The sequence below is a fragment of the Lissotriton vulgaris genome, chromosome 12 (genome assembly GCF_964263255.1).
Source record: "Lissotriton vulgaris chromosome 12, aLisVul1.2, whole genome shotgun sequence".
NCBI classification, from domain to species: Eukaryota; Metazoa; Chordata; class Amphibia; order Caudata; family Salamandridae; genus Lissotriton; species Lissotriton vulgaris.
Genome location: NC_141700.1, coordinates 726,605,831 through 726,750,009, shown reverse-complemented (window position 1 = coordinate 726,750,009; position 144,179 = coordinate 726,605,831). Strand labels below are relative to the sequence as shown.

General features: G+C 46.4%; 1 protein-coding gene across 1 annotated transcript; it reads right to left on the bottom strand.

Annotated features, from left to right (window-relative positions):
- Positions 1 to 42,956: 42,956 nt before the first annotated feature.
- On the bottom strand, positions 42,957 to 139,521 carry COPS6 (COP9 signalosome subunit 6). The gene is made up of 10 exons (XM_086945987.1): positions 139,393 to 139,521; positions 129,718 to 129,843; positions 108,633 to 108,764; positions 107,118 to 107,206; positions 97,953 to 98,015; positions 95,962 to 96,009; positions 75,711 to 75,825; positions 65,943 to 66,035; positions 64,813 to 64,913; positions 42,957 to 43,936 (listed from the first exon to the last, which is right to left on the bottom strand). The coding sequence occupies exons 1-10, from the start codon at positions 139,472 to 139,474 to the stop codon at positions 43,796 to 43,798; spliced, it is 990 nt and encodes a 329-aa protein (XP_086802113.1). The 5' UTR covers positions 139,475 to 139,521; the 3' UTR covers positions 42,957 to 43,795.
- Between the last annotated feature and the right edge of the window lie 4,658 nt (positions 139,522 to 144,179).

Sequence of the window (144,179 nt, the reverse complement as noted above, 5' to 3'; positions counted from 1 at the left end):
ATGAGCCTGGCTGAAGCGTTCTGGATGCGTTGGAGTTTTTTCTGGAGTTTTGCGGTGGTACCGGCGTAGAGGGTGTTTCCGTAGTCCAGTTGGCTCGTGACCAGAGCGTGGGTGACTGTTTTTCTAGTTTCGGTGGGGATCCAGCGAAATGTTTTTTTGAGCATGCGAAGAATGTTGAAGCAAAATGAAGAGACGGCGTTGACTTGTCTGTTCATCGAGAGTGAGGAAACCAGGATGACGCCCAGGTTCCGTGCGTGGTCGTCGGGAGGGGTGCTTTTCCAAGGGCCTCTGGCCACCAGGAGTCGTCCCAGGCGGAGGGGGAGGTGCCTAGGATGAGGACTTCTGTTTTGTCTGAGTTCAGTTTCAGACGGCTGTGCGTCATCCATTCTGCTACTTCTTTCATTCCTTCATGCAGGTTGGTTTTGGCAGTGTTAGGGTCTCTGGTGAGTGATAGGATCAGTTGAGTGTCGTCGGCGTAGGAGATGATGTTGAGGTTGTGTTGGCGTGCGATGAGCGCGAGGGGGCTCATGTATACGTTGAAGAGGATGGGGCTGAGTGAAGATCCTTGTGGTACGCCGCAGATGACTTCAGTGGCCTCAGAAGTCCAGAAGGGACCAGAAGGTTCTGGAACGCCCTATACTACTCTATGGGACTGGTTCTGGGTTTGGCAGTTAGGGCAGTTGGTAGCCACCATTTTGTGACTCCAACTATTCCTGTCAGAACAGGCCTCTGGGCCCGAGGTGAAAAACTATGAGGGGGGAAAGAACACCTATCCCCTTGACCAACACCTAAAAAAACTAGTGGACACAAAAATTAATAACGGTATGAGGGGCAAAAAGGGGACAAAATAAATAATAAATTGGAGGGACTACGCAAAAAGCCAGACAGGTCTAACACGCGTCCCCCCCAGCTGAAAGTGGGGAGAACTACCCAACCCCTTGGGAGTCCTCATCACTAAGGCGGAAATACCTGGAGAGACCGTCTGCATTGGCGTGGTCCACTCCAGGCCGATGTTCCACCCGGAAGTCCATTCCCTGTAGGGAGATGGACCACCTCAACAGCTTGGGATTTTCCCCCTTCATTTGCATCAGCCAACGAAGGGGTCGGTGGTCAGTCTGAACCAGGAAGTGCGAGCCAAAGAGGTATGGCCGCAGCTTCTTCAGAGCCCACACCACCGCAAAAGCTTCCCTCTCAATTGCACTCCACTTCTGTTCCCGGGGAAGCAGTCTTCTGGATAAGAAGACCACAGGCTGATCCAGGCCCTCTTCATTTAGTTACGATAACACTGCCCCAATGCCATGTTCTGATGCATCTGTCTGGACAATGAACTCCTTGGAAAAGTCTGGGGCCCTCAGGACCGGTGCTGCACACATTGCCTGCTTCAGTTTCTCAAAAGCTTGCTGGCAAGTGTTTGTCCAAACTACCCGTCGAGGTTGTTTCTTAGAGGTGAGCTCTGTGAGAGGCGCTACAATAGTGCCATACCCCTTCACAAAGCGACGGTAGTAACCTGTGAGGCCCAGGAAAGCTCGGACCTCAGTCTGTGTCTTGGGGGGTTCCCAGGCCATGATTGCCTCAATCTTCGCCTGCAGGGGCTGCACTGTCCCCCTACCCACCAAGTGTCCAAGGTACACAACCGACCCCTGCCCAATCTGGCATTTGCTGGCCTTGATTGTCAATCCAGCTTGTTTCAGGGCCTGGAGAACTGCTTGCAAATGTTGCAAATGGTCCTCCCAACTGCTACTGAAGACAGCAATGTCATCCAGGTAAGCAGCAGAGAAACTCTCCATTCCAGAGAGGACCTGGTTCACCAGCCGCTGAAATGTGGCGGGGGCATTTTTGAGCCCAAAGGGCATCACACAAAATTGGAAGTGTCCCTCAGGCGTGGAGAAGGCTGACCTTTCCTTTGCTCCATCTGTCAAGGAGATCTGCCAGTACCCCGAAGTGAGGTCAAAGGTACTCGGATATTGGGCAGCTCCTAGCCGGTCAAGTAATTCATCCGCCCTAGGGATCGGATGAGCATCAGTCTTTGTCACTGAGTTCAGTCCCTGGTAATCCACACAGAACCTCAGTTCTGGTGTGGTGCCTGGTGGCGCGGCTTTTGGCACGAGCACCACCGGACTAGACCAAGGACTGTTGGAAAGTTCGATAACTCCCAGCTCTAGCATCTTGGTAACCTCTCCATGGATGCTAGCCTTCACCTTGTCGGACAGCCGGTAGGTCTTCGACTTCACTGGTGGGCTGTCTCCTGTGTCCACATCATGGGTACACAGGTGAGTTATTCCCGGGACAAGGGAGAACAACGTAGAGTACTGCTCCAGTATCTGGCGGCAGTCCTCCCGCTGCTCAGGAGTTAGAGTGGGAGAGAGAATCACTCCCTCCACTGACCCATCCTTCTCTTGAGACGAGAATAAGTCTGGGAGAGGTTCGCTTTCCGCTTCCTCTTCCCCATCAGTCACCATCATCAACATGACCTCGGGCCTCTCATGGTGGGGTTTGAGTCGGTTGGCATGCAGCACCCGTAGGGGCTGTCGAGGGGTCTTAAGGTCCACCAGGTATGTGGCCTTACCCTTCTTCTCCAACACTTCAAAGGGGCCTGTCCAGCGATCCTGGAGGGCACTAAGCTCTCCAGGCTCCATCACCCACACTTTCTGGCCAGGCTCCAGTTCCACCTGGTGAGCATTGTGGTCATACCACTCTTTCATAACTGCCTGGCTGGCCTCCAAGTTGTCAGAAGCTTGCTTCCACAACTTCGCCATTTGGCTCCTGAAGGCCAGCATGTAGCTCACCACATCCTGGGGGGGTTTCCTGGGAGACTTCTCCCAACCATCCTTCACCAGGCTGAGAGGACCGCGTACAGGGTGCCCATACAGTAGTTCAAAGGGGCTGAAGCCCTCTCCCTTCTGTGCCACTTCCCTGTAAGAAAAGAGCAAACAGGGTAGGAGGACGTCCCATTTCCTCCGCAGGCTTTCGGGCAGACTTCTGATCATGCCCTTCAAGGTCTTATTGAACCTCTCGACCAGTCCATTCGACTGGGGGTGATAAGGAGTGGTGAACCGGTAGGTCACTCCACACTCCTTCCACATCGCCCGCATGTAAGCTGACATGAAGTTGGTCCCCCTGTCAGACACAACTTCCTTGGGGAATCTCACTCGGGTAAAGATCCCCATTAGGGCTCTAGCCACCACGGGTGCAGTGACTGTCCTCAGAGGAATTGCCTCTGGGTACCGTGTGGCATGATCCACCAGAACCAGGATAAACCTGTGACCAGCTGTTGTTGGTGGATCTAAAGGCCCTACAATGTCGATGCCCACCCTCTCAAAAGGTGTGCAAACGACTGGAAGTGGTTCCAGGGGAGCCTTCAGCTTCACCCCTGTTTTCCCACTGGCCTGGCAGAATACACATGTCCGACAGTAAGTGTTGGACGCCACTTTCATCTGAGGCCAGTAAAAGTGGAGGACAAGCCGAGCAAAGGTCTTGTCCTGGCCTAAGTGTCCTGCCAGGGGTATAGCATGAGCCAATTCTAGCAGAAAGGCTCGGTATTGTTGCGGGACTACCAAGGCCCTTGATGAACCAGGTAAGGGTACCTTGGGTTCACTGTAGAGGAGTCCATCCTCCCAGTAAATATGGTAGTGTCCCGTAACATCACCTGCTGCCTGGGCTTCAGCCTGTCGCCTCAGTCCTTCAAGGGTAGGGCACTCCCTCTGCCCCTTACAGAATTCCTCTCTGGTAGGACCTCCCTCCACATGCCACTCTGCAGGGATGGGTAAATCCTCCAGAGAGTCTACTTCCCCCTCCACGGACTCCTGGTCCACCACCGCAGGTGGCCGATCTGTCACATGGGGTGTGGAAGCCGAAGCAGGCTCTTCTTGTCTCCGGGTCTGTCCCTTTTTGGCAGCGGGTTGGGCCATTGTTCCAGGCTCCAACCCAGGCGAACTCCCTCTTCGGGCAGTCGCAGACCGTGTGCTCACACAGGCCCAGTCAGGTGTACCCAGCATCGCAGAGTGCGTCCGGTATTCCACCTCTCTCCAAGCGTTGTGCTCCATGTCATTCCCCAACAGACAATCGACTGGCACGGCAGGGCTTACGGCAACTCGAAGTGAACCTGCAACCCCCTCCCACTCAAAGGGAACCTCAGCCACTGGACACATTCTGCCGTCAGCCATCGCGGCGGGGTGGAGTACATTGGGAACCACCTGCTCTGGAGACACCAGTTGACTTCTCACCATAGTCATACTGGCTCCTGTATCTCTCAGAGCCTCCCCTCTCTGGCCATTGATCGTAACCCATTGCCCATACTTTGTAGTATTTGGGGGCACCTGGATCTTTGGAACCATCTCCCGCTCTCCCAGGGACACTAAGGTGACACCCGCCCACTCACCCCCTTATTTAAGGGCAACTCCTCCCCGAGCGCTACACTAGCTACTCCCGGTGGTTTTCCTCCGGTGGGAGGGGGTGGTCTCTTTGGGCATCTGACATCTCCCTTATAATGTCCAACACCACCACACTCAAAACAGTGGAGAACTCTTGGCTGCTGGCTTTGGCCAGGATTAGGGTTTCTGGGCGGGTTTGCCTTAGGGGTGAAACCTGCTCCCTTTCCTTGGAAATTATTTTGGGGACCTTTAGAGAACTCCCTCTTTTTATCTCCCCCCTCCTTCTTCTTGGGGGCGCCCTGTCCGGCCTTTTGGGAATCCCCTCCAGTCCCCTTTGAGGACACCCGGGTACTTGCCCAGATGTCCGCCTCCTCTGCAAGCTTCCGGGGATTGGTCAGCTTGCTGTCCACCAGGTGTTGGCGCAGCTCGGGAAAACATTTCTCGAGGAGGTGCTCTTTCAAAAATAGATCATACAGCCCCTCATAGTCTTTCACCTCACTGCCCTTGACCCAACCCTCAAAGGCTTTCTTGGCGTAATCTAAGAAATCCACCCAATTCTGGGCACTCAGTTTGTGACTTCCCCTAAATCTTTGTCTGTATTTTTCAGGGGTAAGTCCAAACTTTTTCACCAGTGCCACTTTCATGGCAGGGTAGTGGGTTTGCTCTTCCTGCTCCAGAGCCAACAAGGTATCTCTGCCAGCAGGTGGCATATATTTATACAGCCCACCCCCCCAGTGAGTGTCTGAGATCCCATGAGCTCTTAAAGAAACTTCATATGCGGCTAACCATTTGGCAATGTCATCGCCTGTGGTGTAACTAGCAATAACATCCTTGGGTAGATAGGGTCTGGGTTCCCTGGTATTTACTTTGTTTTCGCTGCCACCATTGTTTGGATTAGGAGACCATAGTGCTAAGGCTTGAAGGTCTAGCTCCTTTATGGTTCGTTCGTGGGCCAACCTCCTGTCCTCCCTCTCCATTTCCATTCTAGCTAAATCCAATTTCATTCTCCTCTCCTCCCTCCTGTCTTCCAACTCGGCGTCAGTTAAACTCCTCACCGAGACGCTGCTGCCCTTTCATCGAAAGTGTCCTGGGACCTGTCAGCAGATTCCCCCCTTCAGCTTGGTACAGCATTGCGGTCTCAAGGACAGTGTCCCTATCACCCTCTTCCGTGTCCTGTTCCTCCTCTATATGAGCCTCCACCCATACCCTTATGCTTGTCATTAACTCGCCTTTCTTGGCACCTTTTTTGAAGAATACCCCCTGTCGTTGACACCACTCTTTCAGTTGGGTCACAGTGTAGGACTCTAGCCCCTCAAGGTTTAATTCCATTCTCCAAATATGGGTTTAAATGAGTACTCAGGAGAGAACTAAGAAGTGTGATCTGAGGATAACCTCCACCCACCACCAGGAACAAATTTGGAAAAACAAAATTCAAATTAGGAGGGCCGCAAGGAGAAAACTCCTGGTGTAGGCCAGTGTATTGCGTTTAATTACTATTGAGTAGCTGCAACCAAGTCAGGATCCCACCGCTAGGCACCAATCTGTTGGAACCTGGATGTCAGGTCACCTAGGGTAGCCTGGCCTAGGGTAAGACACAATACTAGAGGCACAAGTGTGAAGGTTGCAAACCACCCAGCAGTAATTCCACGCAATAACACATAAAAAGGACACTACACCAATGTTGGAAAAAATAAGTACTTGTTTATAAAAATAATATCTTTGCTCTTTTATCTTCTAAAATTACAGCTCGGTATTATACATTCAACCTGTAAATATTCTTAGTCTTTCACAGTTACTAAATCAACATCTTAAACAGTTTTCCCTTTAGAGATTACAGCTCAATACAGTTTAGTCATGAAATTAATACAGTCCCTGCAGAAATGCTAACTTATATCATCAATTAACATCACTAGTGCATTTAATCAGACTCCAGCATTAATCAGGCGTGTTTACTATGAAGTGCTCTAAACTTTTCTCCCACAGCACCTATTATCCCCAACAACAGGTAGACAGCCACTGAGAGGATTTAGAAGCACAAGATTTTACATAAGCACCCACCCTTTCTATGAGGAACTGATATCTCTACTTGGATAGCAGGCACCTTCAGCACTATTTTTACAGCTTGTGTCCTCCAGCTACTCCCCACCTCCTATACACAGCTGAAGGGAAATGAGCAATGTATGAGTTACTTCTTGGCCAGTTCTAATTCCACTCTCCCCCCTTCTTTGTCAGAGCTCTCAAGGACCCCTCTCCTTACTGTAACGTGGAGACGGTGTTTCCCAAGTCTCCACGTGTCATTGTTATCCTGAGGCTCCTCCGAGGTCTTAACTGCCAAGTCTGCTACCTCCCGCCCAGCCAGCTGCTCACTTGGTGCTGGCGCGGGGAAAAACGGGGATACCAAATCCCGCTTTTGTCACCAGACGAACCCGCTGCCGGCTCCACAGCTTCCGGCCACACAATTACCGTCAGGCACCGCCGAGGCTGTCCCGCGTAGGAGAGCGCCGCTTCTGCTTCTCGTTCTCAGCCGGCTCCGCCTCAGAGAGCCCGGCGGTTCAACGGGGCATGCGCAAGAAGCAGTGTCTCACACTGGAGATCGCGCACTCACGTCAGCGGCTCCCCTCTCTCTCCTCACCCTCCAGGACCGGGGAAAACACCACAGGGCTGCTCCTGCGACCAGCAACCGCCTCGCTTCCTCTCTTCACTCCTCACACTACCAGCGACCTCAGCGCTAATCCTGCGCTGCTCCACAGGCGCTGGCTTGGGGGTCAATCTACACAGACTCCCTCCGCTTCCGCCCCTCCTAAGGTTGGCTCCTCTCCACGGCTAGATTCAGTCCCAGCCAGTAAGTGATGAACTCTGGAGGGGGGTGGTAAAGGTTCTGCCTCTAAGGAAAGTCACGGCAACCAGAGGCAGGATTCAGATGTCCACTGCACGAGGGGGCCACAAGGATTAACCCTACCTCTACTGAACACTGCTCAATAAAAGCCTCTCTACTGGGCAGAGGACTGCGCACCGCAGCACTGCAGTCTCCTTCTCCTTTTCACACCCCTGTATCTCTAGACTAGGGGTTGGTCAGGTGCCCAGGGTCTCCAGACATCCACCTCAGCAGGGTCAGGTCAGGTAGCTCAAGGGAGGAGGGGTGGTGAATCAGTAGGTCAACCCTCTGACTATCCTACCCCCACCTTCAACTACAGCCTGTCCTCCAGCTGACTCTCTCTGGTTAGACAAAATGGCTGTCCAGCATTCCGCCTTTTATAGGCTGACCCTCAGAAGTCCAGAAGGGACCAGAAGGTTCTGGAACGTCCTATACTACTCTATGGGACTGGTTCTGGGTTTGGCAGTTAGGGCAGTTGGTAGCCACCATTTTGTGACTCCAACTATTCCTGTCAGAACAGGCCTCTGGGCCCGAGGTGAAAAACTATGAGGGGGGAAAGAACACCTATCCCCTTGACCAACACCTAAAAAAACTAGTGGACACAAAAATTAATAACGGTATGAGGGGCAAAAAGGGGACAAAATAAATAATAAATTGGAGGGACTACGCAAAAAGCCAGACAGGTCTAACAGGTACCTAAAGTTGGTTATCGCACCATTTGAAATCCACTGTGCCCCATTGAGACAAGCAATGAGGTCATTCATGATCAGTGTGATGTGTCTTTCTCTTAATGGCCTTGCTAGGTATCCTCATGTCTAAGCACAGACGGATTGCGTCTGGTTTCTTTGGCTTCCTTGCCACGACCATGGGTGATACCCATGATTTGCGTTTTGCGACTGTATCGATCATCCCTTAGTCATCTAGCTTCTTGAGCTCTTCTTCCATTGGTGGTCATAGGTGGAAAGACAGCTGATTAGGGGGCATGTACCAGCCAGGACCACAAACCGTTTTGTCAAGCAGTTGTTTGCCTCATGCTTGATACTAGTGATGAATGTTCGTGCCTGGTGGAAGGGGTCTGTGCCACGTAGGCGATTATTTGGGTGCGCGTTGGCATTATTTCTGATCTGTTGTGTAGTTTGTCAAAATCATTGACAGAATGCGGTATCTATTAGGGCTGCGATGCCGTCGCCGAGGACTATGTGGCATGTGGGCTGTCTCTTGCGGACTCTGGCATTCACAAATGAGATCAGTAAACACGTCATCCTCTTCTTTTTGATCCTCTAGCTCCGCCCTTGCATGATTCCTCCTCCATGTCTGTGATTGTCCGGTGATCAGACCCCTGGGGACGCTGTGATCACAGCACCTATGGCGTATGCGTCAGGGGCAATCCACGAACGTGCAAAACGCACTCTGTCGCTAACAGTAATATCTGAAAGAAACAAGTTAGATTCCTTACCTTAGAATAACCCCCAGGCGTCAGACTGGATCTGGAAGATTTTTCGTAGCAGTACCCTTGCTCGTCGGTAGGTGTTGTCTGCGGCTCAGCGTCCCTCGTCGGCACCAGGATGACGTCGTCGGAGTACTTAGACACCGCCCTCGCGCCCCGACGTCAGTCCTTCTTTTTTCCGCGCCAGCAAGCGCAGGTCTGGAGAAAGTGGTACCCTTTAGTCACTTTTCGACTAAGCTTTTTGGATCCTTTTTGGATCCGTTTCAAGTCGAAAGACTCCATCGGCGCCGGTAGTGATGCCCGGGTTCAAGCCCTGTGCCGACTGCAACCGACTGATGTCGGTTACCGACCCCCATCGCCGTTGCCTGCATTGCATGGGGCCCGACCACAATGACAAGTTGTGCCCCGACTGCCCGGCCTTGACGTTGAAGGCTAGACAGGAGCGGTCCCGTAAGCACCTCCTGGGCTGGAAAAATGTCAAGGGACCGGTCGCGGGCCGGAGTCATCACAGTTCGGCGAGTCGACATCACTCGTCAGGCTAAGAGGCACAAGAAGTCGAAGAGGCGACATCGCTCTTCTGACTCCCCGCGATGCGGCCGGGGTTCAGGTGACTCCGCCGGAGCCGCAGGCGTCGCAACCTGCTCCATTCCCGCTGGTCCCTGGGCAGAACGCGACACCGGAGGACATTGATGCCTTCCTCATGGCCATGAGGTCGCTCACTCCTCCGTCGGGTTCCGCAGCGCCTTCGGGCCCCGCGGCCTTGGCTGGGAGCCCACAGGGGCTGGGTGATCGGCCCCGGCGCCGCAAGACCCCACTGGATCCAGCTCCGGATCCGGGTCGCCGCTGGTCGACCTTACGACCCCGCTGCCGTCGACCCCTCGGTCCGGATCCGATGCCGGAGCGGCGTCGCTCGACGCCGCATTCTGCGCCGGCCGAAGAGGAATTCTTCGAGGATCTGGGTCCATCCTTTACCCCTGAATACCAGGAGATGGACTACGAGGGAGGCTGGGAGGGGTCTGAGGACCCTCTGGCATGTGAGTGCCAGTCATTTCAGGACTGGACACAGGAACTAGGGGAAGCCAGTGGCCTGGATACCTCCCCAGAGACAGACTAACATTCAGCACGGCGGCGGGCATGGTTACCGTCGCGGCGGTAACAGGGGACAACCGCGCGGCCAGTCCACATCTACCCCCGCAGCATCCGCCTTAAAGCCTTCCTAGTCCGAGCTTTTAGGCCCATTTGACGCCAGTGGGGGGCAGGGTTCGCCATCACCTCCTCCACTGGCGCTCCATCGCATCGGACAGGCGGGTGCTGCAAATCGCCCGAAGGGGCTACTCCCTCCCCTTCGATGCGATCCCTCCAGCCATGCCACCGTGTGTCGGGGGATCACTTGCAACTTCTGCAAGAGGAAGTTACGGCCCTCTTGGCCAAGGGGGCCATTGAGCGCGTTCCTGGGCCAGAAGTAGGACGTGGTTTTTATTCCCACTACTTTCTGGTTCCCAAGAAGGGCAAAGGGGGCCCACGTCCTATCTTGGACCTGCGGAACGTCAACGGCTTCCTCCGGAAGGAGAAGTTCAAGATGCTGACTTTGGCCCAGGTCTTAGCTGCCCTAGACCCAGGAGACTGGATGGTAGCGTTGGACTTGCAGGACGCCTATTTCCACATTCCTGTCCTGCCGGCCCACCGGCGCTACCTGCGGTTCACAGTAGGCCACGAGCACTTTCAGTTTACCGTTCTCCCCTTCAGCCTTACCAGCGCCCCACGGGTGTTCACGCAAGTGATGGCAGTGTTCGCAGCTCATCTGCGCAGGTTAGGGGTTTCAGTCTTCCCCTACCTCGACGACTGGTTGTTGAAGGCGGGCTCGCCCCAGACAGTCGTCAGTCACCTCCAGACTACGGCCGACCTCCTGCACCTGCTGGGGTTCTCCATCAATGTGCCGAAGTCACACCTGTGTCCCTCTCAGAAGCTCCTCTTTATCAGAGCGGTTCTAGACTCGGCGCAGTTTCGGGTTTATCCTCCTGAACAGTGGGTTCTGGATATTCAGGCTCTGATTCTGATGTTTCAGCCGTTATCCCGAGTCTCAGTTAGGCTGACACTGCGGCTTCTGGGGCTGATGGCCTCCTGCATCGTCTGGTGCATCGCGCCAGGTGGCGGATGCAGGCTCTATAGTGGGACCTGAAGTTTCAGTGGGCCTAGCATCAGGGCAACTTGGCCGACCATGTCTTGATCTCAGAGGGCACTGCAAGACAGTTGCAGTGGTGGCTCATGGACCGCGATTGGGTCAGCGGCAGATCCCTCTCCCTACCCCAACCGGAGCACGTAGTTGTGACGGACGCGTCCCTCCAGGGATGGAGGGGCCACATGGGAGAGGCGTCCCGGCTCCACATCAACCTTCTGGAGCTGCGGGCGATCCGGCTTGCACTGAAGGCATTCCTCCCCTCTGTCTGGGGGAGTGTAGTGCAGGTGTTCACAGACAACACCACCGCCATGTGGTACTCCAACAAACAGGGCTGGGTGGGGTGGTGGACCCTATGTGTAACACAACACAGATGGGGAGGGTCCGAGGGGAAACTATATTTAAAGACCAAATAAACCAGCCTACACCCCCAAATAAACTAGTCACAAAAAATAAAGACTGGTGGCGGTCTATATTAAACCCTGAAGACTGAGCAAGAAAAAAATAGAGGCAAATGTGTGAGTGTTAGAACATACAAGTGTATGAATAAGAGGAAAAGAATCCCATCAGCCCACCCATATGGCGGAACCTCATCATCTGGGATTATCTTTGGGGTTTAATATAGACCGCCACTAGTCTTTATTTTTTGTGGTGGACCCTATGCCAGAAGGCTCTGCGCCTCTGGTAGTGGCTGGAACATCAGGGCGTGACCATGGTGGTTCAACTCCTGGCAGGTTCCCTAAACGCCAGGGCGGACGAACTCAGCCGTTGGTGCATGATGGATCACGAATGGCGTCTGAACTCGGACGTGGCGCAAGGTCTCTTTCAGCAGTGGGGAGAGCCGTGGTTAGATCTATTCATCACAGAAGAGAATGCGCAATGTCATCAGTTCTGCGCGCTGGAATTTCCAAGGCGGCACTCGCTCGGAGACGCTTTTCATCGTGAGTGGAGTTGCGGTCCGTTGTACGCCTTTCCGCCTATAACACTTCTGCCCAGAGTGCTGAAGAAGATCAGGCGCGACCGGGCCCAGGTCATCCTTGTGGCTCCGGACTGGGCACAAAGCTACTGGTATCCCGAGCTACTCAGCATGTCAGTCAATCCCCCGATTCGTCTGCCTCTTCAGGAGGACCTTCTGTCGCAGCAGCAGGGGACGGTCCTCCACCCGAACCTGTCCATTCTCCACCTCCATGCATGGAGATTGAGCGGCGACAGTTGAGGCCATTTGACTTGCCTCCTGAAGTCTGCGATGTAATTCTGGCAGCCAGGCGTCCCTCCACAAAATCGGTATACGCCTGCAGGTGGAACAAATTTGTGGCTTGGTGCACAGCAAAGGCTGTGGATCCTCTCTCTGCCCCCCTTTCTGAGGTTCTCCTCTTCCTTCTTTCTCTTGCCCAGCAGGGCTCTGCTCAGGGCACTATTAAGGGCTGCCTCTCTGCCATTTCCGCCTTCTTAAGGCTACCTGATCAGCCCTCTTTGTTTAAGTCCCCCGTTGTAAATAGGTTCTTGAAGGGCATCACTCATATGTTTCCCCCTGTTCCTTTTGTGATGCCACAGTGGGACTTGAACCTTGTTCTGACCTATCTGATGTGCGCTCCTTTTGAGCCACTTCATAACTGTCCTCTTCGTCTTCGTCATTCCTGGTTGCCATCACCTCTGCCAGGAGGGTGAGTGAGCTCCAGGCTCTTTCTTATAAACCTCCTTTCCTTTCTGTCCATCCGGACAAACTTGTGTTGCGGACGCGACCCTCTTTCCTGCCCAAGGTAGTCACAGCCTTCCACATCGGGCAGTCCATCACCTTGCCCACCTTCTTTCCGCCTCCGCATCACTCGAAAGAGGAAGAGAGTTTCCACCGTCTGGACCCAAAATGTGCGCTCTCATACTATCTGGATCCCACACGCCAGTTCCGGGTGGATGACCAACTCTTTGTTGGTTACGTTGGCGCTAAGAAGGGACGGGCGGTGCACAAACGGACCATCTCTCGGTAGGTCATCTTGTGCATCAAGATTTGTTACTCCTTGGCAAAGAAGGAGCCTCCTGTTGGGCTGAGGGCCCATTCCACTCGGGCCACGGCGGCTTCTACTGCCCTGGGTCGGGGAGTCCCCTTGTAGGACATCTGTCAGGCAGCTACGTGGGCCTCGCTGCACACGTTCACTAGACACTACTGCCTGGACAGCCAAGTCCGGAGAGATGGCTTCTTTGGCCGTTCCGTTCTCCAGGACTTTCTGGTGTGATCTTGGTTCGCAGACCCACCACCGGGGTTGGTATTGCTGGGATATCTATTCTAAGGTAAGGAATCTAACTAACGTGTTTCTTTCAGATGAACAAGTTACTTACCTTCGATAACGATACATCTGTAAGAAACATTAGTTAGTTAGATTCCTTACCACCCCACCCATCCTTCCCGTTCTGCGAACCGATATCTAGGGTTAAGGTCATCCCTTTCAGGGCCCTAGTTTCATGGCACCAGTGTTGGTTTTTATCATGGCTCTGCGTTTCTGGCGCGGAAAAGCTGTGTATAAGAACTGATGTCAGCGCGCGAGTGCGGCGTCTAAGTACTCTAACGACGTCATCCCGGCGCAAACGACGACAGACGCGGGGCCGCAGATGACGCCTACCGACGCGCAATGGTACTGCTACGCAAAATTTTCCGGATCCAGTCTGACGCCCGGGGGTTATTGTAAGGTAAGGAATCTAACTAACTAATGTTTCCGAAGGTAAGTAACTTGTTCAATACCCAATTACAAACTGCAAAAGGTCGACAAGCATGTGCTTCAGTAATAAAGAACAAAGTGCCCCTATCTCCGGCCATTGCAACAGCAGAGAAAGAGGAAGGACTTTCGTGTTATGGATAAATATATAGGGTAATGTGGTCCCTATGATTGGATTAGACATTGGGGGGTTGGGGCTTACGAGATATGCCCTTAACATTTTCAAGTGTTTTATCGGCTACTGTGTTTACTCAGTAAAGAAAGAAAACCATACCCTGAAGCCTATGGTCCTGGCAGAATTCAAGTGTGGCGTTGAACATGTAATATTTATTGCTTTAACAGTATGTGTGTGCAGCGCAACTTTGACCTAGACACACTGCTTAGTCAACATATTGCACCCCCCCCCCTTTCATTCAATTACATCATAGTTCAAAACTTAAGCTCCATGGTAATATGTTCGCTGGCAGTGCTGGGACTTATGACAACCTAATACACAAATTTAATAAGGTAGATGGCAATCAACTTTAAAGATGGCCACCCCTGTCCTAAACGATGCTTAGGGGACTTCTCACCATTACATTTCGATGAAGGGAAGCGCCGTTTTAAGGCGGCCACCGTCGTCCAACACGAGGCTGGACGTGCGGTGCTCATCAGCTTCTGAGTGCATCACATCTTATGCAGCTGTTGGGCTGCAGTGCTGGTTCATTACTGTTTTCGCCTTCCAGCACTTACCTGTATTTATTTGTTTATGCGTTTATATGTAGCGCAGAAATGACCCAAAGGTATTAGAGCACTCTACAATTAAACACATTTTTTTTTTACACAAGATGTAAAGTAGAAGGTCATTACATACATTAGGCACCGAACTTTAGTTGTTTGAGGATGATGATAGAAGTGTAGGTAGCAGCAGCGCGCAGGGTATTAACTGCTGAGGTCACATTATACGGAAGTAGTGCCGGTAATCTCAGGGTAATGCTCAGAGGCCAGGCATTAGATACGAGAGCACATTTCCACTGGAAACTAAGGGGACATGTAGGAAAAATGCCAGCTACATGCAGAAGATAGTCAATGAGGTGGTGCGGAGCTTCAGGCATAAGGACTTCCATATTCTGGTCATGTTTTCCCAGAAGGGTTGTGCCTCGATTATACTTAATAAATAAAGATTTATAGAGGTCTGTTTTTCTAGTCAGGTTGCACCCACTTGACCATCTGCTAGTGCATATGCCACTTTAAGCAGATTTGGGTAATGCATTAACGAGCACAACTTGGTTTCGGATGCAGGATATTTAACAACAAAATGTAACAGAAAATCAAGTTTAAAAATGTTTTTAAAGTGGACCATCAGAATAAAAATGGTCTGCATGGTAGGTGTACATGCACATACATACATACATGGAAGTACAGTGCGACAGCGAGGTCACATGGAAGGGAACATAAGCACATATGACGCAGTGGATGCTATGAAACCATATGCAGCAAGTTGTAGTAACAAAGAAAGCTGATGCATTTTGGGTCATGTAGTGCCATGGTGTGCAGCATAAAAAGAGTAAGTATATGCAACAACAATACTGTAGTCTGTCAAATCAACAGTTTTAGAAGTGCTGGGCCTTCCCAAGTGCCACCTTTATATCACGCCTGCAGTCTCAGCGCAATACAGCAGCACCTCAACACATGCACAGAGGTCACTATAAAAATGTGTCCCAATTTAGGTAGGAAACAAGCCTCTAGGCCTCTGCATCATTTAGCTTAACACAGCACAACACACCAGTGGGCACTGCTCAGCCACACCCACATCATATGCATTGCATGGGAAGGGGGGGCTCTGAAATCACATCAATCCACATGGAACGGTCTTTGCCATGAAAAATATCCTTCCTTCACATGAGGCCTGAGCTTTAACCAGTGTCAAGTGCATGCATAAATGAAAGGTGAAGCTGGTGAGATCTGACATATGAAAATAACGTGTTCATTATCGCGGACGTCTGGTTACAAATACCTCGACCGCACCCTTTCCCCTTCGTAAAAAGGGTAAGGTGGAGTCAGTGAAGGATTCTGATCTCACCCCTCTCGTGTGTGACTGGAAAGGGTGTGGAAAACCGCTTGTGATTGACATGCGGCTTTGAAAGCAAGGGCGTGAGAGCGACACGCCCGAGGCTGTTTTCAAACTGTGCTGCTTAAAGGAGGTGACAGGGAGATGACGACACCTGCTCTAAGGAACTGTGCTGCTTATTGTATTGTATTGCATTGTATGCAAGACTTCTATAGCGCACTGTCACCCCACGGGTATCCTGGCGCTTCAGATTAGAATAGACGCTGTGTGGTACATTGTCATACAGCCAGATGGTCATAGCTGCAGCATGGTTAGACCAAACCCTAGGGAATAGCCAGGTTTTTAACTTCTTTCTGAAGTTTAGTAAATTCTCAGTTTGTCTAAGATCAAACGGTAGGCTATTCCATAGGCATGAGGCTGCAGAGCTAAATGACCTGCCACCCATTCGGGTTTTCTTGAAGCTAGTTGTGCGGACTAGTTTTTGCTGATGTAGAGCGAAGGTTTCTAGCTGGGGCATACCAGAAGAATTTTTCCTGCAGTGGCTTAGGGCCCATTTTATTTACTGCTTTCTGGACGATGCACAAATATTTGATTGGCAGCCAGTGCAGATCTTTCAAGGCTGAAGATGTGGAGGACCTAAACTGTCTTTTGAGGGCTAATTTGAATGCAATCGTCTGAACTCTCTGCAATATTTTAATCAGGGTCGCTGGTGCCTTCAATAGCAAGGCGTTGCAGTAGTCTAGTCTACTCAGTATTACACTTCTAACCACCTGTGCTCTTGTAGAGGGTGGCAGCAGTGGGAGGATTTTACGTAGGGCTCTTCTAAGACCCATACAGGTACTGACAGTTCTATTAACCTGAGTCCGACTGTAAAATGCTATTGAATAGCACCCCCAGGTTGTGCATTGTATTAGATGGAGTTAATTGATTGTTAGTAGGGGTAGGCCAGAAATTATCGGGGAGGGGATGCAGAATTTTATTCGCTCAACAGTGTAGTATTTCAGTTTTCTCCCCATTGAATTGTAGTGAGTTATTCTTCAGCCATTTCGATGTTTTATCCATACAGTCATGGAAACTTTCTAAGGATATTGCTTTGGAACCTTTTAAGGAGAAGACGAGCAGAGTATCATCAACATAGTTCACTACTTTGATTCCAAATGATTTTATTAGGGAGATCAGTAGGTGTATGTTGAAGAAAATTGGGCTGATTGCAGAGCCTTGTGGTACTCCATATTTGATATATATATTTTTGGATACAAAAGGAGGAATAGTCACTGCTTGCTGTCTATCCTGTAAATAGGACTGGAACCAGTTAAGAGCCATGCCTGTGATTCCACATTCCTCGAGCCTGTTAAGTAATATCCGATGATTGACCGTGTCGAACGCGGCTGACATGTCCAATAGTACTAATAAAACATCATGACCAGTGTCAGCACGCATTCTCAACTCGTCCAGGACTGTTACCAAGGCTGTTTCTGTGCCGTATGTCGGCCGAAATCCAAATTGGATTTAGTCTTATAGTACATTTTCCTCTAGAAACTTAGCTACCATTTGGCTGCCCAGCCGTTCTAAAATCTTTACTGGGTATGGCAACAGGGAGATAGGTCTACAGTTTAATGGGCAAAGAGGATCATGTGTGGATTTTTTTAATAATGGGGTCACCATTGCTCTTTTCCAACATCTTGGGACCGGGCCGCTGCCCAGTGACTGGCCGCAGAGTTGATAGAAAAATGGAAATAGTTCTGTATTGGACTCCTTCAATAATCGATGTGGGAGAGGGTCTAGTGGAGTTCCAGAAGAGATGCTGAGAGCTATGTTATTGAACTCTTCCTGTGTGGGGATCGGAACTGTTTTAAGGTAATCTGTTCCCCTTTGATTTCACCCTCAATCTGTTTATTACCTTTAGCTACCTCCGGTACATTACTCATGGTATCCCTCGGAGCGTTTTTGTCTGGTCTGGTTCTAGGCCACCAATAATTTTATTGATTTTTTCTTCAAAAAAAGTTGCGAGGCTATTGCAGAGCTCTTGAGTAGCTATAATGTTATTCTGTGTACTATCAGGTTTAGATAGCTGTTTTGTTAAGTTGAAGACAGTTTTTGTTCTGTCAGTGGCATGCAAGATCATTTTCTCATAATAATCTGCTTTTGCCTTTGCTATAGTTATTTTATAGGAATTTCATTTTGTTTTCAAGGCTCTTTTGTCCTCTTCCTCGTACTGTTTCCGCCATTTCCTCTCTGCCTGTTTGCATTCTTTCCTTAGTATTTTTTAGTTCCTCATTGTACCAAGGGGCTGTTTATCCCTGTTTTTCAATGGTACCTCGTGGTCACGAGTAGGAGTAATCTGCCCGCAGAAATAGATATACTTTTCCTCTGCCGTGTTTGTATGGTCAAAGGCATAGAGAGAGTTGTTTTACTTTTAGCAGCTTGACCCATTCTCTACCCTGACGATATCTTCTGGATTGGTTAGTTTTGTTATTTTCCTTAGGAAGTTGTAGTCTAAAGAGGACTAAAAGGAGGTGACCGGGAGAAGACGACACCTGCTTTAAGATGAAATACCAGGTTTGTGCCTAGGTAAGCCCTACTAACATTGCAGTTAAGCGTCATGCTGTATTTGATTTATTTTACTTTCATGAGAGTAAATATTTTTTTCAAATAAGGAAGACACAAAAAGGGCAGGGGGCAGTGCCCGTGTGTCCTTATGCAGCAACCACCTCAGTTCAAATGTAACCTTGGTCTGCACACATTTGATACCTTGTGTAGCCTACTCTACCCGTGCAAGGCTCTGTGTACTTAGTAAATGCACAGAGAATAAACATGTAACATCTGGAATACAGTTTTTCATGTGTTGTGTGCAATCTCGACTTGTTCTCTGTGATAGGTCTGGCTCATAACTGAATATGCCTTGTCCTTGATTGGTGAGCATGTGGATCAGTGTGTGGACGAAGAAAAGAATAAGCCAATGGCTGGATTAATAGATGCAAAAGCGTTAGAATGAATGCGTGTGATCGGTGACCAAACACATGTATGGGAGTAACTACAACAACGTAAGTATCCAGGAGGATTCAATTCTAATTTTAGCCTGTTGACTTTGCCAAAGCTCGTTTCCTCCGAAAGCACGCCTAATGGACATTGTTGGAGTGTCAGCGTGGACATTATCCGTTATCGGCTGGTATTTATTTACCGGTTACCCCTGACGAAAATCTTTGTGCAGAAATCCCGCAGTGGTTACTGCAGACAAGCCGCAGATCAGCCAGGGTATTTCCTACTATCCTTTATTTGAATTTGGTACGTCCTGTGTAAGTAGGTAAATTGCAGTAGTTTGAACCTAGCATTACCAGATAGCCTTTTAACTTTTATACAGACACCTTATGCACGAGTGGCTCCGGCCAACGTGCCACCCATATACCTTTGGCTGCTGCAGTCCTTCCTCGTACTTGTTTTTAGGTCTCGCCTGTCGATGCGCATGCGCATCGAGCAAGGCGAGAGTATTGGGACTTATCCGCTCTTTATCCACACTGCAAGGAATCGTGGCGATTCCTTGCAGTGCCCGTGACTTTTAAGCTCAATGCGCATGCGCATTGAGCTTAAAAGCGCGTGCACGTTCGTCTTTGTTTACCCGCTCCGCCCCCTCCCCTTCCCGCCGTGTCGCATTTCTCCTCCCCCCTCCCCTCTCTTCCCTCCGGCTTGTTTCTTTATTTGACCCGCTCCGCCCCCTCCCCTTCCCGCCGTGTCGCATTTCTCCTCCCCCCTCTTCCCTCCGGCTTCTTTTTTGTTTATTTTACCCGCCGTGTCGCCGTGTCTCCGATCCTTTCGCTTGTTTACTTTAATTCTTATTAAACTTCTCTGCCTTTGGTTACAAGTCATCTGTTTTTAACCCTTAATACTGTACATCTGCCTAAAAAATAAAAAATAATAACACACTCCTCCCTCGAACTGGCTGCAGCAGATCAGTCATTTTATACAGAGGGTGATATTTGGCTAAAGCACACACGACGCTTCGCTACAGATCTCTTCCGAGTCCAATGAGCTGTTATTTGCATTCTGCAATCAAGATGAGAAAGCAAAAGTGCACGTAATTGAAAAGGAAATAGACAAACAAGGTCTAGAAAAGCCCTGCACACCTGCCATGTAGCTTTCAACATCCTCTCCCAAACACTGCTCACGGAAAACGTAGTTACTGCAAAAAGTTTACCCAGTTTTTTTTATAAACTGTCTTAGATCTTTTTAATTAAAAGGAGACGAGTTTTGAGCTTTTGGAAGACAAATCGACCATGGAAGGCTACAGCACGAGACGGCACCAAAGGGCGACACCAAAGCAAAAGTGGTCACATCTGCCTCAAACTAGTAGGCGCTGCACTTAAAAATATACAGGCCGAGTCCATCCTGTGCAAAGCCTTCCTCCGACACTACAGGGGAAGCAGTCCACAAACTACAGCGCCAGTAAAAAGCTAAACAAACTCCAGTCATCAGACTCCGTGAAGTCTCCAGCACCATTACACTGACAGGGTTGATCCCCCTAAACTGGACTCCCCGAATTATTATTATTTTCTTTTTTTTTTTTAAAGCTTTATTCGACATTTGTCATAAAAGCATTCACCTAACCCTAATACAATAAATATTATATATAAAAAATACTTCTAAAAATACATATTAAACATTAAATGTCGAATAATACATAGTAAAAAGTACATTGAAATTACAACACCTTATTACACTTTAAAAAGTAAGATTTCTGTAAGTTAAAAGACAAAAAACAATAATCCATGTCGCAAAAAGCAAAATTGAAGATTTACATAATTTCATTATGATGCAATAGCCGTTAATGATCGGGTACGAATTAGCCACGACCAAGCCAAAAATTTTGCTACACCAACCACAAGTAATGTTGAACAGTCTGTTTCAAGTATCCTAAGGGCTTCAGATTGGCTTCGGGTTCCCAACTTTAAGCACACCGGTTTTAACCATTTACGTCTGGGGGACAAGTACAGTGGACAACAAAACAGAAAATGGGAGATGTGTTCAGTTTCTTCATTACAATGGTGACAATGCTCATCCCATGCCAGGGACCAATGCTTCTTGAACGCATTCAAAGGAAGTGTACCAATGCGAAATTGAAAATAAAGTTTTCTATCGTATGGTTTTTCAATTAGGTCCCAGAAAGGTTCATAAGAGGGGTACATTTTTGTATTTAAGAAGCGAGATGTTAAATTAGCGCTTGTACTGTCACTAAACATTGTAAAAGATACCATTTCCCAATATAGGTCTTTTAGCTTTTCCTTAGTAGGGAAGCAGGCCGGATCTTTGTTGTCCCATAGAAAGTCCAATTTCAATTTTGTAAGGAGTCCCCGCAATTCCCTTAACCATGGAATACTATGGAAACGGTCAAATTTGATGACATCCATCAATGCTGCTGCATAGTGGCCTAATTCTGGGGTCACCATAACTCGTCTCCAATATAGGAGGGGCCGAAGCCTCGCTATGTCCTCAACAGATTTCCTTCCCAGGTCCAATTTTAACGGGATTGTTGGTGTGCTTTGGGGGACCATTACGATCCCTCGTAAAAACCTGTTTTCCGCTCGGCCCAATTCTCTCAAGTTTGAGAACCCCCATAGTTCAGAACCATATAAACAAGCCCCCAGGACTTTCATGGAATAAATTTCCATCACACAGTTTACAGGCTTTGTCAGTGACGTGCGGTGTTTTAAGGAAATAGCGCCTGCTAGCTGACTAAACTTTAGTAGGGTTGTGGTTATGTGTTGTTTCCAGCTCATGTTTTCTTGCAGAGTGATACCTAGGTATGAAAAAGAGTCCACTCTTTCTAGGGGTGGGCCTTTGTATTTTATTACACCCTTAAAAGTGGACTGCTGATTGAGGCACATGAATTTCGTTTTGGTAGTGTTCAATTCCAGGCCCCTTTCATCACAATATACACCAAAGGCATCAACCACTTTTTGTAGCCCACTGGGGGTGCGGGAAAGTAAGAGTGTATCATCTGCAAACATGAGGACTGGTACACGAGAGCCAGCTATTACAGGGGCGTCACTAGCAATCTTCTCTAGATGTTCAACAATACCATTTATATAGATAGAGAAGAGAGTTGGCGCTAGGACACACCCTTGTCTCACCCCACGTTCAACCGGAAAGGGATCAGTTACATCTCCTTGTTTGCCCCATCGTATCCTTGCAAAATTGTTTTCGTGTAGGCGAACAAGGAGTGTGAGCAATTCCTGGCTTAAGCCTTCGTCCGCCAGGGTCTGCCAGAGTTTTTCCCTGGGGACCAAGTCGAAAGCGGCTTTTAGATCTACAAAAACTGCATACAATGTCCCCTTCTTCAAGGTGACATTTCTCCAATAGATTGTTAGAAAATGGAGGACTTGGTCGACGCTACTAGTTAAGGGCCGAAACCCAGCTTGATAAGATGACAAAATGTTGTTTTCGTCGATCCATTGCTGCAGTTTATTTTGCACTAATCGGCCCATTAGCTTTTGTGCTGTATCGATCAAACTAATGGGCCTGTAATTTTTAGCCAGGGATCGGTCACCTTTCTTATATATGGGAATTATTTCAGCTCCCTTCCATGAAGCAGGCACTTTCCCTCCCATAGCCACCGCATTAGCCAGCATTGTAAAGTAGCTACACCAGGACTTCCGGTCCGATAAGAAAATATCAGCCGGAATTCCATCCATGCCTGGGGCTTTCCCCCCTGCTACACAGTCCAGTACAATACTCACATCCCTCTCAACAAATATAGGTGCTTTGTAGTAAACTTGCGGAGGAGGACTAACATTATTAAACAAGGGGTTACGGGCATACTGTGGTTGAAAGTATTCTATCCAACTGTTTTTTGCGACATTATTAGTAGGCTGGGGTGCTATGCCACCCTTTGCCCATTTTACTGAAGCCCAGAAGCGCTTAGAGTCCTTGGAGGCACACACCTCCTTGAGTTCTCGCCAGCAATCCTCATCCCAACGCTTCTTGGCTAATTTTTGAACCTGTCTGTACTGGTTTCTTGCCAGCCTTACTGCTACTGGCCCTCCTGATCTTAGTTCCCTGCTAAGATTATCTCGTGCTGCCCTACAGCTCTTGTCATACCACCCTCTAGTTTCTTGGGCTTTCTTCATTTTATTTGGGGCTGTTCTTTTAAGGAAAAAACTTTGGATTTTGGAAAAAAGTATCTCATGGGCAGCCATCATATAGTCAGTAAAATCAGTCTGTCCATCATGAGACTTAATCTTAGCAACTTCGCCCACCACTACTTTCTTTAGAGTCTCTATTTTGGCAATATCTTCTAGGAGCATACTCCACTTCAAATGTCGGGAGTTGTTTGAACTTACAAGGTCCTGCGTAACCATGTGATCCTCTCTAGGATGCTCGGGTTTGTCGTGGTAGGTATGTAGTGTCAGGCACAGAGGATTGTGATCACTTTCAATTGTATCCTTCACTTCCATATCTACCAGTTTATCCCAAGCCCTTACATCCAGGAGTATGTAATCTATCCTACTGGCCGATCGACCATTATCAAAGGTATTTTTCCCCATAGAATCTGACAATGCCCGACCATTGGCTGCTCTAAGTCCTCTAGAAAGACAAAAACTTTTCAGTTGGATTGCTACTGTGCTCCATTTCCTAATTGCTGGGATATCTAGTTGGGGAATTCCCCACTTGGTATCCTCATCTTCGGCCAGGATCTTATCCTCCTCACCCAAGGGTTCAAAGGTAGTGTTAAAATCCCCGCCTATTATTATATGGGTAGGGTCTGGTAGCAATTCAATATGATTCTCAAGGCACGTTAGAGTCTCTGATGGTTTACCCCTGGCAACTCCCCTTGAATAAAGATTAAACAGGGCTAGATGTTGACCCTTTTGCCAGGTAATATCAAGTGCCAAAATGTCGTTAGAGGGTATGGACCTTTGTTTAACCGAACAATTCAGAGTTTGGCGTACCCAAATTAACAGGCCCCCAGAGGGACGTCCCACTCGATTTCTTGTAGCCGGGACGTAAAAGTTCAAATACCCTTGCCTGAAGATTGGTGTAAGCGATCAAGTTTCTTGGAACATAACAATATCGTAATTCTTGATGAAGTCGACCCAGTCTGGAATGTTTAGCTTATTTGTAATTCCAGCTATGTTCCAAGAAATAATTGATAATTGTGGTTTAGCCTTTTGGAGGTATGTCTGGTCAATATCGGGGATATTTAATGATTCTACAGGATCTATTCCTAGTGTTACATTTCTACTCAATGTTGGTGACTTCTCAATTACCTCCAGTGTTCTTTCCTGTTCTATCTGAACTCTATTTACTTCCTCTAGGACGGAAGTACAGAATACATCAGGAGCTAATGAAGGTTCATCTAACATGGGAGTGTTAGCATATCCTTGGTCCAACTGCATATCTAGAGGGACGGGGGAGGCACATGAGAGTCAATCACACTCGTTTAGGTCAGTTAACACAGAGTATTGGTTGTCCAAGTTTAGCCCCCACTCGCATACTGGATTGGACCTGGCCCTTCTATTTCCCACAACTGTCCATTTTGTTCTTAGTATGCTAGGTTTAGCTACTAGACCTCTTCTGCTATAGAAGAAATCCAGTGTCAGTGGAACTATTTCAGCTGTCCTACGTTGTGGAGGGAGGATGTTCCGTAGGACGTCAGGTAGGACTTCAGGGCCCTTGAAGTTCAAGACCACACAATCCCCTTGGAATTTCTTCGCCTTAGTACCTATCCACCTAACCCTTCTTGCTGTGAGCAGATCGTCAGATAGTTTTTCCTTCCCCCAGGGAGTTATGTGCATATTACTACTAAGCCACTGGAGAGCCTTGTTTCTTAAGGAATCTGGCGACTCGATCTGTCCAGTTTTCAGCAAAGGTGTGTTTGCTAGTACTAAAATCAGGGGCGAGGCTTCAACAATTAGTTCAACTGGGGCAGTTTCTGGGTTTAGGATCTCAGGGATAGTATTGCCCACTAGTTGGGCTGCATCTGGAATTAGGGCCGTGTCAGGGGTATTATCGTGCATAGATCTGGCTTGTTGGATTTGCTCGGAAGGAGCTTGTAAGCCAGTATTCATGTTCACCCCGAGTGATTTTCCCACAGTCTCCATTTGTTCGAATTTGGTTACTACTAGATTTGAAATTTCCCCCACCCCCTCATTAGTTTTCCTTAAGAGGGTCTCTAGCTTGTTGACCTTATCGGCTAGTTGGTCTACTTTTGATATGAGGGGTTTCATGAATCCTAATAGTTTGGACTCTAATATACCCATGAGCTTATTTAGGAGGGTGTCCTCCCCTTCTACATTTTCATACTCTTCCTCCCTTATCCCGTCTTCTGCCCTTTTCTTTGCTCGTCTGGGAGGGGTTGCGGGTTTGTTTTTACTAGAGCGTAGGCCGCCTCTTCTAGGTGGTGCCTTAGTGATCCCTTTTTTGGCTCTTGGAGCGGGGACCGGTGTGGGAGGGGTAATGGTCTCTATAGCTAACTCCTCAATTGTAACAGATTTGTCTTGATCTTCTAAGTTAATTAAATCTGCAAAGGGGTCAGGTTGTTGGTCAGTAGAGGCCATGGATACATTAATTGTAGAGCGCTCATTTGGGTCCTCGATAGGGTCGGTGACAGTGAAATCATCAGCGACAGACTGAAATACCCCTGATTGGTTAATTTGAGCACAAGGTGGCGAATCCCCAATACCCAAGGAGGACCTCCGATTGTTATTGATTTTTGTCACTACCTGGACCAGGTAGTTGTGCATTGTATTAGCCGGGGTGACAGGCGTTTTTTGCTTTGACATATCGGTCACACAATAATTAGCAGCGAGGCCCTGGAGATATCTATAACAGTAATAGTCCGATTACACTGTAAATATAGGAGTGTTTTACCTTACCAAAGTTCGGTTTAAAGGATGGGAGTAAGAGGGGTGGCCCAGTCCAGTCTCTCACAGTCTAGAACGGGCTAAAACGGGCCCGCCCTTGGCCCGGGCTTCGCCCGGCGTCCCGCTCGCGTCCCGCGAGACGGGGGTGACGCGCTATTTCAGCGCCTCCTGGCGCGCAGATGACGCGGCGTGCGCCGCTCGGGATTCTGGGAAGTGTAGTTTTCCCCCTCGACCGCGCTCCTCTCGGCTACCGTGCTCCGAGATGGCAGGGGAGACAGGCAGCGGGAGGCGGGAGGCGGGAGGGCAGTCAGCGAGGCACAGATGTCTCCAGGTAATCAGGTAGGCGTCAGGGCAGCAGAGGCTTCTTTGGCACAGAGGTTCCCCCCCTCGACCGGGGTGACGCGCTATTTCAGCGCCTCCTGGCGCGCAGATGACGCGGCGTGCACCGCTCGGGATTCTGGGAAGTGTAGTTTTCCCCCTCGACCGCGCTCCTCTTGGCTACCGTGCTCTGAGATGGCAGGGGAGACAGGCAGCGGGAGGCGGGAGGCGGGAGGGCAGTCAGCGAGGCACAGATGTCTCCAGGTAATCAGGTAGGCGTCAGGGCAGCAGAGGCTTCTTTGGCACAGAGGTTCCCCCGAATTGGCGGATGTCACTTACCTTGTACACATCGCCGTAGGTCCCGCTGCCCACCTTCTGGATGAGTTCGAAGTCCTGCTGTGGGTTCCTCCTCAGGATGTCGGCGCTCGGCCGCCCCAGCCCTTCCATTCTCTGAACTGTGATTGCCCAGCGGGAGGGACCCGATCAGTGGCCCCTGGCTCCGGTTCACTACCGGCCACTGGGCACAAATAATGCGGCTCTGAGGCGACGAGGCTTCGATGTAGACAGAAGCCAGCCTGCCCCGACAGCGGATATGTGAAAACTTCTGGAACTCTGTCTGCCGTTGCCAGGGGTTCGGACAGTAGCCCTTGCAGGGCTTTGTCTGCGGTCCCTGTAACTTTCTCAACAGAGACACCGGCACTTTGGCATAGCGCAGACAGCTGTGCCCAACTCTGCCAGGAAACGTTACACGCACGCCACCCAGCACGCGCCTCGCTCACTGACACCCAAGAAACCCATCTTCCGTTTCTAGTCAGGCGTTTCTGTCAGAGAACTTTCACTGAAAACAAACAAAGGACACGAGTGTTCGAAACCCCAAAGTAACACGACGGCCATCTTGAGGTAGGCGGGAGGGGGCTGAAACCCACATGAACTGCAGAAGACTGAGTAGAGCCGCTTTCTGAAACGCTTGTTGAAATATAAGTCGCTGCTATAAACCTCCAGAATCCAATGCTAAAGAATATTAATACAAATTATTTGTAGAAAATCTATTGCCAACAATTGTTAACATTACAGGCAGAGAATAGAAAGATTTGAGGTAGCCACCCTCTCTCAGATAAACCTCTCCCAGTCTTCCCACTCTAGTCTTCACCACCTCTCCCATTCTCCCCTCCCACCCATTCCCTCAACCCCTCACCCTCCCTCACCCTCAACCCCTCACCCTAACTCACCCTCAACCCCTCACCCACCCTCAACCCCTCACCCTCAACCCCTCACTCTCACTCACCCTCAACCCCTCAGCCTCACCCTCACTCTCACTCACCCTCAACCCCTCAGCCTCACCCTCACTCACCCTCAACCCCTCACCCTCACTCACCCTCACTCACCCTCAACGCCTCACCCTCACTCACCCTCAACACCTCACCCTCACTCACCCTCAACACCTCACCCTCACTCACCCTCAACCCCTCACCCTCACCCTCACTCACCCCCTCACCCTCACTCACCCTCACTCACTCACCCTCACTCACTCACCCTCACTCACTCACCCTCACTCACTCACTCACCCTCACTCACCCTCACTCACTCACCCTCACTCACCCTCACCCTCACTCACCCTCACCCTCACTCACCCTCACTCACCCTCACCCTCACTCAGCGCAACCACAGCATCTTCACTAAATATATGTAATAAACTTTAAGCTATTGGCAATATAAAATAAAATCCATTTTATTTACTTATTAATTATTGATTGTTTTTTAAAGCCATTGATTTTTTTAATATCAATACATATAAGTCACATATAAGTCCCGTTAATACAAAACATGTTGCTTTACAAATGCTAGAGGTGTCACATTTACAAAAATTATAACTATTGGCTTCTTTGTAAAGAAGAAAGCTATTAATTTAGCTATTTAAAAAAAACAACACATAAATAAAAAACAAAAAAATAAATAACACCTATAGCTCAAACTTTCCTACTGCGAGACCTATTGCATTTCCAATGCAATAGGTCTCGGAGCATTTGAGTTAGAGCTTTTAGAAATGTTTATGGCTTTTTTTTTTTTAATTCTTTAGCATTGGCTACAGGAAACAAAAATGCTAAAGATTTACAAAAAAACCCATAAACAATTCTAAAAGCACTAACTCTAATGCTGCGAGACCTATTGCATTTCTAATGCTTGTTTTAAAGGCTACGAGAAGTGAAGTAGCAGTTTCACACCCTGTTCTGAATTAACTATCAACTTCTTCTGAAGGCTTCAGTGAACCATGGAATATCTGCCACACTGCACTAGTTGGGTGTGCTATTCAAACAAAATGTAGGAACTGTACAGCCCAGTGCTTAAGTAAAGGTAATACATCTAACATCTGGGTACAAGTCTCCCACTTCATAGCCACCCACTGTCCACGTTGCTGCAGGAGTGTCCTTTAAAATTCTTTCAAATAGTCGAATACACAACAATGGCAAGCTTGCTGCAAACAGGGATTGCCTCATAAATACTCTGATCACGCCCTTCCTGGCAGACTATATATATGGATAATCTTCTGGGGGCTTTACCCATCACAGGTATGCCCTGTAGTTTATCCTGACCATGTGTGCCCTGTACCAGCTCCTTCTCCCATCTCAAGAGCTCTCACCAGTTCCTTCTCTCATCTAAAGAGTTCTCACAAGTTGGTGCATGGAACTTGAGCTTGGACTGGAGGAAGGCTGGCTCCAAAATGTACCTGGCCCTGAAGGTAGAAGTCAAGATTTTACTCTGTGGGTTGCAATAGGTAACCTGTACACCTATCTCAAAACTGTTAACATGCTCTAGATGGTCATGTAGTCACAATACATTCTGTCGGGCTTTGAATCGTGCGGCTAGTGCAACACGAGCATGCTGACGCGACCGCGCAGCTTATAACGTTCATTTGACTTGGTCACTGAAACTGTATGAATTTGCTTACGCAGTGACTGAGTATTTTTAAATCTTTTTTAAATTGCACTTTGGCTTTGCTACTTACAGCCTGACAGACTGCTTTGGTGTTTCCCCCCTCGACCTGCGGTCAGTGGTCGAAGTGGGGACAAAAAAGTAGGGGAACTGTGGGCGGAGACTCAGGGGGCGGGAATAAGCAGAGGATTGGATTCGTGGGCGGAGTCGGAGGTGTGGCTAAAAATAGCAAAACATACCAATTTTTAGTGCATTTGGCATTTCACTGACCAGTTACAGCTTATAACGTTATTTAATTCAAACAATCGATAAACATGTTCATTTGAGGTTTAATATACAAGTTGTTAATATTTAATTCATTTACAATGTGGGACATGTTTCCAATCACAGAATATTCCAAATACGCCTATAAGTGGAATCATAAGCCATTTGTCTCCGAGCCATGCAGTTTCTTTCATTGGCACTTCCTGCATTGCAAATCCCCGGTGAGTTTGCAATGCAAAATGGAGGCACCAATGGGAGAGGTGGACTGGCCTCAAGGGTCCCGTGTATCATCCCCAGATCGAGCCTCCCCTTCCCACCGTCATCCTGGCATCGATCAATACCCTGCTCTATACATACCCATGTTCTGTCCTCTCTTTGCCACCATTACTTCCCGGCATCGCTCATTACCGTACTTCTGGCATAGCAGGGTTGAGCCCTCCTCTTACCAACCTACATCTTGGCCTCACTCTTAACGCTGATTCCAGCCATCCCAGATCTAGCCTTCCCCAATTTTAATTCCTGCCATCGCACATTACTCTGCTTCTAACATACCCAGATCCAGCTTTGCTTTCGCCCACTCTCACTTCCTGGCATTGAACAAAATCCTGCTTCTGGCATAGCCAGGTTCAGCCCTACCCTTGCACCCTTAGCCCCTGGCATAGTCGTTAGTATGCTTCTACCATACTTAGATCCAACCCTCATCTCGTCACCCTTAGGTTCTGGCTTCGCTTACTACCCAACTCCTTGCATACAGGGTATTTCCTTCCTGTCACCTTACTTCCTGGCATTGTCCTTTACCCTACTTCTAGCACTCCAGGATCAAACCATTCTGTTGCCACCCCTATTTAAGGCAACGCTAATTACTTTACCTTTAGGATGTCAAGAGCCAGCTCTCCCCTCACCATCCTCACTTTCTAGCACTGCTCATTACCATGCATCTAGCATACCCAAATACAGCCCTCCCATTACCACCCTTACTTCCTGGCACTCATTACCTTGCTTCTAGCATACCCAGCTTCAGGTCTTCCCTTACTGCCTTTACTTCATGTTATAGTTTATTGCCATGCATCTACCAAACTTAGATCTAGCCTTCATCTCGTCCTGCTTAGTTTCTAAAATCACTCACTACAAAACTTGGAGGATACCCAGGTACAGCCTTCCTCTGACCACCCTTACTTCATGGCATTGCTCTTTACTGTAGTTCTAGGAGTGATTCAGCCCTACCTGTGCCATCGCTACTTCCTGGCATTGCTAGTTACCTTGCTTATAGCATTACTAGAGTTAAACCCTATTTGCTAACCTTTCTTCAGGGTATCCCAAATTACCTTACTTCTATCATACCCAGATCCAACCATCCCCTCACTACCCGTACTTTTTAGACATCATTATCCTGCTTCTAGCATAGACAGGTTCAGCCCTTCCCTCGTCCTCTACCTCCTTGCACCGCTTATTGTTGCCCTACTCTAGAATACCCAGGTCCCACCCTCCTCTCGCCACCCTTACTGCCCGGAATCGGTTATTACCCTAGGTCTAGCCATAGTTGGATCTCGCCCTCCCTTCGGAAGCCCCACTTCCTAGAATCATTCATTCCCCCAGCTTCTAGCTTACATGGTTCATTTCTCCTCTTTCCACCTTTACTTCTTAGCACCACTCATTTCCATGCTTCTTCATACCCAGATTCAGCCCTTTCTTCACCCCTCTGTATCCTGGCATCCCTCATTACCCAATGTCTAGCATACCCAGATCCTGCAATCCCCTCATCCTTACCTCCCGGCATCGCTCATTACCCTATATTTAGAGTACCCAACTCCAGCCCACCCTCCCCACCCAAACTTCCTGGTATCACCCATTACCTTGTTTCTAGCATACCCAATTGTTCACCCTCACAGCGCTCATTACCCTGCTTCTAGCGTCCCCACATCAAACCCTTCCTCACCACCCATGCTCTCTGGAATTACCCTGCTTCTAGCATACCTACACCCAGCACTCCCCTCGCTACCCTTCACTTCCTAGCATATCATTACCCTGCTTCTAGCACACCCAGACCCAGCCCTCCCTCACCACCCTCACTTCCTGGCTATGCTCATTACCCTGTGTCTAGCATACCCACATCTTGGCCTCCCCTCGCTCCCCCTCACTTCCTGACATCACTCATTACCCTGCTTCTAGCATACCCACATCCTGCCCTTCCCTCGCTCCCCCTCACTTCCTGGCATCACTCATTACCCTGCTTCTAGCATACCCACATCATGGCCTCCCCTCGCTCCCCCTCACTTCCTGGCATCACTCATTACCCTGCTTCTAGCATACCCACATCTTGGCCTCCCCTCGCTCCCCCTCACTTCCTGGCATCACTCATTACCCTGCTTCTAGCATACCCACATCCTGGCCTCACCTCGCTCCCCCTCACTTCCTGGCATCACTCATTACCCTGCTTCTAGCATACCCACATCATGGCCTCCCCTCGCTCCCCATCACTTCCTGGCATCACTTATTACCCTGCTTCTAGCATACCCACATCCTGGCCTCCCCTCGCTCCCCCTCACTTCCTGGCATCACTCATTACCCTGCTTCTAGCATACCCACATCCTGGCCTCCCCTCGCTCCCCCTCACTTCCTGACATCACTCATTACCCTGCTTCTAGCATACTCACATCCTGCCCTCCCCTCGCTCCCCATCACTTCCTGGCATCACTCATTACCCTGCTTCTAGCATACCCACATCCTGGCCTCACCTTGCTCCCCCTCACTTCCTGGCATCACTCATTACCCTGCTTCTAGCATACCCACATCCTGGCCTCCCCTCGCTCCCCCTCACTTCCTGGCATCACTCATTACCCTGCTTCTAGCATACCCACATCCTGGCCTCCCCTCGCTCCCCCTCACTTCCTGGCATCACTCATTACCCTGCTTCTAGCATACCCACATCCTGGCCTCCCCTCGCTCCCCCTCACTTCCTGACATCACTCATTACCCTGCTTCTAGCATACTCACATCCTGCCCTCCCCTCGCTCCCCATCACTTCCTGGCATCACTCATTACCCTGCTTCTAGCATACCCACATCCTGGCCTCACCTCGCTCCCCCTCACTTCCTGGCATCACTCATTACCCTGCTTCTAGCATACCCACATCCTGGCCTCCCCTCGCTCCCCATCACTTCCTGGCATCACTCATTACCCTGCTTCTAGCATACTCACATCCTGCCCTCCCCTCGCTCCCCATCACTTCCTGGCATCACTCATTACCCTGCTTCTAGCATACCCACATCCTGGCCTCCCCTCGCTCCTCCTCACTTCCTGGCATCACTCATTACCCTGCTTCTAGCATACCCACATCCTGCACTCCCCTAGCTCCCCCTCACTTCCTGGTATTTCTCATTACCATGCTTCTAGTATACCCAGATCCAGCCCTCACTCACCACCCTCACTTCCTTGCATTTCATCCATAGACTGCAAACTGCCCAGGGGGCACATAGGGCGAGGGCATAAAAAAGATTTGAAGGGCATCAGCAGAGCCTATGTACTGTAGTTGCAGGTTAAGCTGCACGTCTGGATTGAGATAGGCAGGGACAGCAGTGTCGGGCCCCAACCAGCAGCACAGCGAGCAGTGACAGATCGGGATAGATGCCCTTCGGTGGAGCAAAATGCCAACCTTTTAGAAGAGTAAAGAGGGAGATTTGTTTAAAATAAACGGAAGAATGAATTTTCCCCATTGACTTCTGCAAAAGCAGAGGCCGCAGGCTACAGAAATAAAGCTGGTTTTGGCTTTAAAGGTTGAGCGTCTCCCGCCCAAATCGGGCCTTTTGACATGTATGAATTTTAAATGCCCGCAGTGAGCCTGACATGGGTGGTGCCGCCAACTGCACTGGCTTCTGTGCAGGGCACTACACATTGAAAAAAAAAAAGAACATAAAAAAACAGCAGATAAGAAAATTGACATTTTCTGTTTATTAAACAAAATGCAAGAGGTATTTTATTCCCCCCACTTACTTGATGTTTGTGGAGTTCAGCTTCAGAGGCAGCCCAGGCTCCTTGTGCAGGCCCTGGTTCAAAGAAAAGGGCAGAGCTGTAAAGGATGTGTCGGGACCTCTGGGCAGGCATGGAGAGTAATTTCCAGGAGAGGCTGGTGGGGCTGGGTCAGCTTTTCAGTGGCTGGCTGGAGAGCAGATTTATAGCAAATCACAAAGTCCCCCAGGTGGCGTCCATCAGTCTGCTTGACACCAAAGATTCCTGATGTGACCATTGTCAAAGGCCACAGTGGGGGCGGGCAGGCAGTGTACTCACAAATGAGGTGTGAATCACGGGCTCACGGCAGGGGCCATCAGAGGTAGCCGCTCGCGCTATGCTACACTGATGGCCCTTTCAGTCTCACTTTGCAGGCCCCTACACGGAGCGGGGAAGGGGAGGAGGTCGGGCGCCCTGCAGAGGCCTTCGTCAATATTCATGTTGAGTGGGGAAAAAAAGGTGTCATTTAAAAGTATGCCTATTCCTACAGTCCGGGTACGCTCTTTCAAAAACAAGAAGTAGGGGAACGGACTAGCATAATTTTTAGAAGTAGGGGCACGCCGTGCCCTTCCGTCCCCGCCCACTTCTAACACTGCCTGCGGTACCCGTATGCAAGAGTGGGCCCACTCTTCACAAGGTCGGCATGCTAGTTGTTTTCAGCACGCAGGGGATAAAGACTAGCATGCCGACGCGACGGCGGGCGCATCCCGTAACGTGTGTGTTTGACTTGGTCACTGAAACTGTATAAAATCGCTTACGATGTGACTGGGAGCATTTTTAAATCTTTTTAAAAATGCACAGTTGCACTTTGGCTTTGATACTTGCAGCCCGCATTGGCTTTTGCCCCTCGACAAGCAGTGCACGTATGTAAGAGTGGGCCCACCCATCACAAGGTCGGTGTGCTAGTTTTCAGCACAACGGGGATAAAATAAGCATTCTGACGTAACCACGCCCCGGAAGCGCCACTGGCGAGTCAAAGGCAAGCCCGTCTGCGCCCGGACCCCTGCCTGTTTTCCTGCCATGTCTACACTAGGGAACGGCTACTCGCTTAAAATAATGGCAAGTGCTGTAACTCCCAGACATGGGTTGTGAAAAGGGACAACCTTCCAGTTCAGGGATATAACAAACACTCCCACAATCAAACTCGTTCCTAGTCCTCCCAAGTGTGATGATAATTCATTTGACTTAACCACTGAAGTCACGGGAGCCACTTTCATATCTGTGCCCTCACTTAATCCCTTAAAAGGGGAAAAATAATCCCTACGATCCTGCTAAACTGTATTTTGTTGAATACTAGATCTTTGATCAAGCACAAATATAAGTTTGAGTGCCTGATGTAACGTCAAACCCAGATCTGGTTTTCCTAACTGAAACCTGGGCTAATGGAACGTCTTGAGCAAGATTGGATTATTGCTCTACCGGCAGGCTATGAATTGGCCAGTATAGACAGGATAGGAAACAAGCATTTGCAAAGCAATCGGTCTCACCTTTGGGACCTTATATGTATTTAGCTATGCAGCACATTAGCCTAGGTGTGGAAACACCTACTGTTCTTTAACATGGAGGGAAAGTAAGCACCAAACTGCGTGACATACCAGGTATAGGAACACATGGAGAGTAATATTGCCTTTCAGCTGGAAATGGTATAGTCCAAAGCTCTGTTTTCAATATAAATTCAGGGCCTTCGATGGTCAGATCACTGAAAATTCAAGATCAAAATATGGTCTACGAAGGCTCGTGGAAGATAATTTCTATGGGCTGGAATTTAGAGAATGCTAAAGTGATTTCAAGAAAGTTAAACAGAGGCAGTTGCCAGAAAAATTTAAAAAAATAAAGTCTGTCAGCAGAAAGCACTTCTGGTATTTTACTGACCTCTACTGGTCGTTTTCTACCAAGACAATTAAATTAAGGCAGTTGATCAGAATAAAAAAGTCCCTTTGCAGAAGCAGACAAATCCTAGGGCTGACCTCCAGAGCCCACAAAGTACATACACATAAGTATATCCTAAAGAATATACAAGAGGTCTCAAATGCTCGATCTAAAAAGGGTGGTGGCATAGCAATTATATACAGGTCCTGTTGTAAAGCCACTTTTGATTTTAATCAGCAACTATGTTGAGGAGTCGAAGCTATGATCTTCAATATTAAACTTACTAACACCATGTCCTTCTCTTGGCTATTCCTCTACCGGCCGCCGGGGCCGAAACCATTGTTTATACAATCACCACACACATTTATGGAATCATGTCTAGACTCCCCTACCTTCACAATACTTAGGGCCAGATGTAGGTGAAATAGATTTACCGATTTTTAATTACCGAATTTCACCGATTCGGTAATTAAAAATCAGTAAATCTATGGGGTGGACATATGGTATTCCAGATGTGCTGGAATACCGAATCGGATGATTTCGGAATTAACGATTCGGTAAATACCGAAATCGGTAATGCCCATTCATTCTTATGGACTTTGAAGCCCATAGGAATGAATGGGCTTTACCGAATCGGTAAATACCGGTTTTCACAAGGGTGCAGGGGTTGTCACTTTGACACCCTCTGGCACCCCCAAAACATGCTCGGGTGCCATGTGGCAGGCATACATGCCCTAAGGGCAGGTCTGCCTGTCACATGGCATAGGTGTGCATGCACACATGTGCATGCACACCGGAATCGGTATTTTACCATCAAATTGGATTTGATGGTAAAATACCGATTCGGTAAGGCCTCCGGGACTCTGAAGAGTCCCACCTACATCTGGGTAGCTCCGATTCGGTAAATTTACCGATTTTTTTATTTTACCGAATCGGTAAAATTACCGAATCGGTAATTTTACCGATTCGGTAAAATAATGCCCCCAACATACCTATCACCTATTTACCGATCGGTAACGGCCGAAAATACCGATTTTCGGGCGTTACCGACCGACCTACATCTGGCCCTTAGTGATTTACTTTCATCTTGAATGCGAAAATAAACATAGATACATCCACTTTACTAGATAATATGGCAGGATTCAGACTGACTCAGATTATCTTGGAGCCCACGCATGAAGCCAGACACACTGTGGATGGTATTTTTACTAATAATTCCAACATTACATTGGGTAATATACTGCCCCAAAAGCATGGATGGACCATTAAGCCATTTTCTTCAAACTCTCATGCTTGAAGAGAAATGTGCCTCCTCCAAATAGGTCGCCCTCTCCCAAGTCTCGACCATGGCATAAAATTAATAAAAAGGATCTAGTAGAGGCCCTTGAGAGAAACCCTCTCCTGCTAGCCCTAGACAATAACTGGGCTGCTGTCAATCTTGACAGATGGATTAGATCAGCAATTGAACAGGTGGCCCCAGAAAAAACAAATGACGAAGAAATCAAGCCCCAGCCCTCTGGTATAATTCAGATCTTAAACTTTTTAAATCAAAAAGTAGGCAATTAGAGTGCACCTGGAGGGCAGATTACAGCGAGCAGGGTAAACTTGTCTATAGACAAGCCCTAGCTGTATATAAGGAAGCTATCAAAAACACCCAAATGAACTATTTTACCAACAAAATAGAGGCGGCACAATACTTGTCTAGTGAGCTTTTTGAAACCGTCACCGCCTTGCCCAAATTGCAAAATTTGCACCAGATCAAGCCTCCTGTAACTAAGTGGCCAACTTCTTCCAGACCAAAGTTCAAACGGTCTACTACAAACTTGCAGGGAGTGCCCCAAACACGTCCATAACGTCACCAATAGAGGATACTAGCCCGGACACCATTTCCTGCCCACAGGCCGTTTTTTCCCCTCTAACTGTGGACAAAGTAAATTACCTGCTACTATCCATTAAATCGGGGTCCCCGACAGACCCCTGTCCTCCCGCCACGCTACATCTGGCCTTGCACAAGGTTAGTACTCATTTGGCTCCACTCATGAACAAGGTGATCATGTCAGACACTTTCCCCACCTCCTGGAAGAAAGTCTGCATTTGGCCCATTCTAAAGAAACCTTCTCTAGACCCCACTGAAGTAAAAAAAAAAAAAAAAAAAAAAGAAAATGATCAGCCTATATTGTGCATACCTCTCGCGGCCAAAATCTTAGAAAAAAATCAATACAGAACTAACCTGCTACCTTGACTTCAATGACCTTGTATACTCCACCCAACATGGCTTAAGACCACATCAAGCAGAACCTGCAGACGATCGCCCGCGCTATGGACTAAGCCATCAGTTTCACGATGGAATCTTCATTGGATTTATGACGATCCGCAATCCTCCCATATAACACTGGTATCCTCTGTCCGGAAAGAACATATCATCTCACTGAGTATTCTCGAGTGGGCGTTATTATCTGACCAACCAACGTTGCCTTCCACAAACTGCAGAGTTTATCGATTGAAACTATATTGATCATCATCAGAGTAAATACCAGGTATCCTATAACACAGTTGGGATAACTAAATGACAGATCATACTTCAGATTCCAGTTATCGATTGTGCTCCATCTGCCATAAGTTAGTATATTGGTGCATGAATACAGACTTCCTGAAGAAGGCTCACGCCGAAAACGCGTTGTAATGGGAATGCACTTCTGTATTTTATAAAAATTGATTTAACTGTCTATTTTTTCATCTCTTGCTATATGTATTGTAATTTTGTATGTAGTAAATTATAATAAGAAATAACAAAAAATACCTTCTACAAAAAAAAGATGTTATAAAATAATAAAATATCAGAACAGATCAACACAATTAATGTGTGATTTTAGTCATTAGTTCGTTAGTTTTCGTTCTCTAATATAACCGGCACAAAACCCGGTGCAAATTTGCTCCCTCTTTACCCCAATTAAGACCACATTACTCCACAGAATCAGAATTAGTTATGGCCACAGAGGAGATACGCAAACAACTGGACTGTGGGGGAAGAGCCACTCGTATCCTACTTGACCTATCAGCAGCATTTGATACTCTTAACAATCTGGTATTAACGCAGCGGCTGAATACAATAGGAATTAAAGCGACAGCCCTATCCCTACTCACCTCTTTTCTTACCTCTAGGGAATAGTTGGTGTGCTGTGACAACTTTAAATCTGAGAGGTTTTCCCCTCTCGTGCTGAGTCCCCCAAGGTTCAGCATGGTCGTCAACCTTGTTTAACATCTATGTCACTCCGCTGGCCAAGCTAACTAAAGCTCACGGTTTCTCGTTGGTCTCCTATGCAGACGACACTCAGATAATTATATCTATTTCTTGGAGTGAAACTGTGGCTGGGAGATTTCACAACTGTCTGAAGCTCATCATGGGGTGGATGCATCTGAATTATCTCAAACTAAATAGTTTGGAAAAGGACCACCCCAATGGAATCAAATATAGCGGCTAGCAGAGGCATGTCGCTGCTGTAACCGGTCATCAAAGCCTTGGAACTTAGGATTCATGTTCGAACATCAACTGAACTTTGCAGGTCAGCTCAATCTCTTCTTTTTACTAAAGATCCTAGGCAAAATTCTGCCTTTTATTCACCAGGATCTCAGGAAAACTGTAGTAGTTGCATTAAATCTTTAAAGAATGGACTATTGCAACACGCTTTTCCAGGGCATTGACAAGCACAAACTAATTAAACTTCAGTCTCTACTGAACGCCGCAGTGCAGGTGCTGCTTAATATCCCCAAATACCACCCTATTTCCAGCAGCATCAGGGAGCTTCATTGGCTTCCAGTCCAGCAGCGCATCGTATTCAAGACTCTATGCCAAGTGCATAAAGCACTGTATGGTGGTGGGGGGGGTGGGGGGGGGGGGGGATCAGACATACAGAAACTCTTCCGATGGTTCTACCCCTGCAGCCGAACCGTAGATCTGCAAACATAGGAATACTTCAGGTCCCCAAAATTTGAAAGGCCAGGTGTGTTTTGATAGGACAGAAGCCTTTCCTATCAGGCAGTTAAGCTCCGGAACAATTTGCTGGTTACTACTAGGCTACAATCTAGCAGACCCCGGTTTAGGAAAATGCTTAAGACCTGGTTATTCCACTCATAGGGAAATTAAACAGTTCCCTCCCTGAAACAGTACACGATACAGGTTACATTTAGCGCCAATACACCTAGGCATTCATGCACTCTATAAATCTTTTCTTCCTTACATGCCTTTTGGAAACTCTGCATACAAATCATTGTACTACTCCAGCTTGACACCCGCAATGTACATGGCAATTGTAGCCAAATATTAGTCATTCAATGTGGTTATTCTGAAGAGGGGAAGGGGAGCAGGACCAAGCTATAAACCCCCTTACCCATAGGACACTAGCAGCTGGATTTTCCAGCCAGTAATATCAGTCCAGTGTTCCCTGGGACACCCATCAGCTTATGTGAGCAGAGTAAATTTCCCTCCTTGTATATATTCTAGACTAATTGTTAGAAGGTGGTTCTGACACTAGGGGGCGCCCGGATTTTTCGCTTTTTGAGCAGCTAATTGTTGATCTTTTACTGTGGGAGAGCCTCATAATCTGGGACTTATCCACAGTGAACTCATAATGAGGGAGACTGCATGGAGATTTTACTGGTGTCCCCCTGGCTTGACTAGGCCGCAGCGCAGCAGCTGGAGTATGGGGCAACGCACTGGTTACATGCAGAAACATGTGTACATGCGTGTGTACAGGCTGCGCAGGGGAGATTCCTAGCGTTTGCAGTCCAGAAGCAGGTACAAACTGAATGGTGTGGCAGGACCTATGCAGAACTGGGTGGTGACATGGAATAGGCTTTATGCACTGGAAAGAAACATCCCAGGGAAAGTCAGTGTGTTTTACTGTGTTTTTTACTTCATTATTCCCTTCTGGGGAGATGGAACCCATGGCTAGAGTAACTTCCACAAGGCCTACAGATTCCAGACACGCACTAAAGTCCTGTGTAGCGTTTGTGAAAATAAGTATTCTGCAGAGTCTAAAGTCATATTTACACTGCTTTTGGGTCCTCCAGAAATGTCATTTCTCTGAGTCCCTGGCTGGGGTCTGGCCCGGGCAGGTAAGATTAATGACCTTTCTTCCCAGAGCAAAGATCTTCCCTCCAAGGAGAAAAGATTGGTGGAGCCACAAGCCAATCCATCAACTGCTGTCGCTGGGTGCCAGGCACCAAGCTGAACCACGGTAAAGGCAGTGGAGGGGGGAGGAGTTCGGTTTCAGAGGCCATGTGGCCAGAGACACTGGACGATGCCATTTTGAACAACCCAGAGACTGGACAAAAAGGAAGGGGCAGGGAAGTGATGTGTCACTGTTTGATAGGACACAGACTTCCTGCCTGCCCCCTACTCAACATTTAACAAGCATTTGCAATGCAATAGGTCTCGCAGCATTAAAGTTTGAGTTATTGGCATTGTATAAGACAATGTGTTGCATGAATTGTTTTGCAAAGTCTGTATTGGCGCAATCCAAATAACAGACTAACATGTCCACCACTCAAATTAATTTCATATTTCACTATAGTAATTCACCACTATACTTTATGGGTTCCGGAGTAGCGTGCTACTTGCCGAAAAGGCACTTCAACACCTTATCAGGGAGGTGTGCGTCGCGATCCGGTCTGCCATGCCATGCTGTGGAGACAAGACCTGGCCGCGCGCACAACGTTATCCTATGGGGAAACGCTGCGCGCGGCCAGGTCTTGTCTACCTTGGTCGTTCTGAGACGCAGACTATAGTTCTCTGGCGAAAACACGCTTCACGCGTTTCTAGCCGAGACCTAAAAAAGTACTTGCACAGGAAGAGAAGCTCTATCTGGGGTGTGGTCTGCTGAGGCGGAAGGTGCTGGAGCTTAGCAATGGGCAGTTGGAAGGAGGACCCCCCTGACTGCCCCCCAGGCCCCTAACAGCGCCAGAAGAAGAGCCCAGGACCAGTGCGCAGAAGAAGAGGCCACTGCGCAGGGAGAAGAGAGGCGAAGGGAGCCAGTGAAAACCGGTCCGTGCAGAATTAACCTCTTGGAGACCCGGAGGACAAAGGAGAGTGCTCCCAGTGGCTGGGGGACGCCCCCAGGAGCAAGAAGACGCATGCAAATCGGACTCCAGGGGGCCGAGATAGGGGGCCGAGATATGCCCCCGAGAAGGAAGGCGACCTTTGACCCCGCATAGGACCAAAGACGAAGGACGTGGGGCTCCGCCTCCAGTCGCAATCATGCCCCCGGGGTGGGTCAGGTCCCGGGGGCTGCACCAGGAGAAAGCAAAGTCAGGGGGCACCGTCGTGCCCCCATGAAGATGCCAGAAGGGGGCCAGGAGCCACCCTGGCCACCGGTTGATGTGAAGGAGGGGGGTAGGGGAGCGCAGTGGCACTTCTCTTCTTCCCTCCACCCACCTGCATCACCAACTGGGGATGCTATACTCTACTAAAAGGAAACGTTTCGTCGGAAAGCAATATAGTATATATCCAGGCCCTTGTCAGGGGGTGTATGGGAGGTGGTAATTGGGGAAGATGTTAATGTGAGGTGGTAATTGGGGAAGATGTTAATGTATCATCAGACCCTACCCCGCTCTTCTAAATCTAAAACAGCCCGTGATTAGGTGAAAATGTAATTTGAAATAACGCTTTACTAGAAGGCAGAAGAGTCTTGTTTTCATGAAGTGCAAAATTGGGGCACAGAAATGTGTCCTGGTGGAGATGGATTCTGACGGTGCCAAATTAGATTACTGTTGAGTGTTGTATATGTGGTACCTCTAGGGTGCAGTTATGCAGTTGGTTCTTGTGGTGCCAATTGGTGTGATCAGAAGAGTGACGGCTCCAATCCACTTTATCCACATCAATTACCACGGATGGCTCCATAATACACTCTTTGTCCAGTTGCCTTTGGTCTAGTGTTTTGTAAATGCTCCTTGGATGCGGAGTGAGAAGGAGCAGCTGAGGCTTCCCTCTACCACTGCAAGATGAGCCCATCTCACATTGTTTCTGCAGTCTTATGCACTCTGCATTGCTAGATATGCCAAAGCTTGGGTTTGCTGTGGCCCCTCAGGAAACAAAGGTTGCAAAGAGTAGTGGGCCATTCCGGGAGAGCAGATATTACAATAGGGATAGAACTTAAAAGGTCTTGCGATCCAACTCCCTTTCCCTGAACTGGAAGAAAAAAAAAGCCATATGAGAGGTCTCCAGTTCCACTAGACATCGAAGCTTGGGCGCCTCTCTGCATATTTGTTGGCGAGTAATCAAAATAACACTCCATCTTCCACTAGAGCACAGGACTCTTGGTACTAATAATGTGTGGGATTCAGGGAGACAGAGGAGTTATTCCAGTCACACGCTTGAAGCCAAAGTTAAAACTCAGAGAAAATCACCTTGTAATTTTCCAAACATAGCAGTATATGGTAGTAGTATGAATATGAATCTACAAATACACAGTCTATAGGTTCCCAATATCGGCTTTTGTTCGCTTCACAGGCCTCTGCTCTTTACACAACACACTTGCATAAGGCCTAGTTTGTACTCCTCAAAACAGCATAATAAATACATGAAGTACTAAAGAGCAGGACTTCAAATACTTTCGCGATAAAGAGTAACTCTACTGAACAGGTGTAACAGTTGACCTAACCTCAAAAGCACATAACACCCCTACCCGCAGGATGGAGGCACACTCTGAGGATGCACACCTCATTCTCCAAGTATTACACTACAGGAACACATCATTCTCACAAACAGCACTGTTATGACAGTACATTTACCCACACAAAAGACAAGTTGAAAGCAACAGTCCTCCATAAATTCCCCATAATATCACATCCTTTTCCAGAGAAGAGTTTGAGAATGCAAACCCACATATTTTCAAAGGAGCTGTACACAACAGAAACCAAGTTTTTTGCAGAAGACCTGCTCCTCTCTCACCTGTCCTGTTCTGTTCTCCAGTAACTCTTTATTTCTTCCTGCTATGTCCATAACTACATTGCCAAATAGCTACCAATTTTGTTTTAATTCTGTCATCATATTTAACCACAGAACTTGGAAAGAACACACAATAATAAGTTTTATTTTCTTCAATATATTGAAGGATCAACATACAGAAACACACATTTATGGTGGTGCCTCTGAGAAAGTAGCCACCTAGCTCAAAAGGACATGGCTACGGGGGCTGATATTCCAAGTCAACAGGTATGAGCAGAGATCTTTGCCAGAATTCCCCTACCTGAGCATTTTCATTGTCATTCAATTTCCAAAAAGCTGCTTCGCTCTCTTTTACCTAACTGGAAGCATCAGCAGTTGGATTCAGAGAACAGGAGACCTGACCTTGAAACTTTATGGCCAAGAAGGGGAACCAACCAAACAATGAACTGGCTGCAGGGACATAGATGGACAGAAGGCCTCACACACTGAAGTTAGACAAACAGCACTGACAGCAGGGACCAGGGATAATGGCAAAGAGAACGAGATTTGCTATGAAAACTAGAGCTTCCTTTCGGCTAAACAGAAAAAGTTGAAAGCTGCAGTGAGGCAGTAGGAAAGGAAAGCAGACTTGGGCTATCAAACACGAGGGAATAACTTCTGTGATGTTCACTAGGTCAGCACAAGTCACCAGCATGGAGAATACAATTAGGAACCAAGAGACTTGCAGGTGGCTGGTTCCTTACAACAGACCTGATGAACACAGTGGTGGGTCGTTCTTGCAGAGCCGGAGTAACAGTTCAATCTGTAAAGGACCCACCATGAGAATCGCACATCTAAAATCCTCTTTATGTGTCCAAAGTTTGAATTCTACAGACAGCTTATCCCAGAAGGCAAAGTCTGCTGTTCTTGCAACTTCTCCACCCTCCTTCCATGGCTTGCAGAAGTGCTTGATGCCACTGCAGGGATGGTGGTGAGAGTGTTCAGAAAAAGAGTCCACGCATACGCCGCCCGATGCCTTGCCTGTCATACAGGATGTTAAACTTGTTTACAAATTGGTTCATGGTGTTGCAGGTTTTGGTAATAGTCCCCAGATAAGCCATCAGCCCAACATCATTGCATTGCTGGAGGGGAAAAATGAGAAAAAGATTGTGTGAGGCAGAGTTTGTCAAATACTGTCTGTTGCAAACCTACTGACAAGAGCATTCTGCACTGCTGTTCCTGGTTTACAACACTCTCTGCAGAACACAAGACCCTCTACCACAGTGGCCTGTCTAGAACAGGGCCACCTCTGATATCAGCCACTACAGAGCACAAAAACATTGTGTAAAGCCCCTGTACAGAATAACAAGCCCATTTATCACAGACCCCTGTGTGTGATCAGAATCTACTCACAAACTAACTCCTATAAGGCACAAGACATTTGCTTACAGCAGCTTCAAAGAGCATAAGAACCTCCATCATACCCTCTGTAGATGACAGCAGAATCATAGGCAGACCCAAAGCCTTCAGACGGTCTTCTGCTGCAAAGAAACTGCAAGTGCCCTCTGCAGAAACCAAAAGCCTATCTTCCAGTACTGTGCAGAATAAAATAACCACTCACAGCACCCTCTGCAGAACTAAAGCACCAAACACTACAGTCTATAAAATAAAGCAAAACCTTTCAGAGCACCTTCTTTAGAGTATAACTTCCTACATTGCTCCATGTTAGCAAAAGGAAAAAAGTTACTTACCTCTATGTCCAGTTCGTCAGCATTGGTATCCTTCATAGGCTCACATGCTTGAATCATTCCCGCTTGCCAGACTGGGAACCCCCGCTAACAATGTAAGAGTAGCAGTGTAGGCCTTACACTAAACCTTGAACTTTCCAATAGACTTCAATAACCTATCCAAGTCATTATAGATGATCCAAACTACAGCCAACCTGAGACCAGCACCCTTAAGTATTCCAACTGTCAGATTTTCTACCACGTCACAGTAAGGAACCCGCTGGAGAAGCTCTCTCTCAAAGACCCGTTTCAGAATTTTTCATTAAAAAACATTTAATCAACAGGTCAGAGCCGGGACACAAGAAATCGCCCTTAAGGGCATGTAATCTATCTATATAGATGATCCACATACTAAATGCCTCTACTGCCTCCACCCCAGCTACAACCCCCCCTCCCCACTTACTTCACAGACAAAAACGCTACGAAAGAGGATTCAAATTGGCCATTAATTGCTATAAGGAAGGTCACAAGTTCAGCCGGTAGGGAATTTTTCATGGATGGTTACTGAAATGAGGAGAATGAGTCAATGCTCAGGGGCAATTAATGAAACATATGTATGGTTTAACAGGTTAGTAAAAGCCAAATGGTACACAATGCTGCTTCCATCATCGTATAAAAACGAAGACTAAAATCAGCTCTCTCCAATCTAGGAAAGAGCTGGAAGAAGCACCTCTTTAAGCAATGCTACATCCTGATGCAGCAATAGTCCACTTTTATCACCCGAAACAAGCTACTTTTCCAATCGAACAAGTTACTTACCTTCGGTAACAATATAACTGTAAGAAACATAGTTTAGCTATAGATTCCTTACCTTAGAATTGCCCCCAGACGTCAGAATGGGTCCGGAAAGTTTTCGTCAGCAGTACCCCTGCGCGTCATTAAGTGGTGTCGGTCGACTCCGCGTCCGTCGCCGTGGTCGCTGTGACGACGTTGCAGAAGTTACTTAGACACCGCCCTTGCGCGCGGACATCCGTTTGGTACACAACCTTTGGTGCCAGGAACGCTGAGCCATGCAAGACACTGACCACTGGTGCACAAAACTAGGGCCCTGAAAGGATGACCGTAACCCTAGAAATCAGTTAGCAGAACGGGCGGATGGGTGGGGCGGTAAGGAATTTATAACTAACCTATGTTTCTTACAGATATATTGTTACCGCAGGTAAGTAACTTGTTCATCTGAAAGAGACAGTTATAGATTCCTTACCTTAAAATAGGTACCCCAGCAATATCAACCCCAGAGGTGGGTCTGCGAACCAAGTTCACACCAGAAAGTCTTAGAGAACAGAATGGCCAAAGAAGCAGTCTCTCCAGACTCGGCTTTCCAGGAAGTAGTGCTTGGTGAGTATGCTCAATAATGCCCACATAGATGCCGGACAGATGTCATTTAGGGGGCCTCCACGTACCAAAGCATTAGTAGCTGCCTTTGCCCTGGCTCCTTCTTTGCCAAAGAATAGCAGGCCTTGATGCACAGAACGACCCACCTGGATATGGTGCACTTGTGCATAGCCCGACCTTTTTTGGCGCCCACGTAGCCAACAAAGAGCTGGTCATCCACGCGGAATTGCTTTGTGCGATCCGAATAAAATAAAAGCGCACGTTTTGGATCCAGACGGTGAAGCCGCTCTTCCTCTTTTGAAGGATGCGGAGGCAAAAAGAATGTGGGCAAAGTGATGGTTTGGCTAATATGAAAAGAAGTGATCACCTTTGGAAGAAAGGAAGGTCAAGTTCTGTGGACGACCTTGTCCGGATGAACAGCCAGAAAAGGAGGCTTGGAAGACAGAGCTTGTAGCTCACTCACCCTGCACGCAGAAGTGATGGCCACCAGAAAAGCAGTTTTCAGAGTGAGGAGTCTGAGAGGACAGTTATGTAGGGGCCCAAAGTGAGCACACATTAGGACAGTAAGAACCAAGTTCAAGTCCCACAGGCATTACGAAGGGAATGAGGAAAAAGAGGAGTAATGCCTTTGAGAAATCTATTTAGAACAGGGGACTTGAAAAGAGAAGGCTGATCGGGAAGCCTGAGGAAGGCTGAAATGGCCGAGAGGTAGCTCATAAGAGCGCCCAGAGCAGAGCTGTAGGAGAGTAGGGTCTGCTTTCCTACGGTCACCCCACTTTTTTGCTTTTTGCTTCACTGGTTTTCAACTTAATGTGGCTGTGGGCCTGCTAATCAGACCCACAGCCCTGCTGTTCTCTCTCTAAATTCACAACCATGTACATCACCAATTGGGATTGGGTCACCTTATGAGCCCCTGTACAGTGTACTATAGGTACCCAGGGCATAGTTGTATCCAAGGCCTACCAGGGGCTGCAGCATATCTTTTGCCACCCCTGGCTGAAAATTGCAAAAAACACAGTTGATGGACAGAATGTAGACCAATGTCATACATTCACCCCAGTACAAGGATCTGGGCCTAAATCCATCTTTTTTTGCACTCCACACCACCCTGGGTTAGACACTGGCTATATGCAAATCAGCTCTGACCCTGTGCCCCATGGGAACAGTCCAGTCCGAACTACCAAGCCATGTCTTTCCCAGACCGCCCAGATCCTTGTACTGGGGTGAATGTATGACATTGTTCTACATTCTGTCCATCAACTGTGTTTTTTGCAATTTTCACCCCGAGTGTGCTGGGTATACTCAGACGTGAGTCCCAGGCTCTCCACACCACTGGAGTCAAGCTATCCAGGCTGAATGAAGGCTGATAGACAGAAACCGGTCCTTGGATGCTTGATTCCGGTCTGGGAAAGACATGGCTTGGTAGTTCAGACTGGACTGTTCCCATGGGGCACAGGGTCAGAGCTGATTTGCATATAGCCAGTGCCTAACCCAGGGTGGTGTGGAGTGCAAAAAAACGATGGATTTAGGCCCAGATCCTTGTACTGGGGTGAATGTATGACATTGTTCTACATTCTGTCCATCAACTGTGTTTTTTGCAATTTTCACCCCTGGCTGGCAATCCAAACTGACACAACTGGCTGATCACTCAGCTGGGGCAAGGTTGTGTAATGACCCCTTGCTTAGACATAGTATACCTATGTCTAAACCTATATCTGGACACATATGCACCTATAAGTCACTCCTATGGCAGGCCTTAACAATCCTGGAGGCAGAGTGCTTGGTTTTATGTGAGATGGTGCTCTAGCATGAGCTGAGCCTGTCTGCAGCTTTCGGAACCAAGTCCTTATAGCTGTTCTGGGATATTGCCATACCATATACTCTTAAGTGCATTATGAACCTCGCGGTTAAATGCTATCTATGGTTTGGCTTTATCAAAACATGTCGTGTAAGGTGTCATACACTTTGGAATACTACCCCCTCGCCAGTTCTGGCGACGGGGGTAGCATTCCACCCTTCTAGAGGGAGAAGACTTGTTACTTTCCTTAAACGCGGTTAAATCTAACCAGAGCCTCAGCATCACGAAATGGATGTTGCTGCCACAGACACAAGTCTGGCCTCCTGCTGCTGACCGAAACTCCGGCAGGGAAGGCCTGGACAAAAGGTTTACTGTCACAGGGAAGTGTTACACCACCCCAGACAGGAGATAGTGGATTGGGGCAGGCAGGGCTGAATGAAACTAGACACTGCCTGGGGCGCACAAGGTGTCCCAGGCAAAGCCCAGTTCAAACCGGTGCTGGGGCACTCGAGTCCCAGCTCTGGCACGAAACTGGACAAAGGGAAAGGGGTAACCACCCGCTTCCTGGGTCCCACCCATAGGAGGGACATAGCAGGAGATCCACCCCCTTGATTTGGAATAAAGGTAGGAGCTGTGCCATAAAGAAGTAGATCATCCTGACTGAAACTTTGATACGAAACTCTGGACCCTTCGACATCCTACTCGACGTAGAAGACTGAAGAATCTCCCTTGTGATCAAGGAGTGGCCACACTGTGCAAGCAGGCACCATCAGCGCTCAAAGGTTTTCTTTGCCGTTGCTCCCGCTGGAGCTCGAACGAGAGACCAACAAGAACCGGACTTCCAGACTTCCAACAGCCCGATCCACAGTCCCAGCAAAGCTGAGACCCATGGAGGCAACGAGAGACGTAGGACCTGCCATCTTGGAAAGCCAGCGAAGTGCTTCCCTTGCAGCTCCCGAGGCACCCTCGAAGCTGTGCATTGGGGATTGAGAAGCCCCAGCCCCGAGCAGCTTTTTCACCAAAGATCACCTCTCCACACTCACCGAGTGCTGCGTGGGGCCCTTTGGCATTTTCCTGCTCGACGCGTTGTCCGGTCACTTGCCCGTTGGCTAGTGGCCTCCGAGACGACGAACCTTCGACTTTAAACTGCTGGTCTGGTTGCTCCAGACTGGCCCTCCCTCCCCTGAAAAGGAGCCGCTGATCTGAGCTTGCTGGTCCGATCCAGAAGTCATCTTCGATTCCTGCATGGGTTGCATTTGCCAAAGCCTGTTGACTCCGATTCGAGAACCGACACAGCCGACAGCGAGAGCCTTCGTGGGACAGCCCGTGTTCAACTCCTGGTCGTCCTCGATACTTCTTGGTCCACGTGGCAGCGGAGACAAACTACTCTACATCACCTGATCGCAACCAGACATCACCTGGTTCCTTCCTGGCTCCATCCTGGTCACTGGCTAGTGACCTAGACTCTGTCCCCTCTGCTTTCAGGTACTCTACATCTTCGATCCACCCTTGGATCCAACCGGACTCTTCTCTCCTGGTCACCTGCAGCATCTTTACCTCCAGGCTCCATAGAACTCCACGAAGAAACCCGACGCACTTTAACACCTATGCACCCGCTTCCTGTGGGTGAGGTAACGAGAGTACTCCGGTGCTCCTGTAGTATTTTACACATCTAGTGTCCTAGTTTTAATTGGCTAAGTTCTAGTCCAGTCGGAAGACTCCTAAAACAGTAAGTTTCTAATTTTTATGCACTATTGACTTGTATGGTAAACGCGGTTGCCTATAGACACTGCACCCGCATCCTGTGGGCTTCCTATGTCCTAACCTTCGTTAGTTCAGTGTAGTCCCAGCGATTCTCAAGGCCCTAGGCCTTACCATTGTTCGGGACGTAGTTCTTATACCACTATTTTAGTATATGGTTTTAGGGGCCACCCGGCCTATCCATATTTTGTGCAACTTTTGTATGCTATATGAAGTTCTTTGTTTAACGCTTGTGCTTCTGTGCTCATAAAGAGTATAGGGGGATTATTCTAGTAATAAATACATATATTTTATAATATATAACTTGTGTGGTGTCCTTTCATTTGATATTACAAGGATTGCATATGGTAAAACAGCTGGCTTCACATGCCCTCTTGAGTTTAGCCTAAGACTGCCTTTGTCCATGCTACCCCTAGGATAGCTGGTCTATAAGGTTGACTTACAACCAATCACCATAAGGGTCGTTTGGACTGGTGCAAGGTGCTCACTAGAATTAGTGATCATCATATACCAGGCCAACTTCTCACAAGAGCCCTGCTGGGCCAAAGAAAGAAGGAAGAGGAGAACCTCTGAAAGGGGTGCAGAAAGGGGTTCCACAGCCTTTGCTGTGCACCATGCCACAAATTTATTCCATCTACAGGCGTATACCGTTTTGGTGGAGGGACGCCTGGCTGCCAAGATAACGTTACAGACTTCAAGAGGAAGGTCAAAAGCTGCCAACTGCTGCCGTTCAAGCTCCACGCAAGGAGGTGGAGGCTGGACAGGTTAGGGTGGAGAACTGTCCCCTGCTGCTGCGACAGAAGATCCTCGGGAAGGGGCAGTCTGATCGGAGGATCGATGGCCATGTGCAGAAGCTCAGAATACCAGACTCTTCGTGCCCAGTCCGGAGTCACAAGAATGACTTGGGCCCGGTCTAGCTTGATCTTTAGTACTCTGGACAGAAGTGGTGTAGGCGGAAAGGCATAAAGAAGACCGCAACTTCACTCATGCCGAAAAGCGTAGCCTATCGAGTGCCGCCTTGGAAATTCCAACTAGCAGAATGGCTGACATTGTGCGTTCTCTTCGGTGGCGAATAGATCTAACCAAGGCTCTCCCCACCGCTTAAAGAGACCTTGCTCCACCTCTCAGTGAAGACGCCATTCATGATCAATAATGCACCTGCAGCGGAGTTTGTACGCCCTGGCTTTTAGTGAACCTGCCAGGTGTTGAACCACCAGGGACATGCCCTGATGTTCCAGCCATGCACAGAGAAGGAGGGCCTCTTGACATAGGGTGCACAACACCAACCCACCTTCTTTGTTGACCACATGGCGGTGGTGTTGTCCATGAACACCTGCACTACTCTTCCCCGGACAGAGGGTAGGAATGCTTTTAGTGCAAGATAGATCACCCTAAGCTTCAGAAGGTTGATGTGGAGCTCGGACTCCGCCGGAGACCAGAGGACTATGATCTCCGCCTCTCCCATGTGGCCGCCCCATCCCAGAAGGGATGCATCTGTCACTACTGTGTGTTCTGGTTGGGGATGGGAGAGGGATCTGCCGTTGACCCAATCCTGGTTCGTGAGCCACCACTGCAATTGACATGCAGTACCCGCCGAGATCTGGATGCAATAGGACAGATTCCCTTGATGCTGCACCCACTGGAATTTCAGGTCCTACTGCAGAGCCCGCATATGCCACCTGGCATGATCGACCAGCAGGCTGCAGGAAGCCATGAGGCCCAGCAGCCTCAGGGTCATCCTGACCAATACCAGATATAGAGGCTGAAAGATCGGAATCATAGACCGAGAATCCCGGATTCGCTGTTCGGGAGGATAAACCCGAAACTGCATTGTGTCTAGGACCGCTCCGATGAAGAGGAGCTCCTGAGAAGGAGTCAGGCGTGACTTCGGCACCGTAGTCTGGAGAGGGGGGGGGGGGGATTGTGGAGAGGCCCACCTTCAACAACCAGTCGAGATAGGTGAAGACAGAAACTCCTGATTTGCACAGATGAGCTGCAACCACCACCATCACTTTCGTGAACAGCCGAGGAGTGCTGGTAAGACCAAAGGGAAGCAAGGTAAACTGAAAGTGCTCGTGGCCTACCATGAACTGCAGGTAACGCCTGTGGGCTGGCAGAACGGAGATTTGGAAATAAGCATCCTTCAAGTCCAACGCTACCATCCAGTCTCCAGGGTCGAGGGCAGACAAGACCTGAGCCAGGGTCAACATTTTGAACTTCTCCTTCCGGAGGAAATGGATAACGTCCCCAAGAGCCAAGATAGGAAGCAGACCCATGTCCTCTTGGGCACCAGAAAGTAGTGGGAATAGTAACCACAACCTACTTCTTGGGCAGGAACTCGCTTGATGGCTCCTTTGGCCGAGAGAATCGTAACTTCCTGTTGGAAAATGACCACATGATACCCTGACATGCAATGGTACTGGGGTGGCATGGCTGGAGGGATAGTCTCGATGGGGAGGGAATAGCCCCTTTGGACTATTTCCAAAACCCACCTGTCCGACGTGATGGTGCGCCAGTGGGGGAGGTGATGGGGAATCCTGCCACCCACTGGCGTTTGATGGGCCTGAAAGGTCGGACTAGGAAGATTTAGAGGCTGCTGCAGAGGGGGCTGTGGTGGACTGGCCCACCCACCAGCCCCCAGAACCGCGTTGGTGGTTCCCACGTCCCTCGCCTCGCTGAGGTTGAACAGGTTGTGCTGGCCTGTGGCACTGAAAGGAATGTGTTGGGGCACCCCTTCCGTGGCTACAAAAGGGGCGAAACACAGACCGTGCAGGGTGTGGATAGGCCCAAGGACTTGCCCGTAGCAAGAGAGTCCTTGAAGCGCTCTAGCGCACTGTCTGCCTGGTCGCCGAACAGGCGACAGCCATCAAAGGGCAAGTTCATCAAGGTGTTCTGGACACCCCCAGAAAAGCCAATCATCCTTAACCAGGTGTGGCAGCGTAGCGCCACCGACGTTGAAATGGTACTACCCAGTGAGTCGGCAGTGTCCAGTCCACAGCAGACGGTGAACTTTGCTGCGTCTCTCCCCTCTACAGCACGAGAGAGCACGGCATGGGCCCTCTTCCGAACCCCGAGGCAGCACTTGCGCCACCGTATCCCACAGTGGGAAACAACTTCTTCCCAAACTGCTCCAGCTTCTTGGATTCCTTGTCCGGTGGTGAGGTAGGGAATGCGCTTTGGGATGCTGAGGCTTGGACTACCAAGCTCTCAGGGGACGGGTGTTGGGAGAAGAAAGTGGGTTCGGCCAGGGCAGGCAACCATCCTATCCCACAGGAGTTCTGTGTTGGGGCCGGACCAGGTGCCCAAAGGATGTCTGTGAGGGCTTCATTAAACAGCAGCAGGGGCTCCGAAGAGCTTGCTGCCGGTTTAAGCACCTCTGTCAGGAGGTTAGTCCTGACTGCCACAGTAGGTTAGCTCGAGGTTTAGAGCCTCGGCCTCCCTACGCAACACCACTGCGTAAGACGCTCCCTCCTCCGTAGCCACGGTAGGAGACAACATGCCAAGGCCTGGTGAGGTGTCCAGACCACTGGCATCTCCCAGGTCCTCTCTCCAGTCCTGATCGTACTCTAGCTGAGCAGTGAGAGGGTCCTCAGACCCCTCCTAGTCTTTCTCACCCTCCTCTGGCTGCCAAACTGGCTGAAAATGGTCAGGGTGGAATGCAGATACATAATGTACCCATTGGCGCTGGATCCAGCATCGGCCGCTGCCGGTCCGGTTCCATATCTACATCGGGGTGGAAGCCGAGGTCGATGCCGGATGAAGGTCTAGCCGGCGCAAGCTGCGGACGCGGTGACTGTGGAATCGGTGCGAAATTACAAGGTAGACCGGCACAGATCCGGATCCAGTCCTGGATCCAAGGGGGGCCTGCTGAGCCACCAGCGAAGGACTAGTGCTCCCAGCAGAGTCCCCAGAGCCTGGAGGCGCACCGGCAGAGCTGGGCTGCCCAAAGATGGCATTCATCGCTTCGTAGAACTGATGAAGCTGGGCAGGGGTCGCTCCCGGGAAGGCCAAAGTCTACTCTAAAGGCTTCGCACGTGGAGCCGCGTGAGGGGCACCACCCGCACCCATCGTCGCGTCGGCCGATGGATGAGGGGAAGTCGAAGAGCGACTGTGCTTCTTCGACTTTTTCTTGTGCTTAGACTTACCTGACCCCGAGTGCGAAGACTTGTATAAGGAGTGATGATGGCTCTGTGATCGGTCCCTCGACCTCCCACACGACCGGGTCCTTGAACAAGGCGGGGCAGGCTGCTGGGCCTACAGTAGCTTTCGGGACAGCTCCCGCAAAGACTTCGGGGTCATGGTTTGGCAGTCGGAGCACGACTTGGGGTCGTGGTCCAGGCAGTAGAGGCACACGCGGTGTGCATCAGTCACCAACATCAGTCGAGAACAGGAACCGCAGACCTTGAAACCGGGCATCCCATATGCGCCAGGAGTCTATGTAGACCCGAAGAGAAGTCGACAAAAGTCACAAAAAAGTCATTCAAAAAATGACTGGGGGTACTGCTCTCCGGATCTGCGCTTACTGGAGCGGAAAAATAAAGAACTGATATCAGAGCGCGAGGGCAGCGTCTAAATACCTTCTGCGACATCATCACAGCGACCATGACAGACGCGGAGTCGACCGACGCCACCTACTGACGCACAGGGGTACTGCTGATTAAAAACTTTCCGGATTCAGTCTGACACCTGGGGGTAATATCTAAGGTAAGGAATCTATAACAGTTTCTTTCAGATACGTTGACAATACATGGGTAGGAATCTGGCTCTTTATATAGTGGATGAAAACAAGGTACACTGTGTAAAGAGTCCAGGCAACCCTTATTGGTTTACAGAGGCAAAAATGAGGACACTAAATGCTCTTTTGTGGTAGTGTGGGCGAGCAGTTTAGGCCTATCAGAGGGTAGTGCTAAGCATATAAATGAGACACACAAGAATAAACCAGAGACCAATTTAGAAAAATAAGTCATATTTTTATGTACATTTTGATACGAAGCAATTCATTATCAAGTAAGTACTTTTTTAAATATTTAATTTCACAGGTAAGCAAATAGTTCACTTAAATGCATCTTTCCGCAGCAATGCCTCCCTATGGGAGAAAAGACATATGTTGCATGCAGTTATTTAGGTCAGCGTCGGAGGTCTCCTTCAGGATTTAGAGATGTAGGGGGCCAAGGTGCAAAGTACCCACAGCAGTTACTCGTTAACTGCCCTGGGGCGTCCAGGTGCACAGGTGGTGGTCAGGTTGGTAGCTTTGTGCCTTACACAGGTGGAAAGAAGGGGAGCCAACTAGAAACAGGCTGCAGAGGGTGACTTGGAGACAAGACCGGGAGCCCCCAATGGAGGGCTCTGGTCACAAGGGAACCACATGGAAGCCTACAGTCCCCTAGACACCATATGGGAATATATGGACTGAAGCGCCCTTCAGACGCAGATCTCTTTTATATCAAGATGCTGTAAAGACTGCATCATGCTGATAAGGGTCGCCAACTCAGCAAGAACAGTTCCCCACAACAGTGCCATCAGAAGGCCACTTTGTAGGCAGGTCCACATAATTTCAATGAGCACCCGAGGTAGCACCTCAAATAGTATCTAGAAGCAGAAAGCCTTGGGTAACATCATTCACACCCTCTAAGAAACAACACTCCAGAAATGAACTGACAACATGCAGCAGGCCAATTAAGCTGGGGAGCACTGGCCCATCCGTTCGCTCCCACCAAGGGCATTCCATTCTAGGTTGTATTTGGCACCACAGCCATGGCACGGTTGCTGAGTCGCTTCCCCTCTGCTCTGGTTACAAATGAGAAATTTGAGAGCATGTTAGACATATGTGGATGCACTACTGATTATGTAGGGCGCAGTCTCTATACTTTAGGATCTCTTCTGCCGAATTGCCCCTCAATACTGGTAGCCTTCTCATAGCTCTGAAGTAGGAGCCCAAATAGAAAACACAGGTTGTTTTCTCTATGATTCAAAGCTCCCACAACACTTTCTCACTGATTTAGTGAAAAATTGCAAGAATAGAGTGAAGCGAAACGAAATGTATTTAGCTACCAAATAGGAAGGCCTCATGAATGAGCCAAGGAGAGGTTGAACAGAAAATGTACCAGATGATTAAAAAGATGGTAAAACTAAGGGATAAGTGTAACAGAAAATGAGGGGGCAGAACTGGTATCTGCCTCCTTTTGAAAGCAGGCAAGCTCAGAATTGGAGATGGGGAGACAATGGATGATTCCAACTGTGAAGTGAGAATGGGTACTGTATAGTAGCTATTTTTTTTTCTCTAACACTTGCCCTATGTGGGGAATTGTAACGCTTAGCCACACAGATAGCAAGCTAGTTTAAGGTGCGTGGTGGAAAGGTGTGGCTTTTGTTTTGAGCACATGAGGCACAGTATGTGCGCGCTGACCACAGAGGTGTGGTTATTACATTATGGGACACAGCACCAGGCAGTGTGATAGGTGAGGTTATGTGAGCGAGAAAGACATGCCAACTATAATTATAAGAAGGATTACTCAAGGTCAGCCGCAGGGTTACTGGGATACTAGAGTGCCTGTACACCAAAAAGGTGGATAATCATAGAAGGCACAGTAATCTATATGGTGACATGCTCCAAACAGAGGTTCTGTTAATTGAGAAAGGATAATGTTACTTACCCAGTAAGCATGCAGAGCTGTAGATTCACATGCTTTGCATACTCCTGGAATCTAGTGTTGGGTCCGTATGTTTGAAAGTTGTTTTTGTTCGCAGAAGTCTTTCCAGTCACAAGGTAGGCGACTCCTCCTTTCGGTGATAGTGTGCATGGGCATCGACTCCATTGTTAGATTGTTTTCCCGCAGAGGGTGAGAATGGAGTTACTCAGTAAAGAATAGCGATGTCCATGCGTATGTATACAGATTAAGAGAAATGCAACAGGTATATAGGTACCCGGGTAGGCGCATGTGAATCTACAGCTCTACATGCCAAGAACAGATGCTCACTGGGTAAGTAACATTATCCGTTCGAGGCATGAGCTGTAGGTCACATGCTTTGCATAGTCTATACAGGAGTCTTCTCCCAAAGCGGTGGCTAGCCTGTAGCTTTTGCAGTTGTCTGAAAGGGTGTTCTAAGTTCTGCCTGGCCCAAATTAGCTTGTTGTCTCACCAACACATCTACACAATAGCATCTGGTGAATGTGTGTGGTGTAGACCATGTTGCAGCTTTACAAATGTCAACTATGGGGAAGTTTCCTGAGAAAGCCATAGTAGCTCCTTTTTAGCCAGTGGAATGTGCTCTGGGGGGTATTGTTAAAGTTCTCTTTGCTTTTACATAACATGTTTGAATGCATTTAACAATCCATCTGGCAATACCTGACTTGGATATGGGATTGCCCTCGTGAGGTGGAGCAAAAGCAACAAAAAAGTTGTTTAGTTGTAGGAAATGACTTTATTCTTTCAATGTAATATAAAAGGGATCTTCGAACATCTAAGGTGTGTAGAGCTTGTTCTGCTACTGAATCTGGCTAAAGGAAGAATACAGGTAACTCAACCGATTGATTGCTGTGAAAGGCAGCAACTACCTTAGGTAGAAACATGGGGTTAGTATGAAGAACTACTTTGTATCTGTGAAGTTGGAAAAGAGGTTCTTCTATGGTTTGTACCTGTAGTCCACCCACTCTCCTCAGTGAAATAATTGTTATGAGGAAAGTGATTTTCCAGTAGAGAAAATGCAGTTAAAATGTATGCATGGGTTCAAAAGGTGGGCCCATTAATCGTGAGGACTATATTAGGATTCCACACTGGGACTCTTAAGTTCTACCATAAAAGCTTTGATTATTGGCACTCCAAAGGGAGATACGTGTTGACTATTTTGTAGATACACAGCTATTGCAGCGAGATGTAGGCGGATAGAGGTGTAAGCCAACTCTGACCGCTGCAAGTGTATCAGATAAATGATATTTTGTATTGAAGTATCAAGAGAATTGATGTTATTGCAATAGATAACAAAATGTTTCCTTTTAGCTGCATAACAGGCTCTTGTAGTAGGCCTTCTGGCCTCTTTGATGATGTTCATACAGTCTGGTGGGATATTTAGATATCCAAACTTTATGATTTCATGAGCCAGATTGCGAGGTGGAGTTGTTTGGGATCTGGGTGTCCGATTTCTCCCTGGATTTGTGTGAGGAGATTGGAAGTGAGGTGCAGTTTTTGATGTGGAACTAGTGACCGCTCTGTAGGAGAGTGGGGTCTGCAATCCTATGGTCACCCCCGATTTTTGCTTTTTGCTTCACTGGTTTACGACTTTCCCTGGCTGTGGGCCTGCCAATCAGACCCACAGCCTAGCTGTTCTCTCTCTAAATTGACAAGCATGTACCTTAGGTGCATTTACCAATTGGTACTGGGCCACCTTATCAGTCCCTGTACAGCATACCTTAGGTATCCAGGGCATAGGTGTACCCAGGGCCTACCAGGGGCTGCAGCATGTATTATGCCACCCCTGGCTGGCCATCCAAATATGACAACTGGCTGCACGACAGCTGGGGCAAGGTGGTGTAATCACCCTTTGCTTTAGGTATAGTATCTCTATACCTAACCCTAAAATGGACACATATATTCCTATCAGTCCCTCATATGGCAGGCCTTATCAATCCTGAAGGCAGAGTGCTTGGAATTATGTGAGATGGTGCTCTGGCATGAGCTGAGCCCGTTTGCAGCTTGCGGAACCAAGTCCTAATAGCTGTTCCATGATAACGCTATACCATATACTCTTAAGTGCATTATGAACCTTGGTCAAATGCTAACTTTGGCATAGCATTATCAAAACATGTCGAGTAAGGTGTCATACGAATTGGAATACTAACCCCTCGCCAATTCTTGCGACGGGGTTAGCATTCCACCCTTCTAGAGTGACACGACATGTATGTAACTGTGAACCCCGGTTAAAGTTAACTCGAGCCTCAGCATCACAAAATGGATGCTGCCACCACAGACACAAGTCTGACCTCCTGCTGCTGGGAGTCCTTCCAGCGAGGGAGGCTCGGACAAAGGGTTTCCTGCCTTGGGAGGTGCTAGCACCACCCCAGACAGGATTTTGTGTATTAGGTAGGACAGGGCTCAAAGGAATGAGACATGCCTGGGGCACACAAGGTGCCCCGTGCATACACCGGTCAGACCCAGTTCCTGGGGCACTCCAGCCCCAGAGCTGGCGCAAGACCGGACAAAGGAAAGGGGGTGTAACCACCCCCATTCCTGGTCCCACCCAGAGGAGGGACCTAGTCGTAGTGCAGCCCCCTTTAGCCGGATAAAGGTAGGAGCTGGTCCCATTCCAAATTAGATTATCCTGATCAACTTCACAAGAAGAAACTCTGGACCTCGACGTTCTGCTCCACAGAAGACAGAAGGAATCTCCCTTGGGGGCAAGGAGTGTCCACACTGCATCTGCAGGCACCATCAGTGTACCGCGACTTCCCTTTGTCGTCTTCCTGCAAAGGATCCAGACTTCAGAGCCCGACGAGACCCGGATTCCCAGACCTCTCCGACCTCTACCTACAACTTCAGTACAGCTGAGACCCGTGGGTGCGACGAGGCACGTGGGACCGGCCATCTTGAAAGCAGCAGCACTTCACTCCAGCACGACTGGAAGGTATCCTCATCCAAGTGCTCTGGGGACTGAGAAGCCCCGACCCAGAGCAGCTCCTGCACCGAAGATCAGCCCTCCAGCATCCACGAGATCTGCGTGGGGCCCTTCTGCTTGCCTGCTGCTCGACGCGTTGTCTGGTCACTTGCCGGCTGGCTTGTGGCCTCCTAGACGACGAACACCGACAACTTTGCTGCTGGTCTGGTTGCTCCAGACTGGCTCTTGCTCCCTTCCAAAAGAGGAGCACCCCAGACCCTCCTGGTCCACTTCAGAAGCTGTTTCCACTCACCGCGTGGGTTGCCTTTGCCAAGGCCTGTTGAACCCGAATCTGGAGACGACACCGCCGACAGCGAGAGCTGCGTGGGACAGCTCGTGCCTCCATCCTGGTCGTCGAAGACACCGCCTGGTCCACGTGGCTGCTGAGACAAGCGTCCACCTTCACCTGATCGCGACAATGACATCTGGTTCCACTCCAGTCACTGGCTAGTGACTTTGAACATTGTCCCCTCTGCTTTCAGGTTCCTCTCTTCACCAATCCACCCTTGGATTGCATCGGACATCTTCCTCCTGGTCGCCTGCAGCATCTTTCTTCAAGGCTCCATAGACTTGGACGCGGAAACCCGACACGACTTCGCACCTATGCACCCGCACGCAGCCTGTGGGTGAGGTAACACGAGCATTTCGGTGCTCAGGGGTAGCTTGACTCTCCTAGTGTCCAGTTCCATTGTCGTCTTTGTCCTATCTAGTCAGGAATGTCGGTACTCACCTATTCTTTAAACTGTACTGTCCATAGACGTTGGTACGCATCTCGCGTGTGAGATCACACTCTGCACACGCGCTCCGTGGGCCTCCTATTACTTACCTCAAGTTAGTATAGCGTGGTCCCAGCGATCCTACAACCTCTGGACAGCTCAATTCCTTTACTTGACTTTCACATTCCACTTACTTAGTATATGGTTTGTCGTGCCCCTAGGGCACCATTGTAAATTGTGCAACTTAAACGTATTTTTCCTAAGAGTTTGTCATGTGCTTTGTCCTCTGACCTCAAAGAGTTCAGAGGTGTATGTTAGTTAATAAATAACTGTTTATTTTCATAACAACCTGTGTGGTGTCCTTTTCATTTGTTATTCAAAGGTTATATGTGGTAAAACAGCTGGCTTCACATGCCATAAAGAGTTTAGCCTGAAGACTGCTTTTGTCCACGCTACTAGGATAGCTGGTCTATAAGTTGACTTACAACCAATCACCATAAGGGTTGTTTGGACTGATACAAGGTGATCACTAGAACTAGTGAGCATCATATATCAGGCCAACTTCTCACCGCTCCAACAGGGTTGTGAACCAAGGTTGACAGGCACATGTGGGAGCTACTAGGATCAGTGTGAAGGATGTTTGCCTGAGCTTTTTGCTGTGGACTCCACAGGCCTTGCACTGTATGATATTGGAAATGAGCCTCCAACCAGTGAGGGACGTATCCGCTGTTAGCATGGTCTGTGGAACTGGGTCTATGAAGGTCCATCCTTTTGATAAATGCTGCCATCCTTTTGATAAATGCTGTGGGTTCCACCACTGCAGAGAGTGAGGGGTACGGCTGTTTACCAACGCTAGATTGGGTAAAAGACCCTGTGATTGGTTCCACTGACTTGCTAAGTATTCCTGAAGGGGATGCATGTGAAGCCTGGCATGGGGAACAATCATGATGCAAGAGGCCATCATTCCCAACTGCTGCAAATACAGTTGAGCTGGTAGTGAGTGATTGGGCTGAAACAGGAAAATTAGAGCTAGAATATTGCGAATTCTGGCTGCATTGGGGAGGGCTAGAGCTCTTTTGAGTATCTAAAGTGGCTCCTAGATGGTCTTGAGTGTTGAAAGGTTAAAGATGCGATTGCAACACATTGACTGTGAAGCACAGTTGGTGCAGTAACTGCAGGGTTCTGTGAGTGTGTTGGAGACAATTTGGATACGTGCTGGCTTTGATGAGTCAGTCGTCCAAGTAGGGGAAGACATGAATGTGTTTTCTTCTTAGATGAGCAGCGACTACTGCCACTTTGTAAACACACTGGGAGCAGTGGTGACTCCGATCGGGAGTACTTTGAACTGGTAATGATGTCCCACTACCACAAATCTGGGAAATGTGTGTTGAGCAGGATGTATTGCAATGTGGAAGTATGGGTTCTTTAAGTTTAGAGTAGACAGAAAGTCACCCTGTTGTAGGAGAGGGAGCACTTGAAGCGTTAACATGTGAAAATGGTCTGATTCTATGTAAGATTGAATTTCCTAAGGTCCAAAATAGGTCTGAGAGAACCGTCCTTTTTGGGTATGAGAAAGTAGAGGGAGTATACGCCCGACCCATGGTATCCTAGTGGTACAGGCTCTATCGCTCCCATTAAAAGGAGACTGGACCTCTTGGTTGAGGAGGTGCAAATGGTCTGGTGACTGAACGTGGAGGAATGTTTGAAGGATTGTTGATAAACTCCAGGCAATAACCAGAACCGATTATTTCCAGCACCCACTTGTCTGTAGTTATTGAATGCCAGACCGGTAGGAAGTGTGAAAGCCACCGCCAGACAGGTGTTAAATGGTCAGGGGGAGTGTAGGCAATTCACTGTTTGTTATTGGAGGGGGGGGGGGGGCGTGTTTTGGCACCTCTACCTCTACCCTTGCCATTGTTGCCTCTGTAACCCCCTCTGTAGAAACCCTTCGAAGCAGAGGGCTGATTGTTGCCTTTGTAGGTTATAGAGGCAATGTCTGAAGAGGTAATATTGGACTTGCCACGACAGAAGGAGCGCTGAAATGAACCACTGCCTGAAGGTGACGGAAGGGTTCCCATTGATTTTGCCACCTCTGTCTTTTTTCATTTTTTTTTTTTTTAGGACATGTCTACTACAGGCCCAAAGGAGGTGTTGCTTGTCAAATGGTGTATTAAGAATAGAGGCTTGAACCTCTGTTTTAAACCCTGAAATTCGTAACCAGGCATGCCTTCTTAAGAGAACGCTGGTGTTGACGGCTCTAGTCGCAGTGTCAGCAGCATCTAAAGCCCATCTATTGGAATTGCTTGAGATGAGCCGACAATCCCGTGAACAGGGGCTTGATCTCTGCGGCCTGCGAGGTGGCTCGAGGGACGAGGCAGTGGTGCCCTTTGTCCCCTCTGCTGTTTGCCCTGGCGGTGGAACCCATGGCTGCCCATGCTAGGACTGGGAGATTCTATTCGGGGCTGATGGTGGAGGGGCAGGTGCAGCACATAGCGCTGTACGCAGACGATCTGCTCCTGTTCCTGGCCAACTCGGCAGAAGCACTACGGGGAGCGAAGGACTTGCTGGAAACTTTGGGGAAAATTGCGGGACTCCATGTGAATTGGGCCAAGTCATGCTTGTTCCCCACCAAATCAGGCAGGATGGATCTACAGAGTGCAGAAGGGGTCCCATGGTAAGCCCACTGTTTGCCTTATTTAGAAACCCGGCTCTACCATGACTGAGGACTTTTTGGAAGGCAACGTGGGGCGAGCGATACGCAGTGCCAAGACTTGTTTCGATTTTTGGGGGACTCTTCCTTTATCCGTGGCCGGCAGAGTTGCCTTGGTGAAGATGGTCACCCTCCCAAAGTTCCTATTACTTTGGGATGCTCCCCGTTTGGATACCGAGTAGGTTGTTTGCGCAGCTCAACACCTTGATCACAGAGTTCTTATGGGGGCCCGGGGGAAGGAGGGTTGCCCTGGTCACTGTGCAACAGCCCAGGGTGGAAGGGGGGCCTTGCGCTGCTGGACCTCGAGGCCTATTATCCTGCGGTGCAGCTTCAATGGTTCACAAAATGGGTGGTGGGTCGCATACGGCAACCGGAGGAAGTTGAGTGGGCAGATCAGAGTTGGCGCCTGTTGTCCTGTGTACTGTTGCAGGCGCCGCTGAGAGATCGGGAAATGCCACTGCATCTGTGTGTGGTGCAACTGTGCTGGACGCGACTGACCAGGTGGGCGCGCGTCCGTGTCCCGTATGCACCCGTATTCCGCTGGTGATGTGAGAGGTGCTACTCCATGGAGGCTCTGGAGCAAGCTGTGAACCTCTGAGGAGGCAGGGGTCATTGCCATCGGGGACCTCTACGAGGATGGAAACCTCCTTCCTTTCAATGACCTCATGGAGCATCATTAACTCCAGGCGGGGAGGGACGGAGGAGCCTAACCTGTCTATCGCTGGTCAATACATAGTGATGGCAGCGGGAACTATTAAAGCAGTGACCTGTCTTTACCGGAGGATTACCCAGGACTTGCGCCAACCGCAGATAGCGCTACGCATTAAATGGGAAGCGGATGTGGGGATACCCATTGCAGAGAAACCATGGGGGGGGGGGGGGGGGGGGGGGGGGGGAAGGTTGTTGCGAGAGCATGGAAAAGCACTCAGAAAGGTAAGATCAACAGCTATTTTGGGGCGTCGACCGCAAGCCCCCGCTGTGCCCTAGAGGGGGCAGGGTTTATGCGCGTTTCGGGACTGCCCACAGTTGAAGGACTACTGGCGAGGGGCGACGACTACTTTGACAACTGTGACGGAGAGGGCGATAGCCATAACGCTAGGGGTTTGTTTGCTCCATTGGTTTCCACACACTAAGACCAAGGTCACCAGCAAGTTCATTGATTTGGGGCTGGTCGTAGCAAAAAGGGAACTTACTACCCAATGGAAGGCGCGCAGTGGGCCTACTCTTATGCGCTGGCGAAGGGAGTTTGAGAAGTGGGCAGAGAGTGAAGGGAACTGCAGGCTCCGCCAGGCTAAGCGCACTGAGAGTGAGAAATCAATGGAAATGGCTTGGGCGTGGGTGGCGCGCGTGGAACTAGTTAAGCACCCAATTGAAGATGGCGAGAAGGCTAATGTAGAAGTTCTTAACTTTAAACATTTTTCTGTTACCAGACTGTAGAGTCTCTAGAGCACCAGCATTAGATTTTTATTCTTTTATATGTGCCTTCAATATTTGTGTGCAAGCCTTGGCATTTCATTTTTAACCATATTCTTTCTTAGATGTAAATGTTGTGTTCCATTTCATGCACCTTGTAATTCAATTCTTTAATATATTACTTCAATATTTGTGATACTTGCAGTTTAACTAATTTCTCCCACTAGCTTTTTAGTGGCAGGCTGTTGCATCTTATGCCGCTTTTACTTTGCCAACTAACAATAACATTACAGTTCGCACTCACACTACAATACATGCAACTATTTATATATATACAAACATTCACTACACTTCAAACACAGTCGTACAGCTCACATAATATTTACAATGCCAATAACTCAAACTCACAAATGTGAGACCGATTGCATCGCAAATGCTGGTTCTTTACATCTTGTGTTTTCTGTTTCTTCCTCTACAGCCCTGCCTCGTCAAGCAGGCTTGGCAAAACAGCTCGAATCCTGCTTTCTTTTAAAGTGTGCTTTGCTTTGGTAATGCGCCTAGTGCGAGGGCACGACGAGGGACTAGGAGGAATGCAGCTGGGGCATGGGACCTCAGTTGGCCCTACCCTAGTGACCTCCCCTAACCTCCCTGTCCATTTTGCATTGCAAGGATTAACAAATCAGCTTTTTTTAGCAATCCTTCTGCACTCTAAACATGCACAAGATATCTCTAGGTCTCTTTTTCCTGAAACTTCTTCTTAGTCACTTCAAAACCATGCAACCACAAAAGGGCCCTGGTTCCGCCTGCAAAGTCAGCCTAAGGCCATTGTACCGAATAGGAGTATACTTACATCGTAGAAGTCAGTCTTGAATTTGTCAGTGCTCAGCACAGGAAGGCAGTGACAGAGGGCATAAGCCTCCCGAAGGATCTCATGGTTAAAAGGCACCTCACCTGGCAGCAGGGGAAGAACACAACGTTAGGCTGAGGGAGGGGAAAAACAGGGACAGGCAGAAGAAACAAGCTACGACATGAGAACTAGAGGAAGGCTGTGAAAGTACCTGCTAGTAACACTTATATAACTAATTTCAGATAGAGAATAAAATACAATTAAAAGGAGAGTTAAAATATTAACCAAAAAGAGAATAGAAAGAAATCTGTAGAGTGAAGCTCAGTTATAAAATACAAACACAGTGCTTTAACATGGGAAAACTTTGGGCTACCCAGGTTTCCCAAATAGCCCAAAGAGCTGCAGCTAGCCAATTGCTACACTGAATAGATGGTCAGTCAGGATGGTTGAACCGCAGATAACTGAATCCAATTGGTAGAAGGTAGTCAATAATAACGGATAATTAACCATCCTTCTTGTCAGACTGTCCTTGACTGTATCAACGATCTAGCAATGTTGAAGTGGTTCGAAGCCTGTTGTAGAATAGTGCAGTGATTTTTCTCTAGCTGTGGGAGTAGAAGCAGATTTTACTGCCATGCATCTACATTCCATGGACAGAAAAATAACTACAATCACCAATCTATCTTCCCCATTACAATCAAGATACACCTCTAACTGGCTCCAGATTTGATTTTCTTCTGTGTAGATTCATGGGGGAAAACTTTGAGTGATAAGAAAAGTTGGGAATGAACAGTGGTTTGGCATTTCCCTGAACTCCCTTGTGTATTTATTTGTACAGTCTAGTTATGCTAGTCTCCACAGTCAGAGATTCTCCCATATAGCCTTCCAGGCTTGATAGAACAGTGGTTAGCTACATAATTTAAATTATTTTGACCATCTATTCCATGCGGTCATATCACTGGATAAGACCTATGGTAAGAGGTAGATGGTTAAAAGAGAGGATGTCTCAAACATGTCGAGAGATGCTACAGGAAAGGTGGTTATAACATTTACAGGAGAAATTTGTGCTTTGAAGTCTACGTTCAGTCCATAATGGAGAGGGAGTGGAAGGCTTGGTGGAGGGTCGCACGTACCTGCTTCCGAGGCCTTCACGTACTCTAGGATGAGCTTTACGCGACTGTGGAGCATCTTGATTGCGCTGTGCTGGGCTATTAGGTGCTCTGCCACTGGAAAAGATGGGGGAAAGTTGTGAGTACAAAGAGCAGAAGGGAGAACAGGAGAAGTGAGCAGCAAGTGAAGAAAGAAGTGCATCTAGATATTTCAAGCACAGGGGACAGAAGGGGGGTGGTTGTGGGGGAGCACACAAAGAGGGAAAGTTGGGGAGAAGGAGGAACATCCATACCCACAGAATTAAGCTTGTAGTTAACAATGATAAAGACAGGCTGAGAGGAGAGAGAGCTTGTAGGGGAGGTCATATTGAAAGAGGAAAGAAGAACTGTCCCAGAGAGATAAAATCAACTTCTGCCAGCATGGGACCTAGTGTTACAAATAACCAAATATGCCTCACCACGCGGAAGCTGTAAAAAGTACTCTGGATCCACTAGTAGTCAGAATTATTTTCTACAATCTTAATCTACAAAAAAACAAGCTAAAAACAGAGGGCATAAGCCACAGGAAACCCAAATGTATTCACCCAAGTCCATAGTTGCACACACAAAGTGGCTAAATAAAAATGCTTAAACATTATACCAATGATAAATATTTTGCAATTTGATCTTACGGAGAGGATGGCAGACTGTACAGTAGCTGTGCCTTCTTAACTGCTTTACTGATGGGCAACAGCTGTACAAAGGCTCATTAGGCGGTAGCGGTTTGAAGTAAACTAACAGCAAGCTCTTTTGAAACTTGGTATCAAAATACAGAATGTGAAAAACACGGTATGTGCAATCGGGATTAGTTACTTACCTGTAATCCTAGTTCTCACCCAGGGGTATACTCAAAGTCACGGCGCGGACAGCACAATCCCCACACTTAACACTCCCAACTTATTCCAGCACCAGAATCACACGCATTCTGACAATTCCCCCCTTTTATCCCCCCCCATTCTCAGTCCTCACTACCCACCAATCTACTGCGCAGAACGTACTCCCTCTCTTAATTTAACGCCCCTTCCCATTAACAGGATCATCTCCACTCACACTCCCCCTCCTACTCTCAGCCCCTACTATCCTCCTTCCAACACAGCTACCAGTCTCCCAGCCTACACGCTGTCCCCCACGCCTACCACCAATGCCCCCGCCCATAACATCAATTTCCTCCCTATCCCATCCACTCCCCAACAGTCCAGAACCTCTCACCTCCCTAACCCTATCCCACGCTCCAACACAACGCAGACCTGCCTGAACACCAGCCCTCCCCCTCGCCTGCACACGAGCTCCCTGGCCAGCCAATCACCCCTGACTGCCACCCTCACCCCCACCACCTACCTTACGATGGAACTCATCATGGCCACCCTCACTCAGATCAAAGAAGACATCCAGGACATCAAAGAACGACTCTCCACATGTCCTACACACCACCCAGCCACCTCCACCCCCCATCCCAGCCTACCTCCTTCCCCCCCGGCGGTCCCCCACCCTCACCACGCCCCACACCAGGCTTCAAACCCTGCTCATAGGCGCAGCAATTCCCGTAGTCCTCAGCATCGCCCCTGCAACGCCTCACACGTCCACACCTCCCCGCCAAATGTGTCCCCCACCTCTCAGGCCAACTCTCGCACTCAGCTATGCCCCAAGCTGACATCAATCCCAGCTCTTAATCGCAACAATCGCCCTCGCCGCACCCACAACTCTTCTTCTGACCTCGACACACTCACCCTTCTCCGCTCCTATGAACCAGCCCCCCAAACTCACACAAGCACCCCACACCGCAACATTCCCACGATACACCCAAATCCCCTTAGACCACCCACATCAAACAGCAGAGCCTCCATCCCCACTAACCTTAGAGAAGTCCCTCTCTCGCTAGAACAATCTAACACCCTCTACACACCCCGCATCAAATGCGCGCTTCTCAACTGCAGATCGGCGACGAAACACTCAGCAGCCATTGCTGAACTCCTCTTATCGCAGGACCTAGACCTAATCATCTTGACTGAAACGTGGCTAACTGAATCCTCGACACCCATAATGGACATTCTGGTTCCTCCCAACTTCCACATTATTAGGCACGACAGAACAGGCCAAATAGGTGGCGGAATCGCATGCATATACAAAAACAACCTCTCTGTTCAGAAAGTCAATTCCACATCCTTGCCATCCCCAACATCCTGTGAATACATCTGCCTCAACATCATCAGTGAGGGCAAACCGATATGCACTCTGCACAGCATATACCACCCACCCAGGGACAACCTCACCTTCTCCCAACAAATCATGGATATGATCTCAACCAATTCCGGTCGCCAGCTCACCCAAATATACCTTGGTGACTTCAACCTCCACTGGAATGACAGCAGCGACGCAGTGGTAAACAGTCTAAAAAATTTCCTCGATGCCCTGAACCTCACCCAAATATGCAACAGTCCGACCCATGAGAAAGGCTCCATCATCGACCTGATCATCTCCAAGGAGCAATCTATCCAACTTGAATCCATCCAACCTTGTGACTGGTCGGATCACCACATTATCACATTCTTTATCAACGAAAAAATCAAAGTCAACCCGGTGCAGCTCTCCAAGCCCAAGGTCTGGAAAAGAAACACGAAAAAGCTCAACCCTGGCTCTCTGCCCCCTAACAGCTGCAATCTCCTACTCCCTCCTGCAGGCGCCTCGGACGTCCAAACCTTGACTGACCACTATCTCAACACTATGACTTCGATAATCAATGAGGCTGCACCTATGCAACTAAAAAGAGTCGCCACTAAAATCTCCAAACCATGGTACGACGGGAGTCTCAACGAAGATAGAAGAGACATGCGAATGGCAGAACGGGCCTGGAGATCAGCCCCCTCTGCAGTGCACCTAAAAGAGTTGAAGAAGAAGAGAAACGCCTACTTCAGGAAAATAAAACGCTCAAAATCGGACTTCTTCCGCCTCCAACTTAACCAAGCAAAGAACCGCCCGAGAAAACTGTTTGAGCTAATCAAATCACAATCCAAAGAGCCACCACAACCACTCAACACTGGGAGTGTGGTACCCTCATGTGAAGACTTCGCTGCCTTCTTTACCCAAAAAACCGACAAAATAAAAAGCGATCTCCTCACTGACGCAAGCCTCTACTCCAAACCCAAATGCCCAGCACCCGTTGAACCAAAAAACAATGCGACATGGTCAACCTTTGACACATATTCGGAAGAAGAAATTGGCAAATTACTTAGCACCCTGAAACCTTCCAATCACCTCACGGACCCCCTCCCTGCCTTCGCAGTAAAAGACTTTACCCCACTGATTCTCCCTCTCTGGACTAAAATCATCAACAGCTCTCTCCAACAAGGAAGCATACCTGACTCCCTCAAAGTTGGTCAGGTCACACCTCTACTAAAGAAACCAACAGCCGACCCCGCGGATCTCAACAACTACCGTCCCATCACCAATATCCCCACTCTCGCCAAACTGCTGGAAAAATGTGCACAACTACAATTGACTAAACACATTGAACAATTCGATCTCCTCAACCCTCACCAATCAGGTTTCCGAGCAGGACACAGCACAGAAACGGCTATGACTCACATAATTGACGACGCACTTCAAATGCTAGACCAAAATGATACCTGCCTCCTCATCCTTCTCGATCTCTCCTCCGCATTCGACACCGTTAAACATGAGAATCTAACAGAACTACTAAACAAAAGAATGGGCTTATCTGGAACTGTCCTCAAATGGTTCACTTCCTTTCTCCGCAACAGGACGCAGAAATTCAAGAGCAACAACCTGATGTCCACGCCAGTACCTGTAACGCTAGGCGTCCCCCAAGGATCTTCTCTATCCCCAACCTTGTTCAACCTAGTCATGGAACCGCTCACCACTCTGCTACAAGAATCCAATGTACACTTTCACATGTATGCCGATGACACCCAACTCTACCTCAAACTGCAATCTCCCAATGACATCCTGCTCCTGAACTCAACGATCAGATGCACCCAATCCTGGCTTGCCGACAATCACCTCAAACTCAATGCCCTGAAAACAGAGTTCCTTCTGATCGCACCTCCATCGAAGATAACCACCACTCAACATTGGCTTAAACTCCTAACCGCACTCAATGTCCAACCCACCATCGTGGAATCAGCAAAATCTTTAGGCATAACACTCGACACCAATCTCAACATGCAGCAACATGTCAGCAAAGCTACTAAGGGAGCGAACTTCCAGATCAATACTTTGAGGAAACTTAAACCCTACCTCCCAGCCAAAGACTTCCAAACAGCGGTGCAAACACTAGTCATCCCACGAATTGAATACGGCATCACCTCCCTCTGCGGACTCCCACTAACTACAACTGCACCACTAAAAGCATCTCTAAATGCTGCAGCGAGACTTATCACGGGGTCAAAAAAGCACTCCCACATCACCCCTGACTTGAAATCCTTGAATTGGTTGCCGTTTGAAGCCAGAATACATTTGAAAATAGCCTGCATGACACACAAGGCTGTACACCTAAACTCACCCGGCTACCTTGCTCAGAAATTGACAATCTCTGGGGGAACCAGAAACACGAGAGGCGCAAACAATCTTCTGTTGAAACCTCGAAGATTCCGGAAGGAGAAAACATACAAGCGCTCTTTCTCAGGAATGGCGCCTAGGATTTGGAACTCACTCCCTCCCGAAACCAGGCTTCTCTCTTCCACTACACTCTTCAAAAAAGAAGTAAAAGCTATCCTCATGGCTAAATTCACCTGTACTACTATCTCGAACCCTATCAACACCCTGCGATGATCTTTATTACTTGCTTGACCACTTATCTATTTGTACGAGCTGTCTTATCACCCACTTGACTGCTTTGCAGCCACCCAATTGTATTATTTGTATTGTATGATCTACTGATTTACGTATTTGACTTTGTTCCCTCATGTTCCCTTCTGTACTCTGTGAACTATCGACCTACCTATTTGACTGTGTTCCCTCATGTGCTCTTCTATGTAAAGCGCTCTGATATCTGCAAAGATCTTGTTCGCGCTATATAAAACTCTGAAAATAAAATAAATAAATAAATAATCTATGAATAATCCCCACCCATGGGCGGGATCCTGGAACATACAGAAAATACATATATATACACCTATATATGCATATGTTAAAACATATGCAGCCTAAAACATTTCCACAATGGCCAAAATGCTGAAATTACATAGGTTTGCATTGTAGCACCTATACTCTCCCAACCCCTAAAGGAAGAAAGAGCAGTAAACACTTGTCATACAACAATGCTTTATTGCCATAGAGAAAACCTGGAATTGCAGGCATCTGCCAGTTGGCTGCAGTAGAGTATAAGGAAACAAAGAAAAACTGACACCTTACCTTTAAGGCATTAGAGTAGGGTACCGTGCCTTTAAGACCTGCAGGAGACCCCTTGCTCCCATGATGCACCACAGGTGGCAGTTAGGTCAGTTCTTTTTGGAGGTGCTGTCCAGTAATGCTCGTCCAGGGAGGTGGGTGGGTCGCTTAGGACTTTGATTAGTATACCCCTGTATGAGAACTAGGATTACAGGTAAGTAACTAATCCTTCTCATCCAGGGGATACTCATCAATAGTCATAATCTATGAATAGAGTAGCAAGCCCATACCCAAAGTCTCGCGGACGAGCAACAAATCTATACAACATGAATAAACATCACATTCAAATTGCAGTTTTGCAAACAAATTCCTCAAAGAGGCCAGCCCCACCTGGTATACATGAGACGATCCATCTAGAAATAGATCTTTTAGAGGCCGACAGACCAGTATTGGTTGAACCATAATTAACAATCAGCCTGTCCGACTGCTTAAGAGGAAGGGTTTTAGCAAGGAAGTGTGATAGTCTGATTGATGTGGAAATCCGAGACTACCTTGGTGAGGAAGCTCGGGTGAGTTCGAAGCACCACTCTGTTGGCATGGAAAACAATGTAAGGCTCCTTGCAGCACAAAGCCTGAATCTCACTCACACTGAGGGCTGAGGTGATGGCTACTAAGAAAGCAGCCTTCCAGGTCAAGTGTTGTAAAGATGCCTTATGAATAGGCTAGAAAGGAGCACCCATCAATTTGGTGAGGACAATGTTAAGCTCCCAGGGAGGAGAGGGGGACCTCGTTGGTGCAAGCACTTTCTTTAGCCCCTCCATAAAATCTTTTACCACAGGCATTTTGAAGAAAGAGGTCTGGGTCGGGGATTTCCTATACGCTGTGATCACAGCTCAGTGGACCCTGATGGGTGGTACTTCATGCCTGGCCTAGCCTAGTGCAGTAAGTACGCAAGAATCACCTGCTCCTGACCTTGAGTCGGATCAAGAGCGTTGTCCTTACAACAGAGGTAAAACCTCTTCCACTTAAATGCATAAGACTTTCTGGTGGAGGGCCTCTACGCCTCCCTAGAATGTCCATACAGTCAGCTGAAAGGTCTAGGTGGCCATACTGGATGACCTCAGGAGCCATGCAGTCAGCCGAAGGGAAGGGAGATTGGGATGAAACACTCTCCTCCCGTTCTTGGTCAGTAAGTCTGGGCGACAGGGCAGCCTCGAGTGAGGAACCTCCGACAGTTGGAGGAGATCCGGGTACCACCACTGGCGTGGCCACTCTGGAGCTATCAGGATCATCCTGGTGTTGGCTCTGCACAACTTCTGTATGACTGCTGGGATCAGAGGGAGCGGAGGAAATGCGTACAGTAATGTCTGCGACCAGCTGATCAAAAGAGCATTACCCCATGATCCCTGCTGAGGGTATCTGGACGAGAAGACTGGGCATTTCGCGTTTGCCACGTCTGCGAACAGATTGATGTCTGGCACTCCCCATTGCCGGAACACTTCCTGGGCGACGTCTTCGTTGAGCACCGAGTCGTGCGCTTCTACGAAGTCTCTGCTTAAACCATCTGCCTGAACATATAGGGTCCCTGGAAGGTGAACTGCAACGATGCGGAGACTTCGCGCCAGAAGCCACCGCCAAATGGCTTGAGCTTCCAGAGACAGAACGTGTGACCTGGTGCCTCCTTGTTTGTTCAGATAGAACATTGTTGTTGGGTTGTCTGTCTGAACTTGAATGGGGCTGGACTGAAGAGACTGGTACAGGGACTTGAGCGCCAGATAGACTGCCCGTAGCTCCAAGAAGTTGATATGATAACTTATTTCTGTCTTGGACCAGAGACCTTGTACCTGAAGCTGGTGCATATGAGCTCCCCAGCCTTGCATTGAGGCATCTGTGACCACTGTCTGCGTTGGAGGAGACTGATGAAACGGAACCCCTTGCAGCAGGTGAGAGTGTTTCATCCACCATCCGATGGAGTCTCTGGCAACTTGGTGGAGAGAGACACTATCTTCCCAGTGGCCTGAACTCGGAGACCATTGATCCTCGAGTGCCTGCTGCAGAGGCCGCATGTGAAGGCGTGCATTGGGCACAATGTAGATGCACGAGGCCATTGATCCCAGTAGTGACGACACTTACCTGGCTGTAGGACTTTGGGTGTCGAGAAGGGTGCGGCACTTCAGAAGCATTGATGACAATCTCCTCAGAAGGACACACGCTTGACTCTGCGGATTCCAGGTAGGCGCCCATATAGTGTATTCGTTGGGTGGGGTTGAGGAACGACTTTTTGGAGTTGACTTGCAACCCCAAGGAATGCATCAGGTTGAGGCAGAATGAGAGATGGCTCTGAAGTAGGAGTAGTGGAGGTGTGGAGCTTTTCAGGAACTAGTCGTCTAGGTATGGGTAGACCAATATCTTCCGCCTGCGGAGGAAGGCAGCCACCACCGCCATGCACTTGGAGAATGTCTGTGGGGCGAATTTGAGGCAGAACAGAAGCACTTGATACTGGTAGTGGTGACGAGAGATCTGGAACCGGAGAAATTTGTGATGCTTCACTGAGACAGGTATATGAAAGTAGGCGTCCTGCAGGTCGATGGCACACATCCAGTCTCCCTGGTGAAGGTGCGGAAAGATCTGATGCAGGGCTAGCATACAAAATTTCTCCTTTCTGATAAACCTGTTCAGCAGGCGCAGGTCGAGGATAGGTCTGTACTCTTTGGCTACTCCTCACTTTTGGACTAGGAAGTAGCGGGACTATACCCCCCGATTTCTTTGGACGGGAGGGACCTCCTCTATGGCCTTCTTGGCGAGAAAGATGGATATTTCGTCCTGTAACAGTTGACTTTGAATTTGAGGAAGGCGCTTGAATTGCGGGGGCACTTGCGGAGGAGGAGACTTGAACCTCAGCAAGTAACCATGCTGCACAATATTCAGCACCCATTTATCTCTTGTAATGGTTTCCTACTCTTCCAGGTGAAAAACTATACTCCCTCCTACCAGAGTTGCACACAGGCAGGGAGGAAGCAACGACTCATGGCTTGGAAGGCTGTTTAGAGGTGGACTGCTGTTTGTTATTGCCTCTTCCTCTTCCAGGGTGCTTCTGGTGAAACTGGGACCTCTGTTGGTTCTGGGAGGACCATTGAGGGGTTTGAACACTCTGCTGGAAGGAACGTTTGTTGCCCTGTTGCTGTGCCACGACGCCGACTTACTTGCATGCGGCGGAGAATCTCAGATTCGAGATGGTGCTTTATCCCTCGACGCTGAAGAGTGTCTTGGTCTCTATGACGGCGACTTCGAATCTCCTGTTACCTTCTTCCTTCTGGACTCAGGAAAGGTGGTATGTCGCCGTTTTCGGTGTAATTTGAAGCCTCCATGGTCACCTCCATGATGACTCTTGTCCTTCTCCAGTTGGGCATGAAGTTTTATATGTTCCCTGTTGCGCAGAGTCAGTTTTGAAAACTTTGGCAGTGGTAACACTGGTCGGGAGTGTGTGTGGATGGAAGAAAAATGATACACACGGAGTGTGGATCTGCCAGTGCGATTTTCTTACCACAGGAAGGGCATTTCCTGAAAAAAGCTGGCATTCTGACTGGAAAAAGTTATGGCAAAGCCACAAAACCAGTAGAATACGTTAATTATCAGAAAATGTTGAGTTTTCTAAGAAAAATGCCAATTAATCACTTTCAGTTAAAAAACTAAAGAGCTCAAGCTCAAGGATCCTCACAGAAGGAGCCGGAAAAAGTTATTGTATGATGATTGCAGATCTACACAGGTGCTTATGCACCTCGAAAAATAACTGACCTAACTGCCACCTGTGGTGCATCATGGGAGCAAGGGGTCTCCTGCAGGTCTTAAAGGCACGGTACCGTACTCTAATGCCTTAAAGGTAAGGTGTCAGTTTTTCTTTGTTTCCTTATACTCTACTGCAACCTACTGGAAAATGCCTGCAATTCCAGGTTCTCTATGGCAATAAAGCATTGTTGTATGACAAGTGTTTACTGCTCTTCCTTCCTTAGGGGTTGGGAGAGTATAGGTGCTACAATGCAAACCTATGTAATTTCAGCATTTTGACCATTGTGGAAATGTTTTAGGCTGCATATATAGGTTTTCACATATGTATGTATATATATATATATATATATATGTATTTTATATGTTCTGGGATCCCGCGCATGGGCAGGGATTATTCATAGATTATGGCTACTGATGAATACCACCCTGGATGAGAACGAGGTAGTCTCTGGTAGTTGAGCAAGAAATCTTGCATGTGACTGGATGAATAGAATAATGCTTCCATAGGCAGCCAGCTGTTCGAAAGGTAGGTGGCTTTGCTTGCGATTGGTTATGCACCCATGTCTATATCATGGAGGGGAAAAGGTCAATAGGGTAAAGGGGAGGAGCATAAGCCCTTACCTGTGGAATTCTCACCACTCCCCATGGCAGTCATTCGCGCCACATGATCCACACCAATGCGCTCTGCTTCCTCCGTCGCCAGTGTGTATGTCAGTTCAGCGAATAGCATTGTCGCCTGAAGAAGCAAAGTTGATCATTCACCAGTAGCAACACAAATCCAAAACATCAAAATGTGAGCAAAACTGAATGAAGTATCCCCTCTTCACACAATGCCATAAACTTGTAAGGGTCAACATTCACACCTTAATTCATGCTGCAATGAAAAGCCTGTATAGCAAGATGGAAAAACAACCATTGTTATATGCCAGAATGTGGGAATAACAACCTCATAACATCTTTCATGGACTCAGTTCCTCCAGATCTCCTACACCCCGCTATCACCAATGTCTTTTGTAAACACTCTCACTCTCACCTTTGAGGTTGTGTGTGCCCAGCATTTTCCTTCACAACCATGCAGTACCCAATGTTCCTCTTTCCTTCAGCTGAGGTACCATTCACCTTTTCTACTGTGTCTTTCAGGCACTCTATGCTCAGCTTCCAACTCTGCTCTGCGGTTTTGAACCCACGTTTATAGCACTAAGCGCCCAACAATCGCCTCTATTGCTGCAGGCAGGTCCTGTACATCTAATGTATTCTCCAGAGATTGTATGCCAAACCACCTCTACTGTCACTGGCAGTAGAGCCTAGTCTTCCTCTTCTGCTACAACTACAGGATCCCAAGTGATTGCCTGCACGCCCCCCCCCCCCCCAGTTTTCACAAGGAGTTCTTGTTTGTGAGCCTCTCATCCGATGATATGAGGTCATGCATGTCCAAATTCCTTATTTTGCTGTTGTTCAGTAGTCTACTGTGCCCACCCTCCCAATAGCCTCCCAGTGCCCTCTAACCAAATACTACATTAAACGGTGTGTCTATCGTCCTGCTTAACTATTGTGTAACTGTACGCTCCAGAAACCTGCACATCTTTCTCAAGAACAGTTCCAGAAATCCTAACACCATAAATGGATTGGCGGTAGCTAGATCTTGAAACACCAGGGGATCAGGGCTGCAGACAGTAACACTTTTATCTGCACAAATATTCCACAGAGATCGAGAAAATGAAGAACAAGTTACTTACCATCAGTAATGTTTGGTCTGGTGGGTACTTTACCTAGCTGCAGATTCCTCCCCGTGTGAATATACCCCTAGGCAGCAGATTCAAAATCAGTATTCCGGTCTGCCAGTAGGTGGTGTCAAGCAACTCTGCACCAGAAATAACGAGGAAGGATGCATATCAGTGTCACCCAGGCACACTGATGTGATTTGCTTTCTAAAGCTTCACGCCTTGATATGCAGATCCCATTGGCAAAGTGGGTTGACCAATAGGAAGATCATTAGGTTGGGGCCTTGTTAGATGGGGAAATGAAACAATAAATGGAAGAAAAAAAGAAAAAAAAAGTCTATTCCACAGAATGGGGAGCTGTAAGCTGATGAAGAATCTACAGTTAGGCAATAGCATATACCGAAAAGAGGGATACAGAATTACTGTAGTAGCTTGTTCTTCTGATTAATACTTCCAACCACAGATTTATCACCCTCTGAATAGCTACCAAAGCAGTACCTCCCATAGTGGAGGATCATGAGAATGTCTCAGACCAAAGTACAGCAGACCGAATGACAGAATGCCAATCCGGACGGACCGGACTGTCAATGCAATTGTGCTTCGTAAGCGTGTGCGCAGATACCCACATAGCAGCCTGATCGTAATATATGGCAGGCACTTTGCATGCTAGCGCGGTAGTAGCAGCCTTGGCTGGGGTGGATAAGCCCTCCATTATTCAGGTGGCTGCTTCTTTGCTAGCAGATTTTTATGCAAGGCTATCCACCTAGAGATGGTTCTTTTCTACACTACTTTGCTCTTCTTTGCTCCCATGAAGCCCACAGAGTCTAATGCCCACCTGATGATCCTTGGTACGATCAATGTAGAAACTGAGGGCTCTCTTGGAGTCCAAGCAATGGAGTCTTTCTCCTGTTTCAAGGGGTGCGGCAGGGCAAAGAGGGTTGGAAGAGTGACTGCCTGCCTGATGTGGAAAGGTGTTGCTACTTTCAGCAGAAATGCAGCTCCAGTTCTCAACACCATCTTGCCTTGAAAGAATGTCGTACAAGTCATGCAGTTCACTCATGCAACAAGCTGATGGCATTTTGACCAGAAAGACTAGTTTTAGGGTCATGAGACAGTGTACAGCTGTGGAATGGCTCAAATGGGATAAACATTACAACAGTGAAAAACAAATAGAAGTCCCACTGTGGCATCCAGAAATGTGTTGCAAACCTTTATGAAATCTCATCACAACAGATAAAGAAAGAAAGCTGATCCGGCAACCTCAAAAAAGCAGAAAGAGCTGACATATAGCCTTTAACAGTGACTAGGTCAAGGACAACACAAACAGTAATACTTCAGACAGCTTAACTCTTAGCGGGTCAATCTTACAGTGCTGCACCAAGCAACAAACTTGTGCCAGCACATGGCGTGCAATGATTCACAATTGGACACCTAGCTACTAGAATAAACTTTGGGAGGAAGATCAAAGACAAGTTGTCGCAGCTTAATCTCCATGCCTGGAGGTTCGGAGGCCCAGATGCAGGGCCCTACTCAGTTACTGCGACAGTAGCTCATCCCGAAGCAGCAGCTTGATTGGATGCCCAGAAGTCCTGGATACAAACTATCCTGGACCAACCTGGAGCCACCAGGATGAGTTTGGCTTACTTACTGATCTTCTTCCGAACTTGAGCTACGAGAGATCGAGGGGGAAAAGCACACAAGAGTCAAGAGATTTACTCTAGGTAAAATGCATCTAGGAGAGAAAACCATATCAGGAATTCTAGTGTGCAGAAATGCCGATATTGGGCATTCTCAGCTGTGGCAAAAAGGTTGAGCTAAGGTTCTCCCCATTGCTGGAAACTCGGGGGTGTAATAGCCATTAGTTATCCACTGGGTGTCGGTGACAGAGAACATCCGTCCTGGTGTTTTGAGATGCCAGTAGGGAGGTTCATGACAAGAGAAATGCCCTGGCGAGTCAGGCACTTCGAGACGCGAAGCCTCCTGAGACAGGACCCAAGACCCCTACCCGCCCAGACTGCTGCAGTAACACATGCAGTAGTGTGGTCTGTGAGAATTGGCACTTGCCTTCTCTTGATGGACAATAGAAATGCCTTCAACGCCAAGCAGACCGTCTGCAGCTCCAGCAAGCTGATTTGGAGGCAGTTTTCTACCACAGTCCTCTGATCTCCAGCTCTTCCCGATGGCCTCCCCATTCCAGTGGTGATACATCCATGACCACTGTAGAGCCTGCATGTGCCATCAGGCATAGTCCTCTAGCAAGATGGAGGTCAAGTGTTCCTGCAGCCTCAATGCCATCCTCAATAAGATCCAGAGCAGACGCTGACACATCAGGATCAAAGCATGAATGTTCGACATTCTACGCTTCAAAACTGTACCATACCCAGAATAGCTCAGATGAAAGAGCAACTGCAAAGGAGTCAGGTGTGACCTCAGTATTTTGATAGTGAACCTCAACTAGGTTGGAGGTTTGCCATCATTGGAGTTGGTCTACGACTGCCTGGGGCGAACCCGCCTTCAGCAGTCAGGCTATGTATGGGAAAACTGGTACACCTGACCTCTGAAGGTGTATTGCGCCTACCGCTATTAATTTTGTGTACATCCAAAGGGCACTGGTAAGGCCAAAGGGGAGAACTTCAAACTAGAAATTCTCCTCACTCATTGTGAAACACAGGTAACGTGGGCCTGCAGGACCAGAAAATAGAAATGCACACCCTGCAGGTCCAACGCTACAATCCAAGCTTTGGGATCCAGGGTAGACATGAGCTGGGCCACATGAGTATCTTTAATTTGTCCTCCTGCAGGAAGGTGTTGAGGGCAGAAATCTAAAATAGGACAAAGGCCCGTCCTTCAGCACAGGGTAGTAGAGGGATTAGAATAGTATACCCACTTCAGAGGCCAGAACCCTCTCTAATCTAAGGCTCCTTCGGTCAAAAGGGCCTACATGTCCTGTTGCAAAACAGACACGTGTTCCAAGTTGGGGGCAGCAGGTGCGGAAGAGTAGAAAGAAATGGGAGGACACAGCTCCGCTTGACACCTTGGAGGATCCATGCAAAGTGAGTCTTGCTACCCTTCGAGTAAATATCTGATCCTGTCTTCTGCAGGGTGGGAGTGTTTAAAAAACAGACACACTAAAGTGAATGTGGGTTGTGGCTGCCAGAGGGGCAAAGGACTGAGCTGCACGTTGCCCGTGATGCACTGAAGGTTCTCTCTGGTTCAGTGGCTCATGACCAGAAATGGCAGAGCAGATGGTGGCGCCGGCAGGGAGATCGGACACTGGTGGTACTAGAAACCACTAGCATAAACGGTTCGATTCAAAAACTTTATTCGATTCAGAAAAGAATCATAAAAGTAAAACATTTTACAAAACATGATTTAGAAAGATTTTAAAAGAAAGCAATCTTAAAATTACACATTGAACTGGTAAGAAAACATTAATTAATATGTTCACAGGTAGTAAAACATGGCAAAACGTACAGAAAATAAGGCCCATACCGTTTACTTTAAATCAACAGGTGTTATTTCATAGAATATTCATACTAGAATGGCCATCAGAAGGAGCAAAAAGATAAGAATCACAATACAACATTCTACATGAACAAAAGGTCTAAGGCCAAATTAACCATACCGTTTCCTAATCAGGAGAGACACTCGTATGAAATTTAGCATAGCACAACACACTCCAGAAGATGACAATGATAACAAGTAGTCATAACCTTCTTTGTAGTTACATGGTTGCTTCCCCTTCAAAATAGGCTTAATAAACCTAGTTCTCGGATCCTTATATAAGGAACAAAAGAGGACAACATGCATAGTACTTTGACTAACTTTGTTATTACAAGGACAAGGGGGCAGCCTCTCACACCAACCCCCTTGTTTAGGATAGGCAAAAAGAAAATGCAGGATGTTTAGCCTAAACCTTGTGAGATAAAATCGCCATTGCACTTGAGTTGTAAAGGTTAAATAAAACTGGTGCTGTAAGTTAACCATAGATCCAGATGGCCTAACCAGGGAATGAGCATGTGAAGATTTCCAATAACTTGATTTGATGACGGTTTTAAAGTCTCCCTGGATTTTTTCAGGGTTATCATAAATGTCACCCAAACCTATTTTATGAAGCATTTCATTAACATATGATAACCAAGGGATCTGCTTCCCATTTTCCAGGTTTAAACAGTCCTGGAGAATGTCTCTAGAGAGCTGAAGATCCTCAGATAGCCATATTTTGCCCCATAATAGTAAGGGTGAAAGAGGAAGGGTATCACTCACATAGCTCAAACCTATTTCATCATGAGCAAATTTGTTTGATGAGCCTGGTGGAATTGCTAGTACACGCTTTATGAATTTGTTCTCCATGACTTGTATCGAGGCAGGGCTTTCAATCCCCCAAACCCCTGCCCCATAGGTGGCCACCGACAAACATTTTGATCTATACAGGGTTTTTAAATGTGTGACAGGTTTTTGACCTAGCTTGCCACAGAAGCGAAACAGACCTTCTATAGAGCGGCTAGCGCTCTGAACTCGAACCTTCATTAACGGGGCCCAACTCAATTTATTATTAAAGAGGTTTCCAAGATAGTTAAAATTTTCTACCTTTTCGATGGTGAAATTATTTACCACGAACTTTCTGGATTTAGTTCCCTTTGGACCACAGACCATTGCAAAAGATTTTGTGAAGTTTACCTTCAGGTCTAGGTCCAACATGAAGGTATTAAAGGCATCAAGACAGATCTGCATGCTATTTCCTGTGAGGGTCATAAGTACCGCATCATCGGCATAAGAAAGCATTGGTATGCTCCTGCCGTTAACCTTTGGGAAGTCATGACAATGGTCCAACAGATACTTTTCCAGGCCATTTGTATACACAAGGAACAAAAAAGGGGCTAATATGCATCCTTGGCGTACGCCCTCAGTTGAGGGGATAAACACAAAGGTGAAACTGCTTAAGAAATTGTCTGGTAGGGGCAGGAAGCCCAAGGAACATGTTGTGGGACAACTCTTAAAGCATTCAAGGCTAAATCAGCTTTTTTGCTGAAAGGTAGGAGTCGTCAAATAGCATGAACATTGGAGATGCCTGGAAATCCCCAAGGAAGCATGTGGACCTCATCCAAGCGTGGCATCGGGGCACCGCATTGCCGATCCCCTAAAGCAGTGGTTCATAACATGTAGATGGAGACCCTTGGGGGTCCTCAACTGCTTAGAAATTTAAATAAAAACAGCTGAATAAAGTGCATATAAAGAAGCAAAATGTTACATTTAAATGTTTAAAAAGTTCTGTAAATGAATTCGAAATTGGAGTCTAAACATTGTATTCACAGATTGATTTGTCGAAACAGAGCAAGTGCATCAAACAAATTCGTACGGGAAATGAGTGGCCTCAACTGAATTTAGAGAAGCTCTAGGTTTCTCATTAAAATGTAGATTTTTTAAATATCTATAAATTAAATATTTTCATCATTTGTATAATGGTTTGATGAATGTTCATTTCTGTATTTTTGTGTATTGCTTGGAAGTTCAAATAATGGAAAATGCTTAGGCCATGGTCCCTAGTTTTCAGTAAGGACTCTTTGGGGACTACCATATTCCAATAAAGATTCTGTAGGGGGTCAACGGTTTCCAGTAATGATTAAGCAAGGGTTCACAGAAGTTTTACAGTTAAGCGCCACTTACCTAAAGCCTGACTGCAGCAGCCTAGGAGGCAGCAGGCACTATCTGAATGCAAAGCAAGACTAGAGGGCATGCCAAACTTTTCTATGACTTGGAAGTTATGGGGTAGGTTCTTGGGTAGACTCTGCTGGTGGACACCTGGACCTCAACGCTCTTCGGTGTAGTGGGTTGTGTTAAAAAGTCGAGATCGCCGGTGCCAGTCTGTGGCCACAAGTTACCGGTCTGGTAACTGGGGAACAAGAACGTGGCTTTGCTCAAGTGGTTGGGAGGGTATTCGTTAAGGCCTCACTGAAAGGCAGGAGAGGTTCAGTAGGTGCCCGGCAAGGTTGTAGAACCTCCATCAGGACCTCAGAACCACCGATGTCGGGAGGTACCAGTCAAGGACAACTGAAAACCTGCATCATGACCACAGCAAAAGAGACACTTTCCTGTGTGACAGAACCAAGGGGTGACACAAGCCCAGTGTCTGGGAGTGTATAGACGTCTAGCATCCTATAATTCAGCATACCAATGGTTCTCATCGTATTGTTTAGCAAATTCAACGCCCCTCATCGGAGTAGTTATTTTCAGAATCTGATCCAAAGAGATGATTTAGAGTATGAGCTCCGTCGCATGATAAAGGAAAGGTATCGGAATCCGAATGATTGGCTATAGGCTGTGCTTCAGTGGGATTGGAGTGAAGACTTGGTCCAGATGAAGCGGTCTCAGTGTAGCAGACTACTATAGACAACTGTTCCTCTTCCATCAGTGTTGACACCAGTATTGATGTGAAAGGAACCACACAAGGAGTGGCACTGAAGCCAGACTAGAACCTCAAGCAGGTTCAAGAGGCACAAAAGACGCAGAGGGCGAACCAATTGGCGGGACCCCGACTGGAATATCATTGTGGCATGAAGGCATTCCACAAGGAGCCAGAAGTGTGCCAAATACGAGTAGAATTGCATCCATAATGGCCTCTGTAGGAAAGCAGCCCTTTTTGACATGGTAACCTCCGCTTTTTTCCCCTGGTAACTGATGTGATTTCAATTGGAAGATCACTGGTTTCCTGCTAACCAGGTTCCGAGTGCCAGAGCTCTCTCTCTCAAGGACGTACAATTGTTCCCCCAACTGGCAAAACCTTTAGCATCCTCTGTAAGTTCCTGGTAAATGGTACCCCAAGCACTTAGGGCCTGAGGTACAAAAGAGAGTCCCTAAGGGCAGCAGCACAAATTGTGCCACTCTAAGCGACCCCTCACCAAGCACATGCAAGGCTGCCATGGCAGGCTACAGGTCTTGGTGCAGACAAAAGTTAAAAAACAACATGCACACAGCTGTGTGCCATGTCCCCAACACTGCATATAGCCTTAAGGCATGATGAGGAGTATTACATGTGAGGGCATACCTGCATGAGCAGATATGCCCCTGTGCTGGTCAGTCCTATTACAGCCAGTACAAGTGACAAGGGAAGCCATTTTAAAACAAGTGCTGGACACAGTTACATGATTGCTTCACTGAAAATAGTGATGTTTGGTATCGAGCATCTCGTATTGATAAACCCACACTGATTCCAGGGATGGATAACCAGTACATGCAACCAGTGGGCACCTTAGAGGTGCGCCCTCAAACCCTACTCATCTCTGGTGTGCTCCCGAGTGGTTTCTGTCAACCTGCCCCCCCCGAGACACTGTTTTACTTCCTAGGGGGACAGCCTCTGCTCTCAGGAGACACAGAAAAAAGCCTGTCCGGGAAGAGAGTGTAACACCCACTCCCACAGGATGACCTGCAGATTAGCCTTCCTAGGCACAAGCTTCAAAGAGCTGCCACTTTTGAAATGCAATTCTTTATTCCCTTACAGGAGAGGGCATAACCCACTTTGTACAGGACCCCCTTGGCACCTGGACAGGTGCAGAAATTAACTAGCCACCTCCAGGCTATTACTACCCAGAGGTTGGCTACAGTGAGAAGGACCTGCTTTTTCAGAAGCAGCCATCTTTGTGATGGCATACTTAGGAATTTTGGGCTAGGGTTATGCCCACTTCCCTCAGGAAAAGGTCAAATAGGGGGGCATAGTGACCCCAAGGGTCAGGAGCCCAACGCCCCTAAATTCAGTATTTAGGGAAGCCCCTGGCATCAGAAAAGCATATCCTGATGACCTACAAAGAAGAACACGAAGAGCCGTAAAAGCAGAAGACTGAATAGAGCCCCTGACTAGGCCCCAGCCCAGCTAACCTGTCTGCCGTTCTCCATCTAAACTGAGTCAAAGAGGTCTTGTCATGCAGCTGTGTGTCTCCGGAACCTGGGAGGATTGCCTGCCTTCAATAAAGACCAAGACCTCCTAAAGAACAGCTGAACTGTTCCCTGCATCCTGCAGAAACTCCAAGAGAAGACTCTGAGGACTCTGGAACTGCCAAAACCAGACACCTGAAGCCACCACTGAACCAGTCACTCCCAGCCCGAGTCGAAGTGAGCATACAGTGTCATTAAGGTCGCTCAGCCCTCTAGAGCTGGAGTCCTTTGCTGTTTCACCTCTTGTGGACCCACAGACGTCGCCGGCAGCCTCTGCAGGCAGGTCCCCTCTACCATGATGGCTTCCAGTAAGAAAACTGGACGCCTAAAGCCACCTTCTGCATCTGTTGCCCCTGGGGTGTGGATAAGAGGACCAAAGGGGTCTCTAAGTCCCATAGCATCGCAATGCTGTAGCCCTCCTGTTGGTTCAGTCCGACTGGCCTTGCAGCCAGAACCTGATGCCTCTTTCTGCAGTGACCATCACAATAGAACAACATTGGTCTCCTGACGTTGTTTTGTCCCCTGCCACTCTTGTGCCACTGGTGATGTACTGTTGGTGCTACCCTGCCCACCTACTGAACATTGGTCTTGTAAGTTGGCGTCCTATACCAGTTTGCAATATTTGCTCTTCCTTTCACAGGATAACTTTGCAGAACTCCAAAAATTGGAATAGGTATTCACTTATTGAACTGAAAAGAATATATATTTACCAAAGTAAACAAGGAACACAGTCTTGTTGGTGAGAAACTGCAAGGGACAGCTGTGAAGCAGTTAAAAGTTATACGCCGACCTCTCAACTGGGCTCATTCAGGAATTGTGCAGCCAAAGTGCGTCGTTCAAGGTATCAAACAACTTGTTCGATTAAGCCCTACTTAATTCTCAGAAATTAATGTAATAAGTTGCAGTGTGCAACTTTAGCAAAGTTGCCACTTTGTTGGCTCTTGTCCTCTGCTCCCATACTGGCTGCACATGGGATCCTGTAGCAGAGAAAGCTTTCTGCCCTCCTGGGGAGAAGTGCTAACGATTCTCAGGTAATGCTACAATAGGGACCTGCTCTGGAAGGAGGTGTCAACTTCATTCTGCAGGAAGTCACATGTGCGTTGGCCCATAAAGCTAGCTCCAAAGGAGAAGCCGCCTTTGAAGGGCAAATGGGTAACACTTGGGAGAGGGGCTGCTTCATTGTTCAGGCAGACAAGCTTACATTTGGGACAGGAGAGGTGAAACCAGTTGTCAAGCTTCCAGTGGTGTGTAGTACCATTTGTAGCTATTCCAACTAGCCCAAACGTTTTGGTTAAAAAGTTTCTAAGAGCCAAATTCATTGAATTTACCAATGCTTGTTCGCGGTTCAGCGAATTAACCCAATTTATTATACCTTATAAAGTCTATATCCCCAGAATTTTACATAGAATCTTTTTCATTGTGGTGTCTAAAAACACAGTCAATTTGTATAAATTGGTATTGGATGTCTCTGCTGTCCTATTGATTTCTTCTTTGATTGTTTTGGTACAGTTTGCCTTAATGCTCATTACCACAGCTACCCAGGATTGAGCTGAAGGTTTGACAAACTGAACATATGGGTCCTAAAGATGTTGAAAAATTTGCAGCCTTGTGGCACAGGGTCGGTAACCAGACCCCACCCTACTTACAGACAAAACCACTGCCATGTGGTATTGCAACCAACACATTTACCAGCACCTCCTTGATGAATGGGCGGAAGGCCTTTAGCGTTAAGCTAGTGGCCCTCCGTTCCATAAGGTTGAAATGGTGGGTGGCCTCCGCCAGAGACCAAAGGCCTCCAATTTCACTTCTCCCAGATGGCCGTTCCAATCTAGGAGTGAAACATCGATCGCCACAGTCAGCTCTGGGTGGGGTATGGAAAGAGGTCTGCCACTGACCTTGTTGTGTTCCAGTAACCCTCTTTTGCAGTTTCCGCCGAGATCTGGGTGTGGGTTGAGAGGTACCCTTGATGTTGGACCCACTGAGACTTCATATCCTACTGCAGAGCCCACATGTGCCCAGGCATTCTTGACCAGCAGGATGCAGGAGGCCATCAGTCCCAGCAGGCTCAGAGTCTCACTGAAATCAAGGATTGAAGCTGAAAGATTGGGAGCGTAGCCTGGACGTCCTGGGCTCTCCTTTTTGGGAGAAATGCATGAAACCGGACAGTGTCCAGAATGGCTCCAATGAAAGGGAACCGTCTGACAAGGAGTCAGGTGTAACTTTGGCATGTTGACAGGGAACCCCAAAGATGGCAGGCGGTTCAGATTCTAGAGGAGGTTAACGACTGCTTTGGTCGAGCCCGCCGTCAAATGCAGATTGTCGAGGTAGGAGCAAGACTTGTGCCCAGACGTCTGAAGGTGCACTGCTACCACCGCCATCACTTTCGTGAACATCAGAGGGGTGCAGGTGGGTCCAAAGGGAAGTACAGCGAACTGGAAATGCTCCTGTCCCACCACGAACCCCAGGTAGCGCTGTTGGACCCGCAGGATGGGAATATGCAAATATGCATCCTTCAGGACCAGTGCCGTGAGCATTTTGAATTGTCCATCTGAAGGAAGGTGTTGAGGGGACAAACATGTGGAATAGAGCGAAAGCCTCAGTTCTTGTTTGGCACTGGAAAGTAGTGGGAATAAAAACCACAATTCACTTCTGGTGCAGGCACCCTATCGTATTTTGGCCAAAAGGGCTTGCACTTCCTGCCGCAAGATGGAAAAGTTTGCTGTCAGTTGATCCAGGGACGGCGGAAAGTGGCTTTGAAGGGTAAGGTGCATTTCTTAGATATAGAAACACACGAAACATACCAAGGGTCTTTTAAAAATTATGCTATAGTCGGTACCTATTTATGGTATACGAACTCAAAGATACCAAATGGTTATCGGTGTCATAGGAGAGAGAAATGGGTGATCTAAACAGAAGAAAGAAAGAAACCCATCAGCCCAACAATTGGCAGAACTTCATCATCTGGGTTTTGTGGAGAAAGATGATATCCGCTAGACACCTCCTCAGTGCATTCATTGAGGACAGCTAGAGTCGGATCATAAGAAGAGGACCATCAACCAGAAGATGAGTATTTAAAGGCTGAAAGGGTGAGTTGCAGTGCTCAAAAAAGTGTACAGAGTATAAACAAAGTTAGTGGTGATATAAAAATGCGTGTTTTGATGTCTAGAGAACATTTTTTAATAGATGTGACCATCAAGACAGCATACTTAAAAGCAGAGTGAATATAGTATGTAAAAAATATTACTATTCATCAAAGATATAGATTGGTCGACATGTTTCAGCCCCTCCGGGCTTTCATCGGGACCTATGATGTGCACTACTGCAACACTTACCACAAGACGTGATAATATAGATTGTGTAGACCTACCAGTTGTATGGTCTTTTAATCCAGAAACTCTCCTATGAAACAGGACACAAAAAGAAGAAATATACACATAACAAAGCCAGTGTTAAATTTAGACAAGCACATTTGTTGTGTTCTACGAAGTGTATCCACATGGGTATAATCCACTCACCCAACATTGTAGGGAGGAACGGCCTCATCTCGCCTGGCACTCGCTCAGGACTAAGAGGCCACGCACTAAATAGAGAGAAAATACATCCTCAATTGTATTAAACATGTGAACATTGATGCCAACATGTATTGACTGTGTACCTCAAAAAATTAGAATGAAAACAGATAGGCAGAGAAGCAGGTCCATGGCAACCACGAGCAACGACTCTTTGACACATCCCCACAGACTTATTAATGAATTGCAGTGAACGCATGTTACAAAAACCTCTATAAAAATAATTGCCTGTAGATACAAAATAGAGGCGAGGTATATCATACTGCAATCTTCAAGATCTGACAAAATGAATGTTTAGAAATATTTCAAAATATTTAAAAATAGCGCCTTTCATTCAAGTAGACCTACTTTTAACTATAGAATGGCTATTTAAACTAGTAGAGTAACTACACGCAGCTCTCACTTACCTCTCCGTCGTTGCCTCGGTCTGGCAACTGAGCCGAGGGGAATGTGGTGAGGCGGCGTGCTGTTGTAGGTTAAGAATGCGTGATGCGGACCTGATAGAAAGCTCGCTCTGAGGTCGCTGTCTCCTGATAGGCTATTCAATGTGGGGAGAAGCCTGTAATAGCACGGTAATAATGAAATGTCACTATCACTGATGTAAGGACTGCTTGAATTGGAAAGTAATACCGGAACCGGAAATGATGGCCCGGGTCTCCAAAGACCCAATGAGAGCCCTTGAGAAAAGTAAACACCGCTCCATCTCATGGCGAGTTTCTAATTGGTAGGTGGCCGATCCTGGAAATGCAGAGCCATAGAGGAAGTAGTCTCTCGATTGAACACTGCGTGATAGACCAGAAATGGGACGTGGGGCGGACCGCCACGGGAACTCCATAATATGGTATTCAGGTCCACCAATTGGTTGTGCTACCACGGAAACGTATGCGCAGGGGCACGCTAATCTGACCAATATGAGAAAACTCAACAGAAATGTCTTGTGTAGAGGAAGGAGTTTATCGATTAAATACTGCACGATAGGCGAAGAATGGGACATGGGGCGGACCATCCCGGGAACTCCATAATGTGGTATTGAAGTTCACCAATTGGTTATGCTAACACGTAGACGCATGCGCAAAGGCACGCTAAGCAGACCAATTAGAGAGAACACAGCAAAAACACAAACAAACACAGTAAAAAATGTCTCGTGTGTTTACCTTCTGATGCTTATAAATGTACTGTGGTACAGCCATCAAGGTGTCACATGTGTTAGCCCTCTTGTAAAGGTACTCGAAATAGCAAAAACTATATGTAGGGTGTGATATAGTCACATGTGTTGGCCCTCTTTTGCTTATACAGGTACTCGAAATAGCAAAAACCTATATGTAGGGTGTGTTATAGTGTGGTGAGGAAAGCACCACAAAGTTGCGCGAGCCTGAAAACGTGCAACGAACAGAACTGGTGTATCCCCTAATGAGGAGACGATACAAATCCGGCGGACAGTTCAGAGTCAATCTAGAACTTGAGTAATACAGGGATCATTACACACTGAATTCAAGCATGTGCGGTCAAGTTGAAGGTAGACAGCTGTCAGATAAACGTATGCACATGTCTCGAATAAGAGGGATTATGAATGAAATAATCGCTCTTTGGCAGTTGTGTGCTCAATCCCATCAGATGGCAAGTTGTGATTGGACGGAGGATAGATTAAAGCTGTAACCAAGGTATTTCGTCATTTAACCCCTCTATCACATTTGAGTTTGAAAACCCATTTTGCTCTTTTCTGAGCAGGAAGGAGCCATTCTAGCTCCTCTGGCTGGTATTGGAACAGCCATTTATACCTCCACATGTTAGTGATATTTCTCACTTCCTGCTCAGAAAAGAGCAAAAATGGGTTTTCAAACTCAAATGTGATACAGAGGGGTTAAATGACGAAATACCTTGGTTACAGCTTTAATCTATCCTCCGTCCAATCACAACTTGCCATCTGCTGGGATTGAGCACACAACTGCCGAAAGAGCGATTATTTCATTCATAATCCCTCTTATTCAAGACATGTGCATACGTTTATCTGATTGACAGCTGTCTACCTTCAACTTGACCGCACATGCTTGAATTCAGTGTGTAATGATCCCTGTATTACTCAAGTTCTAGATTGATGACTTTGAACTGTCCGCCGGATTTGTATCGTCTCCTCATTAGGGGATACACCAGTTCTGTTCGTTGCACGTTTTCAGGCTCGCGCAACTTTGTGGTGCTTTCCTGACCACACTCAATGACTATAACACACCCTACATATAGGTTTTTGCTATTTCGAGTACCTGTATAAGCAAAAGAGGGCCAACACATGTGACTATATCACACCCTACATATAGTTTTTGCTATTTCGAGTACCTTTACAAGAGGGCTAACACATGTGACACCTTGATGGCTGTACCACAGTACATTTATAAAGCATCAGAAGGTCAACACACGAGACATTTTTTGCTGTGTGTGTTTGTGTTTTTGCTGTGTTCTCTCTAGTTGGTCTGCTTAGCGTGCCTTTGCGCATGCGTCTACGTGTTAGCATAACCAATTGGTGAACTTCAATACCACATTATGGAGTTCCCGGGATGGTCCGCCCCACGTCCCATTCTTCGCCTATCGCGCAGTATTTAATCGATAAACTCCTTCCTCTACACAAGACATTTCTGTTGTTGAGTTTTCTCATATTGGTCTGATTAGCGTGCCCCTGCGCATACGTTTCCGTGGTAGCACAACCAATTGGTGGACCTGAATACCATATTATGGAGTTCCCGTGGCGGTCCGCCCCACGTCCCATTTCTGGTCTATCACTCAGTGTTCAATCGAGAGACTACTTCCTCTATGGCTCTGAATTTCCGGGATCAGCCACCTACCAATTAGAAACTTGCCATGAGATGGAGCGGTGTTGACTTTTTCTCAAGGGCTTTCATTGGGTCTTTGGAGACCCGGGCCATAATTTCCGGTTCCAGTATTATTTTCCAATTCAAGCAGTCCTTACATCAGTAATAGTGACATTTCATTATTACCGTGCTATTACAGGCTTCTCCCCACATTGAATAGCCTATCAGGAGACAGCCGACCTCAGAGCGAGCTTTCTATCAGGTCCACATCACGCATTCTTAACCTACAACAGCACGCAGCCTCACCACCTTCCCCTCGGCTCAGTTGCCAGACCGAGGCAACGACGGAGAGGTAAGTGAGAGCTGCGTGTAGTTACTCTACTAGTTTAAATAGCCAGTCTATAGTTAAAAGTAGGTCTACTTGAATGAAAGGCGCTATTTTTAAATATTTTGAAATATTTCTAAACATTCATTTTGTCAGATCTTCAAGATTGCAGTATGATGTACCTCGCCTCTATTTTGTATCTACAGGCAATTAATATATAGAGGTTTTTGTAACATACGTTCACTGCAATTCATTAATAAGTCTGTGGGGATGTGTCAAAGAGTCGTTGCTCGTGGTTGCCATGGACCTGCTTCTCTGCCTATCTGTTTTCATTCTAATTTTTTGAGGTACACAGTCAATACATGTTGGCATCAATGTTCACATGTTTAATACAATTGAGGATGTATTTTCTCTCTATTTAGTGCGTGGCCTCTTAGTCATGAGCGAGTGCCAGGCGAGGTGAGGCCGTTCCTCCCTACAATGTTGGGTGAGTGGATTATACCCATGTGGATACACTTCGTATAACACAACAAATGTGCTTGTCTAAATTTAACACTGGCTTTGTTATGTGTATATTTCTTCTTTTTGTGTGCTGTTTCATAGGAGAGTTTCTGGATTAAAAGACCATACAACTGGTAGGTCTACACAATCTATATTATCACGTCTTGTGGTAAGTGTTGCAGTAGTGCACATCATAGGTCCTGATGAAAGCCCGGAGGGGCTGAAACATGTCGACCAATCTATATCTTTGATGAATAGTAATATTTTTTACATACTATATTCACTCTGCTAAGTATGCCGTCTTGATGGTCACATCTATTAAAACATTTTCTCTAGACATCAAAACAGGCATTTTTATATCACCACTAACTTTGCTTATACTCTGTACACTTTTTTGAGCACTGCAACTCACCCTTTCAGCCTTTAAATACTCATCTTCTGGTTGATGGTCCTCTTCTTATGATCCGACTCTAGCTGTCCTCAATGAATGCACTGAGGAGGTGTCTAGCGGATATCATCTTTCTCCACAAAACCCAGATGATGAAGTTCCGCCAATTGGTGGGCTGATGGGTTTCTTTCTTTCTTCTGTTTAGATCACCCATTTCTCTCTCCTATGACACCGATAACCATTTGGTATCTTTGAGTTCGTATACCATAAATAGGTACCGACTATAGCATAATTTTAAAAAGACCCTTGGTATCTTTCGTGTGTTTCTATACTGTTGAGTTGGGGGACAAGATACAAGAAGGTCTATAAATATTATAAACTCCCCTGGGACCCTTCTTTCTACATTTAGTTTTCTGTTGCATTTCTTAGATAATCTACAGAACAAACCTGTCTGATGCTGTAGCCTGTTTACCCGGCAAGATTCATTGATCTTGCTGCCTCAAGCCAGGTCACAGTGCACCACTAGGGACATGCTAAAGAGGTTTGGCAGGTAGGCCATGTGGATGAAATAGGCAAATGGGCTTGCTGACCCTGATGGCAAGGCCGGTCATTGCCACAGTCTCAGCTGCAAAATGGCTGGGCGCGTGCTGAGGCTGTAGTGGTTAGTAGTATCTGCCGAAACTGTGAAGGGAGCGATAGGGCTGCAGCAACTGGCGACATAGGGAATGTAATCCCTGGAAGCGTGCTCTCTGAACTGTTCCAGAGCAGAATATGTAATGTTCCCAAAGAGGAGACCAGTCAAATGGCATGTCCATAAAGGATGACTAAACATCGCCTGAGAACCCTGTAGATCGTAGCGGCAAATGGTGACAGTGTCCAATGGAAATTGGTGGTATCAAAGCCAAGTATAGCGAACTTGGCTGTGTCATGACGGTCCCATAGAGCTTGGGTCAGAACAGGTGGGAGATCTTCAAGGACACCTGGGAGGACTAGAGTCAACATATCTCAAAGCGCATGGAAATCGTGGGCCTGCAAGCAACATAAACAGAATGAGGGCCACAGTTGTAGAACAAAAGAACCTCTTTCCCAAAGGTCACCACTCTTTTGGACTTCCTATCGGGGGAATAGTCAGAAAAGTATTAGAGTTCACCCAACTGGTACATCCTTGCACCACCAGGCTATCAGGGGATGGGGGCGGAGATAAAAATGCATGGTCGCTCGGAGGAGGGTGTGGAGTCTACAATTTGGTGATTGGCTGGAAGGCCCAACCACAGTGCAGCCCAGGCTCCTAAGAGTATCTGGGAGTGCCTCACTGATAAGTTGTAGGGGCACAGTAGATATTTCTCCCGGCCGAAGCACTTCTGTCAGGACTTTGGTTTTGACCTCTAAGGTAGGAGGTCAAGGTTGATACCGGACTGCCCCATCCATGACCACTGCAAAAGAGATACTCTCCTCAGTAGCAGCGCCTGTGAGTTAGAGGAATCCCGACTCTGGGTGAAGTGTCAAGGCTACTAACTTCTTGGAGGTCACCATACCAATTTTCTTCGCAGTATGGTTGACCTATCTCATCACAGGCGTCATAGTGGTCGTCTGAATCTATACCAAATAAGGAATGCAAGGTATGGGTTCTTCCTTGTGAAGGTGGTATGTCAAAAATTAGAGGTTGTGCTCTAATGGAAATCGAAATGGGCCTCGGTCTTTGAGATCATCCATGTGTAGTCACTGCAGGCCTTAAGAGTTGTAGCCCGACTCGAGGCACCACACCTGATGGGGATAAATCACAGACAGTTTAATGGGACAGTCCTTACAGGGCTTAAAACTGGTTGTTTTGGGAGGTGACATTTTTCTTGTATACAGTCAAAATTGTTTAGGTAAATGGTCTCAATGAGATGAGAAGTAGCTTTATATCTACGTCTGGTGGTGCAGAAAGAAAGGAACTGACGTCAGCAAGCAGGAGTGTCACATATACAGATTCTGCACGTCATTTCCTGAGTAGAACTACTTCAGTGCAGAGTTGCAAGTGGTGCACAAAGGTACTGCTGAACACTTCCAGGATCCAGTTTGCAGCCTGGAGAATATTCAAATAGGTGATGAATCTGCGGTTAGAAGACTATCCGAAATTTGTTTTCAAGTCAATACGAGATCTGAACAAGGTCGTTTTGGGAGGTGGCTTAATTCTTAACCCACTAGTGAAAAGTATTTTGGAGAAAGTTACTCATCTGGGACAAAAGTAGTAGAGTTTTGGATCCACGTACGAAGGCCCGGAAAGATAGGAACTGACATCAATATGCCTGGGTGGTGCTTATAAGCAGTCAGGCTTGTCTTTTCCGGAGTGGAACATAGTCAATACAGAGCCGCACAACACCAACTACCAACACACAGGAGTAATGCTTTTGAGTTACCAGATCCAGTCTGACGCTTGCGGGGATATACACTGGAAAAGGATCTGCTGTTAGAAGTAGCCATCAAACATGGTGAATTCAACACAACAGCGCCAACATCCACCATTTAGCGGACTGCGAGAAGCGGTTAAAAATTGTCATGTCTGTTTTTTAAAAGAGAAACAAAAATCAATAAACAGTGGTTCCAACTTGCCGAAGTGAAATAAGGAGAGAAGTTCTAGCATGTCTGATGCAAGTGTGTACTTCTAAGGTATTCGTTCGGGATGGAGCACTAGCAGTAACAAACCATCACCCTTGCCTTCCTTCATCCACATCTTCTTACAGCACCACATTAACGAGACACTTATAGGGGCCACAGCCTTAACTTTTTTGTCAATCTACAATTTAATTTAGAAAATTTATTTATTCTTTTCACTGAAAACAAAGTTTTACAATTTTTCATTGTGATATTGAATTTACTGGTTATACGGAGGTTGGTAAACTTACAATGTATGTCAAAGGGAACTATTGCATGCTTGTGCATCTAATTTAGCAAAGCGGTCTGTAAACCTCAAGTTCACATTGATATAAAACATTTAGCCAGTTTAGATGATGGTGCTTGACAGCGTTCTCCTACTCGCCGTTTCTTAACAGATACTGCATCCTCAATGAACGTTAATTACCATAAGGGGTCTTTATGCTCAAACATATACCGGTGTACCGTAATTTTGCAGCAGCCAGCATTAGTACACATTGTTTTTTCTTAACCAAAAACAAACTCGAGCAGACCTGGTGATAGCTCAACTACTGAAAAATACAAGCTCCCCCTTCACAAAGATGGAACCCAAGATTAGGTGTAGAACACCATGCACTGACATGAAAATCCACCAGTCATATCACCAGGAAATGCAGAGAACAGAAGAGGAACTAGTGCTTTGATGAAAAGAGTTTTCTAGTGCCAGAAGAGAGCTCATTCAGTTTGAGTAAACGGAAGCCTCATAAACACAAACACTGTGAATGTATTATCAGTATTGTACATGTGATACGGTTGGCACCACTGTCATAACAGTGCAATTACAGTGGAAGCAGAAAGCTAAGTGGGAATGAATGTGCAAGAACTAATCCGGCGCAAGTGAGGAAAGTTGCGTGTACATGTGCTATGGCCAGAATGCTCTACCTTCTGAGGCTCTGCTGTAGACAAAGCATGGTTCTACCTTTTCAGGCGGCAGGCACAGGAATATGGCCGGAATCACTCACCTCTCCACTGATGATGTCAATTACAGATTCAAAGACACTGACAGGTAGCTGTGTAGAGAAAATTAAAGAGTAAAGTGAATGAGAATGAAAGGAGCTGCATGAATTATTACATCTGCCTTAACCAGTGATCATATGAAGTTTATGGGTGTCTGCAACAGTAATTTTTCATTCTTAATATACGATCACTATACTTGAACATCCACAAGGGGCTGGAAGTTTCCATTAAAAGTGTGTGTTTTTAAAGCAAGTTTGATATGCCCTGGAGAGCATCTCATTGGTTTAGGTGTGCACTAATGAAAAATTAAAATGCATCCGGCTGGCGTGTAATCGAGCATGCGAAAAAAGTCTAGGATTTCGTGACAATCAGCCATGAAAAGCGCAGTAGGAACCAGTCCTTCAGGTAAGGAACTGCTCTAGTGCATACATTATAGGAGGATCCGGCTGTAATTGAGATTGTTTGCAAGGAGAATAGCCTGGACAATACTGAACGTAATTTGTTGTGTCCATTTCGAATTTTATGCTTAACACATAATCTCAGTCAACCATCCCACTCAAGCATCATCAATGTATCTATTCTAATGTATCAAGTTCCCTTAAAACAACAAAGAGTAACCTTTATCTGCGACCAAGAGAAATGGTTGCAGTTTCAACTCTCAATGCAGCAAGTGCTCCATGGTACTCCAAAGGAAAATGTACAAGTTCTACAATCTCCCATGTGAGAGCTAAGAAACACAGATGGTTAGGGAGAACTAAGAAACACAGATGGTTAGGGAGAGATTAGCGGTTGTCGCATATTACAATCTCTATGCTCAATTTACAACAGAAGATACTCGCTTGAAACAACAGCTACAATATTCCCTTGTGCGGAGTACTATGATATGCCTGCATGCAGCAGTTACTTCAAGGCTTTCATGATCCCTATGGATAGAGACAGCTTGAATATCATATATAGTGCTCTGTTTTGCTTGTGGTTAGGTTTGTACTATAAAAGTCAGATAAATACATAGGATATACGCTTTGTCCTGTACAGGCAAAAGCTAATAAATTAATGTGCACTGTGAACAGGCAGAGCCCTAAGCAGAATAGGTGTTTCTTCAATAACACCCAGGGTCTGTAGATATCATTATGATCACTATACATCCTCACCTAGAGCAGACTCCCATATATACTACTGATTAATTTTATAGGACCTCTTTTCACTCTTGTAAGTAGATAGGTTTCCTCAGTGAGGAAACTGCTCATTTAGGAGAGCTGGTTATAGTAAGATAACACAGGAGTCAACAACAAGGAACCTGCCAAACATAATGGGTGCTCAAAGCCATTCGTCCCAGCTCTTATTTAGCTTCCGACACCATGATGAGATAAGGCCAGCAACACAAACCCTCCATTGTGTGCGGACCAATTAGTGTCAAGGCCCAGTTCATTGTACACAAGTCTCAATATGGCTGCACATCTGGCTTTTAGTTCCATAATCCCCAGTTCGATACCTATGACTTGTTGCATTAAATCTCTACATCAGCAGAACAAAACAAATGTTGCTGCTTCTCAAGGCTCAACCTTGAGCTCCACCCACACCACTCAACATCTGAAAAACACTTTTTGAGGACGCACTCATGTCTGAAGGCATTTATTCCGTATGGTCCTAGCCTCCTGTAGAGTAATATTCCCAGTGAAAATTACTTGCCATCTTAGTCTTATATGACCACTCCTCACAACTGGCCATTGAACGACCATTCTTTCAGTCTGCACACTATGGAGTCATTTGAAGAGGCGCCATCTCTCTTCCTTCTGATCAGGAATTCACAAGCTTAAACTTGAAAGACACACAAGCCTTCCAGATTGTAGACAAGCAGGTCCACTTGTATTTTACATAGCTTCCTGACCTGCAGTGTTATCTACAACCCCTCCTTGTCCTTTGGCAGGAAGATGTTGTTAAACCATTTACAAAAACGGTATCCTCATGCACAGCAGCACTCTACAGCATTACTCACATCTGTGTGCTTGGTCATCGGATTCAATTTTAGGAACAGTGGACTCTCGATGATCTCACACACCTGGGTGAAAAAAAGATACACAAAGGGGTTAAGCAACAGTCAAAGATCAACAAACAGCGGCTGCCATCTGAACAAGAGAGAGGCAGCAGAGGACATTTGAAGTGTGTGGTGCACGCATTTCGTGTCTTTGCAGCATAGATTTATAGGCAATTCCATTAATTCAATACTCCAGTGCCACTACCCCAGGTAGTCACTCACTACATGTAATTTATTGATAGCATTTTGTATATTGTTTAAGAGCAGTTTACAAATCTACAATTTATTTACCAGTTCTGTACTCTAGTGTTTTTTTACGGAATCAAGAGCTTGCAAGATGTCCTCAGAATCCTCTTGCAGCAAAGACTCATGCTTTGCAATTCAACCAATTAAATACCATGAATATACAAGACCAAATGTGATAAGAAACAAGCAATAGTGTGGGGCTTCAGAACTCGCGAAAGAAAAACTGGTTACCAGAGCAAAGGAAGGAACAATAGAGCTAAAGGAGATATAAAGGGTGGGATGCTAACAGTGTAAGCGATCAGGAACTAGTGGATAATTGGGAGATGGAGACATGCCAGGGCAAGCCAAAAGAGAACCAGGTGCCCATGTCTATGAACCAAGACAGACAAGTACACACATGGACATGCTGGCACACATACTGTCCCACACATTACACATCCAGACTGCATACAAGTGGGCACAGACAGAGTTAAGAGGATGATTGGATGGAGAGGAACGAATGATAGATGGATGTCTGGATGAATGTTGCATGTCCACTTATTTACACACATTTTGACAAAACGAAGAGGAAAGGCTCGGGTCAGTCTAACCCATGACTACTTGCTATAGAAAGCACATTTTACATGTTTATGAAAAACTATCACCATCCCGAGTCCATCACTACCCTTCTTTGCTATAATCATTCACAGGGGGCACTACAATTCAGTAGTTTCATTTATCCATCGGAGCTCTCGACCAGATAACAGGTTCTTTACGGGTCCGGAGAAATTGCGCAAGTGCAACAAGTCCCGGCCCCCAGCAGAGGTCCATGGAGCATTGTCCCCTGAATATAGGTGTACAATCGGAAAGGAAACCCCTCTACACATATAAGCACCTTAGTGCATGCTTCACACACAGGGCACTGACAAACACATAGATCCCTGTAACACCCTCGCACATTAGGTCCTGAAGAAAGCCAGTAGAAGAAAAGGCCTGGCTGAAACTAGTCGACCGCACTGGACGTTGGAGACCATAAGTCTACCATGCACGTCTCAAGCCTTTGTTTTTAGTCACTGCCTGGAGCCCACCAATAAAGTAACCTTTGGGACCCCAAGGACAGTATTTTAAAACCTCACACAACTCACACGCACAGCACACTCACAAACTCAATAAAACCCGCTCCGCAGAAATCTGGCATCGCAGCACACCTGAGGCACACTCGGTGCCTTGGGTGGGGCCCGATGATGAAGCATGCCACCAACTAGGTTGGTGGGTGAGGGCCTTCATTAAAACCGAATGGTTTTCCATACAGAGACATAGCACACTAAACCGAATTAGTTCCTGTTGATTGACAATAATATCCTAGGAAAATGAACTAGCATCTCTGGTACCTCTCTCTCTCCTTTGATAATAAAGCTCATTTATATAGAATACATTGGTTTACAAGATGGTTCTACTAACATCACATATTGTAGACTAGATTATAAAGATCAATTGCATATTTGAACAAAGGATTAGACCATTGGATTGGTACAGAATTAAGAATCCTGGCTATCCACAATGCTTCCCAGAAGTACCTCTGTGAACCCAGAGACGGACGCAAGGTTCTAGGCATTATTGGTTACTTACTTGTAATCCTGGTTCTGCATCGTAGTGCTCTTCTATGTAGTCAAACGTGAGACTAATTCCCTTCTGCATGTCGGTATCCAAGCACACTTGAACTATATCAATATAAATCTAGCTACTCCAAACTACATTGCAGAACATGAAACTCTGAACAGCATCCCTAGTATCTAAAATATATTTAAAAAGAGGATGCCTGGTAGGCTTAATATTTTAAGAGTAATATGAAAGGCAACCTAACACTTAAATTAGAGGATTTCCATTTCATGATATCTTTTACTGGCAGTTGCAGCTCATAGCCAGTTCTGTTTGGCAGATAAAATATAGATGTAGAAAAACAAGCTTTCTGGACTTTATCCACATGGCCAAGAAAAGGCCAGAGAGGTGAGAAGGTTGTTTAAGCCTTCAAATAGAAAACAAAAGTTAACTTGTTTAGAGTGCTTTGGAGGCACAGTTTGGTTACTGAAGAATATTGGTAGGGCAATAGTCTGATTGAAATTTTGAAACCACCTTGGGTAAAAAGTAAAGAGGAGTCCTCATCATTACACAGTAAAGGAAAATGTACTCACACTGAAGTCTAAAGAGTTTATTAACAAAAGCAAAATGAATAGCCTGTGAATCACAGATTCAACTGATCAGATTGTCCACAAACATGGCTGGGTGGTGCAAGCTTGCTGACCACTGGCAAAGCATATAATTATGCACCAGTGCTTGTAAATATAGACATGTATAATTGTAGTTCTTAAAAAAATAAAAAAGTGAAACAACCTTCAAATAGTAACAATAAGAAAACATTTCAGCTGAGGAAACTAGTCTTCATTTTCTTGACTCAGGAACGAACAGGTGTGCAGAGACTGGGATCAGCGAAGGCACTTCAAGCGGGCAAAGTTAAAATGAGCAAGAAAATATGGCTGAAACAAGTTATTTTGACGCTAATTGACCTTATTCCACAATCTTAATAGTACTGACAACAGTATACGGTTCAACAGTTGAAAAAGCTTGCATCTCACTGACCTTACTACCTAGAAAATAGGTTCAGTTTGGATACCAGCCTCGTGTGTGATGAAAGTAGTGGTTCACATATCTGCTACACATGTCAACATCTAGTTCAGTCAGAGGCAATAAGTGTTAAATGTTCCTTTGGAGTTCTGCACTATGCAGATGATACGCAAATCTTAATCCAGATTGAACACTCATCCATGGCTCACCTGAGAATGCAAGACATTCTCAGGTTTACTATCAACTGGATGTCGGACAGTTCTTTAAAAATAAATCCGGATAAAACTGAAGTCACAGTTGGGTACCCCCCCTATACCGAAAGAGTGTGTTAATAACTTAGAAGTCAAAACATGATCACTCTCTCTCAATGCAGGACCATGTCACGGCCATTGCTGGATCCTGTTATTTCAGGTTAAGATTGCTCAGGAAGATCCTTCCTTTTATTCCATTAGAACATCGCAGAACCCCAACACAAGCCATGGTAATCCATTGTTTGCATTACGGAAATGCCCTTTTAGCAGAAGTAGGGCAAACCTCCCTTAAGAAATTACAGGTGATTCAAAATACAGCGGCCAGGCTGGCACTGAATATGCCTGCTAGATCTTCTTCGCTACCATTATTGAAAAAATTACACTGGCTACCTGTAGGGCAAAGATCCATCTTTAAAATATGCTGTTTGACATTTAATGCCCTACAGGGTCAGGGCCCTAGATACCTGCAACATAAACTGAAAAGACACATCCGGAGCCGAACTCTTAGATCTAGCTCGCAATTACTTTTACATGTCCCCCGAATCAGACGTCATAGGTCAGGGGGTATGGCTTTCTCCTATCTAGCACCTGTCTATTGGAATAGTTTCCCATCTTCTTGCGTGAAATGTCATCCTATCAAATCTTCAGGAAACATCTAAAAGCCTTCCTTTATTAAGGCCTCTCCTTCTTAGTTTTCTCCCTGGGCTGTGTTTCAAGTAAGCGCCGAGATGCCTAACGGTGATTTGTTGCGCTATAAAAGAAAGCATTACATAACATAAGTCCTGGCAGTTACTACAGCTGCCAATCCGTGGAGTGATCTATTTTGGCCGGCCGAATTGGGGCCTCTGCCAAAACCAGCAATAATAGTAAAAAGTCTGGGCATCAGAATCGATGCCCTGCTATCCATGATAGAGCAGGTGTCGGCGGTGGTGGGCATATGTGTTAGTCTACTGCGCCAACTCCGGAAATTATCTTCACTGCTGTCATTTTCCACTCTCAGGCTGGCGGTATCTGCCATGATTCTGGCACGACTGGACTACGGTAATTCCTTATATTTTGGCCTACCAAAAAACCTCCTGGCTAGGCTCCAGGTGGGGATGAATGATGCTGCCAGACTTATTTTCAATAAACCTAGGCGAACCCGGGCTACGCCTCTACTACAGGACTTACATTTTGCTCTCTGGGCGATTGGCAGCCAATGTAAGAGCCTCTGCATTGTACACAAGGCCATCTATGGCTCAGCCCCCACTTACATCAAGGACCGACTTACTAACTACAGGCCAAGTAGGACCCTTCGGTCTGCTGAGGCATGTAACCTGATATGTCCTCGGTTCAACCTTGTTTCTAAGGGTGGTAGAGCCTTCTCCAGCACTGGCCCTCTGGCGTGGAACCACCTACCAGCTAAACTTAAGGAAGAAACCAACCTCCTCTTCTTTAGGAAGAATCTGAAGACTGTGCTGTTCGTAGCGGCACGGGGGCCCCTCTGATCGGGTGGTTCTGTGTCCTTACTGGTGTTGTGTGTCCGCTGATAGCGCTTAGATACCCCTGGGTGATAACGCGCTCTACAAGCTTATAATATCATAATAACATAACAATATCACTGCTGGAATTTGAGGGAGGGGAAGAAAAGTGTATTGGGATATCTCGGACCAATTCAGCAAACTGGCATTGCCTCTACAATATATGAAAAAGCTTCTCTGGGCAAAGTGTGGACATTTTTAGTTTTTAGCTGCGGCAAATAAGTACAATTTCGACATATTCAGTTTGGGAAGATGCCCTACAGTACTTTGTTGTCTAATATCTATTTATGGCTTAGTTTGAAAAATCGGCTGAAGAAATATGCTCCTTGATGTTGTTGTCCTAGGAGCAAGTTTCTAGCTAGGAGCCATAACCACATATTTTGAGTGTTCAAAAATAGTGGTCTTGATCTGCTGTTGCTTAGTTTAAGTAGTCCATCATAGGTGTTTTGTCTGCCTGAACTAGAATTCGAAACACTGAAAGGGATGGCAGAACGCCAGTTAGGTGAACTGTCATGAGCGGCAGGAAATGGATGTGATACAAGCTCTTTTGGATTCCGTAAGTCTTTAATTGTTAGTTCTCTTAGGTGTGTGCCCCAGCCTACGGGAGGCGGCATCTGATTCAACAGATTAGTCAGGGTGATTCTAAAGGAATGTTGCTAGCTGCATTATGTTATCATCAGGTTACAGATTGTCTGGCTGCACAGTGACCGCTTCAGTTCATCTGTTCTTCCTGCAACCATTATTCTTCTAGGCACTGTTGAAGTTTCATGCGGAGTCCTACATTTGTTACTACAACGATGCAAGAAGTAATGAACTCTGGTGGACTATTGGGTTTGGTGACTTTCTGAGAAGGTCACTGTAAGAAATACATCTTTTCTGCGTGGTTACCCCAGATTTTTCGCCTTGTGCTGCACCTTAAAGTTTTGTTGGATTTAGAACTCTGTGGACTTTAGTCATGCTATCCAGTAGTAAATTGCCTCTGCTACACCTTTTGACATGGTTGGAGTTGCATCATTCTAATTGGCATATACAACTTGCCTGTAAGTCCCTAGTGTACCCAGGGACTGGAAGTTCATACCACTAGTGGACCGCTGCAACTATTGTGCCATCCACTACACGGACAGTGCAGATACAGCTTCAGGTCTACGACTGTAGCCTGCTTGAAGTAGTGTAAAAACTGCAAATTGCCCGGCCCAAATAGACCCTTTGACAGGTAAAACCTCCAATTTAAATATTAAAAAGTCAACTCTAAGGGGACCTTGTAACCAACAAGGCAGAGTGCATGGTATTTAAAAGTAGGACACGTAGAAAGTTAATGTTAAAATGTTCTTACAGCAACTAGCAACCAAAAGCTATCCCCACTGTGGTAGGCCTAGCTCTCCTATGTCGAAAACTAGAGCCCAGATTAAAATACCAATACTGTAGATCGGGAATGGAACCCGCTAGAAGAAGAAAAGTAGTTATTTATTTCATAGTTATTCAAAATCCAATTCAATGGCGAAGTCAGATTTTTTATAAATGTAAAGGAAAGGTACCTTTTTTTTAAATAAAGTTACTGTTTCCCTGCCTGATGTTCCTGTATGCTAATATGCAATGGTTGTCTAGCATCTCCCAGCCAGTAATTAACCTTGAATAGATGGAAATGCCTCCCAGGGCAAAAATAGGCTAACCGGAAGTGCAGAGATGGCTCTGCTGAACTCTGCAGAATATGTGGTGGCTGGGGACATCCATTTTAATACTAAAGTGCCAACCCGGCTTGAGGTTCATATCCTGCTCAGCTGGTCTGCTAGGTTTACATGCAACACTTGGGGCAAACTTTAAACGGAGAGAACATTATGCTAAAACAGTTCTTATGAACCCACTGTCTGGTTGCTGAAGTACTCTGCATTTGTCCTACCAAACACTTGTCTTTGGGTTGGTTGCGGGTATAGTGGCTGCCTCAAACTGTTCGTGTTGGATGTAGGAGGATACTAGGATAACCATAGTACACTACCACCCCCCCCGCCACACACACACTCACATCCCATCTAGTCCTCAGAGCCCACATTTAGAGTGGCCAAAGACCTCGGCCACGTTAAAAATGCCCAAAGTGGGTAGACTTGGTCCGGGGACCTTTTACACCATTGCTTAGGATGAGCCCAGGAATCATTTTCACACACTAGCTAGTTCCAAGTATAAACTTGTACCCTAAGGCACCCACTTCAGAACAGCTTCTGGACCTGCGGAAGATCAGAAGAGAACTGGCCCTGCTCCCTCTGGTACCAAGAAAAAGGAGTAGACTCCAAGGGTCATGAGGCTGACCTCTTTTTGAAGCTACAGGGACCCAAGAAACCACGAGAGGCTTTTTTCCTGGAAGAACCCAGATGACCAGTGGCAACTGGACCTGGAGTGGACCCGGCTGCTGTCCTCTACCTTACACATACTGTGAGCCTCTTTCAGTGCTTCACATGAGGTCCTGGGGAACTTCAGTAGTGGACTCTTGTGAGGAACAGAGACTTAAAGGACTAAGTCAGAAGGTAAAATCTTTGACCAGGACAAACCTGGTTGGTGTACCGGAAGAATGCTCCATTGCAGTCAGCCTCGAATTGCACCCAAGTCGCAGTCAACCACAATCATTGACTATCATTGGCACTTTGTGCTTTTTGGCATTATTTCTACTTAAAAATTTACAAAATTCGTATCTCCAGTCACCCTTGAAGGATGTTGGTGCAATTTGGTTCATTATACTTTAATCAATTTTTTTTTATTCAGGTTTCAGATTTGTATTGTTTTGTACTGAACTTTATTACTGTTTTGATACTGCATACATTGCTATAAATTAAGCCGGTCTGCTCTGTCCCACAGCAACCGGCGGCTGAGCTCAGAGTAAATTACGGGACTTGAGGGTTCATTCTGAAAAGGGTTGTGTATATTCCGTGGGGTGGGTAGTTACTCACCCCAAATAATAATCCAATTTCTTACCCTTGCATTTCTACTAAATAGATGACACACTGTCCATTAAAAAAAATATTTTACTTGATTTGCCTCTAGAATCAATTCCAAATAAACTGGATTTGAACTGGTGTTTTGGTCCACTTATGACTGCTGGTCTGCAGACTCAGTAGAAGTTGGGACATTGTGACTATAAGGTCATTTTTAACTTGGGTGGGTTTCAGGCTTTAAAAAGCTAGTCAACCATATACAGGTATATGTAGATCCCTTTACAAACCATTGTTACTAAATGTGTAGCCTAATTTAAGTAAATGAAGACTACAATCTCCACAATCCAATAGTTTGTTACAAGGAAGCTAAGGAACAAGAACATAGTGCCCAATATACAAGGAGAAAGCTACCTATAAACAAGCGCTGGCAAAGACAGTACGTCTTGACCTTACAGAAAGTGTGCCAACCTGTTGCCTTTGCCAATCTCGGCCTGTAAAATAGTCATACAAAAAAACATCAAATTGAAAGAGGAAAAGCAAACACATTTGTATGGTACATCAAAATTGTACATTTAATTCAAGGTTTTCAACCTTTATAAACAGCATTGTTTAGTTTTTAAATACTTTATTCAGGAAACTTTGAACAGAATTTAAAAACAATAAAGATGTGCCAGAATGTAAAGGGAAATGCCTGCCAAGGCCCAATATACTTTCCATTTGATTCAGTCATTTGGTTCTTTGTGGTAACTCTGGTTCAAATATATGGACTTCAAGAATTAATGCAGCAAGTAAACCTTCTGCCTCAAATTCCAGCTGAGTGCAGCAGCTGGCTATCCTCACAATGCCACAAACGTCTTTGTGTGCCAACGCATGCACTTTCATGGAATGTGTGGCATGCAGGGATAAAATAAACACAACCCTTAAAGTCTGCTCTTCAGCCACCCCACAACAAAAATATCCCTGATGCTATCCTTTTACAGGCAAGCTGTGAGGGGTGGGGATGCTTCTCTCTTTGCAGATAGTCACCCTGCCACTCCCAAGTCCCTTCTTTGCATACTGTATTCAGTAGCTTGCCATGAATTACACAAAAGCCATCGCCTGGCACCTAGAAATTGATAGCTTGCGGATTGCCATGGATAGAAAAGGAATTAAACTCTGAAAGGGAAAATAAAAAGTTACAGTCTGGGAGGGGGGTGTTTCTCATAGCCTCAAATGTTGATTAGCCTAATCAAAACACAAAGATTAGACAGAAAAGCCATTTTAAAACAATGACTTTGGATCTTGCTAATGAATGAAAATATTCCCCATAAGAATCTGAACCTGCAGAAGACATCCACAATGTTATAAAACGATCACATATTATGCACTAATTTTACAGCTTTAAGTGCAGACATTTTTAAATTTAAGACTGCACTCTCTCCAGAGTTTCTCTTCGGCGCCAGATAAGGAACTTTCCCAAATACATGTTCTTGAGTTCATGACCAGAACCAAAGCAGAATGCTCTATTTATTATCACTCTGGTGACATGCACAGGAGATGTACGTGTCAGTGCTGTTAGCATGCTGGAAGTCCCCTTTCATACCTTACCTGTTTGTGGACATGGATGTCAGATTGGTCTGGGGGTCCTCCAGTAGTGTACCAGCCGAGGAACTCCATCTCCTTGAAGACTTGCTTGACTGTAATGGAGTAAAACATTTAAAAAAAGGAACAAGTCAAGTTTAAAGCTATGTCACAGCTCCTCCAACAGACCAAGCAGAAGCCCCTGCCCGACTACTCACTCTGGGGCAGAAACAAATTAAGGATGGTTTGCTTACTCAAACACTGATTTTCCCTATGGTGGTGAGCACTTACCCATCTTGTAGTGATACTATTACAGATCTAGTCATACCCTTAAAACACCCATTACTCTGGATTTTTTGTCAATATGCTTTTGGATCCTCCACCAATAGCAACCACACAGGTGTTCCTGGATAAAGAAATTCCCTTTAGTCTGATAACTCAGCAGAAAGCTAACTGCTACAATATGTATTAATTTAAAAAACAGTTTTCGATCGGTAGAAAGCAGTCTTTAAATTTACAATGCTCCTGCTTAGAGTATTAAACCCCCTCTCTACTGCTGGCTTATGATCAAAAACCCGCTCATCACACCTGGGCTGTTTCCTCCAGGTGCACTAGCTTTCCAATACAGAGCCAGTTAGAAGTGGGCACCAGTCTTCAACCTGCTTTCAACCTCATTACGAAGCCAATATCGGAAATGGCCAGTAAACTTTCTCACCCATCTTTGGTATTCCAGGTTTTAGCCCCAGAATGGGGGATAATCCATATGACCCAAAATTATGGTATTATGTGATCAAAACTGCAAGTTATTTTCCACACTTTTTTACCACCTGGTCTAAACAAGTAAATTTGGCTTGGGGCTGCAGCAAAGTGTGCATGTGTGTGTATGTATGTGTGTAAGGGGGTATGAAGGCTGTTAGGGCAGGCTCAGGGGCAGTTGGGGAAGCACTTTATGCTTTCCTTTGCCGTCGAAGGGAATTGTGTGGGGACAAGGCTATGTCTGTGCCGTCTGCTTGCCCTGCAGCCCTATTGGTTTTACGGTGCGTGGTCCCTGGGTAAAACTGATCTTTGTCCTGTACTTTTATTTAGGGTGTGGTATCGCCTGGCCTCTCAGAATTGTCAAGCATGTCACCCCCTAAAAGAAACCACTCCAGCCTACTTGTTAGGAGGGCCATAGTTTTTGTTTAAGTATCAACCCCTTTAAAATATTAGAATACTGGCTAGAAGCAAAAACCATTCTTGCTACTGCACTTCTCTATGAGTGTGAAAGTCTCCGTAAACTGGGTAGTTCCAGATACCCTTTCTTTGGGGTCACAGTGATCCAATATGGTGTAGTGTTTTACGCTAACCTTGGAGCAGGCATTCCTTATTCACACAGGTAGTTCTCAGTATAATCCTCTCTAATGTCTATCAAACAATCACCCTTCCTAATTGCATTATTCACCACCTTTTTTTTACCATGCACAATCATTTTCCTTACTCATCCACTTCTTGCAAATATCAAATACTGCACATTTGTGGCACTATCCTGTTTCTCATACTTACACTGCTCTTCTTTGGTGTAGTAATATTCTTTGTTGATCACAATCTTGTCCTGCACCGTGCTGAATAGAAGCTCAAAAGAATTCATTACTTCAATGTTGCGTCCCTCCTGTTTTCCAATAAGGGCTCCTATCACTGTGGGGATAGAAAAGGAAGGATTTGGAGGTGAGTGGGAAGGGGGCAATAGCATCAATCTTACCAGAAACATGCTCAGCAGTGACAACAAAGGGGCATCCAAAGTGCACCCTCTTTCCATTAGAGTGACTACAGTCTTCGTATAACAGGTTATGAGGAGCTGTATGGTGGTGGCATATTTTGAACACCAGGACACAGAGGGTAGGGGCCTGTAAAATGTCTCCCTCCTACCAAGGTTGGTTCAGTCTCCTATAACCGGGGGTCCCATGCAATTATCCTATCTGGGACATGTGGGAGGAATACCTGTTCTGGATACGGAGCGCGCATGACTTTACCCTGTTGTGAGAAGACTGTGACTGCTGGAGTCCACTGCACTCCACTTGTAAGTGTGTCCGAGATGGTGGGCTCCATAGAACAGGAAAGGTGTTGGTTTTTGTAAGTGCCAGTCTATTTACGTACACATTACTGCTCTCTCTCCCTGAAACTAAGTGAGCCTGAAGAGAAAATTTGGTCACTCTCCTTTTAAGTGGCGTGGCTTGGCTTCTCCTGCCAGAGAAGCTCACTCATCCATCCCCTTTTTCTTTTCATGACTATGATATGGTTTCCAAGAAGAGACCATTAAATATACCTGTGAGCTAACCTAAACAGGTCCCAAGAGCAGGGACGTCAATGATTTGGGGGTCCTGGGCCAAACCTATTTTGTACCCCTGTTCCCAACACCTTTGGATTTATGATCCATCTTCAGCTAAAACACGCCCTTTGACCATACCATAGAAGTAAAAGAAGAAAAAACAAATGACAGACAACTGCTTATTTACAATCAACACCAGAACTCTTTGACATCTCTCCTTTTCTCAAGTTGCCCTTGGACTGCCTTGATCCACATACAGCAAACAGATCGGGTTGGAAGAGGACCAAGGGGCAGCCCTGTATGAGGCTGGATATATTTGCAAGCATTCTATGACCAAAAGAGTTGTAGGTAGTTACAACAGCTGTACTATTAACACAAATTAATGAGGGGCCCAGTCCTGACCAAATAACATGGGACAACTTTGAAAGGTGGAGCCCTGGGCCAGAACTCACTTTGACCATGCCTGAAAACGTCTCTGGCCTACTCCCCTTTAACAGTCACCCCCCCGAAGGCCCTCCACGAGAACCTCCCCTATGGCCAATTCCTTAGAATCGGGAGAAACTGCAGCTCTTTAAGAGATTACGACATGCAAGCGGAAGCCCTAAGCAAAAATGTTACAGAAAAGAGTTATCAGACAAGAGTGATCAGACAAGCCAACATGAAAACCTGCAACAACAATCAAGAAGCCCTTCTGGAAAACACCACACAACCAACTGAAGACGCGATTACATGGTTAACTACCTTCAATTCCCTATCGAACAGAGTCAGGAACATTGTCATGAGACACTGGAACATCTTAAATACAGGTGGCCTGGATCTGGCATGCCCCAGGATTGCATTCAAGAGAACAGAGAATTTGAAATATCAAATGGTGCACACCGGAACACTACCAAATAGGACTCCTAAACAGGTTCCCTTGTGGAACCTCCCTCCCGTCACTGGACATTAGCCATGTGGCCATGTGGCACATGCAATGCATGCTCCTGTACCAGAAAATCAAAAACTCTGTACCTGGGGGGCGGAGCCAGGTCTGCGACCAAGATGGTCACCCGGGCTTCCGGCTCCATCGACCTTCTCCCCCTACTGCCGGATCCAGCTGTCGAGGCGGCGCTGCCGATATATTCTTGGACGTCGGAGAGGGACCTGACCCGCCGAGAGTGACTCCGGAGGCTCTCCGAGCTCTGGGGACGGAGATATGTCCTCCCGGTCGGTGTGGCCTACGCGAGTCCCGGAGCCGGGACCTCGCGTGATACTGCTGCCGGCCGCTAGTGGAATAACAACGGCCAGGAAGACCCGGAAAATGCCGGTCACCCGCCGAGGCGTTCTGCCCTACCTCGAACGTGAACCTAGCTTTCGCTGCAGCGTGCCGTCCCCCCATGCCGGACGGACACCCCCCTCCCCCGGAACCAGGACAAGCGACGCCGCTCTTTGTCTCCCTGATGGAGCTTCGCGCGACCCGCTTACAGCTGACTGTATCCCGCACTTCAGGTGATCGGAGCCGGTTGATACATGGCGATTTGGCATCGCTCGGGTGCACTGGGTGGCATGGATGGGACCATCGCTGGGGAAGTGGAGATGGCTACCACATCGTGTGCAACCGGGGGGGGACACTCGGACGATGCACAAGATGGCGGCTCTGGTGTGGGCTCCGGCGGCACTTATGCCGTGAGCCCCGTTTGGAAGCATCATCCTCATGGAGCCTTACCCGCCCGTGGTGATGGCGACGCGCATTTCAACCCGAGCGCGGAGATCGTATGCCCCCCCCCCCCTGTACTGACAGCACAAAGTGTGGATTGGGTTAACATGGCGATCAGACCCCGGCACATGTGGAAGTACGAGAGACAGTGAAACACTCACCTGCTTGACGCTGCCACGCCGCCACCGCCAGGAGTCATTTTGGGGCAAACAGGCACCAGGAACTAAGCCGCCACCGCCGAGTCATCTTCCACCAGGACTACACGCGCCGCCGCTCCGGGACTTCAATTCCCGGCAGCCTACGCGGCGGCGCGCTCACCAACGACACGAGGGCGCCAGGAGGCGCACAAAAGCGCCTCAGTTACCCGCTGCACGGGACGCCCGGGGCTAAGCCCGGGCAAAGGGCGGGCCCTCTACGGCCCTCATCAGCAGGAAAAGGCAGGAGCAGGGCCAAGACCGCTGCCCAAAAAACACCCAAGTAAGTGAAGTAATCTCCTCATTCCTGTAATTGTCTGGGACATCATATTGACTCTAATCCCAAGGACCAGCATCGTTGGTACTAAAATGTCTAAAGTTAAAGCATCTTCTGCTCCACTCAATACAATAGACAATTATATGGTACAGAAAGTTGCCAAAATTAATCAGGACAGGAGATCATCTTTGGGTCTTAGCTATTCACCAGACTTGCTCATCGAAAATACGCCTCTACCACTCTCAGTTCATGATATTAGTAATGAGGTCTTCCAAACCCCAGATAATAACCCACTGACCCAATTATTAGTTGCAATCAATGAACCAGTTCCTGAATGTACAGCTGATACTGAAATTATTACTTTAGAAGAGGAAATCCCTACACCGGTCCCAGCCCCTAGAGTAACAAAGGGTGGGGGGAAGAACATACCAAAAAGGGGTGGTCTTCGATCAGGAAAAAAGTGCCCTGAGGCCTCGCCTCAGGAGAAAACTGGAGATGATACTGGGAGTAACGGGGGAGGAAAAGTTCACCTGGATGAAGATCAATTTAAAAAGCTACTGAATGCCATAGATAATAAAATTAAAACTATTACTAAGCCACTCCTAAGCAAAATTGACCTGCTCACAGCAGAGGTCACCAGACTGGGGTTACTTTTGCAAAAAACTATAGAAGAAACACCAAAGACTGCTCCAATAAATTTGGTTATGGCTGATCCGAAAAATACCAAAGCCGCAGTTGGGCCAGATACTACAGCAAATACTTCCCAAAACACCACGTGGAGGCCTGGCCAAGGGGGAGAGGGGACGGGAATCCCAAACCCAGCTACCATTGATGAGGATTCTGCAAGGCCCGCCTCTAGAAGTACAGATGAGATAGAGAACACAGATAAAGGGCCTGTAGAATTAATAGTGGAAGCTTCCCCACTAATATTGGTTTTAGCAAATGTCCCTCAATTAGAACCAGGGCAAGTAGAGAACATCCCTTCTTTGATAAATAAATCACTTCATTGGTTATCAAAGAATATGGCTTTTAAACCAGGAGGCAGGGATCAGTTGGCACAGGAAGTAGTAAAAGCTAGAAGGGTTGAACGGATCGGGGGTGGCATCAAAAAGTTCAGGGGGGATTGCGTGGTGTTGCACTTCTCAGATCCCGAAGTCCTACCAAACATACTAGCTAATATATATCCCCCCCAGCGTAGATCTACTGAAATAGTGCCATTAACGTTGGACTTCTTTTACACAAAAAAGGGAAATAATATAAATCCAACACTGTTAAAAACCAAATGGAACCCTGTAATAAGAAAAGCCAAATACCCTGTAAATAAAAATAATTGGGGAATTGCGATAGAAAATAGGTTCTCTGCCCTATCAGGGCTAAGTCAATGTGACTGACTGGAAAAATCAACGAGCTTAGGGCAACTAAAGATTGCAAAGGTCAAACACGGGAATTCTAGTATTCTCATGACAACAGGAACAGATTGTTGTGAGTACAAGATATCTGAACCTAGAGACTACACCTTTAATCCAGTAGAGAACAGCTCATTACCTGTTCACACTGGTATTAATGTAGTCGAAGCAAGGTCTCCACCTTGTGCGCCTTCCCCTAACCTGACTATTCCCTTAAATAAGAGGAATATGGAAAGGGAAAGTTGCATTAAGATCATCCCATGGAACATTGCGGGTATCCAACATAAAATAGAGACTCCAGAATGGTGTGACTTTATAGATTCTTATGACATTGTGCTGTTACAAGAAACATGGTCAGTGTCACCAGTTTTTCGCTTGGGCTTTTTAAACTTTTATGTGCCCGCGAAGAAGAATACTAAGGGACGCCCTTCAGGGGGTCTAACTATTTGGATACGGCAAGCCCTGCAATGTACTATCAAGCAGAACCATATCTCTAATAGCGACCTACTTTCTATACTGCTCACTTGTAATGATGGTTACAAGTTGGCAATATATAACATCTATGCAAGGGGAACCCAAGGGGGTATGTCCTCTGACAAAGTAGGAGCTTTAGACATTGACCTAGAGATGTTATCCACTCAGTACACTATTATGGTGGGTGGAGACCTAAACACAACATTTTAACCCCTAGGCTGTGAGGATAACGACCTGACATATGAAGAAGACACCAAATGGGGAATTCCCCAGTTAGACCTTCCGATGGTTAAAAAATGGACAGAAGTAGCTATACAGGTTAAAAGTTTATGCCTATCCAGAGGATTGAGGGCAGCCGATGGCCGCACCCCTTCTGATTTACAGGGTAGGCATACCTTTGATAACGTAAGATCAAGTAGCAGGATTGATTATATTCTGATAGATGTTAGAGGTTGGAGCAAAGTGGTCGACATGCAGGTCATATCTAGGTTGGAGAGCGATCACAATCCTTTGTCTTTACTATTCAACCTAGAACAAAAAACAACGATAGAAAATTTAGCTAGGAACTTTACGACTTTAGATGTTCCATCTAATAATCTCCGTCATATCAGATGGGCAACTTTAGCAGGCAACCCAGAGGATATGCAGGTCCTTGAGGGGTTAGTTATTGATGAAGTCGCCAGACTACAGGTTTTAAGGAACGATGAAAATTTTAAAGTAAGGATTGAAGAGTCACAGCCAAAGTTCTTTGCTAGTATCCAGAAGCTATTCTTTAAAACAAACAAGAAGAGGAAGGGTATTGGACCACCCATAAAGAAGGGCTGGTACGACCAATCATGTAGAATAGCAAGACATAACCTTAGTATCGCATTAAGATCTAGAACGGGAGTTCTAAATGCCAGGGATGAATATAGAAAAACCCAGATTAAGGCAAAAAAGCAATGGGACGAGAACCTTTGGCTAGATTTGAAGAAGGCATGTGTTGATAAACATCAGAAAGAGTTCTGGGCCATATTAAAGTGGGGCTCAGGGGGTGTAGCTGAATGCCCGAAAAATCATGTACCTAAGGAGTCCTGGGTGGATTTTTTCAAACCCCAATATGCTGACAATCCAGGTCTACAGGCTGTTCCCCTTCCAGAAAGGGTATTTTTTACTAATGAATTATTCTCATTAAAAGACGTACACGAGGCAATGGATGGAGTGACCAGAGGCAGGGCACCAGGAATTGATGGCATACCGGCAGATGTTTTCCTATCAGACAGAGATAGCTGGTGTAAATACTTTGTATGGCTTGGAAATGCCATTGCACAGGGGGCAAAGATACCAGCAACATGGAAAGGAGCAGAAATAATCCCAGTCTACAAAAAAGGGGACAAGGCTCTACCAAGCAACTACAGGCCCATCAGCCTCATCGATTGTGCCCAAAAACTGATGGGCAGGATGGTTCAAAACAAGATACAAGCCTGGATAGTTGATAAGGACATCCTTTCCCCTTACCAAGCGGGATTTCGCCCTTTAACCAGCTCTGTCGATCAGGTGTTCCACTTCCTAACTATATACTGGAAAAATGTTACCCTGCTAAATGGTCCTCTGTTTGCTGTTTTCGTTGACCTGAAGTCAGCGTTTGATTTAGTTCCCCGGCAAAAACTCTGGGATGTTTTAAGGGATTTAGGAATAAGTCCTGAATTATTAACTTTGCTTGTAAGGCTCCATGAGAACAACTATGCCCGGATAAGGTGGGGAGCCCAGGGAGAGGTCACGGAACCCTTCCCTGTCGAGAGCAGCGTGAGACAGGGTTGTGTCTTGGCCCCCACCTTATTCTCCCTTTACATCAATGGCATTGTGGACTTTCTGAAGCAAGTTCCGACGGATGCTCCATTACTAGACGGGAAGCGAGTTCCAGTACTAATGTTCGCAGATGACACCCTGCTGGTCTCGCGGACCCCTAGTGGTCTACAAAAGACAATAAACGCTTTTGGTGATTCCTGCCGGATCCGGGGCTTAGAAATAAACACAACAAAGACAAAATTTATGAATCTGAATCCCTCTAAGAAATTCAAGGGAAAAATGGTTTACAATGGGGCTTTTTTGGAAGAAGTGGATGCCTTCACCTACCTAGGCATCTCCCTGAATGCTAGTATGAATTGGAGATCTCATGTGGACTTTGTACTGTTAAAATTTAACCAGTTGGCAGGGGCAATAGCCAAAAAGCACAAATCTTCATTCACAAAACCAATACAGCCAATAATGGAGATCTATGGCATGAAAGTGCTGGGTGCATGCCTTTATGGATCAGAACTTTGGGGTTTCACCAATTTGAACACTAACAGTGGCAGAAAACAAATTTCTGCGGGGCCTAATTGGTGTTCCACAGAGCACCCCCTCAACTCCTCTCCACTACGACCTTGGGAGGAAAAGGATTGAGGACATGATCAGACTGCGTCCCCTCCTATATTGGAGGCGTATAAAAACCACTCCGGAGTTGAGTCATTACGCAGCTGCCCTTCTGGATGTCGATAACTGACATTTTCCATAAAGTTGTTTGGCTAAAAGAAGTGAGGAAATTACTTCAAGAATTGCACCTTGAGCACTTGTGGTCCGTAACAGACCCAGATGATTTTCCTTCAAAGACTACACTAAAAAAGTTATACTGGGACATGATAAACAATGCTGCACTGACCTCTAGTCAATCTCCTGCCCTGACATCCCAGTTCATAGAACTTAAAACTTCCCCAATGTTTGAACAGTATTGGGATTTGATCTCCAAGCCTCTAGATAGGAAATTGTTTTTCCAGTTCAGAATTGGCACCTTGCCCCTAAATGCTTTTACTGTCAAATGGTCTTCTGATAATGTAAACACATGCTTCCATTGTAAATCCCATGTAGAAGATATCTTGCACTTTCTATTTGTTTGTCCCTTGTATGCTGCCCCAAGGAATAGATGGTTGAAACCTGCATGCAGAAATTTGGGTACAAGGAGATGTTTAGAGGCTTTTAGGGTCTTGAAATCAAACTGTGCCCCTAATCTTGCAATTGCTGTGGCTAAATTCCTGGGGTGGGCTTGGATAATACGCACGCGCACTTTAAAACTCCTATGAACTACTTGAGCTTCCTCTGGGCTGTGATGATATTTAAAAAAAAAAAAAAGAAAAAAAAGTGTAATTTTTAAAAATTGTTATTCGCCAACAAAGTACAAATTGTATGGTATTTAATACGTTTTTATTATTAGATTAGTATTTATTCTGTCTAGTTTAGGGATACAAGCTTTTATGACAATGTTGTCGAATAAAGTATTTAAACTTGAAACTTGGAAGTACGAGAGAGCCTGATGCCGGTATTTTCTCCATGTGACTTTGATTAGTGACTCCCTCTACAATCTCTGGTGAGACCCGGATGGGTGTTTCTACACGACCCTACATGTTGCTGATAAGTGAGAGTTTTGTGCGTGGGGACTCCTGGGTCGTTACAAAGCGAATCGTCGGAATGGCTCCTGGTCCATGGGTACATGTAGTGGTCGGGGATTCCATCGGATGTGAGGCTCGTGGGGTCTCATCTATTGCCCTTTCCCCGATGGCTGATATCATGCAACCCGGACAAAGCGAACTGCACACTCTTTCTGAACCAGACTTTGTCTTGCTGCTCGGGAAATGGTCGTGGGCTGTGACCGGCTTTGGAGTGTGTCGTGTCCTGGTGTACTGCAAGATTTCCTGCCTTCCTCCGGGCATCCTTGCCTATTGTACTTCTGGTACTTTGATTGTTTGGCTATGCATTGAACGGACTGGACACGTCTCTGATTATGGCCGGGCGGGTCTGGGTTGCAAAATGGTGATCGTCTTCTTCAGTTGCTGAAAGGGGGGGCCCTTGTCGAGGTTGGGTGACTGGGTGAGCTGGCGTGGCGACTGCTGTCCTGTTTCGGTTGGTGTCCTGGATATTTTGCAACAGCGCGGTTATAATTGTAAGCTACGCGGGGGGGGGGGCCAGGGGCCTGTACTGGGTACCCCCCGATATATCTTTTTTTTTATTCTTCCTCTCTCTTCTATATTTCGGGTTCCACACACTGGGCGACAGGCACACGCTGCTAAGGGGGAGGCCGTAGCCATAGGCAGGGGTGCAGGGTGGGGGGGGTAGGGTAGGGGTACTACTGTTTCTCCTTTTTCTGTTTCTAGGGCCTCTTTTTTCTCTTTTGTTTCTCTCGGCTTTCCCTTTACTTATCCTCTTCTTCTCTTTCTGGGAACCGAGTAATAGGTTGCTCTCCGTACGTTCTAATGGTTCAAATCAAAAGGGTGGATGTCTTTGTAAAATTTTACGTTACAGCGGGCGTACACTGTATTGGTGGGCGAAATGTACAACTTATTGTTTATCCTGATTAATGTGCGCTAGCGCCAACGTCCTGCCTGCAGTAGTCCTGACTGTGAATATCCTGATCTATGATAACCCCTTGCTTTGGTATTATTTGATTGTGCGGCACCAGATCCTGCTCCTTCCTAAAATTTAAAAGAAACCTCTTTAATCCTGGTACCAATATGGTACAGACATTATCCTGAGCTGCAACGGGGCATTTGGGAGGCGGACTGTTGCATTCTTATGGCTTGATTGATTTGCTTTGACCGTCTCTGAACTAATGGCCGGCCGTGATGGTTGTAGGCCCGCGATTGTAACTGCTTTACGTAACTATAAAGGTTTACCAAAAATTTAAAAAAAAAACAAAAAACCTCTGTACCTGGGCTATTTCATCTTGACACAGATGCAGTCCACCAACTGTAACACGAGGAATTGTGTCTATCTGATCACATGCCCTTGTAATTGCCACTATATAGGAATGACAACAAGACCAGTCGAGATTAGGACAGGGGAGCACAAAAGCACTATTTGATGCAGACGCATTGCCACCAGGATGTGCAACCACTTCAATGAGTTCTAACACTGCAAAGGATGCAACATGGACTGTTATAGAGGCCAATGCATCACAAAGTACTACCACGTTATTCATAAGGGAACAACGCTGGGTGTTTCGCCTTCAAACACACGACTGGACAACGAAATTCCTTGGACTGAACTGTAACCAGCTCGTGCCCAGCTCATTTCCTCACTACCGGTTTGTTCTAATATAGACTCTGTGTTTCTCAAAAAAAAAAAAACGGAAACACCAAAGAGAGTCTCCCTCACAAAAATGAACCCACAGGTGTACGGCAGGCCTAACCCCTGTGAGACTGACAACTGTTACCTATATAGGGAGCCCAGTATATGAGCAATACAATCCTGTGACCTATACAGGCATCAATCAATATTGCACATGCCAAACATGACCCCTATGTATGAATGAATTTAGGCATATACCTCCCTCACAAAAATGAACCCACAGGTGTAAGGCGGTCCTAATCCTTGTGAGTCTGACAATTGCCATCTATATAAGGAGCCCAGTATATTAGCAGTACACCGATGTGACCTATACAAGTATCCACATTGCACATGTCTAACATGATCCCTGTGTAGCAATGAATTAGGGCTTATACTCAAACAAGAGGGAGCCACTAATACTCTACACCCGCTATAATTAGACCACTCTGGTCAATATAATAATTCAATGCAATATCGGGCACATCACCAGCATTAGATAATACACATCAACTGAACATACGTCCTACAGAGTATCTATCAACACAGTCTCTTTTTGAAGAACTCATATTAACTTGACCGTTCCAAGATGGGCGGTGAGTGATTCGCAATAGCCCTGTGTCGAGGAAAAACCTAGAAGTACGACAGCCGACAGAAAATACATAGCCAGCGCCGGCCTCCCGCACGGCTACTACTTTGGTATGCAGGAGTGAGTGTAGGTGCCACGAGAAGTGCACTCATCGAAACCGTGAGTAGAACTCACAATATTAATCGCAGCGCATGGGTGAGATGTCGTCAGTTACTGCCACCCACGCTAGCAAAAACATTGTTTTCACATGGATTTCTGGTCGGTTATTAAATCCTAGTCTGCGACTGTGCGTATCACTCTGCATTAACCCATGAGATTTGATTACAATCAAAACTAGGTAGGACTATAGTACCTCTAATATTTTAAGTGATTCAATGATTTATATGGCAATATTAGCATGCCACATCGCACTGAATGTACGAACGGTTACACACAGGGCATGCAGAGAGTGTACCCTGTCCTGTGTACGGAACACTGAAACAGGACTATACTACTGGGAATAATGAACAATTAATAATTGATGAATGTTATGACACATTATCAAATGATGACGCCATAATGATTACAGTAAAAATTTAGTTTGTGTAGTTATTTGTAGACATACCCATCTTTATGTCTGGTGACTACTCCAGCGACACAGTGGTCTGCGCTCAGGTACCTTCTGGTCAATAAGGAGACCTTATGCCAGAAACAATTTAACATTCTTGTACTCTGTCTTCGTTTCTTTCCTTCTTTTTTTTTGTTCGCTAGTTCAGACAACCAATGATATTAGTCACCTATTAGAAGGGGACCACTCCCCCTAAGATTACACGTGGGGTTTGCTTACCCCCTTCCCTCAGATTCGCTCCTGACGAAGCGCCAAGGATATTTTTGAACAATAAGGGCGCGAAACATGTGGACCAGGTTTTTTTTTTTTTAACCTCACCACAGAAAGCACATTTAGCTACAAAGAGACAATGTTATCCCCACAGTAGAACAAACCTACCAGGTATTTTAATCTGACAGGGGAATCTGTATATTTAAACTAGTTTTATATCCCCAGGCCAGTTTTTTTTTTTTATTTCAAAAGATTTTATTAGAAAAATATTTTACATATACGGTACAGTACAGAGATAGTGAAGGCAAAACAGGTCTCGTTATAAACGCCGGTGTTACAATTGGCATACAGTAGATATGATGAGACGCTTATTAGTTGGGTATGCATTCACGAGCTATGAAGTTTGCTGCCTTTGCCGATCTTATGTGTTGCCTTCGCAAGAAGGAGAAAAAGAGTGGGAAATGAAAGAAAAGAGAGGACAGGAAGATTAGTGCGACGGTTAGCAGCCATGATTCCAGAGCTTGCGATAGGAGGCGGCTGGGTGTGGGGTACCGAGATGTGTGGGCTGCTTAAGGTGGTTTGTGCGCGGCCAGGTAGTTGTCCAAGGAGTGCCACATCTCGCCTTTTGAGCGGTAGCTGGGTGAGTGTTTCAGTGTTATGTTGTCAGCTCCTCTTAGGAAAGTGATCCAGTTGAGCCAACTTTTGAAGGATGCTTTCCATGTGTCTTTCCAATTAGAAAGGATAGTCTTAACAGCAGCTGTAAGCAGGAGGTCACTAGGTTCGTTATTTTTGTACTGGATTTCTGGAGCCATGAAAGCAGTGACTACATCTAGGAAGTCTGGATGTGGTGAGTACCCAATTACGTTATATATGAATTCCCTTATTTTCCCCCAGAATGTCTTGACTTTGGGGCAGTAAAAGATAAGGTGCGCTAAGTCTCCTTTATGTTTGTGGCAGTTCCAACATAGGTCGTTGTTACGGAGCCCAACAGCCGCCAGGCGAGCTGGGGTCCAGTACGCTCTAAGAAGGAGCCAGTATTTCGTTTGTGCTAGGATTGGGGAGACTTCATTTTTTGCTGCTGATGTCCAGAGGTGTACCTTTTCCTTCTCACTGAAGTGTCTACTGTGTAAGGCATCCCAGTAATCTATTGTTTTGGCATTTAATCTTGTTGTTCTCGGGCTCAGGAGTTTATATAGGTGCGACGTTTGGTGTCCAATTTTATTTAGGTTATCCGTGTTTGAAGGATTGATGGGACTTCTTTGTTTAGGTATGCTCTTGTGAGGGCCGCCCTAATTTTTAGAAAGCTATACAGTTCTATGTCCGGTAGGTTGTGCATTTGTTTTAGGCAGGCAAATGTGAGCGAGGTATTGTGCCTCTCTAGTTGGATGGGGGTGGAGATACCCCGTTCAGACCATGAGTTAATACCAAGTGCCTTGTCTTTGTATTTTATTTTAGTGTTGGACCAGATAGATTCCCATCTTGTGTTTCTAATGCTCTACAACCCTAATGAACACCATTGAAGAATACGCACAGGTGCAAACCACTAAATGTGCATACTACAAGGGCGGTATTAGGGGACTCAGGATTGTCCTGGCAGAAAAGTTTCCTTAAATATCTGGGAATCTACTTTGGCACGGATCTCAAAGCAACACTCTACTACAACAAAAAACTTATATTAAACAAACTAAAAGAGAAATTAGACTCATGGTCGCCAAAGTTTGTCAGCTGGTGGGGCAATAAAAAATGATGCTAACTCCCATGGTTAACTACTTGCTTAGTATGCTCCCACTCATAACCACGGAGGACTTCCACAAAAAATTGGGGATTATGACAAACAAGTTCTTCTGGAGAGGAAAGAAAGCCAGAATAAGCCTACAGAAATTAAAGCTAAGCAAAGCCCTAGGGGGACTCAACCTCACCAACTTCAAAACATTCCAGACAGCTTGTCTAGCCAAACAAGGGATATACTGGCTCATGCCAGAGCAGGAATACACGCCGGTATGGTTGGCGCTAGAGAAAGCAATCCTAAAAGGCCTTGACCCCTTAGTACTACTCACGGCTAATAAGCACCCAGAGGCCAACATCCCCAGGCCAGTTTTAACTCACTTTTTTTTTGTTTTACACACACCACTCCCCACCCCACTAGGACACTCTAACACTCATCAAAAGGCAAGACAAAGTAAAAGATCTCCGCTAAAGTGACCCTCGGGGGACCTTTAGGGCACTGCAGTGCCGACCCGACGAGCACCCACCAAATGATGAAGCATGACATCCCTAGGGATGTGTGTGGGTAACAAGAAACAGACAGAAGTCTTGTCAACAGTTCCTTACAATCTGTCTAGCACCTAGAGTTCTCCTTCCTATCCCTATTAGGAACAGTGACCCCCTTTTTGGTATATAAGTTTTATCTTAAACACACATTTCAATAGTTTGTAAATGCACTGTACAAATATTGAAAAAAAATAAGCAGTTAGGGGACGCCTTTCCGAAGTTGCCTGAATTTAGAGGGTTTGCTAGCAGTTATTAGCTGCATATCTCCTTCCGACCGAGAAGCCTCTTGCCAAACAGTGTGGGAGACCAGAGACCGAGATACAGCTCGCGCTGCTACGAGCGAACCATAAGGTGCAGACTACATTGCCCAGCAGCCTTTGCCGGCGCACACTGCTGACGTCATCCTTAAGCGCCAGGAGGTGCCAAAAAAAACCCGGAACTCCCGCAGCGCAGGAAGCGCCAAGCCCGGTCCCGTCCGCGCCCGTCAGAGGCCGAGCTGGGCCACCCCCGAACATCGGTGTCCTGGACATTTTCGTAAGACTCTTTGATAGTTTGGCTTTTTTCAGTTTGCGTTCTATATTTATTATTGCCTCTGATACATGTTCTACACTGTGTAACATTATAACATTTTACCATACAAAGATAGGGAAGATGGCGATACGTGTAGGGAAAGGGAGGAAAGTAGCAATAGGTGGGAGTATTACTGGAACATTGGATCAGTTTATAACTAGGGCCACATCAGTTCGAGATAGCTATGACCTAAAGTCGCTTGTCATTAGAACCCCTTTACAACAAACGTTCCTCCTTGGGCCCCATAATGTCCGCTATTACTCCAGTAAAACAAGGTAAAGAAATACCTCGCACCGATGCGAATGGGGGAAATAGTAATTATCCACAGCCGCAGGCGTCGTCTAAACTAATAAACTAAATGCAACTAGGGAGGTTAGTTCTATTGGCTCGAGTACTAAATCGGTCTTGGATATTACATCCAAAGAATCTACACCGTGTTTTCCCACAAGGTCCATAGCCAAAAATAATTTGCTAAATATAGCTCAAGGGCAAGGTCCTACAGTAAAAAGGGAACGCGGAGGGGAGAGAGGGGGGGGGTCCACAGAAGGGTAGGTGCTCAAAGACAACCAAAACAGTAAAAACACCTAAAACTGCTAAGAATACAGTTATATTGACGCAACCTGTACCGATTATAACATCTGCATTGAACAACATCTCCTCGCCAAATGTAACAGCGGTAAGCCTGGTAGAGCCCTTACCTCCCCCACCCAAATTCCTTGAGGGTTTTATGGAGAAAGTTGAACACTTAATGAAATCCTTGATGGCACAACTTCTGGAGAGGATAAACAGTATTAGTGAAAAATTAGGGACTTTAGAACAAGTAACTACATCCAGCTCTGATACATTAAGGCAATTAGCAGATAGTATACATAAATCAGAGCATAGCAAGACAAATCCCAACTAGAGATCCAATCAGGGATCATAATAGTAGGATCGCTTTATCTCCACCCTCTGCGATCACAACTGTCCCGTTATCTAATGGAATTGGCCAGGTTGATAAACCTTTTGGGAACAGGACTATGATGCCTGAAGAGGGGGGCCTGCAAGCTGGGGTGAGCAAGGCGGTTAAGGTTCCAGGAGCCGTAGGACAGGCTAATAAAGCTGTACATCCAGTTAAGGAACCATTAACAGTTGTAAAATTAAAGAGAATATTCCCACGACTCGATCTACCACCAGATTCTTCTCCATATACAGTAGTGTTATCCGATGTCCCTGAGCTAAACGCTGAAAAAACAGAAGTGTATTCTGAATTAAAAAAATAAGGTAACCTAGTGGCTGAATAAGAACAGACCACTCCCGCCAAACATACATGGAGAAATCCTATATGTTAGAAGAGTAAGCTGGGTGGGTCAGAGTAAAAGACCTACAGGGGGACTGTATCATCGTTAATTTTAGGGCTAGACGGGTGGTTAGCCACATCTGTGATTGGTATCATCAGAGAGGAGATGGTGGTATATATACCCGTGACCTAAGTTACTTTTATCCCCCATCCTTCTCTGCGCCACCAAAAAAACATCGATTTGGGACTCTGCATAAAAGGTACTATGGCGGGGCACAGAACCAGATTTAATATCCCCACGTCCACTTTGATATGCTTTCAGAGCTAGAGGGGGTGGATTGACACAGTACAGAGGGCGCTATGGATAACTTGGCGTCTAATTTATCAGATGTGATATCTGTGATTGGGGAACATATGAAGAAGTGACTAGTACAAGGGAGGTCCTACGTATGAGCTCTGGGGAACCTAACCCTGTAGAGTCAGGTGTTCTGAAGGGAAGTGCTATAGTGGGGAACACACAGTGTGAACATTTAAAGGAGAAGAGTGGTCTCTTTACTTGTGCAGATCCACTAGATAATAGGGGTAGATGGTTGATAATATATTGGAACGTTGCAGGTTTAAAAACAAAATTGTTCAATCGATATGGATTAACACCATAAACGATTACGATATATAGTGAGCCTTCAAGAAACCTGGGTGACGGAGGCATATCATCTATGTGGTTTTAAAACCTTATTTTCACCAGCAATAAACTCTGCATATGGCAGGGCTAAAGGAGGATTGTGTACGTATGTATTGAACCTGTTTAAATGTGAGAAAATAGAGATAGTGTTTAATAATAGATACTACCACATGGTTAAGATATATATCGATAAGACACTCTGTTTGATAATTGTTAACTTTTATAATAATGTTCCCATGGAGGTAATTGAAGAAATGTTGAAAGCATTGGGCACATACATTAAATACTTGGAGGGAAGTTCAAAAGAAGTCTTTGTTATATGGGGAGGGGACTTTAATTGTTCCGTATGTAAAAGAGGAGAACAAGGGACATGTGGTAAAATGCTGAACCACAATACCAGCTTAACGCACTATGAACATACCACATGCGTGGACCTCTTGAATGATATTATCGTCTCCTGTGATTTGGGCTTTGCAAATCGAATTTGTCAACTAGAGGCCCCATTTTTCCCCACATTTAACGGTAGAGGTGCCTCTTCAACAATTGATTTCATATTGTGGTCAGCTAGATATGAAGGACAGGTTAAAACCCTTGATACAGCACTTGGTGATCATTTCCCCCTAATTGTGGAAATTTTAAATCCACATTATGATTCTGGTGGAGATAATATGTTAAGGCAGGCTATTTGTGATGTCACTCTGAATAGACAAAATGGCTATTCCTTAAAGTGGAGCAAGGTGGTCCCAGACCATTTTCTTTATAATTTAATTAAGAAATGTTCAACCAGCATGGAGGCTTGCTTGGATGACAATTCTGATAACTTCTTTATTATTAAAATGTTTTTAATAATTGTCACACATTAAAAATAGGTTATGGGTAGAATTGAAAAATTGTAAAGAAAAAACTGAGTTGGTTCGACACAGCGTGTACCAAGGCCCATTCCAATCTTAAGCACGCTCTGAATGCTCCCGTTCGGATTTCACCTTAATTAGGGAGCTGCCGAAAGCTTACAAGAAGTTATTGAAAACTAGAAAAGATGTTATAAAAAAAAAGGAAGCCTGGGACTCTGTGTGAGGCCTCTCTGAACAGGGACACAACGGCTTTCTGGAAAGCAGTGAATGCCCCTTTTTTAACGATAATACCAAGGAAAGTATAGGAATAGCGATTTCTGAGGATGAATGGGTAAAGCATTATGCTCATTTATATAGTGCGCCGTGCGGACTGCAGCAAATACCATCTGAATTGACTGCGGTGGAGAAGATCCCTGACACTAATAGAAAAATAGCTCAAGGCATTACCTTGGAAGAGGTAAATCTAAGTATAAAAGCTAGCCAGGGCGGAAAGGCAGCAGGCCCCGATGGGGTACCAGTTGACTTGTATAAAAGCAACATGGACCTATGGGGGCCAATTATAAGTGATCTACAATATGGATTTAGGAAGGGCCTTGGTACTATTGACCAGGGTCTTAATCTGTTTATTTTACTAGAAAAATGTTCCAAGGTTAAGGGGGAACGCATCTTTTTTACCTTTGTTGACTTAACGTCAGCTTTTGATTGCGTTACCCACAGTAAGCTTTGGTTGATTTTGGAGAATTTGGGGGTGGAGAAAAATATTATCTATTTCCTTAGGGAGCTCTATTCTGGGGCTACAGCGTCAGTCCGTTTTGGCAAGAACGGTGAGTGTACCAGATCCTTTAGCATAGCAAGAGGGGTGCGGCAAGGGTGCGTCCTTGCTCCTTTCTTATTTACAATCTACATCAATGACCTTGAGAGAACATTGCTGCAGGAGTGCAGGGACATGCCAATGATAGCAAAAAGATCTGTCCCTGCACTATTATATGCGGACGACGCGGTCTTGATGGCTCGGACCCCCTTGCTATGCAGAGGATGGTTACATCTTTCACCCATTTTATGTCCAGTCTGGACTTGAGAATTGTACTAAAAAATTCTGCATGAACTGTGGTTCCGGGGCAGATAAAAAGAAAAAAAATATGTACATTAATTCGAAACCATTTGACTTCACCCCAACTTTTCCATATTGAGCAATCGGCCTATGGACATGTGCAATAAAGGCAAGAAGGCTGATGTTCTGTAAATCTATAATGACCTTAAACATTTTTAGTAAAACGACTGGGGAACTTATAACCATTTATAGAGCAACATGCGTAGCAATTGCCATTTATGGCGCAGGTATATGGCGATATGTCAATGTGAAATGCATCCAGGTGATGGAAAACACGTTTATGAGATACCTTCTAGCTGTCGTAGAAAGTCTCTCTACTTGCCACGCTGAACTTGGTTAGTCACATATTGAAGATATTATTAAGGTACAACCTGTACTTCTGTGGCACAGGGTTTGGACCACCGAGGAGTGTGTTTTTAACCATTCTATCTTAAAGGACGTGATGAATCTCGATAACGTTAGTAAGATGGGATGGTTATCTTATGTAAAGATGTTTCTAACAAATATAGGACATCAAGAATATTATGATGACCCTCTTTCAATGTGTCAAGTCCCCAGAAAGGAGCTTAAAAATCTTTGTATGCTGCACTTGGGAGAAAGTAGAACTAACGATGAAATGAAGAAAAAGATTGTGGTTGTCAATCAATTAACACCTTGGCTGCTCACGATATTCCTCCCCTATGCTGGAAGTCAATGAAGATGGGTGTGGTCATGACACAGCTCGTCATGAGCACACGAGCACTGTGCCTCATGACGAGCTCAGCTCGTCATGAGCACCAAAGGGGTTAATAATGACCTCTAGTAACATGCAACCATATGTAACATTACATATGAGTGAACGTGAAAGGTTTTTATTAACGCGTTTCATGTTAAACAATTGCTCAAGGCAACTTTTCAAATGCTCATTTGATGATTTGTCGGAACAATCAGATATCCATATTCTGTTATTTTGCAAATTTTACACTATCCCAAGGAAGAGATGGATTGTGCCCATACTAAAGATCATGGAAGTTAATCAGTGCCGTCCTGCTTTTTTAGCGAGTAAGAAATGAGATAACATTAACTGATGCATCTGTTTCTGCTGTTTTCAAACATATTTTTAGATTTCGGAAATCAATTTATGTATGAAATTCAGTCAGTCTATTCCTATTGTGCCATGATTACGGTTTTTTTATTGTAAATTTTGATTGCACTTTTATGGTTGTTTTTAATGATAATAACCAAATAAAGTTTCTAATGAATGAATGAAGCAGTTAGGAAAGCACATTATTTTGGTAATTCTGAATTGCGATGGAAGCAAATATTTTAATAGATGAAAACAAATCAGAGCACTTTACATAGTGATGTGTAAATCCTAAATATTTCCTTAAACACGATTTCCACACAATATCGTTTGTATGCTATTTGGTTTCATTAGTAAAACTACATGTCTGTTGGAAGGTTTATAGCCATTTCAATAGAAAATACGCGGTCTGTAAATGACGGTGCACTAACACAGCATGCTTTAGTAATATGTGCATTAAAAAGTGAGTTTGTTTTAAAAAAATGAACTGAGAAACATTCCTGTCCCCAAAATGCCACTGCTATTAGTAAACTAACAGGCAAGTCAGGGGTCATGTGTAATCTATATGTGGGCTAGATTCTTATTAAATATGGAGAAAACATGTAGGGCCAGATATATCAAGATACACTTTTCCGATTCACAAATAGCGATTTTTAAGGAATCGCTATTTGAGAATTGCAAAATGGTATGTATGTAGAAATTCGCTATTTTTTAGCGATTTCTTAAAATTCCTTAATTGCGATGAGCAAATTGCTAATCGCAATTTAGGAATAATTTCCCATTCATTTCTATGGGCCAGGAGGCCCATAGGAATGAATGTTAAATTATTCTCAATTTGCGATTCGCAATTTGCTAATCGAAATTGAGAATAATTTCAAGGGTGCAAGGGTGTCCAAAGGCCACCCTGTTGCACCCCTGAAATAAGCATGGGTGCACATGTGGTGCACATACATGCCCTAATGGCATGTATGTGCATCACATGGCACTTTGAAAAATGCGAAAATTGGCATTTTTCAAGAAATTCGCAAATTACCACCAACTTGAAGCTGGTGGTAATTTGCGATTCCTTAGGGACAATTAGCAAAAAATGTTTGCATCATACATTGCAATTAAGGAATCGCAAATTTTGCGATTCCTTAAGTCCAATCGCAAAATAAGGAATCTCAAATTAGCGATTCCTTATTTTGCACAGAAATTTGCTACATACATACCGTTTTGCTCAAATGAGTTCGCAAATGCCGAAATTCTGTGAATTTCGGCGTTTGCGAACTCATTTGAGCTTCATACATCTGGCCCGTAGTCTATTAAAGAAAACAAACAGGTTTATAAGGCAGGCATGCTGAATTCACATATGTGAGGATGCTCTCATTCTAATGAAGCAAATCGCAAGTCAGGAAAATACAAGATCACAGAATTTGAGATCAGCTTCTAGGTCGAAACGTATTAGTTAGGTAAAGTAAGAATATTCAGGTCACTAAACCTGCAGACCTGGTAACATTTAATGGTTTTGAGAGGCTTGCATCCTCATGGGACTGTATCTCTTGGGGGCGGCTTGGTCAAATTAGGATGGAGCGTATCCAAGCACGTGATTACATGCAGCAGCCTTGGACAGTAGCGAACTTAGGCACTCCGTCAAGGCCTGCATTTGTCAACCAAATATCCCTCTCTATTTTCCTATGACTGGTCTAATTTAAGGGATATTTTTAGAATGTAATTTCAACAAGCTATCAAGGCAACAAAGCTTTCAGCTCACTCCCCAGAAACATTTCAAATCCAGATACCATTTAGTAGCAAGAAAATTCACATGCACAAGTAAGTTATAAGTTATGTTCTCAATCTCAAAATCTTACACTACATGCCAACCCTCTGGAACAACATTTCTCGTTTAAACATAAATGGGAAGATGTCTTTTCTATTTAGCTCATACCTTGCATGGGGCGCCCCTCCTGGGATCGTATACGGATCCAGTGGTCTGAGATGTTGAGAATAACCAAAGGGTGCAGTGCCACAGAGACACTGCCGGTGACGCCCGCGGCCATGACGGTGGGAAGAACTGAACAGAAAAAGAATAGAATAAAAAATAACATAAGAATTGAAGCTCCAGGCAAACCTGTCAGCACAGGTTTCTGCTGGAGAATGAAAAGTAAGAAATGTTTCAATGAAGAAGGTTCCCTTCACACACAACGTTCCTCTTGGTTCGTGCTATAAAAATACTACCACATACATACTGTTATGAAGATTGTCTTTTATATTCCGGGTACTCTCTGGTTTGACTTGCATGTGCCAGTCAATCAATCAAAAGTGAAAATGTGTGCTTAATTTGACGCACATTTACTTTGTTTAGAATACTTTTCAATATGATATTTATGGTTTGCAATACAATAATCAAGCTTACGTGAATATATATTCACAGTATTTAATCCAGATGCTAACTGTTATATTTTAGTATTAATTTTTGTAAGTTTCTTAAAGGTTGACAATTATATTACTTATTTATAGTGGTTATTCAAAAGAACAGTGTCACATGATGAAAATAAGTAGAAGGGAAACAGGTCACTTTCTGTTAATTGTCTATGCCAAGAGTTTGACACAACTAACTAAGGTAAAAAAAACAATTTAAAATAAGCACAGAACACCGAGAGTTAAGGGTAGAAGAGCCTTCATTCCAGGCAACACTGGGACAGGACATAGAGAATCGGATCTCCAACTAAATGCTACCGGGTTGGGAGGCACTTAGCCGTCGCTCTCCAACCTAAGAATGCAACTTGACTCATGAAATACGACTAACAGGCACTGCTATTTTAGTGAACACAGAAATCTATTGTTCCAACAGGCCTGCGGGTGTGCACCATGTCTAAAACTCAAAATAGGTTATAATATATTGCTGTGCTAGAATTAGATTAGCCCTTACGAGTAAAAGAATGGACGGTAGGATTGCTACAGATTTAGAACCGCAATCATTTTACAGTGATTCCACTTTTTTACACTGTGTGAACATTGCTGTCTTTTGAGGGCACTTTAGGGCCCCCCTCTGAGTCTTCATTTTAGTTTCACGTTTTAGCTCGACATCTTTTCTCATGGTGGCTTTTTACATGCTTTGCACTTACACAATTCTGTATTGAGAAATTATTATACATGCAGCACATTTCTTAGTATCAAATGTTATTCGTACACCCTGTCCAATGCTAGGCACAGACTGCATTGCCCTTGAATTTATGTCATCCGGTTGGAGACAGCTCTAGGCTTCTAGACTAACCATCACATTGGCGACAGTGCGATTAGAACGGTGCTTTTAGGATATAAACCAGCCTCTGCGCCACATTTGGCTGCAATTATCCTGGAACTAGCCTCACTGTGATCATGATGCAGCCTTGCTGACTCGGACCTCTAAACTGCAAAGGACGGTAGCCTGCTCCACAACAGACGGGCTTCCTGCTACATCATGCTCAAGTATGGAGGGTGGGGGGGTAAGGTTATCCCAATGGATCTGGCAGACGGTACTTCCACTATGCTCTCGATAGTACGGGTAGCGTTAGGTAGGAGTATAATTATAAAATCACAAAATAACACTATCATGGTTGAACGTATTCTCTTTTTCACTGTTTGAATTATGTTGGTTACAATACTTTATTTTGTCTGCCTAACAATTGCGGTGCACACCTTTTAGATAAGATTACAATTTTTTCACAAATTGTTTGAAAAGCCAATTTGCATCTTTCTTGTGTTTAGCTTGGGCATGCAAAAATAAACAATGAAAGGGTAGATCAGTTTCTACTATTTCCTTGGGGTATAAGAGTGGTTGTTTGAGGTTGCCAAGACCCTCTGGTGCAGTGGTCAGGTTAGGGGGTTCAGGTGGGGGTGCCGACAGCTAGCTAGGAATCGGCCCAAAATTCTCCGATGTGTGACCAGAGCCCCCATATTCTTGAACAGATTCACAGTCCTACTTAATTTGAAAGAACCGTAGAACAACTGCTGCCATTTTATTTGTCTTCATTGTAGTTACAATTCACATAGTGTGCACTAGTCTAGGATTTTGATTGAAAATAAGCCTTTATAATATATCCTTTGTTTCCTCGTGATCTGTAGTGTTATTCCTTAATGCCAAGGTTTGAGAGTTCTAATAATTATAAAGTCTCAGGAATTCATTGTTATGTGATACACATCTTGCTCAAATAGGGCTGGGTGGGCTGCGGAATGGTTGCAGTAGGACTGGTTTTCCGAGGGAAGCTGGTACATTGGCAGAGCCTTTAGTGCCAGGGGTTCTAGAAACCCGACCTTAGTGTCTCTGGAGAATGTATCAAATAAAGCCCAGGAACCTGCATAGCAAGCCTCCGGAGGGCACGGAACAAGTAGTAACAGTATAGGATTCTCCAACACGGAGCTAAGGCGGCACGCATCAGTGATGCATGCCTCCCTCCAAGACAAGTGTTAAAGGACAATGCACCATTTAAAAGGTGGCGCACTATCAGTGCGCCCCTGATAGCAGCCCTCTCCAGGTGGTAAAGGGGGTCCTAGCCATCCCCTTGCAGGCGGGTGCAGTCACTGACTGCACACACCTGTAAGGGGATCTCTAATCCCCTTTGAAAGTGCAGGCGGGTGCCGCCAGCACGGTGAAAACACGGAGCATCTGCTCCATGTTTTCACATGAATGTGCTGCCCCAGAGGCAGCGCATACACCATAATGGGGCACATACAATGATAATGTATAGGCAGCCCCATGTGTCAGTTCTACAGTGAACATGGGTATTGGCTGCAGCATCCTGTAGTGGTTTCCCTTCTCATTGGGTTGTTGAACAATGTGCTCTGAGTGGATCTTTGAAGCTAGTGCACAGTCCTCTGGGTTTAACACTTCTTCCTTTCGGTTTAACATCTACATTGACCCGCTGAGTGATCTGGTTCTGGGCTCCGGCATCTCCATTAAACAGTAAGGTATGACAATTACAGGATTAACTGCTGAGCAACATCTACTTTCCCAGTAACAGTCAAAATTCAAATTTAAAAACAGTTTTTAAAATCAAGACCACTAAACAGGAAAGATGGGCAAATCATTGATGTACCTCAACTTTTAGGCACAGATCCAGTGGAATCAGCAAGAAATCTTGAGGTCATTTTTAGGCTGAAGCCTACCAGACAGCACAGCTGTCTGATTGCAAAGGCATATTGGGGAAAGACAAAAAGCTTACTTACGAAGGCATTCCACCCATTGCTTAACATTGGCGCAAAATCTTTCCACCACCTCTAGGACTGGCTCCTTGCCATCTTTCATGAGTGCTTGCGTTATGGGAACTTTTTTTTCTTGTTCATGAGGCACTCCATGAGAGTGCTGTCTCCCTTTTATGCTAGATCACAAAGCAGTTGCTGCAGTAAACGTGCTGCATATCTTTGAAAAGGGTTACTAACTCCCATCTTTATGCACGACTGATTCTACTTATCTCTGGCACTACAAGTTTCGCAATCACATATTCCTGTGAGGAACAATGTTCAGTCTACAAGCTTGTTTATTTTGGTCAGTTCTCTTTAACAGCATAACTTAAATTGATAATTTTTCTCATGCCCATGCCCCATAGATGCCGATTGTAGGTCATGAAGGGTGCTCCTGCGCCTCCCGAAAATAACCATGCTGGAGTTCAGAAGTTAAATGAACAATAAGGCTGCTTTTCAATTTTGGTTTGATCAGGTCACATTTGCTGTGCGTTCAAAGAGGTCAAATGTTAGGCTCAGGCTTCTGGCAAACTGCTACTTATGGTTTTGAAAGATAGAAAGGTTGGTGTTCACTTTTCTTTTTCTGATTGCAAAGTAAGGATTTTATAAAGTGATCTGTGTGACGATCTTTCTGGGTACAGGGAACATGAAAGGAAGGGCTGGAATTTTTATTTTTTTCTAGCACACTACAAAACGTAAAGACATGTAAGTGAACTGTACAAATATTTTGAAATATAGCAGCAGCTGGAAAGCACTTTTTTGTAATCCTAAAGATAGCAGAAACAAAGATAATACGAGCAAAACAAATCAATACATTTGGTGATGTGTGAAGAAAATATACGCTGAAACCAAATGTTCACACATTGTTTGTGCACTGTATAGTTTTATCAGTAAAACTGCATGTCTGCTGAATGCATTTAGCACACTTTTTCGTCTGCGGCACATGGATTTTTCACAATCCCCAAGACATTAGTGATGTAAGATTTATCATCCCCTTTCTGAAAATTGTTCCAGCACCACTGGTGCATGCATATTGTGAAATGTCATCCAGTCATGAGTGTAGGAAGCTGGCTCTGTATATACTATACCAAAGTATGGTATAGTGTGCACAGAGTCCAGTGAAACCCCAAAGGTAGGACAGTATTAAGCATTTGTTGTACACACTCAGTCAGCAAATTAATTCACACACTCAAGGACTGAACTTCAGACCAATTGTTTTTGTATAAAAATATTCTTTTAGTTCTTTTATTTTTCCGAACCAAGCAAGCCTGGCACAGGTAGGTTGATAAATACTTTGCAGAAAGTATACAGTTTGAAATGCAATTGTAAATGTACTTTAAAATGGTTACAGTTTGAATTACTGGTAATGTAATATGGTGAAATGCAGTACATATACTTTGTATCGACTTTGCAGTGAAAATTACAGGCATGTTACTTTCACGTTACTGTTGAGAACTTTTTCTACTCAGTGTGATATGCCTAGATATCACACTGGGACATTTCCTAGAGAAAAGGTCAATAAAATCAGTTTTGCACAATTGTTACTTTTCATACAAATCGACTCCACATTTTAAAAATATTTTTCAGAGAAAAACAGTCAATTGATTCCTATGGAGAGAAATTATTTAACGGTTACCAGGTAAGTAATCGGTCTTTGGAGTGGAGGTTCTGGGGTTAGAGCAAGGGTTCCCCCAGGGTCAAAGATGCACTCTTGTTACACCCTCAGCGGCACTAGGACGGCCAGGTGCAGAGTGCTGAGGCCCAATGTTATCCGGTTGGTGGCTGCTGGCAAGCAGGCCACTGGGTTGTGGGAGCAAAGCTCCTGGACTTTAGCTCAGGGCAAATGGGTAAACAGATTAGCACCAAAGGTGCACCCTCAGCGGCACTAGGGGGGCAGGGTGCGGTTTCGATGTCAGGTGCACAGCTGGTTTCAATGGAGAACCTCTGGTTTGCAAAAGCACTGCAGGCAGGTAGATGAAGGTCTTCTGGGTGCGACCACCACTTCGAGAGGAGTTGGGAAGGTAGGGGTTGGTTAGGCACCATTGGTTTGGGCACACAAGGTCGTGGGGCGTCGGGTGCAGGGGTGCCTTTTGGGGTCGGATCTTCTTACCAGCTCCTGCTCGGGGTTAGGGTGGCCTTCTGGATTTAAGCTGCAGGCGTTGGCTGGAGGCTTGAGGCAGGACAGGGGGTCGCAGGTCAGGATCGCCGGGGTGACCTCCTCGTGGTGTTTGCCCACTCGTGTTTGGGCCGTGGACGGCGGGTGCATAGTGGGCAGATTTGCGGTGTCCGGTCAGAGCCAGAGGTTGAGGGTGAACAAATCCCCTGTTCACGGGAGACCAAGTCTTTGTGCGTGAAGGCAGGCAGGTCCTCCAGGGTTTTTTGAGGTTGCTGGCTGCAGGACACACCGGGATTTCGCAGGAGCAGGTTCGAGGTGGAGACATGCCGGTAGGGCTGGGGCCAAGTCAGTGGGCGTCTTCCTCTAGTTAGCTTAGGCATGGCTGTTCGGGCCTTCCTTTTTTGTTGCAGGTTCTTGTGTGAGGAAGCAATGTCCAGGGGTGCCCCTAAATACTAGATTAAGTGGTGTTACAGGTAGGTAAAAGGCAGTGCACAATGGGTCCCTTCCCTGGGGTGGGCACACCCCCTATTATGCAACCTCCACTGGGAGGGGGGCATGAGCCTGTCCCGGATTAGCGGACTCCTCCCATTTTCAAGATGTCATGGACCGAGTTGTGCTTCACCTCGCCTCCCCCCACCTGAGAGGTGGAGTTGGCAGGTGGGCACACCTCTCTTCCTCACTTGTTTTTCCCACCTGTTCTCCGACCCAAAGTGGGGGTCAGAACCAGTGGAGACCGGTAGCAAGTGGCCTGGGGAAGCTCACAAAGGCCGCAAGCCTTTGAAACTTCCCCTTCTTGAACCCTGCCCATCCTGGGGGAGGAGGCTTGACACCTCGTCCCAGGAGGTGCATTGTTCCAGGCCCCAGAGAGCAGCAGGCTCTCGACCCAGGGGCCCAGAAGCATGTCTGGTGGTGGCAGCTGAAAGCAGCCACTCAGCCTGTGCACTAGAGATGGGTTCGTTTTCAGGGGGAATCTCTAAGGTGCCCACTGTGTAATTTTTTTATTAAATCCCACACTGGCATCAGTGTGGGTTTAATGTGCTGAGAAGTTTGATACCAAACTTCTCAGTTTTCAGTGTAGCCATTATGGTTCTGAGGAATTCGTAATGACAAACTCCCTTTACCATATACTCTTAATGGCAGTACTGCACTTACAATGTCTAAGAATGGACTTAGACATAGTAGGGGTACAGGGCCCATGCACCTGTACCATCACCACTGGTGTAGTACACCCAGCTAGAGGGGTGAATGATCTATGCAAGGGCAGTGGTTTGTAGGTATGGCACACACCATGTCGACTCTTCACTTTGTTCTGCACCAAAACATGCAGCCTGCAAAGGCAGTGTGTGAGTGTAGTGATACAGGACCTCTAAGGGTGGCACAATAAGAGCTGCAGCCCTTAGAGGCCTTCTCTGGGCACAGTGCCCTGCGTACCTGTGGTAAGGTACCATTTACCAAGGACTAACCTGTGGCCAGAGATGCTAATTGGGTTTAGGCTTCAATGCCGTTTTAGGGAAAGAACATAGGCCCTGGGTACTTGATTAGCAGGAGCCCAGAGCACACTCAGTCAAAGTACATCAGCAATTCAGCAAAAAGTGGGGGCAACCATGCAGAAAGAGGGCACTTTCTCACAATGAGCGCTTCTATTTACAGTTCTTTTCAACTATCCTGTTTTAGTTAACAGACAAGCAAATTCTGGAAGAGTCGCACCGCTTGCACAAGAAGATATTTAATAAAATCCTCATCCCTGGTTCTCCAAGGCGTAGATACAGTGTCACACACAAAGCATCAAAAATGCCACGCACAGACGCACTGAAAAGATGACAATTTTACACACAAGCAAACTGAAAACTTGCCAGCTATGCAAGAAATGAGGCAGGCGCTGTTCCACAAGTATTCTTGGCCTGGAATTAGATTAATAATTTCCCCAGCCTCCGAATAGTGTTTGAAGATACTCACAACCAGCCAGGAGTTGCTTTTCAGTGTCAGGAAAATGACAACAAAATGAATGAGAAGTGGACGTCACAAAATGATGTTAACATTTCAACTTATTACATTTCAGGCAGCGCAATTTCACAAAGAGGCTCTGTTAGAAAACAGTCATAGTCCTTCGAAAGGTGAGCACCATCAGCGTAAATAATCTTTTTAAGTGTAGCACTACATGGACACATGAAAGTTTGCCACTAGTGGCATATATATCCTCAAGGTTTTAACTGGGGCATGTGCCCCTTTGTCTCAGACTAGGCAGCAATTTAAAACAGGCCCTTTATCCGGGTCCTTACATGTTTTAGTTAACACCTTGGCTGCTAATGGTTTTCCCCTCCTGTGCTGATATTCTTTTACCATTGTTCATGACGAGCTCAGCTCGTCATAAGCACAGCTCAACCGTGCTCCATGACGAGCTGAGCTCGTCATGAGCAGCGCAGCGAAGGGGTTAATCTTTCATTCCAAAACAATGTTTGTTATTTCCTGAACGTTACTGTGTGTATGTACTTTTTTTAATGCAACACATTCATTGTGGATAGTGATTTATGTGAGGAGAAGGGGGATGAACCGGACGTGATAGCTGACCCACTATTGTGGGAAGGAAGGAAAAGAGACCCTCACTCACTCCAATAGTGACATGCTTCATCATCGGGTTCACCCCAACTCATAAACGTGGGGTAGGCTCAACCATGTTTCAGGGAGCATTTATGACGACTAAGTGTATGGGGCTTAACTAAAGATAAAATTCCTCCTCCACTCCAAAAGTATCCTTTATTCGTGGGGTAGGAGGGAAGATTAAAAAACAAATGTAGGGCTAGAGGATGTAATGGTCCTATGACCCTAGAACACCAACATGTTTTAGCCCTTCCTAAAAGCCTATATGAGGTCCTGGGCTTTAGTCAGCATGGGTAGCGATGAAGTCACTTCCCCTAAAGACGTGACTGATGTGAGCATGAAATTTGCATGTGAAAGAAATTAAAGAAAGGCATGCACTTGCCGCTTCTTCCTAGAGGAATTACCCCAATTTAACTGGGCACCTGCTCCCAACAGGGGCATGATAGAAAGGCCTTGTAGTCAAACATTCATCAAAGGTCCTGTCCCTGCACGCAACCTCCTGCTTGCTCAGATCACTAGCAGGGGAGCTGTCCAGTTAAATTGGTGTACTTCCTCTAAGAAGCAACGGCAAGTACATAGTGCTTAATGCGAACTGAGTATCCTCTCAGTGTCTGAGTAAGTTCAGGGTGGGCCCGAGGGCACAGTTGATGCTGAAGGGAGTGAAGGTGAATGGGTTATGTAGGTGTTCAGAATACACGCTCAACCAAACCTTGGTCTCGCTACATACCGTACAGAGCAACAGTAATTGTGCCAATTGTGATTCTATGCAAAAGTGTATTAACGAGGTACAACAATGTTAAAATATGGACAGAGTAAAGGTAAGACCAGTGCTTACAAATATGTGGGTGCACTGTGTGTGCAGGGGGCGGAGGAAGTAAAGGAGATGCAATGAAGTACATGTAGGGAAGAGTTAAATGAGGGTGTTGAAGAGGAAAGGGAGGAAGAATCCGATATGTTGATGAAGGGCTCCAGAGGAGTGTGGGGAGAAGACAGTATGTGTGTTTAAGAGTGACTACAGAGTAAAGTAGTGTAAACAGAATAACAAGAGTTAGAGACACTCTGAAGCTTACAACCACTTCCACAAACCACATAATGCTTAACTCACATTTTTAAAATTGAAACCCCTTTCAATTCTAATTCCTCGTACCAAGACCTTTGTTGTTACTCATTCATCAGAAACTGGTAACAAGCACTAAAAACACAATCGGTTTGGCTTGTTTTATGTGCATGTCAGTTACTTTGTGATAGGTCTTGGATGAAAGCTCACACCAAAATACCGGTAGGGTAGTAGATATACGAGAGCAAGAACTTAGTTAACATGTTTTAAGCCACACCCTTAATCATAAAGGCTAAACCTATTGAAAAGGTTTTCTAGTTATGTTTCCTAAGCCATGACCTTTTCAGAGACTCTCCCTCCCCCCATTTTTTTACCCAACCCCACTTAAAACCGCAGTATGACAGCGAAAAACGAACGAATTTTTCATGAACCAAGGCGAGTAGTTTCTGCACTCAGTCATGCCATCTTCTTGTGCGGGCGTGGTTTGTTTAGGTGATATTTTCTGAAGATAGTAAGACTGCCTTCGCTCTGCAAGCCCAAGCTAGCGCAAACTCTCCGTGGATCTCACCTATTAATCAAAGATATACCAATTTAGCGTTTAACTACCGCCCAGTCCCTAGGTCGAGTACCTGCGGCGTCCACCTCCATCCCACCGCCACCGTTAGCAGTCGCTCCCGCAGCGGCATCAGCTGCACCCGCCACCGCCGCCATCTTTCTGTTCTATGACGCGGACGCGAGCGACGGAAGATGAAATGCGGCAAGGGAGCGTCATATTCAATAATGTCGCTACCATTTCCTCATGACAGGTCAGGCATTCCTACTGCGCATGGGCAAACAGGTGGTGGCCATTTGAGAGACAGGCAGCAGCATTGAAGCATAAATAACGTAACGTTCACTCGGTTATGAAGCTAAGGCTAAACATTTGATTTAAATAATCCCAACACTCAATGGAATGCAAATCACGTGCAAAAGCTGTCAACGACACAACCGGGGACAAGTAACCAGGGGCGTTTTTTTTAATTTCAGTATATGACACAGAGATTATATGTCATAGTAAATAAAATACAGAAACGTCCAAGCCTTGGCAATACTTGTACATTTTAGTCATTTCAGTATTACATTATTGTATAACTGGAAGGGGGCGGGGAGGTTGTTCTTGGAATGGTCGTTCTGTATTTGTTACACCATAACCCCATTTGTCACCATGATCCAAAATAAAAGCCCCCGTACTCAACAACAGTTGAAAACAAACGGGAAAATAAAACAAATATATAGTGATTTTTCCACCCATTAACTTGCTTTTTCAATTGAGGCAGTTTTAGGCAGGAGAAAGCCGCTAGGCAGACTAGCAGGTAAGGTGAGAGATTCAGGGGAGAGAGGATAGGAGCTATGAGCTAGGAGCTAGGGAGGTAGACAAAGGGAGAAAGAGTACTCAATGGGACCAAATGTAATTAATGAGTTATTATATAGCGCTGGCTAGACCCGATGGAATCAGAGCACTTTACATGAGGGACAATAATGTTGCAAATTACATCAGTTAAAAGTTACATAAGTATCAACAAAAGCATTTAAAGAACATAGGGGAACAAGGTGAATGGAGCAGGAAGGGTAAGGGGATAGGGTAAAGGGGTAGGAGGAAGACAGGACATAGAGACAAGGGGAAAATAGTTACAAAATATACCAGAAAAAACTTTTTAGGAGGATAGAAGAAAAGGAAAATGTGGTGAGGAATGGAAAGGGGGTGAGGGCAAAAGGGGTAGTGTTTAGATACAGCGGAGAGACGAAGAGAAAGTTTATCCAAGGTCCGGCTGGGTAGGTGACGGCCGAGGGGGAATCCTCGGTCGATCTCCTCTTCAGCTATCAGGTAGGTCCACCGGGCATCGGTCAAATGGCTAGGTCTCAACAGAAAAACATTAAAGGGGAAGAGGGCGAGAAGAAGGGAGCGTAGAGGGGGAAGGGGGTGGGGTGAAAGGGTAGGAGGGGGAAACGACAGAGAGACGAAGGAAAGTCTGCCCAAAATCCGGCTGGGTAGGTGACGGCCGTGGGGGAATCCACAACCCATCTCCTCTTCAGCTAACAGGTACCTCCACCGGACATCGGACAAATAGCAGGGTCTCTACGGTCGAGGGAAGGTTCAGGGTACATGTCCAGGAGGGAGAGCAGGATCAAGGTCAGGTGAGGGATGTGGTTAAGCTCAGGACGCTGACCAGTTCTATTGTCCGGGAGCATTAGAGCATCGTGGCAAGACCGACTGAGGCTGCCAACTTGAGGTCAGGCAGGGGGGGTGAGACCTTGGTGTTAAGTTCAGTCGGTCCCCAAAATTCACAAAGCATAGGGGGTGTAATCTATGCCGTGAAGCGGCAGGAGGACAGGGCCAGTGTCCGCATGTCTTCAGAGGGGGTGAGTGGCAGGTCTGGCTTGGCGTCTCCAGAGTCATTTTGCAATAATCAGGGAGCCCTCCCGTTCTGCAGCCCCATCGAGCATACAAGTTCCTCGTGTACATAATTACATCTAAGAAGAGGCACAGTAGCACATAAGGCGAGAACTCTATTCTGCACCAACCTCATAAGCCTAAATCTAGTAGACCACAACTCCTAAACATTACTTGCATAAGGAAATAAACTTAAATTTAGTAACATAACCTGCAGTAGGGAATAAAACAAACCTAGACCACAGTAGAAAACATAAGACAGTAGGTAAAACCTAGTAAGCATAAAAGCACATCTATAAGCATAAATCAAGGTGCATAAATCACACTACAAACATTACATTTCCTAGCACCTATAAAAAGTACACTAGGGCCTTGCGCCCTAAAAACCTAATAGTCCCCTGGGCCAACTGGCCATCTATAAGGGGCTCAAATGCTCTCTGTCCAAAAAGTCAGGGCGCGCTGCCAATGCAGCGACGGTCACGGGGGGCGCACTTGGCGCAAACCTAAATGTGGCAGCTGCCCACTACTAGCTGGGCAGCTGGGAATCTTCAATGAAGGGCCTAAATATTGCAGCTGGCACTAAGTGCTGCGCAGCTGTGCAGGCCAAGGTAGGGATGGGCAAAAGAGTGCGTCTCACTCATGGAGTAAAAAGACATATCCCCTGAAATAAAGAAGAACCTAAACGGTGCAGCTGCCCACTACTTGCTGGGCAGCTGTGAAAGTGAAAATGCAGCATGGGCTCTCACTGGCACTCGGGACAAATGTGTCCCCTTTGTTGGAGCCACTTGGGGCTCAGTAAATAATTATTAAAACGCTGGAGCCATCTGGCTTTGACACTAATGTTGCCAAACGTTGGAGCCACCTGGGTTCTGTAGAACAAATTATGCCCCCAAGAACGTGGAGTGCACTAGCGCTTTTTAAAATGAAGTATGCCCGAGGCTGGGGCAATTACGGGAGAAAATCATGGGCCTCTCTGGGCCAGCCATAAGATAATAGTGCCATCGTTGGGGCCACTTGGGCTCGAAAAGCGATTGTACCCCACGTTGGAGCCTCTGGGGGCTCTGTCACCAACTACACCCCCATGCACAATGAAAGAATGGGCTCCTCGGGGCCCGGGTAAGCGGGTGCTAACCAACGGTGGAGCGGCCCGCTCATGTGGTGGGCCCGCTCGGAATCTGTCCCTTGATCGGAACCACCCCGTCCCCTTGAGCCCTCACTCACCTGCTCTGGGGGCAGTTTCTCCTGCCCCGGTCTCTTCACCTGCGGCGGCGCTTGCGGGGCTCTCTCTCCTCACGAGAGCCCCGCCTTACTCGAAGGTGTCAGAGCGCTTCACAATAGGAACAGTAATGATACATGAGGAGAACATTACAAGTGAACAAATTACAAAAGCAAACGTTAAGTTACATGAGGCAAAAGTGACAATTGTGAGCAAACAAAATACAAGAGGTAGCAAACGGTGCATTACAGGAGGAAAAAGTGAAACTGAGCAGGTCACAAAGGTGTACAATGTACAAGTAGAGGTGTAGTAGTGCAATATATGACAGACACTCAAACACAAGAACAAACATTACATATGCAATGGTGGCACTTGTGCAAGTATATAAAGCAAACAAAATGAAATGTAAGAGGTAGCAGTGTGTTTCTCTAAAATGCTGAGGTGATGCAGTCGTTGGTATCATCCGATGGCCCCAGATGGCGGAATTCGGCCGGGAGCGATGTGACTCACGACCTACTCCATCGGTGCTAAACTCGGTGCCACAGCTCTGTCATGTTGAGGGAGCCGTGCATCACACAAACATTGACGCAAACAGCTGTGACGGCGGTTCCTGACAATGCTTTAGAAATAACTGCCAGCGTGGCAGTCATTTCTAAATTTGGCAGGCGAAGTAGTCTTGGTCTGGGGGACTGTAATTGCACCCCCAGGCCAACGGAGACTTCTCTATCTAACAAATAATTAATCGGACACTAAAAATCCTAGATGAGAGTGAGTCGACACACGCTTCCCAGTATTGCGGAAATGCTCAGTATGATTGGCCCTGCAGATTGTTTCAGTGTCATTGTCCTATTCTCTTCCCACCTTCAAGTTGAGTTCCATCAGATTCAAAGCTTCTCATTCCTTTGTTCGGCGCATGTAGTTTTCGTTGGATGCCATTTTGGTTGGCTTCTGCTGGAGCAGTGTTTCAGTGCATTAATTAAAGACCCTAGAATGCCTCTCAACTATACTATTTTTCCTGGATGACACCTTGGTTTACTGGAGTAATAGTGAACAGCACAGCAGTACCTTGAAGGAAGTTTTGAGTAGGTAAATGAATGCCAGATCTTGAATTGAAGAGGGAAAGGGCCTGATCCGTGTTGAATTGGTGATTTACCTGGGTCATGCTCTATCCAAGGATGGTATGAAATCCAAAGTTGATTTGTGGAGAAGCTGTCAATAAGGATAAATCTCCAGTTGGCAAAGATAAACTACTTGGTCAAGCCAAGTACTAAGTGAAGTTTGTGAAACACTTTGCTTGTTTAATAGAACCTTTAAAGGCCTTGTGAAAAAGATGCACATTTTGAATGGCTAGGTTTGTGTCTAGAGGTTTTTGTCAAAGTGGAACAAGCAATATGCAGAGCCTCCAGCTTGGGTAGATTTGACACTTCTAAACACACCATTTTGACCTGAGATCTAAGTGCAAAAGGCTTAGGTGCAACTTTATCTCAAGTTGTAGGGGGACATGGAAAGATCACTGGCTTCGATCATGCAATGTGCACCCTTAGCATGCTATTGGATGGTACACCATTTCAAATTTTACCGGAGAGTTTTTCTATTTGCTGTACATACTGGACATGAACCTCAGGTATTTGCTTCATTATGAAAGATGCAGAAGAGACTGCTCTTAGTGAGTGAGGTTAGATGTTTATTAGGGCGTGGAGGTCTCAGTTTCAGAATGGAATATTTGCCAGGCTGATAAACGTAGTGGTAACCTGTCTGCGGTGTATGCT

Bases quoted from the DNA above. Each gene is read 5' to 3' on its own strand.
- COPS6 (XM_086945987.1), bottom strand. From the start codon at position 139,474: ATGGCGGCGGTGGCGGGTGCAGCTGATGCCGCTGCGGGAGCGACTGCT. The intron at 107,207-108,632 runs GTAAGTATGAGA...ACTCCATTACAG, and splicing joins CTACACCAAAGAAGAGCAGT to TCAAGCAAGTCTTCAAGGAG. The intron at 64,914-65,942 runs GTACGTGCGACC...CCCTGCTGCCAG, and splicing joins CGTGAAGGCCTCGGAAGCAG to GTGAGGTGCCTTTTAACCAT.